At 34.6% G+C, this 144,179-nt stretch overlaps 5 protein-coding genes across 10 annotated transcripts; 2 read left to right on the forward strand and 3 right to left on the reverse strand.

Annotated features, from left to right (window-relative positions):
- The first annotated feature begins 4,927 nt into the window (after positions 1-4,927).
- On the forward strand, positions 4,928-33,188 carry LOC110454206 (regulator of G-protein signaling 9-binding protein-like). Of its 2 annotated transcripts, none has more exons than XM_021503589.1 (8): positions 4,928-5,117; positions 9,829-10,326; positions 18,494-18,660; positions 24,568-24,698; positions 25,974-26,112; positions 28,384-28,481; positions 29,572-29,624; positions 31,736-33,188. In XM_021503589.1, exons 2-8 carry the CDS (start codon positions 10,195-10,197, stop codon positions 31,841-31,843), a joined length of 828 nt encoding a protein of 275 aa, XP_021359264.1. In that variant the 5' UTR covers positions 4,928-5,117; positions 9,829-10,194; the 3' UTR covers positions 31,844-33,188. The 2 variants fall into 2 exon arrangements, with proteins under 2 accessions (XP_021359264.1, XP_021359263.1); XM_021503588.1 differs by lacking the exon at positions 4,928-5,117 and adding an exon at positions 7,986-8,062.
- A 5,859-nt stretch (positions 33,189-39,047) lies between these two features.
- On the reverse strand, positions 39,048-42,481 carry LOC110454235 (lysine-rich nucleolar protein 1-like). The gene is made up of 2 exons (XM_021503642.1): positions 42,381-42,481; positions 39,048-40,324 (listed from the first exon to the last, which is right to left on the reverse strand). The coding sequence occupies exon 2, from the start codon at positions 40,273-40,275 to the stop codon at positions 39,094-39,096; it is 1,182 nt and encodes a 393-aa protein (XP_021359317.1). The 5' UTR covers positions 40,276-40,324; positions 42,381-42,481; the 3' UTR covers positions 39,048-39,093.
- Positions 42,482-48,755: 6,274 nt separating this feature from the next.
- Positions 48,756-57,950, forward strand: LOC110454245. Of its 5 annotated transcripts, none has more exons than XM_021503661.1 (4): positions 48,756-49,028; positions 55,202-55,277; positions 55,787-56,024; positions 56,664-57,950. In XM_021503661.1, exons 1-4 carry the CDS (start codon positions 48,996-48,998, stop codon positions 56,917-56,919), a joined length of 603 nt encoding a protein of 200 aa, XP_021359336.1. In that variant the 5' UTR covers positions 48,756-48,995; the 3' UTR covers positions 56,920-57,950. The 5 variants fall into 5 exon arrangements, with proteins under 5 accessions (XP_021359336.1, XP_021359340.1, XP_021359338.1 ...); XM_021503665.1 differs by having other exon boundaries at positions 48,757-49,028; positions 55,187-55,277; XM_021503663.1 differs by lacking the exon at positions 48,756-49,028 and adding an exon at positions 49,128-49,352.
- Positions 57,951-59,383: 1,433 nt separating this feature from the next.
- LOC110454215 (ubiquitin-conjugating enzyme E2 Q2-like) lies at positions 59,384-73,362 on the reverse strand. The gene is made up of 12 exons (XM_021503609.1): positions 73,065-73,362; positions 72,082-72,186; positions 71,167-71,268; positions 69,958-70,070; positions 69,608-69,704; positions 68,152-68,236; positions 67,790-67,850; positions 67,323-67,413; positions 66,451-66,558; positions 64,511-64,606; positions 63,498-63,564; positions 59,384-62,996 (listed from the first exon to the last, which is right to left on the reverse strand). The coding sequence occupies exons 1-12, from the start codon at positions 73,224-73,226 to the stop codon at positions 62,965-62,967; spliced, it is 1,119 nt and encodes a 372-aa protein (XP_021359284.1). The 5' UTR covers positions 73,227-73,362; the 3' UTR covers positions 59,384-62,964.
- A 10,128-nt stretch (positions 73,363-83,490) lies between these two features.
- LOC110454211 lies at positions 83,491-106,577 on the reverse strand. The gene is made up of 9 exons (XM_021503597.1): positions 106,507-106,577; positions 104,774-104,868; positions 102,808-102,910; positions 97,202-97,237; positions 96,659-96,758; positions 95,056-95,884; positions 94,250-94,385; positions 92,156-92,242; positions 83,491-92,003 (listed from the first exon to the last, which is right to left on the reverse strand). The coding sequence occupies exons 3-9, from the start codon at positions 102,839-102,841 to the stop codon at positions 91,888-91,890; spliced, it is 1,338 nt and encodes a 445-aa protein (XP_021359272.1). The 5' UTR covers positions 102,842-102,910; positions 104,774-104,868; positions 106,507-106,577; the 3' UTR covers positions 83,491-91,887.
- Between the last annotated feature and the right edge of the window lie 37,602 nt (positions 106,578-144,179).

The following is a 144,179-nucleotide window of genomic DNA, read 5'->3' on the forward strand; positions in this document are numbered from 1 at the left end:
CTTCTTCCTCTTACAATGCTAGTTTTCTCACAAAAAACATACTCTATTGGAAGGATTTTGATTAAGATGTAACCAAGACAGTCGCATATCTCTGGTTGTTGACCTTTCTTGCTCCGTTACTCTGAAAAGTTTGTGCTGTAGACATAAATTACATTTTTCTCTCTTCCCTTGATATATCATTGTTTTGGGGGGTTTTTTTCTTTGTTTGTTTGTTTGTTTGTTTTTGTTTATTGTTTTTGTTTGTTTTTGTTTTTGTTTATTTCTTTTGTTAGTTTTGTTCCTATCCATTTGTTACTATATCCTGACATTTTATAAGAACATATCCACATGTATAATTACCTTGGCATTCGTCTTGTTTCTAAATGTGGACATGTTCTATAGGTGAAAATAATCTTATTGTACAAAACAATTCCGATAGGTAATTAACGGGATCAATCATTATGAATTTGTATACTACATTATAATCACAACAACTGTATACCTAATAATGAATATCTAGGACTGATTTTTTCATATGTGTTTACCCTTGGAGCTAATCTCTGTTAAACCAACAGTAGTCCATCAATTTCATTAAAACTTTTCCCCACTACTGTCTCCCTCATGGCTTTATGACAAAGTGACTCCTCTAGACTGTATGCTACAAAAATCATTATTGAACACATTTTTTTTAACTAATTAGCGTAAACCTACAGCAATTCTAGCGCTCTTGTAAAAGATCAATAGTGATAGATTAATGAATCCCTACTAGCAATAAACACGTACATGTAAAACGCATAGCTTATCTTTTTATAAATCTAATTAATTATACTCGGATTGTTGCCAAATTATCTTGGAAATAATAGTTGGGCAGTGCATTTTTAATTCAGGTCTGAAAGGCTATCTAATGAATACGATCATTAACATCAATTGAAATGTGAAAATTGCAATTCAAGAACAGATGCTGCTGCAGATCAAAAAAAGAAAAAGAAAGATATTGACGCAATCAAAATAAAAGCATTGTTGATTACATTAAAATAATGTACAGTACTCATCCATACAACCAATTACTGCGGTCGAATTACAGCAACTATTGATTTTAATTTCATTTCAAGTACTTACCGAATAATAGGGTAAAGATTCAACCGCGAATTCAAAAATGCAGCGCAATTTCCCAGATTCGGGCATTCTTGTCAGATCTAGCTCGGGATGAAAGACAAAACGTGCCGGTTAAAGAAATCTTAGTAATACTATTAATAAAAATTACAAACTGAGCGGGAGGCCTATACATAAACATAGGAAATAAAAGGTAGTTAGAAGTAGAGAGTAATATTAAGATCCCAACTATTGCAATTGGTGCAGATTTATTGTGGTCGCTTTTGTGTCCTCAAGTAGTATCCTTCTCTCGGTTAAAATTATATATAAATTGTATTTATTGTACAACTATTGAAACAGGTTTTTACAACTTAAGTCACACATAAATCACTCTTGTTGGTCCGGATTTTAGCGCGTAGCGGTTTTAATGTTGGAGGAAACCGGAGTACCCGGATAAAGCTCATATGTCCGGGCGGGTGACCCCATACCTTTCTACGTCCTATTAGGGAATCGAACCAAGCCACGTATGTGAAAGGCGAATGAATTATGCACTGCGCCACCCGACCACCCATTACATTTAGGTAATGCTCTAAAATTTGCGCTAATTGGTACGACGAACCTACCTGATTATGCGAATATTACATTGCACGAATAGTAGCACTACTCAAATTTAAGCAGTAGACTGAACCTAGCCAGTATAAAACTTTCTTTTGTTTATTCTATGTTGTATGAAACGAAAGTAAAACTATATAAAGGAGCCTGTTGCATTTGACAGTGAATTTTTTTATTCGTGGGTCCATTTATGTATTTTTCAGTGAATGTTCGCTATATCGTCTTTAATGGACGACTGGTTAAGACGTCTTCATTCTACGGTCCGAAAGTGTATTTTTGAAATTCAAACCTTGAAAAAAATATTCTTTTATTTCTGTTAATTTTTATAGATATTTTTTTTTTATTTCATTTTAACTATATTTGTTTTTTGGGTGTTTTATTTAATTCAACATTTTATTATTTATTGTTTTCTTAATATTTTAGTTTTTTCAATTCAATATTTACTTAATTTTTTTGTTTTTTTGTTTTTGTTTTTGTTATTCAACAATATTTTTTTTCCTTTTGACTTAATTTATTTGATTCAATTCTTTACTGGTAAGGTCATCCCCAATGAATAGAATAATGTCCATATAAATACATATTCAGTGACAAAAAAAACACACCCATTTCATCTGATGTTTAAACAACCTAGCATCGAACCCTTTAATAATGCATGAAATGAGTTGTAGATACTTGATTAACATCCATAACTCATCTCCTTCAATGACATGTACCTCAGCTGCTGACAGGAAGGTTAACAAAATAAAACCGATCTTATAAAATTTAGTGAGAATTGATCTCGTGCACGTGTAGAAAGTACATATTATGACACATATATATCGGAGTAGTCTATGCACTATATATATAGCGACAGCGCATTTGAATATAAAACACTATAGAAATAATATATATATATTAGGTGTATAATATGTATTTATGTAATAATAATACATATAATTAGTCGGTTTTAAATAGGTATATAGACCGATTCACAATGTATAGAGACATGGTCATTTGTGGGAATCCATTGTGATTTTATGAGCAGGTATATGGTAATTGTATTCATAAATGCTTGGACAAACTAAACGTTTTTAAAATCGATATATATGTATCATTAAAATATCCAAATAACTGCAATATTACTAAAAAGTACATATTTCATTGAAACGCACACAAATTTTAACGCATTATCGAATTGTAACAGATTAGCGTATTGGTGAATGGATGCACATACGAATTACATAGAAAACCAGACACATGAACTTCATTTGGTACATTCATAACTGATGACGAAAAGCGCTAAAAGAAGACTACCACAAAAAATTGTACGTTTACAGTAATTCGAAGTAACAAAATGAAGTATCTATTACTTTTTTTATTCTTGTAAAATGACAGCTTAGGTGAAATTGAGCTCTGATTTTGTTAGCATGCTATCATCGCAACGAAGGTAAACAAAAACCAGAGCGTGTATGGGTCATCCACTGGTTACCCGAGATACCTCAGCTGGCGCCTTTCCATCATCTAGTTACGTAATGCAACAAACAAATATCAATAGCTAGATTATAAGTATCCCTGTTAGTCGATACAATGATGAGATGATGATTGCAATGATACTGTAAACCTTAGGCCAGGTATCCTCTTAAACCTGGCCAATGTTGACATAGCCGAAATGACCCAAACGGTGGATTGCCTATTGAACTAACCACATTGACCCAAATGTTTGTGAGCTTGATAGCACATGAGGAAAGGAATGAATCTCTTTTTAGGTCGCCTAAGCTTTGCTCAAGTAACCTATTCCGATTGCTTTCCGTCAGTCATCCGTCGTCCGTCGTGCGACGTGCGTAAACTTTTTACATTTTCGACTTCTTCTCAAAAACAAGTGGATGGAGTTTTTTCAAACTTGGTCAGAATCGTCCTTGGTAGATGAGACTACACAATTGTAAAATTGAGATACCTTCCCCAATCCCTGGGGCTAGGGCGAGGCCCTAAAGGGAAAGTTAACCAATATTTCAAAAAAATCTTCTCCAGACTGAGAGGTACTACAGTCAATTTCGTTGCATGTATGAAAAGATCATCATGGGCTATGTTTAAATTGTAAATTTCAGTACCCCAGGGCCATCCGTTCTCTATTGGGGAGGGGGTACAGTTAACTATAGTTTATAAAGGGAAATAATGCATTTTGTTCATTAGTAGGAATTTATTCTTACTTGGTGAGGATCATCCTTGTAGGAAGATGGTATCAAATTGTAAAATTGGGATTCCTACCCCAAAGGCACCAAAGGGAAAATTAACCAATATTTCAAAAATCTTCTTCAGACTCAGATGTAGTACAATCAAATTATATGCATGGATGAACAAATTCTGTCAGGGGCTTTATCTATTTTTAAATTTTATTACCCCGGGTCATCCATTCTCCTTTGGGGATGGGGTAAAGTTGACTTTAGTTTATTTAGGGAAAACATGCTTTTATGTATATTGTGTCCATTTTCAGCAGGGAACGATTCAAACTTGGTTGGAATGATTATGATGCAGGCTGGCAATTAGATGTTATGAGAAAATAAGATCCTGACCATCCCAAGGGGCATGAGGGGTGGGAGCCAAATTGGGTTATGGTTCAAAGTTAAAAATAATCTTCTTCATCAGACTCAGATGTTTTACTGTTCATGGATAGAAATGTCCTTACCTAAATTACCAATACCTAAATTGTAAATTTCATTATCCCCAGGTCATCTGCTCTCCCTTTTTTATTTGATTTGAATAGTTTTTAAAGTTCTTATCCTTTGGTGACTTGACAAGTATTGTATTTCACTTTGTTTACATGTTGTTTTTCACATTTTGTACATCTCAACAATGAAATGGAGCTACTGGTACCTATAATATAACTCAGGTGACCGCTAAGGCGCTTGAAATATAAGATTTATAAAAAAATACTCATTAGGTAAACCTAAGGATAATACTGGATATTACTGCTGAACTTGATTGGATTTCTTTAGATGCAATTACTTCGGCAATATCTAATCGGAGACGTCTTACCTGCTCTGATCGTCATCTGTATAGTTCTCATGATGCTGTCATCAAGATTACCTGAGGAACCGATATTAATGGCATTTTGCTATAATAAAAAACACCGCAATGATTCTGAGTGAAAGGGTTGGCTATAAAGCCGTAAGGTTAAGTTAATCACTCGTTATCGATCTCGGGGACCAGCGTGACTACGACCTCTTGTCCGTGGCAGTGCTTGAGGTACATGGACACAGCTATGATGATGGCGACGGTGATCCAGGTGTTAGTCCCGGAAAAGGGTATACTCTCCTCCAGTACGTGGTGGACGTGAGTTCCGTGTCTTCCTGTATGTGCTTATACATCGTTATGAATTGTTTATATTACATAACTACAACCTGCTGTGGTTGATAACACAAGTGTATGAACATTTAGGACATGTTTAAAGATCGAAGGTGAGTTGACCTTTTCTCAACAGGACATCGGCTTGGAGAATATTAACAATCCTCAATGATTTGGTACGTCGCTATGACTTATATCTTAAGTATGTAAACATAATGGTACGTCGTTATGACTTATATCTTATTATGTTAACATAATGGTGCGTCGTAATGACTTACATCTTATGTATGTAAACATAATGGTACGTCGTAATGACATATATCGTAAGTATGTAAACATAATGGTACGTCGTAATGACATATATATTATGTATGTAAACATAATGGTACGTCGTTATGACTTATATCTTATGTATGTTAACATAATGATGCGTCGTTATGACTTATATCTTATGTATGTTAACATAATGGTACGTCGTAATGACATATATTATGTATGTAAACATAATGGTACGTCGTAATGACATATATATTATGTATTTTAACACAATTATACCTTGTAATGACATATATTTTATTTATTTTAACACAATTATACCTTGCAATGACTTACATGTTTACCATTGAAATTAATCAACCAATTAACATTGACAGTCAGGCTTTGGTTTATCACTTATTTATTTTATTAGTTAACTTCCGCTGATGACAGCAACTTCAAAAACAAAGGAAGCCGTGCTCGATTCACAGACGTTCTTTTTCTACACAGAGAGGATACATATACATGAATATCGAAACCGAAATAATTGGATTTTAAAATACGGTGACAGCAAATGTAGATTCTTAAGGAAGTGTTCCTCTTACACCAATCTCTATTTTTAGCTATATTTCATATTAACAAATGGTGCCTTTAAAGCTGTATATAAATGATCTTGTAATAAAACAGTGATAGTTATTTACCGCGCTAGCTTCCTTGTGGACTTGTAATATTGATATTCATTTGTCTAGTTAGCTTAACGAAAAGGTAAAATATGTCTCCATCACTATTTCTTTCTATGGCAATAAAAAGTTTAAGCTTGATCTATCAATACATAGCAAATGATCATCTCAGGATACGGAGCCAAATATATATGTTATTGATTTAGCAGCAATTTTGAAGGAAATTAGTCTCTTTTTTAATGTTTCGTTAAGCTGACTTATATTTGTGTAATTGTGTGTCATTCGATACAAGGAAATATTATCAACATGCAAGTACCATTACAGTGGGCGTTGTCCTAGGTAATGCAGTATGGATCAAATTTAAAAAAAGCTTTGTTAACTTAACGGGTCGTTAAGGAAACCTTTAAAAATATGTTGTTTTAAAAAATGTTTTGAATTATTACAAGCATTTTAAAATATCTTGTCTAAATAAGCATCGTTTGAACCCACATACATGTAATTTTAGGTAATCATGGCAGTGGTTTTGAGAATATAATAATTAAAACCAATGTGCATTTGTGCTGTAGGGCTAGTCATGATCTGAAGCCATGTGGCCAGTTATTAAAACTTGCAGGGGAAATTTTGTTACCCAGTTTATAATATTTACCTATAATTTAGGTTATAGTTATCCATAAATTTTTAAATGGTATCATCATAATTATATTAGGGTTATCAACGGTAACAATACTAATCTATGCTTGACAATTGTGTCAACAACTCAGTCGAAAATTAGAATTCTTACGATCGATATAAAAAAAATCTTGGTTTAGAACTCTTTAGAAATGGAGATTATGTGCAAGTAAGGTAACACACCTCCTTAAATGTTCATAAAAAGGTGTTTTGTGTTACGATATGATTCATGTTAGTCGGTACTCTGTATTATATGTATACATATATTATCGATTACTGTTTTAAAACATTTGGGCGGATGTGCCATCACCATGGATTTTCTAATTTTAATACAATGTAACTATAAATGTACTTTTACATAGATAATCAATACATTTCGGATTCTCTCACATAGGGGTAGTACGCTTGCTTGGGTATTACTATACGGTTGGTTTGTAATATCAAGTTGACTCGCTATGTAAGTTGAATAGAATACACCTCCAACAGAACAAATCAAATATTAACACAAATGCAGCACAACACCCCAACATACTAACACACGTTTAGATATCTCCATTTTAAGGACCATCCTTATTTGTACGTTATCTTGTCGTGAAGATAACTAAGCTTTCAACTAGGGGGCACAACCTCAGGTATTGCCCTTCCTCGATGTAACCTATACAGAGATGATTGACTAAGGCAATGCTACAGAGCTGATAATTTGTGTCTCGTGCAATGAGGTCGGAACTGTATTGATCGCGTTTCAAAATGCTTCTTGTATCTGTTATCGTGTATATAGTTATAGTTTTTATATCAGATTGGATCAAGATTATAAACGAATTCTACTATTATTATATAAATTTCGATATAACGCCCGTAGATTCATTTGCTCCTTCTATTACAGTCATAGATCTAAAGATTTTCCTTTCCTTTTTTATTAAAAATTCTTTTAAACGCCTCCCACCATATATCACTAAGCTTATCTGTTGCTTCAACAATTTACTCTATCAAAGGTGGCGGTATAACGAGGTTTTCCTTGTATACATTGCCAAAATGTTTGAATACTGAACATTGTTCATCTATCTTTATGGTTTAAATACTGTGGCTCTTGTTCATTTTTCATATAGCTTTCCATGAATTTAAGTAAATGAATATTTTAACTTAAAGTGTTGAAAATACATCTATCCTTACAACTGATTGCGGAAGTTGAAAAATTCAATTTCCCTTTCTAATTAATATAAACAGAAAGTCTGAAATATTTCCTGAGTTAGAACTCATTTCAATAGGAGATACAAAGTGTACATAGCATGATAGAAAAGCATAACAGGATAATTTGATTCATTAAAAATTGTTCCGTGTCTTGATACACAAGTCCGTATATATTGGAATAAGAGTAGAGACTGATTTACTTCAGGTATGCTTTTCTGCCGTGTAAAGGGTTTTATTCGGAATGGTATGTTAAATGGGAGAGAGAGGTAAGGCATATTTTGATTTTGTTCGTGAGCATATGTCTAACTTCTTGTAACGACACATTGTCATCTTTATCACTGTCATCTGAACTATATTTTTTTTTTAAATATGGGACCAAGATTAACTCCTACTTGGAATAAGTGTACCGGACAATGATACTTATATATAGGCGGTGGTGATAAAGCCCGTACATTGTTAATTTTGGGTATAAGACAATAGCTGAGTCTACCTTTGTAAGAACTGTCTACTGTATACGCTCATCATCTTCAGCTACCAGACTAACCTCATTCGATATTCTAATCAAACTTCATCACGACCGGTCATAGATGTTTACAAAACAACACTCCTCGGAAATCATTGCTCTTGTAACCCGATGCCATTGTTTGTCTTACATGATTCGAGGAAAAGACCTTCGGGTTATTGTATTCAGAACAATACATTTGTTATTTGGTTTTCCGTGTTTTATTAGAAGAAGAAAAAGGGTATAAAATTGCTTTGCTATTATAAATCACTGGTAACTGATTGTGAATCTCGTCAATGGTATCGTCTGCCAACATTAAAGAATTCCTAATAAGTATGTTTCTAGTATTTCATCCTGTTTATTTAAACATCATACAAAACGCTGTTGATTGTAGAATAATATTACATTTTGCCTTAGGGAATATTCTTGAAACAGACATTAATTCTGAGACAGTTTATATAAGGAGAAACTAATATAGGCTTGTGTCAATACCTATATAACCCTTTAGATGTTGAAGGAGAGGAGCTATTCGGTATATATATAAATATGAGAAAGAAAAACGCCAATGCTTTTCAATTTGTTTCATTTTTATAGTTATAAATATTACCTATAGTTAAAATGTAAGATCTCGACAATCCTCATTTCGAGTTTCGTGTCAGGTTACCTGTCATTCAGCAGATATTAAAAAAAACAAGATTTCCAAGAGCATTCATTTCTGACGATGAAACTATAAAGAACAATAGTTTTTTTTTGTGTAAATGTCGTATTTGTATTATTTCTACCTGGTTCAGGTTTATTAGAAAAGGAAAGCAACGAATGACGTACACTCCTGGCCCAACTATCCAGATCTCTCGTGCTTCATTGTCTATCTGTCAGCTAATCAGAGCCACTGTGCTAGCGATCCCATTAGATATATTGGTTAAGTTCCGAGTTTATTGTCAGTGATGAGATAATGCTACATCCAATATGTATCGCACCGATGCACTTTTTGATGATAAAAGGGTTTCTTCAATACGATCTCGAATGCTTAAAACACAATATTCCAAACGATGTTACTGAAGTATAAAGTAACTACGCTCTGTGGTTTTTTCTCCAAACAGTTTCTGACTTGGAATGGAATGTTCCTTTTCTGTAGTAAAAACTCATTTACAACAGAAAACATATTTTACTCTTTCACTGACATCTCTGACATCAGGAGTCGATCCCAAGAGCTCTTAATTTTATATGTATTGTGTTGGTACCTCTCTGCAATGTAACCAAGAACAAATATATATTTAAAAAGGATAAAACGTCCAGCAATAAATACTTGTTTTGCTAATTTTAAAGGAAATATAATAACAAAACAAAAACAGCTTTTCACTACCAGTATACAGTTGAAAAAATATGGGATTCTCTACCTTAAGTTAGAAACAAATCCACGTAAGCTGTTTTATACTACAAAAGCAGTGTGTGTATTGATTACCCCGGTGGTAAGGCGAACAGCATTATGCTACATGATATCCCTGTACAGGTACCGTTTATTTTTAACAGGGAGCCAGCATGCTTAGCCTGGAGGTATCAGCGGAACAATGCCAGTAAAGGAATACATACAGTGGAGACAGACATTGCACTTCAGCTGAACATGCAAGGAGCCTTGAGTTAATCACAACAGATCAACAGATAAGCAGTTCACAACGTGACCCAAGGACAAGGGAAACATAGCAGTTCAATCGCAACACGGCAACAGAGCATCAGTCCAAAACATGAGTCAAGAACTAGGTAACAGTGCTGTTGGTCAATCCAGCAACTAAGTCCTCGTCCAACTGAGTTGATCTTTCGGATCGGAAGTTTTGGATATTGAGCTGTCCTTCATGATTAATGAGAATGCCTTCATCATCATGAAGTGTGGAGTAAAAGATGTCGGTATCATGTAACTCAAAGAACAATAGAGAAAGCGAGATCGGCCAGGTACAGCTAAGGTCGTTCACCAACTGCAGAGGACTTGGACCAGAGAAACTGGATCCTGGAATTATACAAGAATGTGCCAAGGTAGGACACCTGTAATTGTACAATATTTTACTATAGGACGACAAATTATAGGTAACTGACGAAAGTGCAAGACAAGATAACTTAACAGACAAAATACGATAAGCATGACGACTTTTATAATTTTGTTTAGATTTTTTCAACAAAATGCATTAACGTCAAGGTAGACTTCTAACATACCATTACAACATCAGAACCCTGTGTTACCGGGAAAATATTTTGAAAAGAAGAACCGAAACAAAACGAGATACACTGAATACCCATTAAAAAAAGCGGAGGGTATTAAATTGTGCAGTGGTACAAAGAACATTGATAGCTATTGAAACATTTTTCATCCTGTATTAAATTAAGGTAGGATTTCATCTTAAATATATTCTGGGGTACCAATCTGTTTATATATAATGCTATTTTAGTATACCTCTTCCTGTAATATATTACTATACCAACCTACCATTCCAAGGGAAGCAAACTACTATACAAAATCAAAACTTTTGTAATGCAACAATGTACCGAGGAAAGTCTTCTGTAATACATAAATAAAACAAGGTAATACTTCAGTAATATTATGATATACCGGGGTAAAACCTCTGTGATACAATAACATACCGAGCTAAGACTTCTCTTGTTCAACAATATACCGAGGTCAGACTTCTGTAATACAAAAACAAAACGAGGTAAGAGTTCTCTGGTACAATACTATACCGAGGTCAGACTTAAGTAATACAATTATATACCGAAGTAAGACTTTAGTAATACAAAAATATACCGAGGTCAGACTTCTGTAATACAATTATATACCGAGGTAAGACTTCTATAATACAATAATGTACCGACGTCAGACTTCAGTAATACAATAATATACCGAGGTCAGACTTCTGTAATACAATAATATACCGAGGTCAGACTTCTATAATACAATAATATACCGAGGTAAGACTTCTATAATACAATAATATACCGAGGTAAGACTTCAGTAATCCTATTATATACCGAGGTCAGACTTCTATAATACAATAATATACCGAGGTCAGACTTCTGTAATACAATAATATATCGAGGTCAGACTTCTGTAATATTATAATATACAGCGATAAGATTTCAGTAATACAATAATATACCGAGGTAAGACTTCTGTAATACAATAACATAACGAGGTAAGACTTTAATAATCCAATAATATACCGAGGTCAGACTTCTATAATAAAATAATATACCGAGGTCAGACTTCTGTAATACAATAATATACCGAGGTCAGACTTCTGTAATACAATAATATACCGAGGTCAGACTTCTGTAATACAATAATATACCGAGGTCAGACTTCTGTAATACAATAATATACCGAGGTCAGACTTCTGTAATACAATAATATACCGAGGTCAGACTTCTGTAATACAATAATATACCGAGGTCAGACTTCTGTAATACAATAATATACCGAGGTCAGACTTCTGTAATACAATAATATACCGAGGTCAGACTTCTGTAATACAATAATATACCGAGGTCAGACTTCTGTAATACAATAATATACCGAGGTCAGACTTCTGTAATACAATAATATACCGAGGTCAGACTTCTGTAATACAATAATATACCGAGGTCAGACTTCTGTAATACAATAATATACCGAGGTCAGACTTCTGTAATACAATAATATACCGAGGTCAGACTTCTGTAATACAATAATATACCGAGGTCAGACTTCTGTAATACAATAATATACCGAGGTCAGACTTCTGTAATACAATAATATACCGAGGTCAGACTTCTGTAATACAATAATATACCGAGGTCAGACTTCTGTAATACAATAATATACCGAGGTCAGACTTCTGTAATACAATAATATACCGAGGTCAGACTTCTGTAATACAATAATATACCGAGGTCAGACTTCTGTAATACAATAATATACCGAGGTCAGACTTCTGTAATACAATAATATACCGAGGTCAGACTTCTGTAATACAATAATATACCGAGGTCAGACTTCTGTAATACAATAATATACCGAGGTCAGACTTCTGTAATACAATAATATACCGAGGTCAGACTTCTGTAATACAATAATATACCGAGGTCAGACTTCTGTAATACAATAATATACCGAGGTCAGACTTCTGTAATACAATAATATACCGAGGTCAGACTTCTGTAATACAATAATATACCGAGGTCAGACTTCTGTAATACAATAATATACCGAGGTCAGACTTCTGTAATACAATAATATACCGAGGTCAGACTTCTGTAATACAATAATATACCGAGGTCAGACTTCTGTAATACAATAATATACCGAGGTCAGACTTCTGTAATACAATAATATACCGAGGTCAGACTTCTGTAATACAATAATATACCGAGGTCAGACTTCTGTAATACAATAATATACCGAGGTCAGACTTCTATAATACAATAATATACCGAGGTCAGACTTCTGTAATACAATAATATACCGAGGTCAGACTTCTGTAATACAATAATATACCGAGGTCAGACTTCTGTAATACAATAATATACCGAGGTCAGACTTCTGTAATACAATAATATACCGAGGTCAGACTTCTGTAATACAATAATATACCGAGGTCAGACTTCTGTAATACAATAATATACCGAGGTCAGACTTCTGTAATACAATAATATACCGAGGTCAGACTTCTGTAATACAATAATATACCGAGGTCAGACTTCTGTAATACAATAATATACCGAGGTCAGACTTCTGTAATACAATAATATACCGAGGTCAGACTTCTGTAATACAATAATATACCGAGGTCAGACTTCTGTAATACAATAATATACCGAGGTCAGACTTCTGTAATACAATAATATACCGAGGTCAGACTTCTGTAATACAATAATATACCGAGGTCAGACTTCTGTAATACAATAATATACCGAGGTCAGACTTCTGTAATACAATAATATACCGAGGTCAGACTTCTGTAATACAATAATATACCGAGGTCAGACTTCTGTAATACAATAATATACCGAGGTCAGACTTCTGTAATACAATAATATACCGAGGTCAGACTTCTGTAATACAATAATATACCGAGGTCAGACTTCTGTAATACAATAATATACCGAGGTCAGACTTCTGTAATACAATAATATACCGAGGTCAGACTTCTGTAATACAATAATATACCGAGGTCAGACTTCTGTAATACAATAATATACCGAGGTCAGACTTCTGTAATACAATAATATACCTAGGTAAGACTTCTATAATACCAAGGTCACACTTAAATAATAAAGATATAAGATGGATCTGCATTAAATACCTGGTCTGCAGCATTGTTGCAGCTTTGTGCGTAAATATGTACGCGAGCCATTTATATTTGTTCTCAGACAATTATCATTGATTAATCAGAGGAACAAACAGAGCCCACAAATATTGATCATGTCTATGTAAACAAAATATAAGTAAGAGTAAACGGTTGTTTTTGAATTGTTCTATGAAAGCGTCCATTTTCGGATGAATAAGCGTGTCACTATTATTCAGAAACATTGTTCATAAAATACAATACAATACAATACAATATTGTCAATATCTTTTCAAGACCCGTCTGAAACAATCACGCTTATGGGTCCAAGTTGTGTTTTGCGTTTTATTTATTATTCTAGGCCCGGAGATTTGGATAGTGATTTCTAATGCTAAAAAACATTAATAACTGGTCTGTCAAGAATAACCAGTTATTTAAGAAATGAACGTTTTAGCTACCGGGCTTTATGTAAGTTTTCAATAATAGCAATGTGTATTATATAGGAACATAACAATATTTGCTAAAATATTCATGATATATATTTACATTCTGATAGAGTAGTTATGCTTTATTTAGTAATTTTGAACAGTTTTGGAACAGCAAATTAGGTCTTGACAACAATGAAAACTGATGACGTCACAATAGAGATTGCTGGCGTTACAATAGCAAATGTGGATATAGTCTCATCACAACGTTTGCCTTCGCAAAGCATTGCAATGGAAGGATGCAGAGCAAATGTAAATGTATACAGTCACTTTATGTACGGAAAACCACAGTGCAGTTGGACAGGGATCCTTAAGCGAACTAACTATGTATTTGAGCGAGATAAATATCTTGACAAAGTACATGTTTTAATAATGTACATAGTTATCAGTGGTATCACTATATTCGCAATTCTTGATGAACATCCATTGCAAGCACAATTCATGAAGGAAAATGACCATATCGGTGATTTGATATTTTACAAAATTCCATACATGTCAGATGTGTCGTTTGAAATGCAATCACGAAAATATTTTTTCGAGGAAATGTAACGGGAATGAAATGATTCATGGTTTTTCGTCATGATTATTCCTTTTCATCGGTAGATAACGGGTTATCAATAAAAACGTTATGCAAGTAACAAAGAGTATGTGAACATGAATTATTAGTAATGACTAGTTTACAATGAAGATGGGTTCATATAATATCAAATGGATCCAAATAGTATTCCAAAGACTCACAGCACTCCTTATACTGCCACAATTTATCCAGAGAAGTGTGGGCATTATATAGAGGTTAGAGGATCAATTTAGAATAATGGGAAAAAGAATCTTAGAGGAAAAAGAGGGAAGAGGGACTTTAAAATTTGTTTGCAGTAATCGAGGTGGCAAATAAAACTGGGGGCATTACCACTACCACTCGGGATAACCATGCTAGAAAAATACATACAACTGTTCCAAAATAGCTCTTCTTCAACTAAAATTTCGACAAATCAAACCTTACTGTGTCGATTTAACTTCATATATTTTACAAAATACGTCTTAATGTTAATTTGCCGGTTTTACCTCTCTTTTTATGTAACAAAAGACGCGAAAAACAGATTACAAAATATTCCGATTGTTTTTACAACTTCGTCTTTTATTAATCATTTGCTTGAGCCCTTCTTTTGAAAAGGCAAGATAAATATCGGATTACGTTTATTGCATTTGGTGCTTAAAAACCTTACTCTTCCTGAGTTCCTTAGTGTTGCTCTATGGCGTTTCTAGATGTATCTGCTTTGGTCTTTGAATTTGTTTGGTTCGTGCTGTTGCATTTTATATCAAGTTTGAGTCCCGAGTTTGTGCTGGTGTGTTTAAACTTCGACTGGATCGTATGCCGTGGTTTTTCTTCTCTCCAATGGGATTTGCTTAGATAATAGGAGACTGGATTACCTTAATACCATATCTCTCCTTTATGCTGAGATCTTTCGAAGCGAAGCCTACCAGAGAGTAGAAAAAAACCACGGCAGATAATCCAGTCTACGAAGAGCTCAGTCTAGCGGAAAAAAATGGTACTAAGGAAGGTAATCCAGTCTATGTTGACACTGTGATTCTATTACTTCCTGTTTTGCTTGATCAGCCCGTTTGCAGTAACGTCTGGGTAATCAATACGGATTGTCGTTACCTAATGTGTTAATGATGTTGCGGACATTGTCATATAGACAACACTTCCTATATATGTGTACATTAAAGTTCCATGGTAAATCAACCATTTGATACAATCTCGATGGCTGACATGGTGTGTACTGCAGTGCTATGCCAATTTAAAGTTCACTATTGATGGAGCTTTAATCCTAGACCAACATCAAAAAGCTTCTTTAGGTATGCTTACCAAGTTAATTCGTTAGCAATGTTAATTTCACTTGCAACTCAGATAAAATCTCGTTTTTATATTAAAAGAGCTTTAGTATTTTAAAAAAAAATGAATAAAAAAATGATTTGAAAATTTGACGTGGAGCTAACAAAGCTTAACGTCAATAGGTCGTCATGATAGCGATGTTCATTATATGTATATCAACGAGATTTACGGAGACGCACCGATTAAAGCAAACATATCGATTACACGATACAGGGACGGTTAAATTTAAATGTTACGAATTAATTGTTTGCGTTATGACCATAAAGCATCGAGAATTTGCACAATTGTGCCGACCAACACATTATTGATTACGTGTTATAAAGCGTTGTCTAAATTCACTATTCATTTTTTATGGACTTTTGTTGAGGTGAATATGTGTTTTATGGACCTGAGAAAGTGATATTAACCGAAACGAAATAAAAGTTCTTAAATTGGTCTATTAGATGCTTAATAATGTTTTGATATAAAACAAGATAACATTGTACGGAGAAAAGTAATTTCATTGGGCTGGGGCCATCGTGACGTCACCATCGAACTGACGTCATAAAGGGAATATTAACCTGTTCTTTCGAAAAACTGTTACACCGAATCAATATCTCAAATTACTGACCTCCATGTGATTATTCTTCAACCAATGGGAATGTAGCAAAAATATGCATGTTATCTAATGTTGCTAAATATCATAAATTTTTCGAAGAATTTATGATGAAGACTTAACCATATGAATTTCCCTGTAAGATATTGGGAGTTAAAATAAATAAATTGTAAATTTCATGACCCAGGGGTCTTACGTTTCCCCCTGGGAAGGGGGTAAACTTTACTATAGTTCATATAGGGAAATCACATTTTGTTTAATTTCCATTGGAAGTAATTCAATTTGGGTTAGCATTATCAGCATTGGATAGCAGTTTGATTGTATGCAGATATCAGCTCTGACTGACCCCCAGGGGCTGATGGGTGGGGCCAAAAGCGGTCGAATTGACTCAAATTTAAAAAATCTTCTTCTCAAGACCCAGGCAAAATTTATTATGGCAAATGATACTTTGAATATTACATGTTGATAACTTTTTATAATAATAATCCTGTGTTGACAGTTTGAAACTTTGAAAATGTTGAGCCAGCCCTACCCCAAAGGGCTGTAGGGCGCCCAAAGGAGACAGAGTGCTAAAATATCTTCATTTTCCTTGTTTAGAATCAGAGATGCTAGTTTCAAATACTTTTCAGTCTTAGATCTGTATGCTAGATATTTGATAAGGTTGTTTTTATTGTTTTTTGTCACTTTGAATAATACTTCTGTTCATGTTTTTAAAACAAAAATCAACTCTCTGTATATTCTGTATATATCAGAACTCTGGTAACCGTTAAGGCCCATGGGCCTCTTGTTTTTACCCAAAACCCCATTGTTAATTATTTTCACTTTATTTCATACCCGCAAGGTATGGTTTTCTTTTCAGAATGATTGATTCTGATTCCAATTTTTTATTTCCTTATAGTTTTCAACAAATCGGAGGAAAGACATTGCATAATATACAGTATTTACAAATAATACAAGTACATACACAATGTTAGACATAAACATGCACTTTGATCTTACTTCATATTATAATGATATACACAATATTCTATTTAAGCTAGATGCAACAACACACATCATAACAAAACAACATAGTTAATATAATATAGCAAGTCACAAGTTAACATCACACATCGTAAGTCACAAGTTAGCATCACACATCGTAAGTCACAAGTTAACATCACACATCGTAAGTCACAAGTTAACATCACACATCGTAACCGTATAGAGTTGTATATAATGTTGTACAATATACTATATTATGATTTATCAAAGCTATAGTCATGCCGGCAAAAACAGTTTCGAATACTTAATTACAGGTAGTGGTAGTCGTACGGAAATCCTTAACGTATTGTTCGGGAGACCCCGTAAAACCACACACGTGGTAGAGTAAAACTGACTCCATACCTTTTTTATTTGATCAGATGCCTTTGAAACAGTATACTTGCTTCCAGATGTTATAAATTATTTTCGTAAACTCCGCATTGCCACATGATGGGAAGGGACAATTAATTTTAAAAAAAACACGTAATTGAATCTGGTGTGTAATTAAGGTTTTGTATATGTATGTTTGTAGATAAAATTCAACCAATACTCGATATTCCAAATAACAACATTCTCTTAATTCAATAGTGGCCCTATACTATATTTTTTATTACACATTTAAAACATTGGATTCTCTGTTTTGTTTAAAAACAAATCCTTATATCACTGAATCCAACATCATAAGGCCTATTTGTACCCGTTCTGAGGATATATTTTTTTATTTTGTTTATTCATTAATTTATCTTTTTTTTTTAAATTATTTTTATATTTATTATGGGAAAATCGTTTCACCGTATCTTTTTTTATAATCTTGAATAACTTCGCGTTGTACTCAAACTTAAATCTAATATGTATATAATTGACGGGTTTTTTCTCTCTAAACTTTCAGATTGTTGTAGAACTCAACCAAGAGACGGCAGCTTACTGCACACATGCTGTGTACATTGGAGGTACGCAGGACTCCGAGGACCTCCGAGAGGAACTCAAACGAATCCGGTTGCGAGGATTAGAGTTGGCGCAACTCAACAGACTCAAATTGGTTCCTTTATTAAGCAAGTAGGTTGTCTTTATTGATATCGTTCATATCGTTATAACATTTTTTGAGACACTCTGCTTGAAGTAAAATTGTATCTGGCAATGAAGAAAGGTTAGATAGAAATGTCCAAATTCGAAACATTGAAATGTAACGACAGAACATTTCTTAACAAGACTCCTCATTCAATGAGTACACGAAGGCAAACCTTTGATTTCGTGCTTTAACCCTTGGCCGGAAACATTAAGAGGCTGGTAATATAATGCAGTGTTTATTCTACTCGATGCATTTCAGGTCAGGTTACAATATTTGAACACAGAAATACATACGACAGTATATACATTGGGAACATAAGGATAATATATTGAGTGATTATAATGATTAGAAAGGTAAAATGACCTTATATATGTGCAATGCATATGCAAGACCACACACTTGTGTTTTTCTAACGAATCAGAAAGCGCGAGTTTCTTGCGCGGACGAATATATACGACCGCGCAATAAATGAGTGCTTTCTGATTTGTTAGAAAAACACAAGTGTGTGGTCTTGTTTTCATCACATACCTCCCGTATTTGGTAGAGATCGATACAAAGATTTACAAACTTTGATATTTTTTTGCAAGGGGATTCCCATAAAAAGTAGTTCCGGCTAGTATGGTGATACAACATCTTGTATCAAACATGTGTGATAAAAACTGACAGAAAACATCAACAGAAAATTGTTGTATTACTACTGTAAGATTACATAGGTATGTGATAAAAAATTATACTCAAACTGGATGAAAAAACATACAACGGTGACTAAACTACGGCAGAGCATAAGGGTCATTTAGAATAATACTCAGTTGGGTGTCTTGACCACAATGTATATTACCACACTCACACCTATTTCTTTTAAAGACTTGCTATATCAATGAATATAACAGACACTAGCATGGCTATGTTACATTTTGCGGATCAATCAATGTAAGGACATCACTTTATAATTAAATTAACACAGTGCCTGCTGAATTATCTCAAGTATAGCGAGTAGGAAAAGAGGTGAATTCAAGGCATTGAACTTGCATCCTAAAGGGGGATATTTCACAAGATCCTCATATACGAGTTTTTTAATATTGAAATATATCATTTCGACATAAACAATCTTTACTTGTACTTACATAAGCGCATTCGCAGTCCCATACCTCGACGATAACTGTCAGGTGATACCACTGCCAGCAATTGTAACTACAATTGGGAATAAAAAAAAATAACAGAATAACAATAGCTTTGCTTAAGAGATTAAATTCTAGAGGATTTAAACAAAACAGAAATCGACAAAAATGTTCTTAGAGTATAAACTTCAAAAGGATCAGACCAGGATTCGAACCCAGGACGTCAGAAGACGATACGGTCGTTCTAACCAACTGCACTTCTTGATACTGTAATAGTGAAAACTATTACTGAAATCATTATATAACTGTATTCTATATTTCTGTAGTCTATAAATGTATATCTGCGTATGGATATTCGGCCACATTGTGAAACAGCTTATCATCTGCTATTAGAAAGTCAAATTACATGACCAAATTCAAGAAAGATATAAAGACCCATTTTAGGCTCATTGCACCCTTTATAAAAAAAATCATTTATATGCACATTGAGATGATTATCTTCTTGCTTAAAGTATAATGGTGATTGTAAGCCTTTTTGTTTATCAAATATAACTAATACTATTACACATATGTTGTAAAGCGCTGTAGAATAATTTTACCAATCATATAGGGCGCTATATACATATTGTATATTTTATTATTTTCGTGGGGGTAAAATGTCGTGGTTTTCATATAATAGACTGTTCCAAGGACATTTCATTTCGATGATTTCTGATTTTTCCCTATCTATATCATACCAAATTTATGTTTTCGTGGGGATTTAATTTCGTGGGAATTTTTGTTTTCCACGAAAAATTGTATATATGGAGGCTTCCCAACTAGTGATGATTGGTTATCATGTTTAACTAAGTGGAGCTTGTTAATTTTCAACTTGTATAAAGACACGGGGTTCTTCGCGAGTGTCTTTTACAATAGAAAAATTAACTAACGATGGTTTTAATCACATGATGATAAACCATCACGAGTTTGGGGACCTTTTTCTCACCATTCTGGTATTGTATCTAGAAAACTATATGTTTCTTTGGAGAATTCGTCACTACTTGCTATTTTCGATCCGAGAAAAAATTGCCATGAACTTTGATGTCACAATGAAAAATGACTTCGCAAAGAATTGCGACTTGAAGTCATAAGTAGAAAAACCGACCAACGTCCTCGGCCCGTATTCATGAAACCGTTCTCGTGCTCAAGAATGTATTTTGTGATCAGCCTTATTTCTTGTTCCGGTTAAAAAGGAATAAACATTGTTATTTTGTCAATAAGTTATAAAACATTTAAAGTGACTTAAAGCCAGATAATGTTTTCGGTATTGAATTTTGACGTTTTAATCATTTGATGGGATTTAAGCAGGTTACAAAAAAATGGATTTGAGCACAGAATCCATTCTTGAGCTTGAGAACGGTTTCATGAATACGGACCTAGATGCTACCTTCTAGTGGGCAATCAATAAAGTTTACTAAATCCTAGAAAGTTTATCCATGCAATGAGCCGAGAATGAAAAACACATAGTGGTGTCGGATAAATGATATTTACAATATTAGTTTTCAGTGCTAAGCACTCTATAATTAGTTCCTTCGAAAGCCAAGTTACTGTATCTCTACCGGTCTTCCAGAGAAGTCAATACTGATAATAGAAAAAATATCTCCGTACCGGTTGACAGTTTCTGAGGTAGTCAGATATCTAATTTGTTCTTGATGATATTGACGCACTCTCCGGTGTGTCGCCTTCTTAGTGTTAATTCCTTAAGTTTACAGTGAATTGCGATCGACATGTAGTGCAACTAAATTGCTAATTAAGTTTTTTTAAGTATGTTCCGTGTACCTGGTGCAGTATGACTTCTATTCGCTGACGTAGGTAGCAGACTAATAAGAACACACACTACCTTTCAAAATGAGAACCGCTTCATTAAAACTTGATGCAAGTCCCTTTTCCAATTACCTCGCGATGGACCAATCAAAGAATCTATGCACTTATCTCACGGAATTAGAAAACAAGTGCGTTAAGCTTGTGTTCGGTCATGATCAAATTATTACATAACCGACTTTTCTTTTCCCTTACAACGACGATACAGCGACCAGATATATTTTTCCTTCGTGATACTAGTGAAGGACAACCTTTCAACGTTGTTTTTTTATTATTAAATATACGAAAAGTCTATTATGTTTTCGTTATATTCGAAACTTGAAAAAAGAAATATTCGAGAAATGACGTCGTCGAATTCGACGAATTTGTCCTTCTGGTAGAGAGTTAGTTATGTCTGTTATCACAGAGTGTTGCGGAACCTAAATCCTACATATTGATTCTAGGACTAAGCCAGAAATGATAGGGTAATGCAGAAGTTACGTCAACAGGAAACAAATGACGTAAATATTTATTTAACAACAACAATAAAAAAAAAATCATATCTCAGATAATTCTCATGGAATTAATTAAGCCTTCTGTGAGCTTAAGCAGTGGACAAATGGCTTAAAATGTTTTACGCACCATATTCCACATCGTCATTTTTAACGTTACAAGCTAATCTCACTGGTGGCAAACGATTTTAATCATAATCAAAATCGTTTTTGAAGTATAACTCCAGGCTTTATTCAATATTGATTATTATTATACAATATACGATATGGTGACCTTAAGATAACAAGACTGTTAATAACACTGAATATAAGCAATTAAAATATTTGCACACTGTCATTGTGATAAACAATTTCGATGTAATGCCTTTCGTTTCATTTATCACATCATTTACCGCCAGCGTACTCTTATGTATCCCTTTCCCATATATTTTTTTCCATGACAAAATGTGAACTCCTAGATATATTGTCAAAATCCTTTAGAACATCATCACTGTGCTGACAAATGGTGGCATCTCGACGAATTTCACCGAAAAATTACCTTTAAAAGCAGTTTACTCGAAGGAAATATTTGAAGATCAGGTATTGTACAGTAGCTTTATTTCGCGAGGGTTATAATAATTTACAAAGTAATTAAATGTGAAAGGCGAAATTTACACTGGGCGAATTCGGGTTTTACAGGCAAAGGGCGAAATTTCGCCTTTCACATTTAATTACTTATATAGGAAGATACACTGCAGCGAAATGTCCAGTGTACAGTAAGAAAACGGTAGGAAACAGAGTATAAGTAATATGGAAACGCCCGATCCCACAGTGGACCATACTTAGTCACGCTCCACCTTAAATCAGTAGAATGCAAGTAATTGTGTATGTCCTCAAATCAGCTTAGGACGGGAACGCAGCGTTGATAGATAGAAGCTCTTATAAAACTGTATTTTAATTGTGAGCAAGATTAATATTAATATTGGTGGTCTGGCATCGGTGATCTCTATCAATGATGTTAATTGCAAAACCCTGTAGACCTAATTGTCCAGTGATCTTTTTGGTTATTGATCATATACACTACTTATATTTCGCGAGACATTATCAGCAAAGAAAATCAATATTGAATTCATCGATATATTACGCTTAAGCATCAAAAGATATTTAGCAAGATGCAACTGTCCGTCACATGTTCCTGCTTGAATGATTATTCTGGCAAATAGATTGCTTGGTGCAAGTTATGTGGTTGTAGCCGAAAGTCAAAACGGTTGGTATTTTGCATTTTTAGCTGTTCATAAACTATTATATTATAAAATCGGACGTGTCGGATTCTGATATACCATTTCCGATCTCCACAGGATTTATATCTAAATGTATCTGATGTGCAACAGTTTATGACACGCCCACTTAAACCTGCATGTCAATAGTCTGTTGGGGTAGTATAGTAAACGTATTCTTATCCTGAAAAACGATCGACAGATCCACACAGAGTAGCTTGTATTATCAATAGTCGAGTCACATGTGACACCGTTCTCACCTGTCTGAATGCTAGCACAGACCAGAGACCTAAAGTGAAGGGACCGCCGACTCCCAGTGGCGGGAAAATATGTTACCGATTTCACAGTGCCCTCACCGGGTGTCATACAATATCAAGGCCGATAACTCGTACCGTCTATTCGCCATTGGTAAACACTAGAATGCTGTCGATAGAAATGTTGTTAAGCATCGATTTCACACAACATGAATTAAACGATCTGTTTGAGGTATGTGTGTTATTCTAATATAATATTCCCACACCTGAAATAGAAAAAAAGCAATACGTAAAGCATTATTCGTGGTCAATAACGTAATGTTTCAGTTTTTAGTCTGTGGTTTCACTTTCACTTCACCGGTCAGGTGCCGTTCTGGTGATAACCTCTTGTGAGAACATTCGCCTATTTTGTATGTCAATACTTGTCCACAATATATTTGTAATCAATGTGCCTTGTATGTATACTATGCTATGCAGTGAGCTGCACCCACATGTACAAGCTGACAAGTACACATGTNAGGCACGGTAGTCTAGCGGTAGGACGCCCGGGTCGTGACCGAAGGGTTGCGGTTGTATCTTCGAGCAAGACACTTTACTCCGCTTGTTCCAGTCTACTCAACTGTAAATGAGTACGTGTTTGCAATTGGGCAGTGCTTGAATTGTTTAATGCTATCTGTGAGCGCCGAAATGGCAGCACCGGCTGTATGCTCCCCAGGGAGTTAAGAAAGATATTGGCTAGTTGCTAAGGCCCTATAACCACGGATAATAATTTGTGAACCGCTTTGAGACGACCTATGAACTAGGTTGTGATAAAGCGGTATATAAGAACCTCGAATTATCATTATTTTTATTATTATTATTATTAATCTTCTAATATTTTTGTGATAATGACGCCAATAATATGTTGGGTTTCAGCGCAACTCTCGGTACAGATGACGCTCAAGAGCTAGAACGTCTGTACAAAATATTTTCCGCCTGCCTGGAACTGCTAGAGATTCAACTGATAAAGACTCTAGCGCTGGTACAGGCGTTTCCTCTTCACAATGGTACGTACGACATATCAGTTATATTTTGAGATACTGTGAAATTAGATATTTTCGTGGGGTCAATATTTCGTGGTTTCCCAACAAAACACCATTTCGTGAGTAAATTAGTTTATGAATTACGATTGCCCACTCAAACAGATAATTGCTTTATATAAAACTTATAACTAGTTCGTTGACCTAATAATTCGTGGACTAAGAATACCTACGAAATCAACGAAATTAAAAACCCACGAAAGATTTCACAGTATATATATGGTTTTACTCTTACCTCCGTGGAATTTCAAACACTATGTCAAACATATTTCTTAACGTTTGTATGAGCAATTAGCATGTATGCCTTGCGTGAACTTAAATCCTCTTTGACTGACCGTGTTCATTCTCCTCTATCTAACTTAGACTTACAGTTTGTACCCGGTGATCGCCATTCCGGAACTATATTTTGTTTCTAAATGCTGCTTAGGGAGTGAACAGAAACTAATTGATAAGCTTCATGCTTTGGACCTTCTGAGAGTCAAATATCCTCGTAAACTTGTACGTTATCTAGAAAAGCTACCATATTTACTGTTGCATTCGAAATGTTATTGTTGATTGTTCACCAAATCCTGGTTAAGACGTGAGAGAAACAAAATTTGGTTACGTAAATGAAAAAGAGAAAAACAAACTTGTTTCAATCCATCCAAATTTGGTGAAACCCGCTGTAGTTCGCCTAACAAAAATCAGATGAGCTGGTAATTCGTTTTTGACACTTTATTTATAAGAATCAGGATTTTATTAATCACCGTAAAATATCTGGTCAAGGCACGTTTGAATTTGCTCATTTTTCACGAATACCCATTGCCACGGTTGTGCATCTACGTACTCTCGAGGATTGATATCCATAAATGAGCAACAAAATAAGTATATAAATGTGTGTGAAGAAAACCTTCTCGTAAAGAGACTCTTGAGTTAAAAAACAAATGTAGAGAATAGAAATAAGCGCCAATTATTGAAATGGAAGCAGCGTTTTCTCCCTTTTGTATCACTTATCGGAGGACACAAAGCAAAGCTCGCGTTGACGTAAATAGTGTGCGTATCAGTTGCCTTCTTTTACCTTGCAATAGAATACAAGAAGCTAACTCTTTTTCACGAAGCTGCTCTGGAGTTGATTTAATATCAACTATGTAGGGAGAGATCGGAGCATGTTAGTCGCCTGCAACAATCATACAATGGGATAAAGGAGGCCAAAACTTCACGATATTACAAGTGATGTATAATTCCAGATCATTTGTGTTTCAGGAACCAAAGTATTAATAAACACGGGGATAACAGAACCGTTCATACTATGCAAGCATACGAAAATCACGGTGGAAAGTCTAGACGGATCGACCTGCAGCAAGACTTTGATGGAGCAGGAGGAAATCCGCGGGTTAGAGAGGTAACATATTATATACAAGGATGCCCAGAATAGTAGAGACAGGGTAAGCTATAGGTGTGACCATAGACACGGAATTGCAATAGCTGTAAGTTTTACAGGACACAGTAACAAGCAAAATAGATTTGTGTCACGACGAAGAAATGCATTAAACGTAGGTGTATCAAGACAAAAAAAAAAGGTGAATTGTGGTAAGATAATATAATGTAGTGAAAGGGTTTACAATGGAAACAGAAAGGAGAACACAATAGAACATTTCATATCCTGACAATTTTGTATTTAATACGGTTTAGTTTAAGCATTGTTATCGCTTCACACAAATAAAATGATCGAACACATCAGTTCTATATATATATTTAGGAGTAACATATTCATCCTAATTTGACTTTATGCTAATACTTATAAAGAAGAGAGAAATACACAGGTGGTCTCTTAAAACAAGTAGTCTGCTAATAGAGGTGGTTTCTTTAGAGTAACATGTTCATCTACATTTCATGTAATACACGTGCGGCCTCATAACACAGGCACGTGTAGTATTTGAGCAGGTGGTCTCTTAACACAGGTGCATGTAGTCTTTGAACAGGTGGTCTCTTAACACAGGAACATGTAGTATTTGAACAGATGGTCTTTTAACACAGGTACATGTAGTCTTTGAGCAGGTGATCTTTTAACACAGATGCATGTAGTATTTGAACAGGTGGTCTCTTAACACAGGAACATGTAGTCTTTGAGCAAGTGATCTTTTAACACAGGTACATGTAGTCTTTGAGCAGATGGTCTCTTAACACAGGTACATGTAGTCTTTGAGCAGGTGGTCTCTTAACAAAGGTACATGTAATCTTTGAGCAGACACAGGTACATGTAGTATTTGAGCAGGTGGTCTCTTAACAAAGGTACATGTAGTATTTGAGCAGACACAGGTACATGTAGTATTTGAGAAGGTGGTCTCTTAACAAAGGTACATGTAGTCTTTGAGCAGACACAGGTACATGTAGTCTTTGAGCAGGTGGTCTCTTAACACAGGTACATGTAGTATTTGAGCAGGTGGTCTCTTAACACAGGTGCATGTAGTCTTTGAGCAGGTGATCTTTTAACACAGGTACATGTAGTCTTTGAGCAGATGGTCTCTTAACACAGGTGCATGTAGTCTTTGAGCAGGTGGTCTCTTAACACAGGTACATGTAGTATTTGAGCAGGTGGTCTCTTAACAAAGGTACATGTATTCTTTGAGCAGGTGGAGTCTTAACACAGGTACATGTAGTCCTTGAGCAGATGGTCTCTTAATACAGGTACATGTAGTACTTGAGCAGGTGGTCTTTTAACACAGGTACATTTAGTCTTTGAGCAGATGGTCTCTTAACACAGGTGCATGTAGTCTTTGAGCAGGTGATCTTTTAACACAGGTACATGTAATCTTTGAGCAGGTGGTCTCTTAACACAGATGCATGTAGTATTTGAACAGGTGGTCTCTTAACACAGGAACATGTAGTCTTTGAGCAAGTGATCTTTTAACACAGATACATGTAGTCTTTGAGCAGATGGTCTCTTAACACAGGTACATGTAGTCTTTGAGCAGGTGGTCTGTAGTATTTGAGCAGGTGGTCTCTTAATACAGGTACATGTAGTATTTGAGCAGGTGGGCTCTTAACAAAGGTACATGTAGTCTCTGAGCAGGGGGTCTGTAGTATTTGAGCAGGTGGTCTCTTGACAAAGGTACATGTAGTCTTTGAGCAGACACAGGTACATGTAGTATTTGAGCAGGTGGTTTCTGAATACAGGTACATGTAGTACTTGAGCAGGTGGTCTCTTAATACAGATACATGTAGTATTTGAGCAGGTGGTCTCTTAACACAGGTACATGTAGTATTTGAGCAGGTGGTCTCTTAACAAAGGTACATGTAGTCTTTGAGCAGGTGGAGTCTTAACACAGGTACATGTAGTATTTGAGCAGGTGGTCTCTCAACACAGGTGCATGTAGTCTTTGAACAGGTGGTCTCTTAACACAGGTACATGTAGTCTTTGAGCAGGTGGTCTCTTAACACTGGTAGGCTACTAACAGAGGCGGTCTCTTAAGCAGGTTTGAAAGAACAAATCCAGTAAGGTAAACCAAGTTCTGACGAGTTTATTGTTTTAAAGACTCCCATTATATATCTGTTACGATGGTAACAGGGTGTCTGTTTATCTGGTATCATGGAAATCTGATGTATTGATTTCCTGAGGCAGACGAGACAATTATAAAACATTTGTTATCAATATTGTGTACGTGTATTGCAGGGATGTGAACTCCTTACACGAACTTATATACAACATAAACCAGTCAGCCGATATAAATCCATGGGCAGATTTCGAACCGCCGCCAAACAACAACGCAGGTAGGTCATCATGTCATTGAAGTAACAAAATGAAAACAGGACATGATATGATATATCAGTTGAAAACAAACAAAGGATAGATATGATCTGTTCGATTAAACTAAGAACATGATATGATATGTCCGATTGCAATAAAGACATGATATAATGTGTCTTATTAAAACAAGGAATGATATCAGGTGGGGGAGGGGGGGGGGGGGGGGGGGGGGGGTAAACAAGGGAAGGTAACAATGTGTCTGAGTAAAACAAACAAATGGCATGATATGATATGTCTCATAAAACCAGGAGGTGATATAATGATATAAAACCAAGGATATGAAATGACATGTCCTTCTATAACCAGGACATGGAACGAAGTATCTGGGATAAGAACATTTGTTATTGTACGTGCTGGTTGAAACAAATTCGTTTGATGACTTGTCTGATTAAAATATAAAGGATGTATTATGATGTGTCTAAAACCAAGGACATGTTATGATGTGTCTGAAAACAATGACATATTTTGATGTGTCTGAAAACAAGGACATGTTATGATGTGTCTGAAAACAAGGACATGTTATGATATGTCTGAAAACAAGGACATGTTATGATGTGTCTGAAAGCAAGGACGAGTTTTAATGTTTTTGATAATAATAAGGTGATCTGATTTCATAGGTTTAGTGACGTCGCTCGACATGAGCGTAACTATTATTGATTGCTTTCTACAACAAGTATCCAATTCACCCTTGTTATAAATGTGTGTTACCATCAAAACATAAGTGTATATGATTTATAGCTCAATATGTCCGTGTGAATGTAGCGAATAATTAAAAAGATTTGTCAGCATGATCATTTGGAATATTTCAAACATATGTTATTGCCAAACTATTTTTTGAATGGTTCATCACAGGTTATAACAACTTAACATAGCCCGTCACTATCATATATCAAAGTTGAACAATTATATGATCCAAATCTTTTTTAACATTACTTAGATCATCATTTCCATCTTTATATATGTGTGTAACTAGCATGGGAGCATCAAGTCATTGTCGAAATTACTGAATGATTTAATAAGAATTATTTATGTTTATATTTATTTACTTTGCAGCCAAAACTTTAAACACCTCTTCCAGTATTTCTGGTTCCGCCGACACTTCTGCGGTAAGGAGACGTTATATTAGATTCGATTTACATTAGCGTAATTGTGTTTTGTTTACAGGCAAAAAAAATATTCATCAGAAGAAAGGAATGCCTTATTGATTTCCCGTCGATCCCTGACAAATTCATTAGTACCACGGCCAAGGGCAGTGTCTTCTCCAAACAGCCATCAGTATAATGTCGATAAATCCATGTTTTACGAGGACGAAACCATCGTGAAACATAATGATTCCCTACTGCAAGGCCAATACATATATTATTATCCGAAAAACACCAAATAACACAACAGTAGAGATGATCAGAATGGCGAACCATTGTTGTCGTCTGCTACCGTCATTCAGATTTTTTTAGAGAGGCTCCGAATAAGGGCATTATGATCTGAGCTTTTTAATTGCCCCATCATGTGACAAGTATCATCATATCAGACACGCTGTCATAAAGATGCGGTACGATATGTACTTTGTTAGCTATTGAACATGCGATTGAAACAGGACATGCAATATTTGTTTATGTGTCATCTTCGTATGCAACTCTATTTACGTGTATTACTGTTTTAAATCTGACTGACAAGTTGGTGTTGTAATTAAATCATAAATAATACGTTTTCGTATGGAGGTTTTAGATTTCCTATCCTAGCGAGCAACTCAACAAGTATTTCAAATTCTCTAGTTGAATATCTTGTGGTATTATTTATCTTATTTATCTTGTGGTATTATTTATTTTACTACAAAATTTAAATTTACATAAATCAAAATCTTCGATGAGGCATCGTCGATAGAAATACATTATACAGAAGCATGCACAACCCCACAATATTAACCTAAACTGGATGAAGCTTGAAAGAGTATTTCCACAGAGACTCTTCAAAACGTTAACATAGGATACGTCCGGTACCCGTTCTCATAAAACCGTTCTCTATGACAAGACAACCTAACATTTATTCAATGAGCAACGTCGATCCCGAATTTGATAAAACTATATAAGATATCATATACAGAATATGAGATATCTTATATATGATATATCTTTTACAGAAAATTAAATGAGATATCTTATACAGCTTTTGAGATTTCCTATATAGCATCTCATTTAATTTATATATAAGATATCTTATGTATTATACAAGATATCTCATATAATATATAAGATATATCGTATAATATCAAAGATAACTGATATAGTTTTTTGAATTTCAGGATCAACATTGTTCCTTTAATAAGTATTAAGTTGTCTTGCCATAGTTCCCGTGCTCAAGCATGGACACATTTATCTTATAAACCATTTTAATCGACTGACACGGACAAAAAGTTGAATGTAAACTTTGAAAACCGTACGTCTCTCCATTTGTAATTTTGTGATTTTCATATCATTTTAATCCCGAAACAAGCATTTTGGCTTGACCGGTTTCATGAATACGGGGCCAGGTGTTCCTAAAGAGTAAGCGTCTTCTGTTTTATTGACAATACTTGCTATATGAATTTAGACCATTTCCAGAAGCGTCACCTGCTCATGTTGAGAACAGAGGTCGTGATAAAAATCCTATATATAATAAGGGAATATGATACTGAGAATACTAACACAGGTCTGACTTTAGCTCTAGAGCGATCGACAATATTTTAACCATAGTGTAATGTTAGTCGCGAATTCAACTCCTAGCACAAGGACAGCTCGTTTCTGATCTCTTAAGAGTAGGTCTAAGAACGTTTGATTAGATGTTGTTTATTTCATGTATAGGTAGTCCTTGATGGGAGTATAACATGTCCGCCTCAATTTCTATTGGATATGTTTGTTTATGAAATTAAATATCTAAAATAGTCGCTGAGGAGATAGCTTCCAAAGTCCACCAATTCTTTTTAGACAAAATCATAGGGAACCTCTGAACTTAATTTTACTTTTACTACATTTGTATATTGAATTCATCATATGCAAAATATGAAATGAAAAATTCAAAAATGCTATCAAATCACTGGATGTACTTTAAATTTTAGCACTGTTTTAGTTTCGTACTTTTAAGAATGTGGTAAATGGTGACCAATCAGAAGACGTCTTTCATCAAATAACAGACATTTTAACTATTGAACATTATGGATACATTTTCTTTCACTCTTTTGCAGACGAACAATGCAGTGCGGACCCAGCGCTGTGTGTGTGTTGTGGTACTAACGTTCTCGGCTATAGCTATCTCAGCTGTCGTGATAGGTGTCGTTCTCGGAATAATCTGACAGAATTCTGGAAATAATCTGACAGAATTCTGGAAATAATCTGACAGAATTCTGGAAATAATCTGACAGAATTCTCGGAATAATTTGACTAAGTTCAAGGAATAAAGAAGGGCAGAAATCGCACGAACTTATATAGCAGTGTCATCCAAAGGAAAACGACGTTGAATTATGGAGCAAACTAACCGTCATTATGAGAACAATTTTCCAGAGAATTGCTTAATGTATGTGATGTGACTAAACGTTTTGATATTAAAAGGGTTGAAGTTCTGTGGGCGGATCTCGCGACCGAATCTGGTACTGACAACTGCTATAGGAGACTCTTCAAAAGTCAAAAGTAAGGTACTCGGGCGGTCATGTAGATGCGGCAAGCGTCGGACAATGAAGATCATCGAGAATTGTATACATATGTTATATTTACTGCGGCATTGAGTGCCATGATGGCTTATTTGGTATAATGAACGTCAAGACATTCGAGGGATTAGTGGGAAACAAATCCTGGTCACGACACCAGTTTTAACAAATAGAGAAACTGCCACATGGATATTCATTGTGGCATATCCCTGTCAAATAATTTGTGTCGCGATAACTATTTTGTTAAACATATCGACATAAAACCGACTTATGATAGCAATCTAATATTGTGATGTCGAAATAGTTAAAGCGACAAAATCGTCATTGTAAGTTGATTAAATTTTCGTCATTCGTCGACATAACTATCATCATAAGTCACCTCTTCGTGATAATTTGTTTGCCCTATTATTTCGACTTAAATTAATTTTTGGTGTTTATGTCTACGACTATAGAAATTCAAAACTGAAGCACTTCAAACTGTGAAGAGATTGCATGGTCTCCTATGATCGTCCAAGTCTAAATCATTAATAAGTATACTAGAATGCAACATTCACTACACCACTGAATTAAATACAATGAAGTTTACGTTAATACAGGTTTCCGGAACAAATGTCACGTGCTTTGGTGATCAAGTACGTGGGATAGTAAAGGGGGATTAATAATTCCGGTTTGAAGGTAAATCGGTAGTAAGCCTAATTCCTCGCAATGTAAGATTGGTGAACTATGGTGGATACGACCAAAATTTCATATCTACCGACTAGTACCCGCTCGTCTGATATGCAGTTGGAAAACATAAACCAATAGTTTTGAATATTGTTTAACTGCTGTCAAATTGTTGCTTTTTACCGGAAGTAGATTTGCTCCCCTATCACGTGGCACGCATGCGTCGAATCCGGTTCGAATCGAAAAAATTATCTCAAAAACGACTTAATGGAAAGCATTGTTAAAAAGTGGAAATGACAGTCTATTGAATTTATGAAAAATGAGAACTTTTCCATATTTTTTTTTTATTGTTTTTTTGAAGATACAAATAGTGACTGCGTGACGACATTACATGGTTGTGCAAACAGATGCATACAATGAGGGTTAGCGAAAACATACCTTGATAAGGAATACAGGGCATTAATTGCCGATCATTATGGCACGAAATGGTGCTCAAACATAAGCCAAGTCTTGTTACTGATGGTGACTACAAATATAACCAAAACACATGTGTAAATAACTAAAACGCAGTGTTGATGGTTTCGGGAAAATCTCACTGCTGAAAACGCAGTTGGTATGTGTGTAAATAACACAACACTGAGTAATTGTTTGAAACACAAAAGTGGGAAACACCAGAAAGTACCAATTGCTATTGTAATACTGACAAAAAGTCAATTGCCCTCGCGGATCAAGTTTATATCAAACTTAAGTAGCTTCGTGAATACGATGATACGGCATATATAGTAATAATTCCTTCCAGCTGAAATAATGATTGTAGGTTCTAAGTTACGTAAACACTACATTTGCATATGTTTTGTGATGAAGTTAACTTCGTAAAAAAGTTGATAAATATTAAATAAGTAAAAGCGTCATTATTGTATACGTTTCATAAGCATCGTAACCTCAGTGATTTATTGATATCAAATTTCAATCATTTTAAGATATTATTACTGGGGTTTTTTTTGGGGAACTCTTTTTAAGATGACATGCACGTTGCAGTAAGGTATCAGATATATTTAAGCTAATTAAGTTTGATAAAATTTGGTCCCGTGTAACGAAAGGGATGCGAGCAACCTTTGTTTGATTCTATAACTGTTTATAAACATTATATTTCAAATAATGTTACAGTTAACCCTAATTTTTATTCCCTTATGATGCACTATTTGTGGCGAAAGGGTTTATTTATTGTTTTGCATCTGTCCTCGTAACAATGTCATCAGCAGGTCGGGTGTCTAGGGACTAAGGACTAAAAGAGTCACCGTGTGTTAACGACACCGGATATTGCCAGTGATCACACCAAGTCGACTGCAGTTGAAGGTAAGTTTTTATGCCCCGCCATAAAATGGTGGGGGGCATATAGTGTTGCTCATGTCCGTCCCGTCACGTCCCGTCCCGATTCAATATAAACACCCGTCCCGTCCCGATTCAATGTAAACATTTAGCAACTTCATTCTTTGACAGATTTTTGTCAAGCTTTATACAAAGGTACAACCCTCCATAAAATGAGGGGGGGGGAGGGCTTACAGTGTTGCCCATGTTTGTCCCGTCNTCGTCCCGTCCTGATTCAATTTAAACATATAGCAACTTCATTCTTTCACGGATTTTGGTCAAACTTTATGCAAAGGTCAAATATGGGTATACTTCGGACATTGTTGTGTTACAGGGTTCCAGGGTCAAGGCCAATGTCACTGTTGCTATATATAGAAAATCACCAACTGATTTAATTTAAACACTTAGCAACTTCATTCTTTCACGGATTTTGGTCAAACTTTATATAAAGGTCAAATATGGGTATACCTCTGACATCCTTGTGTTTCAGGATGGTAATAACATACAGAAAAAAAACTATGAATATTAAAATCAACTTATCAACTTGTAGTGTAGTACCTGTGTATGTGCATGTTTCAGGGTATCAAGATCAAAGTGGTTGTAACTTTTTAAAGAACATTGAAACTAATTCCACATGTCAGCGGGGGCATTCATGTCTTACAGACATTTTCTAGTTTTCTATATTTTCCTTACTTCAGATGCTGTCATGTGCTTGAGGCTTTACGGATCAATACCTCACATTTTCAGCGTTTACTTAAACCATAGAAAACGTTTTTATATATGGGTCAATATTTCTTCCAGGCTTATAAACATGTCGTCTGGTATCGGCGAAACCATTTACGAGTGATAACTCTGACGTGTCTAACTTAACATTTGTAGTTCTTCCCTCCACATACTTTACTGCCTACAACTAAATAAAGATGTATCCACATTACACACATTCATACTGTCAGTGAAAGCATTGTATTAAATAAAATATCGTCAAAAATGTTTCGTCAAACTGTACGGCAACTTGAATGTTTGTTTTTAGATTACTGAACGGCATCATGCAATCTGATTAAAATCATCTCTTACATGGCTCCGCCTGAACATCTGAATGTGCCGCGGTCAGGGTCACGTTCAAGTGACCTTTAGATGAACCAATCATAGGCGCGCTGGCAAAAGTTTGCCAGCGAATCGGAATATCATGGTTGGTAGATAAATAGCAAGGGGGATCGAACAGATTAGTTTTCCAAAACAAATATGGCGGCGGGGACTGACGTTTTTACGACGCCAAGGAAAACGTACCCATTGGGTAATAATTGCGTAGGCAACACCGCCATACAGTCTTTCTTCTCTAATAAAGCTTCGAATATCTTTTTCTGTTCGGGTTTCAATCTCAAATAACTTCAGAACTTTCGCATCATTATGATCAATGTCCGCGGTATTTATTACAACTCCGAACGCCCTTTTGAAAGAAGGTCTCTAATTGGTCAAAATTTAATGAGTGTTTATCAATATAAAGGTCACCTGAACGTGACCCTGACCGCGGCACACTCAGATGTTCAGGCGTAGTACGAAGTTAACGAAGTCATGTAACATATGATTTTAATCAGATTGCGGCATCATGCAAATTGCAAGTTCAATGCTATGGAATTATGTAATATTTCTCATAATTTACAAAGAGTTCGAAAATACATATTAATAAGTTATTGGTAGTAATAATTCAAATATTAATTCAGACACGTGATAAGTATCACTCGTGACTTTTCGCCGATACCAAGCGGCGTGTTTGCAAGTCTAGAAGAAATATTGACCCATACAGGAATGTTCTTTGTGGATTAAGTCATTGATGAAAATGTAATGAATTGATCCAAAAAGCCCCAAGAACATACAAGCCTCTGAAGTAAGAAAATTATCAAAAATACTCACCTGCAACAGAAGCCCTCTTCGTGTGATCACCGTCTGCCTGATGGCAATATCCGGTGTCGTTAACACACAGTGAGTGTTAGGTAGAACAGAAAGGAAACGATTGATATATGATTTTTTAATTGATTGTACATGTATAAAACTTACTGCGATGTGGACGAATTAAGAAAAATGGACATTTATAATTACAATATGTACACGTTTCACACGCTTTTGCATTATCCGTCCATCAATTTTGACAGATTCGCCCACATCCGTTTTTTGAGAGGCGCTTCAATGTGTCTTAATAATCAAGCACATAAGTGATTTGGTTTGAATGCAAGAGTTGTCTCCCTGTGAGTGCAAACCTTACCCACAAACAACAATTGCATGATTTTCCTTCCCAATTTTTTTTTGTGTATTATTATTTGATGGAACAATATTATCAATGATTATCTATTCAAATATTTATATACATACGCCTGTGAAATTCCGCAGTGGCATGGAGAGTTAAAATACCTTCTAAATCGTTTGAATTCATTTAGTTATGCCGCAATCTTTGGGCCGAGTTATTAGACACATGTGAGGTAAAACTTTATTTAGAATTCCGGTAACAGTGATTAACTGACTTTCATTAAAAACACATACCCTGTATACAAACATCAACATAATACATGCTATTAGAGTTTAGATAGTTCTTCAAGATGGACGCCCGCTTAAACATGAACTGCATTATAGTAGTATTCCCGCTAACATACAGCCCGTGAATAAATATCATAAATATAATTGTTAGTGATACAAATTATTTGCCTGCGCCATAATAAGTTTCATTTAGTCAAACTTCTGTCTCTTGCCATGCTATTTTAAACGGCCCAAACGGTTAAGGCATCTGATCATCTACGATCAATAGCCAACTTACGTGGAGCAGTCGCCAGGGAAGGTCCGTAGGTCGGTGTTTTTTCTCCAGGTACTCCGGCTTTCCTCCGCCACCATATCTGGCACGTCCTCAAATGACCATAGAAGAACCAAACAGAACGTTATCTCAAACAATGGACACATGCAATAAATACCGCTACTTTGCTATTTGTATATATTGATATAATGAAATAATTTTGTAGATATTTGTATATTGTAAATTACGTACGTGCGTATTTCACTCTATACACTGATATTAATGAGTTTATCCATGCAGTGTGATAAAGGAGGAATGGCGGCTTCGTCGGGGTCACATAGAGGAGTCGACAGATTTTTCACAAATCTCGGGACTCCCTCCTCTCCTCCCCCACCCTGCTCGTCCCTCCATTTACGTACACCCTTGTTATTATCATCAGAAACCTTTATCCTTTTGTATGAAATTACTTAATAAAATTGTTAGATTGTTTGGCAGTGTTTGTTTTGTTTGAAACTATTTCTCTCGTATACGATGTGAGATTTATTTTTTGGGAGTAGGTTTCGGCTGACAGCCAATGCTGCATCGTCCATACTCTAAAGATATTTTTTTATCTTATATCGCAGGGAAGAAAATTATGTCGCAAATTAATCATAAACTAATATATATTCCTCTAATTAAATTCCAGGAACGATGTGACATTAATCCTTATCACAATCGGACATGGACACCTTTATAACATATTTTCGAAAATATTGAAGTTAAATGTTTAAAATATTCCTAGAAATTGCATGAAAATCCCTAGGACAGAATGTGCTTATGGCACAATTTGGAAAATATTTGCGCATATAAAGCGATTTAATGGTTAATTACTTTATGTCTGAAGCCAATCAAATAGCTTACCGCGAGCCTGCTGATTTGTCAGGACATACTCTAAAGGCCCACAGAAGATTTGTATATCGAAAGTGAAACCATTGTATTTCGAAGATAGATGTTAAAACTATAGAAAAGTTTTTAAATGTTCTATTTTCCTAGAAATGCCAGCAAACTATTCATTTTTTTGTATAAACCGGAAAAACCTGTCAATGCCTGTACAGTAGAAACGTGTTGGGACTCTACCTTAAAATATATTGAAGGCAACATTCTACAATGTAAGTTTTACATCAGAAATTCTTTCAATCAGAAATTCTTAGGAGTTATAGGTATTCTATTACGTAAAGAAATGAAACTACAGCCTAGCAATGGTAAGAGCCTTACCTAGACTTACACATTACAACATATGTATCCTCGAAATACCTTGGGACACGCTCTCATTTAAGTATTGAACTGTTTTTTTAATGGCATTTATGATCTATTTGATGCGCGCCAGCGCATTTGAATTGTTTGCTTGCAAAGGTGTGTCGTTCAATTAGATCACGCATGCCATGCAAAAACAGTTCAATGCTTATATTTACGTTTTCTCCGCTTTTCATTTTTTTGTATATCTAAAATCCCTGCCTTATCGACAGTCTGCACAAATATATTCAATAAATGGAACAGCGTAGTGATTGGTTAAGAATTGTGTCTCGTGGTGCACGTCATTTAAAGTCCCATATCTAGTGACAATGCCATGCAAATGTACATGTAACATGTCGTGACGAAATCGGAGGCTATGTTCACGGCCCCTTGTGGATGTTAAACGAGAACTATAGTCTGAACCTTTTTAAACATCAAAGAATCGCGCAGTATGGTAACGGCAAAATTAGGCGGATTTGAATTCGGGTGTCCTTTCCTGTAATCTTCAAAGGACATAAATCAGCTACGCGATTTATTCCTTGATTTTTAATTTTATCTGAAACCAATCTTACAAAATAACTGCGTGCCTTCGAATTTGCCATTAAATATCTTATGGTTGTAACTCCTGGAATATTGGGATATATCACCTGGGCGACACGAGGACGTTTCGCAATACCTATACACAAAAGTAAACACCAAAACTCCTTAAAATGGTGTGATGAATTACCTGGGCGACACAACAAAAAGACGTTTAGCAATAATCATTAAAACAATAAACATCAAAACTCCTTAAAACTGATATGATCACTATTTAGCTTTAATCGTCAAACTTTATAGACTTTGATGTTTTAGTGTCAATATAGAACTTCTTGCCTTCGCCAGGCGGCTTTTCGAACCCCAAACCAATACCTCTTTTCAGATTCATGGACATCGCTCTCTCATAGTCCTTCTCCATGTTTGTGAGGTAGTTTTTCTCCTGCGAAGCGTCCATGGCTCTATTCCCTCCCTGGGAGGCCAAATAAGTAACAGCTGGTGTTGCTTTCAGGCTTCCAAAAAGACCTTTAGATTTTTTGGTCCCCAGTGAATTTGCGTCGTTTGTACCTTTCTTGAATCCTCCCATCAGTCGTAGGAATTTCTGTTGCCTTGTGTCACTTCCTAGCGAAGATGTACCCCACTGCCCAACAATAGGTTCGGTGGCGTTTTGCTTTGCTCCTGATGGAATACCTTTATTTACATTTGAAGCTAAATTTGACTCGTTACTCAAATCAATCTCACCGTTAGATTTACTATCTTTTTTCTGTTTCTTTGGAGAATTTTCCGCCTCTTGTACGGCTTCTTGTCCTTCCAGCGAGTGCTTTCGTTTCTTTTTCTTCTTCTTGACACATACAGATTCCTCCTCGTGCACAGTTACCGTTGCTATCAAGCCTTCGGACGACTTAGACTTTTTACACAGAGACACGTTGTTTTCATCATCATTAGAGACGTTGTTATCATTACCACTTCCTTTTGAACGTCTTTTCTTTTTCTTATGTTCAAGTTTTTCATTTGCAACAATATCTACATTGTCAGTCACATCATCTTCTGATTCCTTATTTTTCTTCTTCTTCTTCCGTTTCTTTTTGGGCTCACCGTCTTCTTTGATATGAGCATCTTCAGGTTCCTCTGTGATTTCATTTTCTTTATGTTTATTTTTCTTCTTTTTTTTCGTTAAAGGAGTGGTCAAAATATCTTCCTCGCAATCGTTTTCCTTGTTTTTCTTTTCCTTCTTTTTCTTTGTATGCCCATCACAAGCTTTATCATCTGATTTACAATTTTTAACATTTTCCTCTTTTAACATTTTGGCTTGTTCCTCTTCGTGTCTTCGCTTCCTTTTCTTGTGTTTTTTTGTGGGTTGGACAACGTTCTCCTCTGTCATTTCATGTTCCTTATTCTTCATTCTCTTCTTCTTCTTTTTGTTGCACTTATTCTCATCTAGAGCCGAATCTTCGACGTTGGCCATTGTCAAATCTGTCTGTGTAGAAAGGTCTTTTCTTGGTCGTTCCACTGTGCTGGAAATAAAAATATCAGAAAACTTAAAGAATATAACAAGTTAACAAAGCAATGATATAGTGAATAGCTACCTAGATGGAGCGGTAAGGGGCGTGACTTGCCCTTGCTCAGACGATTAATTTCGGGTAACGAATGTTGTTACAAGTTTGGGTAGAGTCTGTTTTTGTTCCGTTTTTTTCTTTACTTATTTGGGTGAAGTTTGTCTTTGGTTTTTTTTTTCTAATTCGGGTGGAGTCTGTTTTTGTTCCATTTTTTCTAATTTGTTTTTGTTCCGTTTTGTTCTATGGGTTCACATGCGTACCTGCGTATACGCGCCTTGCTGCAATGCCCAAGTACACGTGCATGAATAGCATGCGTGTAATTGTTTAATTAGTAGAGAGAGTATGGCGGTATTCTATTGGGAGCGGGCCTCTTTTTATATTTGCAACCAAAACATCCGTTTCGCGCCAAATCTTTCATTTCAACCAAAAATCTGCAATTTTACAACCTTATAAACCCAGCCACGCCCCACTAGGCGTTATCCAACATCAGAAAAATGCTTAGCCGCGCTATAATTCAGAACACATACTCTTGAGGGAGTCATAAACAGACTTTTTAAAATTCTTCTCTAGAGTAACAGTTTTAGGCTTTTGCATCATCACATGACGTGAATCGCTGTATTTCCGAACTGATTGAGGACAGGGAAATATGTTTCTTTGCTACACTTCACGTCAGCAATATCTGAATTTAAAGGGTTTTTTTAAGCACATCGATATTTTCGAAATGTAAATATTTCAAGGAACGTGTATTGTGCGTTTAGAAATTATTTGGAAATAAGTAATAAACAACGACGGGAGAAGCCCGAGTTTCATCTGGCCCTGACACCAGACTTTGACATTTTGACACATATCTGTCAAAATGTCAAATTCTGGTGTCAGAGCCAGAGGAAACTCGGGCTACGACCGGTGCTAGTAAAATGTCCAGTTTGCAAAACATTGAAAACATGGTTACGGTGGTAGAGGGGAGGGCGATGGGGAAGACAGCTACCATAATTGTAACATTTGTGAATACTACAAATTGAAATCAAGTGAATTAAATTTGTGTTTTAATATATGTCTTTAAAATTTGACTTAACATCGAACTTTTGACCAGCACTAACCAGGACGTATATAAAACTTGTAGACGGTCCTTTGTTAAAAGCATTTCCCTTATTCCCAGCATAATTACGAGATAACATTACGACAAGATGTGTGGCTCATGGTATTATTTGTTGATTTATATAATTGTTCTGCAACAAAACCATTTACTATAAACTAAATATGTACCAGTAACATACTGTTTGTCCAAAATAACTGACCATCTCCTTTTAGTTTTATTTGTTATGGGGTGCCATGATATTTCGGACTATACTACAGGAGCTCGTTTCGATCAATAAAATAATTATATGTAAAACGTTGACGAGATCGTATCATTTCTATGACGACAACCTAAACACTGTTGTTAACAATGAGTAGGTCATTTTACTTATTAGAATCTGTTGATCAAAACGAGCACTCCTGTAGACTAGACACTACCATATTTTATGCGGTCAACACATTATATGATACAGGATGTGCTTGTATTTAAACATTTTAGCTTGGTTTTTTTTTTATTTCATACATAAATATAAATTGAAGTTCTATTTACATCGCCCTTAGATCATAAATTAATACATTCGCAGGGACGCGAGATTTATTTTAACAATTATGTCCACTGTGTAAAGAACAATACTAGACGTTTAAAACCGAGTTTCTCTCGGGAGAGAATTGCCACCCATAATGATCATATATACCGATTCCCCTTGAAAGTTTATCTAAATCACATAAAACTATTATAAAACTCTCTATACATCAGGATAGTTACAAACATACCAACTATAACAAATTATCGAGTCCCTGTTAAAACATTTATATGTATTGTACAGAATCTGTAACCACATGACATGCACAACAGTAAGTCCAAGCTCAATTATAAAACTTTATGATTACGCATTGCTTTACATAACAAAAATTATTTGTGAACTATCGACATACTTACCTTTGAAATACTGAGAGAGACAGCAATCGCTGAAATTACAAGATGATCATAACCTTTTGCAGCCAACTACACGTGGACTCTGTCCGGAAGTAAACATGGACAAAGGGAGTTAACTCCGGCTGTTTGTAAAGGAAGCACACCACTATGACCAGGCTTTTTTTTGTTCGATAAAGAATTAACAAAACCTAACATCTTTTGTTCTTCTCCTTTTAATTAATCAATTTTAATGTCGTATATATCTGATGAAAATAGCATAATGAGATAATCACATATATTTTGATGAGTACAGGAATTGAAACACATATATATAATAGCACTGGGACGTGGATCGCTTTACTTGTAATTTAAATAAAAAATGGTCTCCTCTAGGGCTACTAAAATCTTTTTTTTTTATTATTTTACAAATAAAGCGGGTTGATCGGCTAAAAAGTCAGTGGTCATGGCAACGAAGTGAAAATTAATAATAATACGTTGGCCTAATTTTGTGCTATAATATTCAACTTTAAGAAGCTAATATTTGTGATATAGACAGCAAAACCTCATTAGCATTTCCCTGATGGTTGTGTCGATCTACTCCAATGTCAGATTACATATCCATGGTTCTGACAATCTACTTCATGCAAATTATTGATTTGCCCCCATAAAGGCTTATATGTACAATACTACCGTTTCGATTTTAGGAATAAAGAACATTTTTGTACGTAATATTGAACAAATATACATTTAATCTTATTCACTAAAATAAAGATTAGTTGGTAAAATTAGGAAATAGAACAAAAATATATAAATTTCATATATTATTTTAATTTTGAGATTTGTATAGTGGCAAGTGCCAGTGACTAATCCCGTCTTCCCCTTCCCCTATGTACGAACATATCAACAAATTTAAAAATTTGTAAACAGAAATAAACCTAAAGCATTTTTTTTTAAATGTGCAGAAGCGCAAGCTTCAATTTCTATTAGGCAAACTAAATGTTAATTGATCAGCAGTTAAATCTGGGAGGGGGGGTGCGGTTTGGCAAACCCTCGTTCGGGGCAAAGATTATTTGAAGATTGAGAATATGCATATATCTAATATCACTTTGAAACATTGTTTAATGACCTGTCAGTTAAACGATAGTTTTATTATTTTTTTCTTTGGGTAGGGGCGGGGGAGGTTATGTATGTTCATTTAATTATTTCTCTCAGTTTTCTTAATTGGGTTCATGTTTTAAATCTAAGTCAAATATACTGTTCTTTCATACGCACATCCCATCAACTACAAACACGTTTTGTCTCATTCCAGATACAAAGAAATAATCGAAATGTGAGCATGCATGTAGCATGTGTTTATTAAACACATCTTGCACGAATATCGCTAAACATGTGTTTTACTAAAATGAGGTAATGTTCATGTAAAAATTGCTAAACAAGTAATTAACTATACGGATATGTTTACACAGGTATTATATCCAGCGGTGAATGCCGATTTTAACTTACTCAGCAACAAATTAAAGGTTAACATGTTACCTTGCAGAACACCAGAATATTGCTGATTATAAAATGACGTTTGAGTGGCTAGTGAGTTTGATAGGAATATCTGTATCGATTAGCAGAGTTTTTATTAATTCAGTCATGCGAGACTACGCCGATCACCCTGTAGCTCCCAACAGATTTCTTCACCTTTTCTCGGGTATACCGCACCTGAATACTCTCTAGATTTTTGGTAAAGTTATCCGTTTAGGCAATGCCGCGGCTGTCTACAGTAGAGAACGCTTCGCAAACAGCTCTGTGACCGGTTCGGCGGGGAGAGCGTCATGGTCTGGGGTAGTATTTCCGGTGTTTATCGTGCCATGTTGGTGGTGGCTTATGGAAATTTAAATATGGCGCGGTATTGCGATGACATTTTAAGACCAGTGGATGTCTCTTTCCTGCAGGGTTAGAGAGCGACGGCTACTTTCCAGCATGACAACGCAACACCCCATACAAGTCGTGTGACCAGGACCTTCCTGCAACAAAACAATGTTAACGTTTTGGAATGGCCTGAAAAAGTCGCCGGATTTGTCTCCAATAGAGCACATTTGGTATTTGGAGAAACTTGTGGCGTCGCCCAAACCAGCCCTCCAACCTGCAAGAGCTAGCCAAGGCAATGGTTGAGGAGTGGAACAACAACAACAACGAAAAACTTCAAAACATGACCCCCACCTGACGTCAACGTCCAAAAGTACCGCTGAACCGAAACGAATTGTTTAAAACATTTAACATTCCAATAGCATACATCCCAATAAATCATTTCATACTAAATTCAACATATTTTAACAAAACATGATATAGAGGCCCCCGTTACAATTCCGGTAAACTTTCTTTTCTTCGGAGTATAGTATAACAATACACCCAATTATTCAGTTTTTGTACGATCATTGTGACACAGGTGGGAATTAGTTTTCGCTCAACAACATTTGCTCTCAAATCAATTTAACTAATAATACAACAGATAATGATAATACATGCGAGCCAGTTCATATTTATCTATGCATATGAGACTCAAACTGTTGTAAATATTTATAAATAATCCCCCACGATCATAAACTGATTGTCTTTTTGAGTTAAGATTCACATATCATATTCCATATATGACTGCAAAAACCCGTCTCAGTACATTCGATTGTCCGCATTTCTTTCGTAGTGTGTAGTCGTGTTCGGTTACAGTGTAATGTATATTGATAAACATGGGTTAAGTGATGGACGGTTGAGTCAGTGACGCCTCGATAATGCAGCCTGCTAGCGAGACGACCGGATTACAGTGACACCAGCTTCAAGATGCTTCTGGATAGATTGATGGACAACTGGATAAGTGGTAGCTGGACTGGCAAAGCTCGACTTAGTTCGAATCCTTCTAGTCCAGTTTTGGGCTTAAGTTGCCTGCTCTCCCCCATTTCGTATTACATGCTATTATAAGACTCGTGTGGAGGCTCCTGTATAATATATGGCTCTATTTCATGTCTTCTGGTTTTGCATAATTGAAATTGAGAGAACCAAAAGTATTCCCCTGCAGTGTAACTATTCTATTGCAACCCTTTGGACCTTTACCTTTTCCTTTTGTTCTTTTAGATACTCTTTCTTTTAATGTGAATCTCTCTAGAAATCTGTATTTTTCATGGACTTAAGCATCCTCGATATGGACCTTGGATATTGCAAAGACGGTACACCCCATATCAAAACAAAGCATTAAACACAAACTGCAGTAAATTGTCTCGGAAAGTTCGGCTTAACATTCGCAATTGTAAACTGCACATTCTGCTGTTCTACACGCATATATAAAACTCTCTCAAAGTAACGAGTAAAAAACAGTGAAATGAATAAATTTAAAAAAAGAGGTGCAATGATGATAATACTGAAGGCTCATGGCGCTTAGCACCTAAAGTTACGATTTCTGGGTAAAGATGTGTAAATTAAAATAGTATGTACAAGATTTGTATTTAACCATGTAAATGTGTATGCAAGGGATAGGTATGTGCTAGTATGAGTGTGTGTGTGTGTTGGTATGTGTGTGTGTGTATTAGGAGTAGGGAGTACGCGGGGTTTGGGTTCTTTTTTTCGTATTTGTGTTGGTAATTACAGACGATATTGTATTGTGATCATTCAGTTTCGCGTGTGTTTGTAAAGACGTAATGTTAGTAAACGTGCACAGGTGAGATGGTAGCGTGAGAGATTGTCTTCTGTTTTCGTAAATCGGACTGATGAAATGTGAAATGTGTTTAGTAACAAAATATAAGGGATGCGAATGCATTAACATTGTAACAATATATGTGACTATATGTTTACTTAACACTATCATACAATGTGATAAATTCTAAAAAGGGGAATAATTAAGACCCTATATCTGAGCACAATTAAAAACAAAAACACAAAAAAAATATCCTGGCTGCTACATACGTTGTCTGGCTAAAAATGAGAGAATTCCTCACTTTTGATGTATAAAATGTTTTGCTGTTCCGGAGTTCCACCAGATCTTTTTAGTCGTTAATATGATACCTTTCCTCTCGGTATTTCATCGGATCCAGTTGTTTTGGTTTTTAGTATCGCCTTTGGATTCCGGTTTGATATGTTAAAGTTTTCTCCTCTTTCTTTATATTTGAAGATCTCTATTTATAGCTTATATCTATTTATATGTAAATATTTCTTTATTTTATCTATAACAATAGCCCAAATGTGGCATTATTGTAAATATCTCGGGCCGTGTTGAGGATCTATTCTGCGTGTTCCTTCACCGTGTGTACTATTGAGCTATGTCAGACGGTCGTATCTAACTATCTGACACGAGTCGCTTTATATATTTTGGTCACCGCGTGGGGTGTTTCTATCTGACAGATAAACTAGCTCCTATACGCGATATCATGATAACATTTGTATTTTAGTTTTAAAACAAGGAGATAAGAATTAATGTTTCATTTTTAACAATAAATTACCTTATTATCATTTGTGTTCCGAATTTAGCTGACAAATGACGCTATTTATACTTCAAATGAATTCAAACGAAATGTTAAGTAAATACGGGCTATGAGTAATGTGGCTATGCTACAGAAAATCAATATTATTAAGACCATGGTTTTATAGATAAGGCACTTTATTGTCTAGCCAACTGTAATGTTGCATTACTTAATCCATATGTGATTTATTGTGTTGGAATAGGTTTTCATAGACAAATTGAACAAAAAATAAATATTTCTTTAGCTTGTTTTTACTCTTTAGCAAATCAGTGTCTGATAAAACAGCACTGCTGCAAAATGCATGCCTGATCTCTCTTACTTGAAAATCGTAATAATGTTAAAAGTTTAGTTTGATTTAATTTTGTTTAACGTCCTATTAACAGCTAAGGACGTGAAGTTTAATTAATAATTTTACACTATTTGTTAAAAGTACTAAAAGAAAAACATGTATGTGCCGTGGGGGACTTCACGTCGAATATGTCACGACGTACGTGTAAAAATATACACGACTCAATTACATTAAACTGTGTCAGCTTAACGATATATTCGGGCGAAATTTAAATAATGTATATTTTTCGTAATTATTAAAATAACACATTTAACATATACATAAATCATCAAGAATTTAAAATTACCTGAATCATAAAGAAACATGATAAAAATAGATTCAAATTAGTTTAGAACAGTTATCTACTTGTGAACAGTAGGACAATAAATTATCAAGCTAACAAGGCTTTTTCTAGAACGTTCTTGTCAGATTGACCTTGGCTAAAAACCATACCGTAATACAGATGAGACAAATGGCAATATACTATAGAGTTATCAATTACATCTTATGCGAATTGGCACACTGTTTTGAAATACAATATCACCAATATCCCTTGAGGTACAGTACATATATATATACAGTAGCAATGCACGACTGCTTACTATAAGTGAATTGTATCTATGCTTTCATTATATCAGCAATGTAAATCAATATCTATAAATCAAACGTTTTTTTTATACATATCCTTTTGAAAATGCAAACATATATTTGTATATGTGTACAAGTGATATTTCTTTATCTGTAATGTACTGCATATAAAGAAACTGCTGGAATTCATGTACATGTACCTCATGTTACACATTTCCATGTGTCTGAGTGTTGGAAATAAAATCTGAAATCTGGTAAATTCATTCATATTACATCAGTTTATTAGACAACCTTTATATATTATTAACATTAATATTTTCACTAATAAGATATTATTTACTTATCTGTAATTTGAGCGTTAATAAAATTTTATGTAACTTGAGGTTTGATTAGCGATCATATGCATTAAATATAAAAATGAAATAATCTTTAGCGTTACTGTTTATCTACGAATATACGTATATATAATTTAAAGTGTATTTAGTTAGATTTTACTAAGATATGAGTCATTAATATATTGATTATTTATTATTTTATCTGTGTGTTTTGTACGGTAACCCATTTAATATGTCTACATGAGACCACATAATTGATCCAACATATTTTTGCTTGATAGACTACCTAATATCAAACAGTTGATATCAGTAGTTTCAGCAATGAAAAATCTATGTTGAAGTATATTATAATACGCATTGATATAAAACACATCTTCATGTACTAGTATATATATATGTTTATCTCAAACATCACAGCACGTATTTAATTAGGTACTCAGGTACATTTAACAGGTTATCTACAAATATATACAATATCGTATCAGTTTGTTTCAATAATTGTGATATAAAATTCGATATTGGTGTTTGAGTCTACCAGTGTGTGAATGTCAGCACCAAGCCTACAGCAATACACAAGGCGTTATCGTTTACATTCTGTCTCGTGCATATCATTCCTATATACACATATAACCGATAGTATCTGATAGAAACTTAAGACGTACTACTCGCCGGTCTACCTATCAGATCCTTTTTAAAATATTGAAAATTAATAATACGTTAATTGGTGCGTGGAGCTCCAGTGTAAATATCTATTGTAATTAACATCAAAATGTGGTATTTAAAGTTCGTTTTGTTCCAGCTAACATTCTGTGGATAATATCATACATGTAAATACAATTCATACATAAACATGTATTGAATTGAAGGGCGGAATCTCCTAAACAGTCTCAAGACCATGGCCAAAGTCAACAAACTAGGATTGGACGATGTAAGTAATGAATATATTTACATTTGGTTTAAGTGTAAGGCCATTTAAAATCTAGATATTCGATATAGATCATTATTCTAATCTATGTGTTTTAAATGCATGTGTTTGGCGCTATAGGTCGTTGCTAAATCGGTTTTGGTTTCATTTACGTATCGATAGGCCTGACTATCAATTATCACAATCTAAACTTAAACCTTGATTGACATCAATGTCGATTGATATTGATCCGGTGGAGTTATTGATTAGTAGATGTTTCCAACACTCTCAGTACACAATAGAATGGTCGGGGGGTACTTAAACGTACCTTTACGTGTATAGGACTAGGTAAGTACGCTAGTATATCAGAACTACAATACAGGTGCGATACAGAAGGTAGGCAAGTTCAGATGGGAAAAGCAGCGTTCTAATTTATAGCCAGTGAGTACACTTATACCATTTTCGTTGCTCAGATTTTTAAGTCACCTTTATAGTTTATAGCTCTTTGCTGCATATTTGTTTGTTTTATTTTTTAGTTACAGCTTAGTTTTGTGACGACAGAATTGAATTAAATTGACTTTACATGTTAAGTTGCACATGTATATAATATATATATATATATAAACATATAAATAACAATCCATATATAAGTATGCATCTAATATATTGCACAGTAATTACGATGAAGATGTAAGTAAGATATTATATACATGTATTGATTGATATGATTTGTTTATAACAACGCTTACATCATGCAGCTAAGATAAAAAAAAATACCTCTTATTTCATACTGCTAGGAAAGTTACAATACATGTCAATTTCAGTAATACAGATATGAATTCGTTACACATCGTTACATATCATTATAAGTGTGCAGTATAACCGTAAACTAACAGACAGTTTAATGGTTCTGTGAGCTCTTTTTGGAGCGCTATGAAATATTATATCAACAAAAATCCATTTAAGATAATAGCAGGCCCTTTAAAAATCCATTTAACCTTTGATGTAAATCACTATATAACTAGTGCATAAAACCTATTGAAAAAAAACATCATTATATCTTTTTATACAACTTATTAAGTAGCATGGTATGGTGAGCTTAGTGCATAACTCTCTGTAGTTTTGTTTTTTATGATAAGAAATAGAAGCATTATTCGACTGCATTCAATGGAAATATGTGTTCCTTAGTATTATCCAACTATGTCCATGGTCGACTTATATAAAGGGCTTTGTATATAAATTCGAACCCAAGGAACTTTTTGATACATTCTCTTTAGTATAATTATATAGCTTATATGTATTTCAAACTAACTGAATCAGATAAAAAAAAAAGATAGGTGACACCTCAATTTTACCTGACATTGTACGTGTAAGTGCGTGCACTATGATCGACTTCCAATACCATATTTGCATTTTATGGACATTTAATGAAGTCAGTGCCGAACTTTATTGCATATATAATTGTAATGTTTTGTTAAATATACGAAACGTGTTGTTACCTGCCAACCATACGGTTAAATTATTCTAAATTAATTCATAAATGTTTATAGAAAAAAATTGTGAAACATTATTTAAATACCTACCTAATGTCACATTGCCAATTGTGTTCTTCTACTTGATTATAGAGTGTTTAAAAATGATTGTTTTGTTAAAAAATACGAAGTTATACAGACATTTTTTTTTAAATATGTGAGTTACCGCTTATATCTATTTTAACCCAGTCAATGGAATACAATCATTCCCCCATTAATTGTATATAATGTCGGATTTTATAACCGTTCAGTCTGTTTTGACAATAAAATAATAATAATAACTTCAAGCGTATACAACATGACACAAGGTGGTTCTTTGGGGGTGTATTGTACTATTTGGCACGTTGACCTGTACTGTCTGTCCGACCGTATGACGTTGCATTACGATATACAAGAGGCGATAATATCTAGCTGGAATTGATATCACGGTGACACATTTTGGCCTGCCATGTCACAAAAACGATTTGTCATTCATTGAGATCGTGAAGTCATATTCCGTCTTTGCGTATTGCAGAGTTATCTTCTCTTGGGGGCAGGTATTGATTGTTACGTCACTTGTTTGTGAGAGTAACATCATCAATTTTTGAGAAAACAACGTAATTTTCTCACACAAACCAATGACGTAACAATCAATACCTGCTCCCAAGAGAAGATAACTCTGCAATACGCAAAGACGGAATAACACCTGCTGCAACTGTGCAGTGGCTACCGTTCATTTTACGTTACATTAATGATAGGAAACAATCTATCATAAACAACATACAAGATATTTTCTATATAAAGTACCCAAATTAACATTCTGTGTATTAATTTATTTATGAAAGTCATATGGAATTGAATATTGCTTGAGATCATGTGTTGTTATTTACACAGGCATATCAATTATAAAAAGTAGTTAAATATCTATCAGTAGAGATACAACTTGATCGTTTTTTGTCTTTCTTGCAAGCTGTCAGTAAATCATATATGTAATGTCATGACATGTTATTGGTGTTACATAATGGTAATTGTGACACAAGTAACAAAAACAAGACCGATAATGCACTCTATGTAAAAATGAGATAGGCGACGAATTTCATTATTTATTCAAATGTACAAATTTAATAATTGTAGAGCTTAGAGAAAAATATAATCCTCTGTATTATAGAAAAAAAATCCGTCTCAAATTAAAATGAGTGGTCTGTTGTCATTTTGTAACACGTCAGTATTAAATGGAATTTGTCTTTTGTTGGAAAAAAATAGCAAACTGCTGTAATATGTATCATGATTACTGTTTTGTGAACTTGCCATCCATTTTGTCATTACATGTGTATTATTATACTCTGATACCTCATGTTGTACGTTTTAATATATCTGAGGAAAAACAATAAACTTGTAAAAACTTTTAAACTTGTAAAGTAACATATCCAAAATTAATTTCATAATGTAATTGTATATTAGCCTTAAGTAAAACATACAATGAATACTTTTTCAGCAGGTTTTAATGAAACTTGTATGATCGTTATCATCTAGTTCATGTCTATGTTATATTATATGTTGTCAACCCTCAAAAACCCATTGTCACCCTCGGCGAATGGTTTTCTCGGGTTGACAATATTCACTGTCACCTGCTAATGAATGTCATATTTATATAATGCATCATTAGCATTGAATATTTGTTGTAATTTATTTTAACTATTAACAAATAATATTGCTTCAAATTGATATTATCAAATCTGTTTCATTTGTCAGCTAGTTTTTAATAATATGTATGTAATAAAGTTTGTATAACGTACCACAAAGTGTGAATGAATTAACCCATAGTTACTATATAGGCAATGCAATACAGATGAGGGTATTAACTATAGTTATTATATAGGCAATGTAATACAGATGAGGGTATTACCCATAGTTACTATATAGGCAATATAATACAGATGAGGAAATTACCCATAGTTTCTATAAAGACAATATAATTCAGATTAGGGTATTACCCATAGTTACTATATAGGCAATAAAATACAGATGAGGAAATTACCCATAGTTACTATAAAGACAATATAATACATATTAGGGTATTACCCATAGTTACTATATAGGCAATATAATACAGATGAGTGTATTACCCATAGTTACTATATATATATATAGGCAATGTAATACAGATTAGGGTATTACCCATAGTTACTATATAGGCAATGTAATACAGAGGAGGGTATTACCCATAGTTACTATATATATATATAGGCAATGTAACACAGATGAGGGTATTACCCATAGTTACTATATAGGCAATATAATACAGATGAGAGTATTACCCATAGTTACTATATAGGCAATGTAATACAGATGAGGGTATTACCCATAGTTATTATATAGGCAATGTAATACAGATGAGGGTATTACCCATAGTTACTATATAGGCAATGCAACACAGATGAGAGTATTACCCATAGTTACTATATAGGTAATATAACACAGATGAGGGTATATAACTATTTTACATGTTCAAAGATACAAGCATTACAAACATATGTGTAAGCCTTTTCTGAATTACATGTGTATAAAGAAAAATGATAAACTTAATTATTTATATTTATTTAAACTATACACTGGATATGCACTGTTGATTTGAATGCTTACATAGGTCAAAGCATAAGTAAAATACACGTTTGTTTAGCAGTTATACTCGAGTCGTGCATGGCTACAGCACGTTGTACATGTACTGCTATGTAAGTTTGGTTTGTTTGATTTAATTTGGTCATTTAAGGACGTGCCTCCATGTAAGGAATACTGGTATTGTCTGTACCTTTAATGGCTATTAGTAATATATAATAATATGTGTATGTGTTCTTTAAATCGGAATACATAAATATCACAAGTTACACCTGATATATATGAAGATATTGTATAAACACCATTTCAAATTACTACTCCTCAAAATTAGGGGTTAGTAAATTGTTTATCGATAGACGTACGATACAATCATGCACCTCATATACTAGTGTGTGTATATATATACACTACGCCAACATGTTAGAATGTACAAATTAAACATCATTTAAACGCAGTACGGAAAAACAACACAGGTAATGAACAATATATGCATTGTGTTGTAAGGACAATTTATGAATGGACAACGATGGCATTGTCGAAAGAAGTGTATTTGTTTTTCTTTATATAGATCTGGGTGATAATTAGACTTCGGTATCATTGTTGACCGGATACACACTGATTAAGAAAAACAAACAAAATGGTGCTAGCTATCATACTGTACAGCGTAAAATTGTATCATCCGTTTTTGTACTCGCTCGTTTTGTCCTTGAACGTGAGAAAAAAATCTACATTAACAAATATAATTACGATTGTATGACAACAGGTGTGAGAATTTAGCACAAATTTGCGTTTTGAACGGTATTGGTATCAAATGTAACTGTTGGTATCCAACGTGCTGTCTAGTGTTGTTATCAAGTGTAACTGTTGGTATACAGCGTACTGACTAGTGTTGGTATCAAGTGTAACTGTTGGTATCCAACGTGCTGTCTAGTGTTGGTATCAAGTGTAACTGTTGGTATCCAATGTGCTGTCTAGTGTTAGTATCAAGTGTAACTGTTGGTATACAGCGTACTGACTTGTGTTGGTAATTAAGTGCACCGACTAAAAGTGGTATCCAGCATATTGGCTGGCCTAGGTATCACAATAATTTCAAATTTCAATCAGTTAAAGGGATTGAACATTTACATCAGTTTTTTTCCAAATTCTAGAACAATGGTCTTAAACAAACTGAAAGCAAAATTGATAAGTAATTTCCAACTCAATCAGTTGATGAATAACAGGAGCAAGACAGTAGTATAGCATATGTACGAATTATATAAACAAATAACTTGGTGAGAATACTTTACTCTTTTATTGTTGATATTGATTACAGATAAGAGAGGCTATTTTAAAGTAGTTTTTCGTGTCCAGTTTCATTGGTGCAGAAGTAACGAGTCTGTTCAGTTGAAATGAAACATCGAAGTCGCTTTGGTTTACAATACAAAGCTGTAGTGATTTTTTCGTCAGATAGTATAATCGAAGTAAAATCAAGAATTCTATAATAGCTCTACCTAGTTTGATTCATACTATCGACAGATGGACATTAGCCACACACGTGATTGAACCTAAAACATGGTCATTGATACAGTACTTCAAAAATAAATTAAAATTAACCTTTTACAATTCAACCACAATGCGAGAGACCATTAAGGTAGAAGTCCAAGCTTATCTAAACTACTGTAGTAACATAAAATCCCTTTATAGCATGAATTTTTAAAATTAGAAGAAGACAGGTTAAAGAAAAAATTAATTGTGAATACCCCCATATTTATAGATTGTATCTTCAAACCATAACTTCTGTTTTAACTTCAAAATATAACAATGCTTCATTTCTAGTGATTGTTAACGTAAACATGATAGTGATTGTAGCTATAACGTTTTCAAGGAAATTTCTACCTGTAAGTGTCGACGTCTGTGATATCTAATTTCAATAAGAAAGCACTGAACACATTTTTGTCAACGTCAAAGCATTCATGAACGTTTGTGATCCCGTAACAATCAATCCCTTCATACTGTATTTAGTTTTACGCTTTTCATTTCATGAAGTTACATGTACAGGTCATTTTTGTAAATCAGTTGTTTTTCCTCTAGGAGATGGCGACGCCCATATTCCCACTGCTGCCCATCCCCTGCAGTCATCTGAGATCATCTAACAGAAAGCGTGCAGGTATGTAAATACTAACTCCTTTTTTCCTTGTCCAGCCTTTTTAAACATATTTCAACCATCACTACTGTCAAAGTAGTCTTTTTCACGATTTATGGTATTTTTGGGGTTCTTCAATAATTTGCGACGGAGAAATCCATGTTTTGCGATGAGGATATCCTCGTTCCCAACGAACTAGCTCAGTGTTGTTGAAATGCAATTGCTGAAATTTTACGCAATGCTACAATAATCAGTATTTGTGCATTTTTCCCAACGTAGTGTACATGAGTTTTTTTAAGAGAAAATCGAAATGCTATTGGAATGCCAAAATACTCATGAAAATGAATATGTTTTAGTGAAGTTAACGAAATCAAAATCATTTGAAGCATATAAGTTTACGATTATCTAATTATTGAGTGTTTTCTGCGGGATGCATTTACACCGCATCATTTTACCGGATGGAAATTAAGTTATTTTGTTTCAATAATTTGGCAAATAAACAAATGTTTACTCATCAACAAAACTATTTTCAGAAACAGCCCGTATAAGGGAAAAGTGGTTTAACAGAAAAGATTGTGATGTATTTGGGGAACACAGTGACAACATCTTTCGGACAAAGCTATTGCCACCTTCGTTAATAAGGCGACAACTCACGAACAACAGAAATGTCCGGAGTGCAACCTCAATCGAATGGGTTAGGAAAGACAAACCGGAAGTTGCAAGGTGGAAAAAAGATTTTGAGGAGAAGTTTAAGAACCAAGTGTCAAAAAAGTAAGTAGCTGTTAACTTAATATTCATTATTTGGGATGATGCTAAACCACACCGAAATGTGATGTTACGATAACCAACTGGTATTTATTTACCAGTGCCGAACGATTCATTACTTGTACTTTTGTTTGATGTTTGAATTACATATTGCATGTTCTGTCTGGAAAGTAGATAACTGAAACCAATTCAACATTATTATGTTTGCAATGTAATTTGTATATGTCGGCTTTCTACTAGCTGTTACGTTATCGTGAGGGATATCTAAACATCGTATTTTGGTGTGGTTTACCTCACCTCCAATGAAAAGATGGTCTTAGGTAAAAAGTTATCGAGACGTCAAAATGAAAACAGCTAGGCTAGTAATATAAATCACTCTTTTGCGTTGAAACTATTCTATTGAGAAGAAAATGAATATAAGGTAGGTCATATGCGTTAAGGTAATAGAACACCTCGATCTTTGGTTTCCCCATTTCGAGAGTCGTGTATTATTGATTATGGTATGACACCATCCAAGTCAACAAGATTTATTAATATAAGTTAATATAACTTGTTTCATAACTGTAGTTGTAACTTAAATAAAGATTAAATCTAATCATTCATCCGTAATAAACTTCATTATGATGCAGATATTTTATTTTACAGGGCTACCACGAAGAGATTAAATTATGCACGTGTTTTATATCCAACCACGCCTCCACAGTTAAAGCCAGTAACTGACCAGAACGAATCGAACGTCACGCTGTTTTACACGACCAACACGCGGGCGCCTCCAAGGGGAATCTCGGAGATGAGAGGACGGTACATAGTAGCACCAGGTTGGTGTTCGGAACACGTTTCTTGGCAGAGCTCCAAAAATGACAAGACACTTTTAGAGATGCACCGCCATAGTTTGTTTTGACACCAGGGGCCTGTTCGTTTTTTAAATGTAACAATTTCGGGTATAAGTCATGGCGGACCTGCAAATGTTTATGCAGGCTTTTAAAGGCTTTGTCAATGCTCGCCTAAAAGCAGCATCAAATTACTAGGCCCGACCTTATTTAATAAACGAACAACTGTGGTCTGACCGGTTCAACCATTTATATAACATATCGGTTATGTCCACACGTGTTAGACACAAGTGCAATAACGGACGTTATGTTTATGTTCGGTCATACTGGATTATGAAAGTTCAAACCGAAACGGATACAAACAGTTTTGTCCTATAGATAAATTATTTTCTACCAGAAGCAGTCATTAAGAAAACGTCTCATTATTTTGAAACAATTCAAGCAGCTTTTTGAGATAGTGTTGTGTATTTGCAGTGGCTAGTCACCTAATGCTGTCATTTCTTAATAATCTGCGGCGTTTAACTTATCATTGTACTTCTATGGTGATTCCGTTTTCAGGACTCGCCTTTGTGGATTTTTTATAACATCTGCATGCTTCGAGAATAACCACCACATTAGTGATTTTGTGTATTTGTCACTATTTCACACAGCTACAGTGATGTTCACAGTACTATTATATTGGCACAGGAAAATCAATTGAAACTAAACGGGCAATTTGAATGTTTTCCGTAGAGATGTTGGTATTGTCCCGTTTACTATGAAGAGACTTCGAAGTGAAATTTGTCTGAATTGCAATTCATCTAGTCTTGCATTTATACTACACAATATCATACAAACAGATGTTGGTCAGCTTGTTGTACTTGATTAAATATGTTAAATTATTTTTGACTTGGTATCTCTTCACATTCTTGTCATATCTCAATCAAAACGATAAATCTGTTAGTACGGTGATCATCCTCAGAAATCCATATAGGTTACACTCAGTTACCTTATCTGCATTCCTGGAATATGGCATGGCAAAATCGTAACTATTTGATTGGTTTCAGGTTTAAAATACTGACCAATTGCTCGGCTAATACCTGTCCTTGGAAGATTTCACAGGACCGACATAAAAGCTGTTCAATTTTACCGTAACGCTGTCGCATGATTTATTTGACCTACATCAAAGTATCAAAATAGTCCTTGGGTATCATCCACAAGGTGGTGCGTAAAAAGCATTCAATTTCATGAGAGGTGCAGAGAACATATAAGGGCGTAACCCATGGAATGTCGTGAACAGAAATACAAAGAACAGCATCGACGACAGTAAAGTAAAACCAGAAAAAAAACATCTGTCGTTTTGACATTCTGTGAATCCTACGAAATAGTACAATTATCAAGTGGTATATTTTAATCCAATGCAATCTTGCATAACAGAAATAGTGGATTTTTGCTGATGAAACGAAACAAGGGACCCAATGGGCCTGAATCGCTCACCTGGTATTAATCTCACACTTGTAATCTTAAAAGTGGACTAAAATACAACTACAGGCAGAATATTGATCAGTTTTGATTCATAAGAACCAATTAAAAGATTTAAACATATGACGCCCGTGACCTTGAATGTCGAACAAGGACATTAGGTTGAACAGAGTTTATAGTCTTCCTTCCCAGCATGCTTCTAGCAAAATACCATTACCCTGGAACTTTTGGTTATACAGAATAAATTATTTAAAGATTTTAACATATATTGACTGCTGTGACCTTGAATATGGGCATGTTCATTCATTTGAACAAACTTCATCCCAGCATATTAAAGGCCAAGTATCATCACCCTTGGCCTTTTGATTATTAAGAAGTCATTCAAAGGTTTTAAACATAGTTGACCCATGTGACCTTGAATATATGTCAAGGTCATTCATTTGAACAAACTTGGGAGCCCTTCATCCGAGCATGTTACTGGCCAAATTTAAGCACAGTAGGCCTTTGGTTTATTCATAAGAAGTTGTTTCAATGTTTTGAACATATTTGACCCCTGTGATCTTGATTTCATGAATATAAGTCAAGGTCATTTATTTGAACAAACTTGGTAGCCCTTTATCCAGCATGTTACTGGCCAAATTCAAGCACACTAGGCCTCTCGGTTATTCAGAAGAAGTTGTTTAAAGAATTTAAACATATTTGACCCCAGTTACCTTGAATATAAGTTGAGGTCATTTATTTAAACAAACTTGGTAGCCCTTCATCCCAGCATGCTTCTGGCCAAATATCATCACCCTAGGCCTTTTGGTTACTGAGAAGAATTTGTTTAAAGTAAAAAGTTGACGCCAGACGGATGATGGACGGAGGGACAACAGACGCCGCACCATGCCATAAGCTCACTTGGCCCTTCGGCCAGGTGAGCTAAAAAGAGACACTGAATTTGCAGGTCTATATTTGCCTTTTAGGACTGGTTATTTGCTTTGATATCAACAGAGGTTAGTCTTTTCTTGTGTTACCAGGACCTATATGAGAAAAAATAGATGGAATATTTTTTAAAAATAATTCAAAACTAAATTCTTTTATTTAATTTATTGACTTCTGTTTCAGTGGTACAATTCGTATATAACATATTAATGTCAGCAGCTTCTGTTGCCCGTGACACAAGACATTAATTAACAAATAGCTCAAAGAATCACTTACACAAGTGGTATACATGATTACTAAAAACAGGAGGTGAGGCAGTACAACTGTTTGGGGTCATATTTCTTAGAAGAACCATTGTTAAAAACTGTTATCCAATCCTTTAAAAACGAAAGTCAGCTTTTGCACACAATAAATTACAAGACAACAGTTGTGATTGTCAAAAGATTCCCTATAGTTCTGCTGTCAGCTACTTGTGAAGATGTCAGTACATGTCCAAACAAACAATATAATTGTGATTTCCCATATAGTGATGCACTATTTTTCAAAATCTCATTCGTAATTATGGCGACTCCAGTGAAGACCTCTGCTAAGAAATATCTCCAACCTTAAACATTTTGTATTCAGGTTTTCTATATCTTTTTTTTAAACTATACATTCAAATTGTGTCATAAAAATAGTTCAGCCATTTACAAATTACCATGCATGAAAAATGTTGCATGTGGCAGTTTGGTCAACCTCAAAATCCCTTCGGTTACGCTCACCAATGCTCTCTGCACACCTGGAATATGTCATGGTAAAATCAAGGAATACAGTTAGCTATTTCATTAGCTTTAGGTAAAATAATTGGCCAGTCACTGGGATGATACCTGTCCGGTGAGAACATTCAACTTCAAAGTCAGTCACTTTTACCATAAAGCTGAAGTTTGATCCTTTCCATGTACATCAAAGTATCAAATGCATGTATCTATTTCTATCATCCAAATGTTGAAGCCTTCAATTTCGTCACTATATATTCCAGGAGTGCAGTGAAGGTAAGAAAGCGTTAGCCCCAACATTTCTAGTGTGCAGAAACATAGCACACAAGTGGATCGAAAACCATCAAACATTTCCAAAACTCTCATTTTAGCAACGCCATCAGTTAGGTACTTAAAATAATACTTCCTGGTGTGAAACCTTCAAAAAATGTATTTCCTATGAATGTTGGGCTATTGTTTGTGAGATTTTCATGTATCTAGTGAAACTATTGGAGCAGTATAATTTTTTTCATGCATCTAGTGAAACTATTGGAGCAGAAAATACATGTGTTTGTTGAACAACAGTTATAAACACATCCCAAGTACACGTGTATTACAAAGAGAAAGCACAAGCCCCTGTGTATACAAGCATGGATGTGTGAAATTTTTCATAGAAGCTCAATCACTACTTCATGGGTTTTTTGTTAAATGGACATGTATTACATTTGTAAATCCACAAAAAAGTGTCAATATACATATTTCAAACTGCTTTTGACAACCAATTTAGTACATTAATGTTGTCTTACAATGTGCTGTTTACCTGGATTCCAGCATCAAAATAGGTAGATTTTCATTCAACAGCAATACCATATATGCATATAACAACAGAATAACATGACATATTTCACCAATTTCACCAATTTCACAGTGTATGATGTCTTGTTCTCAAATCAGCAGAAAACATTGTTTCTAAACTCAACAAATGGAGTAAACGAGAATTTCTTTTGATATATTATAATGGAAATGAATGCAACTAAAAGTATGCTTATGATAAGAAGTCACTTAAGATATTAAATAAAACAGAAAATTGGGTTAAAAGGGAAAATTAGAAAATTACATTATTTGCTTTACTATGCTGACCTTTGTTAACAGCTGTATGCCTAATCATCATGTACCAGACAAAAAGAATTGCATTATTTACTGAGAGATACATTCTCCATTTAGAGTTTGCAAATCACTGAATATCACATGAACTTAATGTTTCAGGAGTTATATCCCTTTACACTTTCAAACCTGAGCAGGCCTGTAAATGTTAATACTCGTCTTCACTCGTCCTCAAAACTTGGTCCATCCCCATTTCATGAATGTTTGACCACCCAAACCATTTCTGGGAGGCAAAAAAACTCTTCGGTAACATTGACTGCCCAGGCTTCCAAATTGGTCTTTCATTATTTCATAAATGATTAACAGTGGTCCAACCACCCGAACCATTTTTGGCAGGGCAATAAAGCTCTTCTGGCAGCCCACATTAAGTCACACAAGTGTTAGCTGTTAACGGATTGTCAATTTGACATATTTTTCTACATTATCCAGATATTATCTTTTCCGTCCATTACAAGTAAGTTTATTATACAGAAGTTAAGAAATTGTTTAAAACATTAAAATGTGATCAACCAATTGTAATCGTCAAGGTATGATACCAAGAACTTACACTTAGTTCTTTGTATTGATGATGGATATGAAATTTGAGCCGTCATATTGTTAAATTTTGTGCAAGTTAAGAAGAAATGAATGAAAACAAAAGTGAACAAAAAAAAATGAAAAAAATCTGTAGGAAGTCTCAAATAATTCAATATATACCATGTGGAAGATGAATATCATTCAAATGGAGATGAACAAGTTCAAGACTAGAATTCCATCCAAAACTCCTAACCTGGAAATGTCAGCTACGATAATATAATCTGTCTGGCATGACATAAACATGTAAATTCTCATACAAAAACAATATACAATATGCTGACTCACTTACTTACGATCCGCTGACACACACAATTTACACATTCACCATAAAATCGCTTATTTCACCTGTCGCAAATTATTTTTTATTCACAATCTCCCGCTCTTACAACCTTACGATTGCCTAGTGCAGTTTTCAAACCCTCCGTACAATTTATTGTGTAGCACATCACAAGAACAACCATGAATTGGCAACAGCAGAAAAACCAATGCAGATAAAAAAAACACACTCAATCTCAGGAAAAAAGAAATATTCAGGGGAAGATGTTTTTATTTGACACATGTAACTTTGTTTATATGCAAAAATGTTATAATGTACATATCACTTTTTGGTAAGTACATAGCAACTGTTCGAAAAACTAATTCTGTAATATACTTTCTATGAGCTTTAATTTCCCCATTTTTTGTCTCCTTCAAATGGATAGTTTTGTTACATCAAAATCACACCTCTCCAAATATCTTAATTACGTTCAAATCTTTTAGTGATCAATGCCCGCAGTTTAGCCTATTATTCTTATGATATGCTACACATATGACAACTAAAGCTAACCTTACAAAAGCGTTCCTGTTGATAAGACATGGTCGAAACTTCTAAGTGTACCTAACTACATATCAATAAATATAGGCTTTGCAATATGAGGAACAAACAATCTGGAGTCTGTATTTGAGGATTCAGGGTCTGGCTTACAATACTAATTAAGTCTGTATTGGTGCAGACTGTCTTCTATAAACACTGATGTAGCCAGGTTCACGGGTGACTGATGTGGGTACATCAAACATACTCAGCTGACGAGAAGAAAACTGACTGATGCTGCATATGACGATGAATCCATTTCTCCAAGAAATGCGTTCTAGAATGTTCATCAGTACATGGACACAATGTACTGCAAAGTAGGCAACAAAGGTGATTCTCCGTTAGGAAAGTCTCAGCATGTTGATGATTTTAAATGTCACAGAAAAAAACCCAGCCATAAGTACTTCTTAACCATCTTCTTTTGGAGGAGTGAACCATCCTGTAAGAGCAAACAGTAATACTAATTTAAATATTTCTAGTTATTCCGAATAACCAGACAGGCATTAATGTGTGTATACATTTAAAACTAGTCATCAATTTGTGTACCTTCAAAATATGTCATCAATACTTGTGTGCCTTTGAAATGTGTCATACATTCTTGTGTAAATTTCAAATGTATCGTCAATCCTTTTACATCTTTCAAATGTGTTGTCAATTCTTGTGTACCTTTATAATGTGTCATCAATTCTTGTGCACCTTTATAATGTGTCATCAATTATAGAGTAACCTTCAAATATGTTATTTACAGACTCAAAATCCTGTTTTGTGGAACGCTTTCAGGAAAAAAAATATGTATCACAGTGAATCTGCAGAATTATTACAATAGTCCAACCTTCTTCCTTGGAAATCAAATCATTGTTAGGCCTCTTTTACTAAAGACTGAATTCTGAATAAATGCTTGCAACCAAGTGTTATTTGTAAACCATAACAGATTACTTACCATTTTTTTCATGAATCTTCACTAAAGATTTGAAAGACTGTTGGGCTCTAGCTAGACTGTACTGATTCTGAAAAGAAACCTTAAAGTCTTAAAATTGCTGTCAATAACCAAATACAAAGAACAGAAACAGTAGCTATTAGTATTGTATAGACGAATCCTATTTTAAACTTCTACTTTGAATATTTGTTTAAGTCGAGAATTATTATGATGCATGAAATATTTATACAATCACATATTACACTGACATTATATAAACAAGAGGCCCAGGGGCCTTAATAGCTCACCTGGTATTTTATTTTCAATTTAAAACCTGCTGAGTACCATACAGGTTTAATTATCAAAGAAGTACGAGAAACAAAGTTGCAAGATGAACTGCATGTAAATCTGTTTTGGTGGGTAAGACACAAAAAAAATTATTCTTTTCCCAAAGATGCTCTAGAAGAAGTTTGATGAAAAGATGAAAATCCCTTCATTAATAACAAGAGATCCTAGAGGGATATTGTCACCCACCATTGTACCATCTTCATTAGTTCTTTGTCAGTTCGATCTTTTCTCTTCTTTTCTCTACTCTGTTTGATCGAGTCGTGTTAACAGTAAATGCACCTTGAGGTAACTTTTGATCTAAACTTAATACTGATGCGGATGAAAGCCAACCTTCAAAGTGAGTTTGTCATTTCACATATTTACTAGTACTGTACTTAATGTAAAAGAAATAGAATCGATCATTGCAATATGAAAAATGTCTGTTTAGTTCTTCCTCGAGCCATTTTGTTTATCTGATCAGTCTCAAAAGTTGCCCTGCACAGCCTAGGGACCAAGGGGAACCTACATATAAAATTACATATAAAATTGTCTCATAACAACATTTGCCTTCTGAATGCTTTGCAGTGGAAGGATGCAGAGCAAATGTAAACATTACACATATAATATGCATTTACTACAGTAGCATACAAATAAACCCATTTATAGCCATAGTGTCACCAAACGGTATAAAGCAGATTTACGTGTCATACCTTTGACGCAGAAAACTGGATTCTAGCTTTCCCTTTCACAAGTGTTGCTGCAATCTGCATGATAACCGACTCCATACTGTATACTATGCTCCACCCCTGTCGGTACAAAATACACACATGGATCTATCATCAAAGAAGAGTAAGTTACCAATTGAAATTGCTTAATTACACTTGTGTATTTTGCGCACCCCCCACTTTGAGCATTAAATTTCTCAAAAAAAAGTGTGCAAATCACACGAGTATTTACGGTAGTTCTTACTTATAACAAGATGTAAATCACAAGTTAAATTGTTAATTTGAGCACTTTTACGTTCCAACGAAAATCTCAGAGCATCTAAAGAAACAGGATTTTTCACAAAAATATTTACACCAAAAATAATAAATTTCGCTCCACAATATACATTTTACTCAAACACTACATAATGCATAACAATGGAGGAATAAGCAGACCAAAGATCATCACTTCATAATAAATAAGTTACCATTAGCATTTTCATCATCTGTATTTTTCTAATAAAGATATCAATTGTGTATCATTACTCTTCAGAACGTTTTTTTCATCTGCCACAGATACCACTGTGATTCCGACATTATTCCAATAATTTGTTCATCAAATATCGCTGTGGTGGCGAATGGTTTTCAAAAAGATCATCAGTTCAGTATCTAAAATAAACTTCTAGTTGGACCAATTTTTTAAATTTCATTACTTTGAACAGTTGAAAATAATTTTCCATGATATTTATGGAGTTTTCAAAATTGCCTATTACTTTTGGAATACCCCAAAGACATTTTCAGATGTTTTTTTTTTGTTTTTTTTAGCATAATAAATTAAATAATGACCAAATCAGCAGGAATTCAACAGAAGAAGATGTGTTGCCTGAATCTGTTTAGGCTAAATGATAGCTGATAACAATTTACCCATGATGAAGGATTAGAACGCAATATAATTAGCTGTGCTGAATTTGATGGGATCACTGTATACGTAGTTTCAAGCAAATTTGGATGGGCATTGAGCTGTAGCGACGGACTTAAGATTATAAATATATTATACATGGCAAATTTCACTACAATATGTAATATTATTTTGCAAAAGATATCTTGAAATCAGCCAATCAGACTGCAGCAGCCTCATCAATATCTATGAGTATCGCCATGCATCAAACTTATTGCGGGACTTTGATTGAGATAGGATACCAGGAGAGTTCCATGAAAATCAATATATTTCTTTTAAGATGACATTTATATCTATAATCTATCAGATCACAACAGCTCAACTAAACCTGCACGAGTCTGGTTAAGCATCAAACTTCAGCAAGGAATTTCAGTTAAACTTATATATAACATAGCAAGTTTCATCAAAATCTTAATAATCATTATGTTATTATTTCCATTTAAAACATTTATATTCGAAAAGGTTTCATGAAAAAGAAGCACAAACTATGTTTTGCTGCGAACACACTATATCTTCATATTGGTTATAAATGGAAGCAACAACAAAATCATTCATCCTTACACTTATATGACTCTAGAAAATACATTTTTTTCTTTCTTCGGGTTGGTAAGTATGAATTATGAAAAGTTCTTTTTTACACAACCAATAACATTTTCTATGTGACGTTTCGATGACTAGTACTATATGTACACTGTCACCTTCATCAGACAAATGACAAGTGAAGCGTATGCACTCAAAAGTGTAAAATGTGTACGAGTTGTCCACAAAATCGATTTTGATTTCGGCTACGCTGTACAATAGTTGTTATATATGTACCGAAATGACTCCATTCAGCTACGCCTTGTTTAATACTTGGTCATAGATGTGTGATTGAAATTCATGAATACCAGTTTTTATACAAACAGACAATAAAATCTACCCCCGTTCCTATACAAATATATAATGGTAAGTCAGAACTACCACACCTTCATGATGATCAATTGTTTACCTGTCGTGTCAGAAGCTCCATACAGATGGCCCCTCCTCCCAGCACATAGCCTCCTTGTAATACAGGGGTTATCACTCGTACAAATGGCGGCTCGGAAGGGTAGTTGTCCTGATTTCATAACATTTCATACCATTAAATGTTTAAATAGTTAAGGGGAATACAGTTAATGTTTTGGAAGATAAGATTGATATGACCTTTAAGGCAAAAAGTTTTAGCATCAGTGACCTTGACCTAAGAAATTTGTAAACCCTGATTACACATCTACATTTCATTGTGTATCACTTCATCAAATTTCAAAAAAGATTAGTCTTACGGATTTCTACATAATTCAAAGGACAACGTCCCCCTCAATTAATTTTTTATTAAGAGACCCTTTGGACAGAGAGACGGACGGACCAACAGACAGACTGACAGACACTGTGGGTACTATAGGGCATCTCCAATGCAGGGCCCTATAATTTTGCTGTTTTGACTTTAAGTGTAACAATGTATTGTTATAGCTGCTACATTGTCTTGTATCACAAACATGCAGCGAAGAGTGCAATGCTGCTTCTGACCATGATAAATCTGGCAAGCTTCAGAAAATGATTTGAAAAGATTCCCAACCTCTGATGTCTTAATTTTCCTTCTGAATTATTGACATTATGCACTTTTTCTTCACAGACATGAATAATGGAACCAAGGCAACATTTTTATCAAATTAGGTTTTTTTCTCGGGACAACTCAATCAGCATATAATGACCTAAGACATGTGAAAATGAACCGAATATTTTGTTCTCAACCTAGAAATTTGAGAAACCAATTACATTCGGACAGACTGCAGAAATTGTTGAAATGTCTGTTGATCTGAGATAGTGTGTCCTGTATCATACCTTAAAAGTAAAATTAAGAAGAATATGGTCCCTGCCTTCCTTTTCCTTGAAGGTTTGAAGATCAGTGTACAAAGAGCTATCTGGATCGACTCTAAATGAACAGGAATAAATAAAATTTTAATGCAATTTATCTTAATCTAAAATGATCACATACATACATCATTCTGACTTATTTTTGGACTGTAACAAAATTACACAAAATGTAAGTAGTGCAATTTATAATACACATAGCTTTTTGAATCTTCAAAAACACAATGGTTAAAATCTAATTCACTCACTGGTGGTATTATTCTATAAGGCTTCATCTGAGAGTTGTGAACAGTTAATCACCTGTAGTTTTAAGGTGTTTCTGCTGGTACCTTTGATACCTAACTTTTTGCCTGTGTGCATATTTAACTCAATGTGTCAGTTTATGAAAGATTTTAACAGATTAAAGGAGTATTACAGATGCAGAGATATCAACTCACTTTTTTAACTTTATACTCCATTCATAAAGTGAATCATTGACTAGATCAACTGTGTAAATTCCTGCAAAAAAAAGAATAGAAAATGATAATGTTACAGCGGGAAAAAATATTAAATTAATATAAAATCAACATAATATTTAGTGAAACAACAGATCGTGAACTTACTTATAACACCCAGTGCCATCTGGCAATAAACTTCATCTCAATTATTTCAAAATTACTACAGTATTTTATGTAACTTACGTTGTTTATTAAAAGGAAAGATGCAAGCATTTAATCTGCTATTGATCACGAACTAGTCACCTCTTGTTGTCAAAAACGTGAACTACAGATTTCTGATGACTAAGATGTCTGTTACTTACCTTTTTTAAAACTGTCTGAGCGATAAATATCCCGTAACTCTTTCATCAGACGATCTGTAGCCTGCACGGACCCTGACACAGAACCCTAATTAAAACAGAAATATCAGATATCTAAAGGGCAAAACCAATCAGATTCATGGGTTTGGTTCATTTCAATTTCCAATAGAACTAACAATACCACAACTAGAGGCTCACCTGGATCTTTAGCAGTGTTATATAATGCTATGGGTTAGGGATCTCAAACATTTCAAAGTTTGGCCCAGAAATTATGTCCCTAGGGATGGGGCCAGATCCAAGAGTGAATACTGATATCATAATTGCGTTCCTCTCTTGATACCCAGCAATGGTATTTGTGGTTATGGGGTGGGAATATCAATTGTTTCAAAGTGAAGTCCCTAGGGGTGGGCGAGACCCAAGAGTCAATTTATAATACATGTATCATGATTGGTCTCTTGATGGCGAGCAATTCATACATGGTTATAGGGTAGGGATCTCGATAATGTCCAAGTATCGACTTTTTTTTATATCAGACTGGCGTCGATTAACGTCAGAACTCCGGCCCTCTATAATATGCGGGAAATAAGCGACCCGCGCCAGGGTCGCTCTTCAAATAGATATTTTAGGAACAAATCGTCACTTTCACACACATGTCGCACATGGATCGAAAGATCTAATTTCATGCACTAGGTGGTATCAATAACATGTTTCAAAGATCATTACAAACAGTATTTTTCAATGTTTTCTGTACCAACCCATGTTTTTAATGGAAATTAGGGCATGAGCTATGTCACATGACTTGACGAGTTCTAACGTTACCGAAGGTATTTCCCAACGTTATGACGTAGGCCGCCAAGATTTTATAGTCATGTGGCATTAGAAGGCGGGGCTATCAAAAACGTAAAGTAAAACAGAGTAAGTTTGAAAAAATATGTTTTTAGTGATTGTATTGGTTGTTTGAGGCATGTTATGTATGTTCATCTTGTGCATAAAGAATAGATCTTTCGATAAAATGTCAGAATAATTCGGACTAACATAAACTAAGGCTGGCACAATATTTTGGTATATGGCAATACACAGGCATACCGTCTTACATTGCAATATTTTTAAAAAGGTTATATCTACATATCTGCCAGTTGTTAACACCAAGCATTCTTATTCCAATAAGTAAAAACACAAGTTATCATTAATGGAGGGAATCAGTTGGAATTTCATGACCACTGTATGCTTTAATGAAAATTTAATCAGTGTGAACCATATATAATATAATTCAGTTTGGTAACATTACGACAATTATTTTTTAAATTGAGAGCCTTTTTCTTTTCATAATATTTCGGATAAGTATGTATACATATTGCAACACATACTTTCCGTATTGCATTATATCGTGATACACTCTAGGTGTGTTGTGGCACTGCTTCCATAAACAATTAATCTACTGTACTGGTACCTGACATACCTTGAGATAATCTTGTCTTTGATTCTGTCTCAGTCGTTCCAATACCATTAAATTGTCTGTGTCAATACCAGCTACCTCCGCCTTCATTCTCTGGTCACTATTAAAACAGAGAAAAAAGTAACGAAAGTACAATGCAGTATTCTCCCCTGGCTGTTCTTGCTTAGTAATAATGCTACATTTGATGATGTCACACGCTTTAATAATGATAACATAATATATGGATTTCAAATCACAATCCATCAAAATTTCCTCTTACAACGCAAATATTCCATCATTCTGAGCAGTCATCAGGACTAAAGCAGGATTAAACTAATGACTAAGTTATGTTTCATCTAGAGCTGGTAAATTACTTTTGAGGATCTTCCTCCATGTCGTCGTGACAAACTTCCTCCTCTCCATCATCATCTTCTACTTCCTGTTCCTCGTCTTCGTCATCCTCGTCCTCATCAGAAATCACCATGCCCTGTTAATTCAATTTGACATGTGCAATTCTTCATTCAAAAGACAACCACAATGTAATTTTTGTCATATTAATTAATTCATATATTTTTAGTCGTATCAATCAACAACCGATATTGATAGTATATGATGCCAAGGTAAATTATTATTGCAGAAAATGTTCTTCAGTACCAGAATATCATTGAGTGCAGATTTATATGTTAAAGATTCACCTCACCAAACCAACTGAGTGTGAGACAACTGTCATGATCAAATGTTTCACTTTGCTGCTGACAATAAATATAACAGCACATTATCACTCCTAGAACATGTATCACAATATATTAATTTTACAGTCTGCAGTCTACACTGATATTCACTCAATAACCATGGTTCCCGCCAACTGGAATTAACTTCTGAAAGCCTGACCATAGAATGTGACACGTCTACAACAATACATGTGTGCGGAGTAGCTATGTTAATTCTCAGCGAACAAGAAAAAATGTATGACATCATCAACAGTAGATGTGGGCAGAGTTAACCAAGACTTATATAAATGCAAATTTCAGGCTGCAGCTTTAACTAATCCGACCAAACATTCATCTGATTTGAAATGAAATTTGTGTCTGCTGATTAGACTACTGAGTGAAATAGTTATAAACAATATACAGAAAAATACTGTAAATATTTAAGGAATAGCTTTCTGTTTTGGTTAGGTTATGATGTGGAAACTCCAGTTGAGCACGAGTAAATTTATGTATCAGAGTAAGTGTACATATCAATGTAAGTGTACATATCAAAGATGGCAAAGCCAAGCCATCGATGATAATTTGCTCTTGAAGATCAACTGGAGTTTCCACCTCATAACCTGACCAAAACAGAAAGCTATTCCTTAGATAATTTACTAGCAAAAGAACAGAACCAGCATTTTCTCTCTCTTACAACACAATTTAGCTTGCAAAGACAACAGCGATTTCAGTGAAAAAGCTACTGTGAATAAAATGTTATATGTTCTAATACATTTTGGTTTAAAAGTGTCAACTTCTAAACAAGTTAATCACAACTCATTGGTTCAGCTGATCTCATTGGGAATTTGAAGAAGCTATTTAAAATGCAAATACCCTTTCTGTTAGTGCATGGTCTATGTGGGACATGGCCTCAGGTACAGGGACTTCATTCAGGCGACAAAGTGTTGTTACCAACATCTTCACTTGTTGCAAAATCTACAAAATACAGAATTTTGAAAAAACATTGCTAAGCAATTACCATCACCTGCAAAATGTGTGTGACACTTACAATTATCACTCAGATATCAGTAAGCAAATCAAAGCTTGCTTCATATTCAGAGTACTAGCCTGCAGACAGATTTTGAAAAAATCCATTATTTCAACGTATAAGTTTGTAATAAATATTGAAATATTTCACTTGGCTGATGTAAAAATCTACTTACCCTGTGCATCATAATATGATCAGTAAGGAATACAACTGCATTATATGTGGCAATTCCTATAGCTGTAATTATCTAAAACAAGCCCTTCATGTTGAATAGGTAAAACAATTTATTATGTTTGTTTATTTGTGTTTTACGTCCTAGACAAGGAAAAAACTATCACTGTGATGTCATCAAACCGATTGTACAAAGGTTACTGCCTAGCTAATGCAGGCCTCAAACCAGCAACCCAGAGGTAGCTATAGAGGGCTAGTGATCTTGGACGGTCAGACGCCTTAACCACTCGGCCATGTGTATGGAAGTTACTGTTCTATATTTAGTTTATTGTGCCTTAAAAACTAACTAGTGTAACAGACTTTTCATTACCAAGTAACTACACATACAGTACATGTGCAGGTTATAGTACAGGGATAATCCTGAAGGGGGCCATTGACCCCCCAAAACTGAAATTGACCCCTCCGTGTTCCAATAGTCTTTTATATTTTACATAGAACAGCCCCTCTTGTTTGATATTGACTAAATATTGCAGAAAATGACCCACTACTCTGAAATACCAGGATTTTACGTGTTATATATGATGTATTACGTTATTTTTGGTAGGTGGGGCTCTCTCCAGTTCTTGGATTGCAGCACTGATGTAGCTATCATCATCGTCTATGTACCACATTGGAGCCATCTGTGGATATGTCTCCTAAAACAAAATTTTAAACAATATTCATGATGTACTTCATATATATGATAAAATATAACAGCATCGCCACAATGTTTTCAGTTCAACTATTTTGTCAGGGTTCAAAAATTTCAGTATTATCTGCCAATATAGTATATGTCAAAGGACTTACCAGGAAATTAATTATGATTATAGTAAGATATCGACTATCTATTAGTTACTGCACAGTGCACAATAATGCTACATGTAACGGAACATACATTTGTCATCATCAAGATCCAGGAAAATGTATACATACGATATGATAAAATATTGTTATTACTAAGAATAAATTGAATGATATGATCACCACGATATGATATGATCACCACTCAGGATGAAATTACAAAAATGAGGGTACCAATTTTGAATGTTAAAAATAACAACTGCACACAGTGATTTCGTCAATAACATTTTCATTGGGATTATATATTCACAGATCAACAATTCAATATAGTAATATTCTCGATTATACATATTCCCAAGTAAATTACATGTGGATAGGAAGATCGTGATCCTAAAGGGATGACTTCATCATGTCACTTCCGTTTGATACTGCCTAAAAAAAGAACCGAAAACCAATATATTTCACTAGGTTCAAATATATTTGTTCGGTACCCATGGTATTCTATGAACGACAAATGTGAACATTTGTAGTAATCTAAATACGGTGATCATTTATTGGGTATGCTACTTAACACCGTTAACTTAATACACAGACGACATCCCCTGCATTGTTTGTGGGAACAAAGATCTGGATGAAAGGATATTATTTACCAGCTGTTATAACCCCCTCATAATGAGTGTCTGCTAGTGAATAATTAACATATATTTGCCAGTTGAATATTAAATTTTCTCACCGTAATATTGCCGTGAATACGATGTTTGTCACCATTTCTGTCGATAAATCGACAAGATATCTCGTCAACCGAGACTGTCAGAATCTGAAACCGTTCGTTTTGTCTAGGGAAAGTGCTCTCCAGGATCCGTATGTCCTGTTTCAGATTTTCTAAACACGCCATGGCTGGTCCGTTCGTGGTAAATTCATTTGGAATTACGAATCAGCAGAGACAGTTGCAGTTAAGACATCCTCAAAATTAAACAAAAAGTTTCTTTAGGATGGCAATGTTATGATCAAGGAAACATGGCGAAGAAGTTTGTGCGCATGCGTGCAAAGTTTTGCTCTATAGTTTGTTCCATAATCTATCGTTCTCTGTCGCCTGCAATAAGATATAGTCTATTCTTGAAATGTGTGTTGGCAAAATTTTTGGAGCCATAAACGTGGAAATTACGACAATGAAGATCCATATGATCCAATAAACTTAAATTAAATCATGTTATTAAAACTTGACACCTAATTACTCTTTATTTATGAAAAATATCGCCCAAACTTAAATTATTGAACGGAACGTTAGGTTACTTTTGGAAAAACGCAATATATTAAAAAAGGAAGAAAAGAATGAATACGAAAAAAGTAAAGTAAACGGAATGTTTGTATGAAAATTGTCATAAGTGTGACATTTATTTATTACGTATTAGCAAAATTGACATTATATTGATATTACGTCTCTGATCACATGTTATATATAGATCTCTGACTGAAGAAGTTTGCATTATCATTACATTTTTAATGCGCTGAATGACATCTAAAAAAATGATAATCTTGTTGGTAAATGGATAAGAAAATTAACGTTTGAGATATAATAAGATATTGCAGAGACGTATATATAGTACGTCTCTGGATAATGGTAATCATTTATAGGGGAGATAACTCTAAATGTATGCATACAGTTGTAGCGGAACATGACTGGGTTGATTGCCAACTAGGGTTCGAACCCCGGTCTGGCCGTGCATTTCCCCGCTCCTGTTACATTAGGCAGGGATGTGTAGTGGAGGTTTATTTTAAATCAAATTTTTTTTTAAACAAACAATTACAAGAACTACATAAGAAATATAACAGTACATGCATTAACCAAGGGTAAGACAACAGGCTAAGCCTATATAAGTCTTTTCCTATAGAACCAGAAGGTGGTTAGTGTGTCTTCGGGGTCGAAAACCTTGTTAAAGGGGGGAGGAATGTAATAATGATAATAATAATTCGGGGTTCTTAAATGCCGCTTTATCACAACCTATTTCGTAGGTCGTCTCAAAGCGGTTCACAAATTATTATTCGTGGCATTTGCGACCAGCCAATATCTTTCTCAACTCCATGGGGAGCATACAGCCGGTGTTGCCATTTCGGCGCTCACAGTTAGCATTCAACAATTCCAGCACTGCCCAACCACTTACTCAGTTACAGCTGAGTAGATTGGAACAAGCAGAGTTAAATATCTTGCTAAAAGATTCAACGCAGTGCCGTGGCGTGACTCGAACCCGCAACCCTTCGGTCAAGAGCCCGGCGTCCTACCACTAGACTACCGTGAAGCGGAACTGGACTGGGTCTTCTTCTAGAATTTCACAATATACACACAGACTATATACTGTAGTCAATGAGGGGTTTGTGGTACACTGATAAACTGTACTGGTAAAAGTCGTGGCAAATTATCTAGACGATTCATGCAAATTACAAAAATAATGTTTATTAAGATTTCGCTAAGTTCAGCTAATACATTTTTTGCGAGTATTAATTCATGTAATGTGATATAATTAAATTTTGCCTATCTCCCCCATAATAGTTTTTTTTTGGTATATATCGTATCTAACTAAAAAGAAAAACAAACAACTGATGACGGAACTACTTTTTACACTTCAGAATGCAAAATTACAACGCAGCTTTTTTTTAGCGCAATTGTTTAGTTTACGTAAAAATTAAATTAAATTTAACTGTGCATTTACAACGTGTTTGTCTACTTTTTTAAAATTAAATTATAAAGAATGCCCAAGATTTTGTTTTGGTATATACGGTATATACCGTATATACGGTATATACCGTATATACCAAAACAAAATCTTGGTAATTCATTAAATATTGTGACGTCATCAATTATAATCTTAATAATGACGTAACATTCTTCCATACTATACCTTGACGTCACAGACTTCCATACTATATCATGACGTCATAATTGAAGATATAGAGCAAAAAAAATGTAGGCTGTTCAGACCTCAAGAATGACACGATTGCTATGATAAAAAAGGATTTTACTTTCGCTAAATTTTCTTAGTTCGCAAGAGGCTCGATAAAATCATTTATTTAAACTCGCTGTTCATAAATCCGTAAAAGAGAAATGAAAACCCAGGTAAAATCCCGCATGTGTACAGTGTACAACGTAAACGTATTTATAAGAGCAGGATTAAATTTTGAATTTTGGTTAATAATTGAACAGTTGGATAAATAAACGTCTCTTTTTCATAGGAATTTTACATTCGTTTTCGTTTTATATGAAATGTTTGACAGATTTTTCATTTCATTTCGCTAAAACGATTTTTAAGACTCGTTTTGTAACTCTTATATTAAATGGAAAATCATGTAAGATCCTATCTATTAATACCATGTACAGTAACACGATAAATTAATTTACAAGAGCATGATTAAATTTTAGTGATTTGTTGCAACGTTTCTTTTTCATGTATTGTATATCAATTAAGTTGTATAATATAAGAGATTAAATGCCCATGTGAAGTAGGTAACTATAGAAAATATAAGATATAACGACCGACTTCAAAACTTTTGAATTCGGTCGTTATATTTCATTTTTTTATGCTTATACCTACTTCACGTGGTGCCATTTAATCCTAATAATTACAAGCTCTCGCATACGCTGACTCTGTTGGATAAGAAATTTAATCAATAATAACTTGTTGGATATCCTCCATAGAATGTGTCTGTAGGTTAATAAGGATACCGATTTAATTTGCCAGGGCCTCGATGGCCGAGTAGCTAAATAAGGCACCTGGCTAGTCGCCTTCCACTAGACTGACTGCCAGCCCCCAAGTTGTATGAAGAATTCCTCGACTGCATTTTACTACTAGTTTATCTCCCCTAGTTTAGAACTTAGGGTCTGGTCAAATCTAGAATCAGACATCCAACTAATAACTAATTCAATATTCTAGAGACGAGGGCCAGTCTGGCCTTCCACCAATCGGTCACGGTTTCGAGACCCACGTTGGGTAGTCGCTATAGGTAATATCCGCAGGTCGGTTGTTTTTCTCCAGGCACCCTGGCTTCCTTACACCACCAAAACCAAGCACGTCCTTAAATGACCATTGCTGTTAATAGGAAGTAAAAAAAACACACACACATACACAAACCCAACAACACACAGATGACACATAATTTTAAAGAAAACATACACAGAACCTTTATACAATATCTAACTTCTGTTTGAGGACATAACGGTGATAGTTTTATCTAATAATGATAGTTGATATCGCGGCAGTAATGCGTAAATTTCAAAACTATGGATGGTAGCTCTATAGATAACATATGAGCAACCATGTAGCTATATTGTTCAGCATGGTGATGTCAGCGTTAGCGAAGACCTATTGTGATTATATAATAAAAGAGTCTGAATTCAAGCTATACATTTACAGATTATCTTTTATTATCTGACAGCCTGTACATGCTAACTAGAACTAGTTATCATGATGTTAATGAATTGATAACTTTATCACGAGTTGAAAGAACTGTTTCTCATTCAGATTCACGAGTGAGCGAACCTTTTTCTTATACACTTTTCTCATTCAAATTCAAATAACATCGTTTACATAGTCTTGCTTCAAACTCACGATTTCAGACTCATATCTAAATTAAGTCATCGTGGAAAACGTCAAAATGTAGGGGAAGATGCGTTAGGTGTGAGTTAAGTTTGACTTTATTGTATCTTGTTTTCATTTCATTTGAATCGTCTCTAACCAGACCTCAAATTTAGTTACACAAGTTATTAGACCGCAATAACTTCGAATAAATAATTTTTATACAACATATATTCAATAAAAATCTCGAAATAATGCCCATCGTTTCATTTGCCATTTCGTTTATTGCAAAACTATTTCAATGTTCCCTTTTCTTCTTTTCTTACGAAATCCTACATATATATATATTTCCCTCAATTTATCGCCAAACCCCTCTGTATCGCCAATCTTTTACCTTTAACCTACCTCTTCGTCGACACTGTTGTTAGCTTGAAGTAGCTAATGTATGCGCATCTTGGTTTGGTAGCATACTGTTAACCGGTTGTGAAGCATAAAAACTGGGATAAAACTTGGACGGTATATTTTTCCAAAAAGTGTTTAAACGAGATTTAAAACAGTTAAGAGATGGGGCTTCTTCTACTGAGTTGGAAAGGTAGTTCCAAGAATCCACTACTCTTCTACTAAAACATGTTGAGTGACCCTGGTCCTGCTCTTTTTTTTAATAGTTTTTTGTTGTTTTGGGAAATGGTGGCAGTGTAACGAGGTTTTACTGTATATTGGATGTGGAAGGGTGTGGCAGAGTATGTACACAGGTGAACCATTCTGGTTTTCTTTTCCTTTGAACTGCCTCTTTGTATATGAGAGGGTAGGTGGTGGTGGTGGTGGTGGTGGTATGGGGTGGATAGAGGTGGTGGTGAGATGCTGAACCCGTTAAATACACACCACTTAGACTTGGAGTTGTGATTTACACTTCATGGTATATTTATTCTGCTTGTTACTCTCCTGAAATAGATATCGCGTGCACATTTAACATAATTGTCGATCAAGATTTTAATTCAATGAAGGACTAATGATCCTGCGTTGATAATTTGCAAAGCTTCAATACCCTATTACGCACCAACGGTTGGTTCACCAACGACAAATATCGAGGACGAGGGGGGAAACCGAACATAAGAAAAGAATCGATTGTTTTTAGTATGGGCAGATCTACACACTGTTGTATTCCGAAGTTCAATCGATACTGAGAAATCAAAAATTGGTAGTCTGCGTTTGTAAGATAATGTAGGCAGATGGTCTGCTTCGGAAGGGACCAGAATAGGATAGATACGTCATGAAGTTTTATGAGATATCTCATTGGCTTCATAGGTTAATTTACAATTTTTTTTTTTCAATCAACAGGAATTGTTAATTTTTGGAATATAATTATATTGCTGTATAGCTATATATATAGCTTTCCATTGGGACCAAGAACAGATTTTTTCTTTCATGCTAAATAAAACTACCAGTCATTGTTAAGTGTGTACGTCATAATAGCACTGAGTGTACATTTTTCTAAAGTTGACGTCACAACACGTACATAGTATTTCCGCAAAGTTGTCTCATCATTAATGGCGGGAGATCAAGATGGACTATCTGTTCACTGACACCCACGTCTTAAAAATTAAATTTCCTTTGTATTAACAACCAAAAAAAAGATGTTGTTATAATCCCAACAAAATATTATTGTTTTTTCCTTGACGAATATCAATAACTGGTAACTATATTTATTTATATATATGTGTGTGACTTATACATATGGCTCTTTTCATATTTTCACTAGTAGTTCCACGACGCGTGGTTTTCATATATCAAAAGACTCACCCAAGGCTAAGCCCGAAGGCGGAAGACTTTGAGATTTATCTGTCTGATATGACCATTTTCCAGAGGGTAAATGGTAAGAAAGAATTAATAAAAAATATAAGCTTTCCTTTCTATAATAAAATCATGTTTTTAATTGCGGTTTATATCATCATACATAATTTATGGCAACACATTCAGCACGGACTTAGTCTAATTCCGTGCATTCAGTAGGCCTACGCTACATATGTAATTGCAGGCTTTCTATTGTTGAAAAAAATGCTGTATTCACCTGCGTTAAGGCAGTTACTCGCCTGACTTTACTGCTTGCAGTGAAAGATGTGTTTGCTAATGTAATATTATTACCGGAAATAAATGACGGGACGGGACACGTTTTATATAGTACGTATTAATACTAGGTCCTAGTCCGATAGACGTTTGAACTGAACACACCTAAAAATCATAATGTTCAGAAGCGTCTTCACGACATATGGAAATGATGGAAGCCCGCCTTGCATTTGAAAAGGATGTTTTGTGACTAAGACTGATGTACACATTCCATATCGTTTGTGCCAGTACTTCAGAATGAAGCACAATATCCAGTCACTCGGTTCAGAAGGGGAGCCGTTCTGCAAAATTCCACGCAATGAAGAAATTAATATTTTTGAGAAACCTTTGTCAGACTCAATTTTGAAACGTAAACAATACCACGTGCAAAAGTCGACCACAAACAAACGAAAACATGACACCGAGATGATGGTTGACAAGGACGTGGCATGTGAAGCGGAAGCAAAGAGAAGAAAAACGTCAATAAAGGTTATCAGTTTACTTCCATTGATTGCTCTCCATAACGAGTGCCCCACAAACCCTCTGCAAGCCAGTCATGCACCACATGTGTTCGCTACAAATGTCTAAAATACACAAATGCTATACTGATTTGAGTCACAGAACACATAAGCATGTTACAAATGTCTAATATACACATATGCTATACTAATATGGGTCACAGCACACATAAACATACATGTTTATGTGTGCTGTGACCCATATCAGACAGTATTGAGTATAGCATATGTGTATATGCATGCAACATGTCCACATAGTATAAACTAGTGGTCACCAGCTAAAGCTATTTAAGAAACAATGCCGCTCAATCGTGTAGTCACAAATTGGAACAATTTATCAGCTGAAGTGGTTAATGCCAAAAGTTTGAAATTTTTAAAAATAGGTTAAACGTGCACTGGAAAGATCATGCACACAAATTTTATCCGTCGTTTTAATCTACGATGTGTAAATATAAATTAATACTATTGCGACAATTAGACGTCTAAGATACATTTAATTTCATACATTGTATGCCATTCTTCGCGCACTCCATCATCAACCAATCAATAAATGAAATGCCGATTAATAACATCACTACAAGCCACAGGCTTTCCATTGATGTCTTACCTATGAGATACCTATGAGATGTCTGCCAGCCCTTTTCGTGTTAGATCCTGACCAGATCTTTATATTTGGCCATCTTCCTTTCATGAGGTCCCTCTTTCCTCCCATGGTATAGCCAGCTCCAGGATTACGACCTGCATTGTTGTCCGTTACCAGATGACCAAAGTCAGGACGCAAAGTTGTGACACCGATCTCTGCCTAAACAAATACAATAACCTCCCTTTCTTTCAAAGGAATCTGCAATGATTTCCAGGACAGTGGATCGACCATCTCCAAAAGCCGCTTGACAAGATGCAAGCACATGTTTGAGATTACTGTTTCTTCCACAAAGTTTGCACGTTTGGTCATCAGTAAGTGCCCATGTTTTGCAGATTTGTTGGGCTGGATAAGACATCATACTCTGCACTCAGCCTAATCCTTAACGTCACTGTTTCCATGGACCAAATGTCTCTCCGTTTTAAAATCTGCTTTCTAGCTCCCTCCCAGGACATCCAGCTGTCTGGCTTTCTCACTGCAACTGCCCTTGATTGCCTATCTTTCTTCTCCATTGATCTTAATTCTTTCTGAACCATCTCTCTGCTCCTTTTCCCTTTTGCACCTTTCCAGCTGTCTCTAGATGTTGTACCCAGTCCCTGTCTACCAGATGCCACTGTTCCGATGATATCACTATGTTGGAGCCTTGATTCTGCCTGTTCAATCGCTTTCCCTGCCTTCCACATTCTGTCCATTCTTACTTTCACCTTCGCCTTCCTAATAACTTAATGGCAAATTATCAAATGGCTCATAAGCTTTACTTTAAATAGTGACTTATAGTTATCAGTAATGTATCTTTTCATCTGTATTGTACATCTGATATATGATACTAGATGCTTATACTGATGAAATATTGATTGTTTAGGTGTATTGTTTTCTAAACCTGTTCTAGTTTTTAAACAAATTCGTCTTCTTTTACTTTAGGAGGAGATTGGCTCAGCAGTCCCATACAAAGTGGATGGTGATGCTTCAGAGATTGAGATGGTTTCAAGCAATGAACATTTAGCTGAATGTCAAACTGAAAAATGTGAATTTACTTGCTACAATTTCTGGCGATTGCCTTTACCAGACTTTGATTTGTGTGAAATTGGATGAAAATCTTCGTAATTTGAATATGATGTGTACAATGTACCTGGGCTAATTTTTCATTACCCCAAGATGTATACATGACATTATGATGAAATTTCTGGTAATCCAAGGAATAGCAAGGAACAATGCTCTTTTGCAAATGTGTTGGACCAAAACCTGCGTAAGGACATGTCAGACTTGAGAGCTGCTTATACATATAATTAGTTGAAAGTCAGTGGGTACAGGAACTTGCATGCTTATCATTTTCTTTGAATGTATTGTTATAATCATTTAGGTAGCAGTGTACAGTAGTGTACGGTGGTGATATTTTTAAACAATGAATAACTCCTGTAATATTACATCATAAAGTGTACTATGTGGCCCTTCATAATTTGTCAAGAAAAAATTGCATTTCGTTTGAGGGTGCAGTTTTAGCCTTTTAAAAATATATGTATACACAACAAAAGCTAGCTTTAATTTTCATGTACCAGGTAGTTTTTTTTGTGTGCTCAACACTGAAAAATCCACCAGATGAAGTTATGCTAAAAGTGAGTATTATTGTTACAGAGTAGGTGATATTTGTTTTAAGACAGGTTTTAAGAAAAAAATCTATCCCCTGGGGTAAAATCTTGGGTTAAATATCATGTTTATTTGCATTTATGATGTGATGACCATGGTTTTCACAAATCTGGAATCTGGGAAAAACACCTCATGAAAAAAATCTTATTTTTCTATAAAAATGAATTCATAATGAAGTTCATAATTATATATGTAGGTGTGTTGTGCAATATGATCCATTGTCCATGTGTATCCAAGACATGCCCTTTATACTTAGGATCAGGCCATTTCTACTGTAGTTTCCTTAGTTCTCAGAAACCGGTATGGACTAAGTATATACCATGTATGCCGACATCAGTGATTAATCTACATTTGAGTCCCGAGTCCTAGAATTTGATGGGACTCGTAGCATTTCTGGAAATACTTAAATTTAACATTGTGGCACCCATTGTTTTTAGCAATACAGTTGAAAAGGACCCATGAAAATAAATTGCAGATTGATCACTGTGTCCTGATATCTTAAAGCAACATTTCTATATTTATCTTCAAGCTGAAAGTAATTTTTAATGTGTTTCTGATATACCGAGAAAGATTTTGATGAATACATATGTCCCAAATGCCATAAATAATTGTAGTTCAACAAAGAAAGTCTATAAATAGTTGAAATAGAAATGTGTCGTAAACACAAGGCTACTAGAAAAAGCAAACAAATGAGCCTGCTCAAGCAAAGTGTCCACCTAGCTAGCTTGTAGGCCTTTTAGTTGCCACCTGGTTCGTACAAATTGTCGAAATTTATTAGGATTTTAGCTTGGGGGCCATGCCTCTCATGGCTATTGCATGTCAAGATAATTATATTTTGATTAATGGGTTATATCTTATTTCAAGAGTTCCATCAAAAATACAAAGTTCCGATTTTTGTCAGCTAGAAAAGGAAACCTTTTGATTATTAATTTTCACCAAAATTTGATATACTGTGTACCAAGAAATTTTCCACCGCAGTTTATTTTTCACCCTTTGTTATGAGGGCGAAGTTATCATTACAGCGAGCAGTAGTAACAAAACATAATAATGATAGTAAACTTATCAAATGGGAAAGGCAAAAACTAAGAGTGGGCGATTATGGATTATACAAGTGAAGGGCAAAGTTTTCCCAGTATTATACAGCAGTTTATGTAGAAAATTTACCCACATTGCATGTATATCAGACATGTATTATTATTAGCAATATTCATCATTCACAAAGTTCCTTGCACTTTGTTCAGATGGAAAGTAAAGTACATCTTAATTTCATTGTCCTCAATTTTCTTTAATATTCATTGAAATCATGTTGACAATTGTTTTGATTATTATTAAAAGTAAAAAATCTATCACTGAAGTATTGTCATTTTGTCTTTGTATTTAAAAGTATGTTTATCACGAGATCACCTTGAAAATTCAGATGTCTATCCAAATTTTGGTACAATATGATGAATATCATAGATATCTTTTTATGACATTTTGGCACAATTTTCCAAACTTTGATCTCAGTGGTTGTCAACCCCAAAACCAAAATAGGCATAAATATTGAAAAGCTAAATAATTTTGGAAGATTTCTTGCTTACATGTTTTCATACTTGAGCTTGTAATCATTAATAATAATTTAATTTTGAAAAGGCTTCATAGCGCTATCACCGGATTTCTCGCAAAAAAATCAACAAATCTTCAGTATCTCTGAAAACAATTTTATTGATAACCCTATACAATAATCATAACACATGGTAACACTGCAGTGTGAACATCATGAAATAGCAAGAAAATTTTACACACCACGAAACAAAAACGTGTAACAGATCTGTCCATCGAAGTACAGGTGAAGCAGAAGCTTGATATGTGAATATTACATATAATGTATGATGCAGTAACAAGTTGATTGTACACCTCACACTTGTCCATCAAGCACAATTTGTTTTATAACATTGTTAAAAATGAACATAATTGCTATATGTATGTTTGAAAAAGCTCTCATCGAAACCCCATTCCCTCTCACTCAACCATGCCTACTTGAATTAACTTACCCCTGAATATACGTGACCTCTTCCAATTCAAAAGTTGGAATAGTTCATTATGAGATTTCAGGGGTGATGCGAGTTGATGAATATTAATATTCTGTGAATTTTTAATTTATGATAATTTTATGACCTATTTGTATTATGAACAGTGATATTGAAACCTGTCTTATCCAAGTACCTGTGGTATATAACATGTTGATCAGATTAGACAGGATGTCGGAATGCACAGGTCTTAATTTTTAAAGTTAGACATTAAAACTCATTCATCCCAGATGACACATTTGAACTGCTCCAATTCAAGGGTTGGAATAGTTCATTATGAAATTTCAGGGGGGAATGAGTTAAGAAATGGTATTACACCCTTATGTTGTATATATATATATATACAATACTGATTACAGGGTGTCTCAATACACAGATGTCAGACTAGACAGGTTCAATATGTAAAATTATTATAGAATAAACTGTTATAATTAAAGAAAAACAATTTTCTTTTTTGAAGTAGTTACCATTTTTACTATGTAACTAAGACACTGACTTCATGACTGATGATGTGCCTCAATATGCTTGGAAATTCCTTCTAGAATTACAAATACTACCGGTCATCTTCAGAAAGTGACCCATTATGACATTGTGTAAACATTAAAAAAATAAAAATCAGACTTTTATCAATTATATCCTAAATAATTACCTCAAGTGGCTGGAATAATATAAATCATGATTGCAAATATGTCAATGAAAATGATGTATTACATATGATCTAGCTTCAAAAATCCTTCTCCTTAAAAAAACACCTACTTCTGATCTTGATTAGGGTTTAAAGTTCTCCAAACATTAGGTCAACATGATAGAATTATATATTGATTAATCAACACAGAGTAATTTGATTTTTCTTATCAAGATATTTTGATTACAGGATGACTTTCACATTTTCAAATCTATAAAAATATCAGAAATGCATCTAAAATACATTTTACAAAAGGTAGAGTTGATTTCATTTAAATGTCAAATTTTCTCTCTGACAATTATACTTTTCCTAATTTTTAATTGCTTGAGAAATAAAAAATTGTTTTAGAATTTAAAAAAAAAGACAAAAAATGAAAAGAATGATTTGTAACCAAAATATGAGGAAAATTAATAAATTTTCAAGAGGAAACTGCATTTTATTCAAAATTGGATATAATTTTTAGAATGACTGAAGGTGAAGGCACACTTGACACCTTACAATGGTGCATATTTACTCCGGATATTCAGTGTAATTTTACTTATGTAGCAACTGTATAACCAAAAATCTGATTTTCTTAGGGACCACCCCTAATAAAATCGGTTTTCCCTGTCCTTCTTTTGCAAACATTCACAAATTCCTATTATATCATATAGTTGAATATGCACAAAGTTTGTGACAAGCTTGGATATATTAGTACAGTTAGTACATTAATAGGATATGTAACGAGATTTGAAAACATAAATTATCTAGTATTTAAAACGTAAAAAAAGAAGAAGATATTTTAAGTCTTTCTTTCTGATTAAAGGGTGGGGGACGGCTTTTTTATACAAAGGTGAAGAAAATGCAGAAACCATAGCCAAATCTAATATGCCTATATCTTACCTTTTTTACGAACATTTATCTTGCATACTCATGTCAGTTCGATCATCACAGATTCCATATAGATGTAATAAACTGCAAGACATTACAATATTGGAAACATCTATGCATGTCTTCAATTGTGTGGTTTAACATGAACATTTACATAAATTATATTAATTTATCTTCTTGCAAAGTCAATTCAGAATCTACTTTTGACTAGTAAAAATAAAAACTTCATTAATGTAAAGCCTAAAGATACGATGAAAGTTTGTGTAGTTGTAGAAATTAAACTACAAAACATGATCTTGCAAATTGATGGTCGGCACCTATACCATTTTGCATCAGAACTTTGTTCATACAAATTATTATGTGCCACAGTAAATCTTATTGCATGCAATGTTTCATTGTTGACATTTCAACATCCCTTTTAAGCAAACAAACAATGACCCCATTAACTCCCAAGGATCCAATTCCCATTAAAAGTTTGTGAATTATAACAGCCCTACTTCTTTTTTAATTTTGCAAATCAAATTTTGTTAAAAAAAACACCTGGTTTAATCTAAAAAGGACCCTGTCTAATGTGCACTCAGTTCAAATACTAGAAAACAATGAACATGTAAATCAAATATTGTAAACAAAAGCACATGTTGGCAAGCTAAGCTTTGGGGCAACATGGCAAATGGTAGCTGCGATAACGTAGCTCTGGACGACGGACACACGATTTCTGATAGATGGTCGTCGTCCTGCCGGAGCGGAAAGTAGGCAGGGTATGAATATTCGTTCTAGGCAAATGGTAGCTGATAACTTTTTCCAAGTGACCGAGTTTCCACTATGAATCCAACCAGGCACTACAGATAAATGACGTTCCCTCTGTCCAGCCAAGTAAATAGATTGTAACAAGCGAGTAGATGGGTCCGGGTACCCCACTGTGACAACATGAAGAGAATAGGGCCCATTTAAATACACAGCAGCAGTATGTATCTATAACAAAATAGAACTGGAGAAAACAATTATCTCCCCTGATCATGACCAAGCACCCAAGTTGCAAGTCTCTAGTCTAAATATATATTCAACTTGTGTCAGAGATTTAAGGCAATCAGATTTAGTGAATCACAATAGCTTTAATCTATATCTATATATACTGGTCTAGTGAAATTGGCATAGTCTTCATAAGTTGTACAGGAATAAGGCCACTTTATGAGATAACTGATTAAAACAACAGTTGAAACCTTAACTCTTTATTGGCTAGTCCAAATGAGGCCCTCACAGTTGTTTGTTATTGATTGGGGGTAACACCAGAGCCTGTATTCATGACACCGCTCTCATGCTTAAGCATGGATTCTGTGGATTCTGTTAGTAAGACAAGTTCCAGTTATATGACAACATGGTCAGGACAGGGTCACTTGTGTTCCAGTTAACTGGCATTTGCATAAATTATCACGTTTTGAGTTGTATGGGTTTCAAAATACCTAGGTAATTACCCGCACCATCAATCTCACAAGGTCTGATTGTACAATCTTGCTTCTTCAGGCATTTATTTTCTTCTTAGTATACGTATCAACTACAGAAACATGGCGGAGGGCATGGTAACATAAACTGTACTTTGTATGGTCCCTTATACCAAACATTTTAAAGTGTATTATCAATCGATTCATGGAGGCATTTCTGTACAAATATTGATTTCAATTCATGCATATAATATTATTTGTATCGGGTATTATTTCATCATTCATTTCTTCAAAACAAATTTCTGAGTACCAATTATACATATCACAGATTGTTGTTTCTATTACTACTATATACAAAGCTCAAACCTGTCAGCAAGACACTTAATGTAGTTCATTGAACCATTGCCCCATTGCGATGCCAGATTGAAGCTGCAATACCTGACCAGATTGCAATGTTTCCAGTTTTGAATAGGTAAGGGGTCATCGCTCAGGATTAAATCTGCATATGCACATAACGAGTCCCAGGACCTGCAACTATATTCTTACCAGCCCATCATTGGAAATGGCACAAGGTGACCATATTGGTCCCTAAAACAATTATATCTTAAAAATATTCTGACCATTCAACCATTTTTTTTTTATATGACAATGATATTTTTCTTACAGTATTAAATCAATAATTGTTGTAACAAAAACATTTTTTTGTAACAAATATTGCTATCAGATATTACCCAAACACAGATAGCATTATACTAACAAATAAAATTAACAAGTAATAGCCACAATTAACAGGTGATGTTCAAAATCCATTAAAAAAATATTATCACTCCACCGCAACAGTTAATTTTCATCTGCAACATTATCAAGAACATCGAAATTCAAAACCAGATCAGAATATGATACAAATCCTCTCACTTCAAAACAAAATCTTTAATAAAACATTGTATTTCTTCGTAAGGAAATACAAAAAAGGTAAACCTGTAGATTTGAAATATGGAACATCATATTTTTTCCTTTAGTTAAATCGTATGGATACTTTTTAGTTTCTTTCTCACATAGCCAGGACAATTTTTAAACCCCAGGCAATGATATTTGCCTGGTATCCAGTAACATAAACAAAAATCAAAATTGTCACTTCAGACTCCTCTTCTCAAATAACAAGGTAAAAATTTAACAGGTAAATGTAAATATATTTCTCATGAACGGTAAATAACACTACGTTTGTAATAAGAAAAGTAGAAAATCATTTAATGCAAAAGGCCTGAACAGGAGTTGAACAAGAACCTAACAAACTTTATGATGGACGCCTACATATGTCACGCTCTACTATCAAACTAGAAATTTCTTGTCACAGAATATCAATACCATTCAGATCTATCGTATGCAAATAGGACAGAATAATTTTGTGGAAAAAATGGGAAACCTGGGACATTGTGAATGGTCGTCGGATATTCAAATATTCATGTTTTCAGATCATTTGTTCACGTCAGAGAAAGCAATTTAACATAAATACTAATAACAGATCAAATCATGTTCTGTGTCAATTTCAGATCAACATCATTACCGTAATACATTGAGATCTTTTACTAAAATCAAATCATGATAAACGGATATGTAAAGCCTCTCATGGAAGTCTTAAGACGATGTAAAGCCATATATACTATGTTAATAAATAGGCATTTAAGATAACGATTCAAACATTAATGTAAAGCACTACGATTAATAGTTGGGAGGATATGTTGAAGATGACAAATATATGTACCAACGGCTTAAACCAAATAACATCATATACCGGGTATTAATAATCCTTTACAAATTGGTACCGAAAAAATGTATGTGATCTTGATATAACAAAATGTATATATACAGTAATATGTAACTCTTTAATAGTAAAGTCATTGCACTAGGTAAAGTCAATTTCAACACTGAAGTCTACACAAAACATTAAATATTCTAAAGATTCAATGTTTCCATTTCCAATATTACTTTTAATTATCATATTGGTAACTTATGATATACAATGGAATCTTGTTTAATCCGGACACATTTCCACGAAAAACAAAGTTTTGACCTGAGTGGCACATTTTTACTATCATTGATCATGACTGCATGGAATTTGAAGGGTCACATACTATGGTAATGTTTATGCGTGCAGATAATGAATTTTCCAGATAAACAAAGGCTGAGTAAACAAGATTCCATTGTAGAATTACATTTGGATAGATTACATGATTTTTAAAGGTAATAATTAACAAAACCAATTTTACACTTTCATTTGGAACAAAAAAAAGAGATTTTCATTTTACAATAATATAAATTAAACAACATACCCCAAAAACCAGACTACAAGAAAACTCTTAAATTAAAAACAATATCATGAATACATTGTACGGTCAGTTCAGAAGATCAAAAGGCTAGATTCGTGATTCGGTGAGTACACACATACTGAATATTTAGTGATCAACATCCAAGTGCAAAAATATAAACTCTGTCCAATGAAACACATTCATGTATCATCACCTCGAGTTTTGAAACAGAGGTCAAAGTATCTTCAGGATTTTTTTTAAAAGACGTATCATTTTTCATTGTTCTTTAACCGTATCCTATAATTACTATTTACTAATAGGAATTTTATCACAATACTTTGCAAATTTTGGCAAATATCTTTGGAACATACTAGGTCTGATTTTGTTTATCGCATTCTTTAAACGGTTGGACCAGAGTTGTCTGTTTATAAAATAGGGATGGACCTAGTTATTTGATGGGTTTTTTTAGCACCTTGGGAAAGACTTTTAAGGTATGTATATATATTAACATTCGCAAATCCTTTAATTTTTTTAACCCCAAAATATTACATTTCAAATATTGATAAACCGGTTGATCTGAATAAACAAACTGGCCCCAGTATGCATACAAAGATAGTATTAAATACTCACAGATATTACCTTTGTCGAGTACATGTACATGTAATTTACATCAACTTTCATCAAAACAATTTTCCTACATTCACTTTGTTGTATCAAATATATACTACCCAGTTTATGTATACAACTTATTATCAAGGTAATTGTAATAAATTATTTCAGACAATGGTCAGCAGTCAATATGTAACTGTCAATTTTGCAAATATCTCCATTTTTATAAAGCAATATACTCTAATCTAATGTAACAGTCCTTTTATAATTAGCAGATTAAATATCAGTTATCTAGATAAACAAATATTAACAGATATTTACAAAACGAATGTCATGTTTAACAATAATATCGTTGTCATCACAGATCTGTTTTTAATTTCAAATGCTGTAGGTATCAAAACCAACAACAAAGTAAAATGCCCACTTTTACAAAGCACTCAAAAATATTTTCAGATACCTTCTTTGCTGATAATTGTAACAGGTTTAGAATATCCGAGATCATTAATTTTAACTGCAACAGATTACTTTAAACTCTAAATAAAAATGCTAATTTTGTTGTAATCCTTATACATACTTTTAATTAAAGTAATTACTTTTTCAAGAGTTGAACCCAGATCTCCAGTGCTTTATTATGTGAGCTTAGGAATTTCCTTCTGGAGTCGGTTAGAAGTGACTTAGATCTTAGTATCTTCACTATCTATAATTCTAAAATGAAAATATCTAACCTACATTATGCGATCATATCTGGGACACTCTTGAGTATAAATATTTTCTTTTAATGAACTGATTTAATGATTCTATACGTATATATAGGGGCTCATCAAACTGAACATAAGAATGATTTCCCCTTTCCTCTTGATAGTTGTCATCTGATAATTTAAAACTGCCTTTCTGCTATTATTTTTTTTTCGCTTCTGTACGTTTCAAATGCCATCAATAAGTAATTTAAAACCAAAGTCCAAATTAACATTTGTAATCAATATTGAGAGATCTCTTTGTATAGAACTCTTTTTGAAAATAATATCGTTAAGGACAAATTAATAGAAACATTCTATCACCTGTATATTTTCAAAAATACTGACAGACTGTGTCCGGTACAGTACATCAATTGAAAACTATAATCAACTGATTTATTGGAAAATGAAAACCAGAACTAAAAATTCTCCTAAATGAACCTGATGTGTTTTTTTTATCAGATGGCTATCGCTTAATATCACAGAAGATATGCATGCATTCAATGGAGATAGAAGGGATTTATTTCCTGGCTCAAAGCAATTAGATATAAGATCAATACGTAATATCAAGGTACCTAAAACATGTACATGTATATAACTAAAACTTCATATAATGTAGTCACTCATACCTGATCAATGGAATCAAAGAATGATTTAAAATCAATTCCATTCCCTCAAAAGTACACACTAATGTATCAAAATAGAAAATCTACCATATTCTCTATATAATGCACTTTTTCAGCAAAGACGCTGTGTGTTTGCATAGATAAAGTATTTCTTTCAGAATATAAAATATCCCGACAAGGATATCTATCGTTTAATAGGAGATTCCTAATAACATAAATTATTCAATTGGAAAGCAGAACTGAAGTTAAAAGTTAGTATTTTCATGAAACTGAAGCCTGCATGCATAGTGGAACCTTAAATCTGGATGCATAAAAGTACGAAAAACTATGATGTATCAATTAATTTTACTGAAATGACATATTTTAGATATATTATTTTAGAAACCAAGTGACTGAGACTATAAACTTTAAGATAAATTTATAAAAAACACTACTTTTCTTAATTGAAAAAAAATAAATAAAAAAATTGTTCCTTCTAATATAAGACACAAGCGAACAGGAATATCTGTCAAAATACATAATCAGTGCCTCAAACTCTGTGCTATCAAATCAAATTGGTGGGTTGAGTTCATATTCTGAAGACATCTTTTATCAAAACTTATGTATTTCCATTTATTCGTTTAAAATCTGCAGAAGAGAAAATAGAAATATATATGTATGATCCTGCTGGATATCCATGCTACTGTTGTTCAAACTTCGACGGCTAGATGTAATTTTTCGTATCCTTTGAACTTTCCGCGTAGGATTATTTCCACCTGTTCTGCATCTGGTCAGACTCGAGGGCATCGGGGCAATGCTGTATCACCTTGGCAACAAGCTTGTCAATATATGCTTTCATATCTTTGTTATCCTGTTTCAAAGCTGCAATAAAAAAATAACAAAAAAAATAATTTCACTATGTATTGTTAGTTTAAAATTGTATTGAAATTAACCTTCATTAGTTTTGTTTTGCTTTAATTTTTACTATGTTTTTTTTTTTTACAATATTACAACTGTAAAAGAGTTAAGTATACCTAGATTATCTTTCTTCAGTTCCAGGACCTGTAGCTGTAACTTCTCAAACTTATTGGGTGTCGGCGAGGCTGGTGGGTTGGCTGCCACTGTAATAGACACCATCATTTAGATTTAAGTCAATATGTGTATTCTCATACAACACGTCATTTCTGAGATACAAGTTTCAGGTAAACCCCCACCTGATTTGGAAGTCACTTGGTACATTTGGGGGGGGCATCTGGTATGAAGATGAATTAGTAATAATTTAATATAAGCCAACTTAGTCCAAGTGTAAGAAAAGTTAATTTGGACAAAACGGCTGAAATTTCACATCCTCCATGAAAGAGATATCAACCCGGTACTGTCTACCTGGTAGTATTCAATTGTCAGTCATGCAATCTGGAACCGTACACCAATGATTTTGCATATTTTTGTTTGGTTTGTTTGGTTTTACGTTCCATTAACAGCTATGGTCAATTAAGGACATGCCAGGTTTTGGTGGTGAAGGAAAGCCAGAGTTCCCTTAGAAAAACCACCGACCTACGTCCAGCACCTGGCGACTAACCAAGGTAGGTCTCTAACCCATGACCCAGTGGTGGAGGGTTAGTGGTAGCAGAATGTCAGACACCTTAACCACTTGGGCACCACAATTTTTTTTAACAGCTATCAGATAATAGGTTTAGATTTTTAATAGAAGTACACTAGAAAAATTATCTCAAGAACAACTTATATTAGCACCAGGGAACAGGCACATTTTTNGCACCACATATTTTTTTAACAGCTATCAGATAATAGGTTTAGGTTTTTACTAGAAGTACACATTTTTAATATCAAACGGCATCATAGATGTCATAAGGGGCCCATCTGTATATCATATTTGAACAAAATTATTACACAAAATATGTTTTTATTAAAGTGTTGGTTTTGATTTCATTAAGAGTACGCTGCAAGAGATTGGATTCCATACAAAATTAAGTACATTGAAAGGATAGAAAATGTTGAAAGACGATCTACAAAGCTACTCCCTGTATTTAAGATCATTCGGTAGAGTGACTGCACACTCTCGAGGCGGAGGCTTCAATTCCAGTTTATGAGAGCTTGACCAGAGCTAGAGATATACATATAATTATATGTAGTAGTATAACCCGTACTAAAGTTTATGAATGGGCTATACATTCATGGAAAAAGTCAAATAAAAAACCTCAAACAAATATTTTTTCAAAGAATAATTGATGTCTGGAAAAGTCTCCTTCAAGGTGTTATTTTATCTTGTACAGTATTTAATTTGTGAAAAACTTTGACAAATTCTTGAAAGATCTTGCATGACTGGAAATTATGACCACACAGCCTCTTATTAATAGACTAAATGCTATGTTTACCACGGCACCATGTATTTAACATTATATTAATGTAGATATATAAGAGGCAGCAATGCCTATATAATATGATGAGTAATAACCTTTTAAATCCTATTAAAAGTATTCTACATGTCATTATAATACAATTATTTATTTTATTTTATCAACAACCTTGGCTTAACTTATCACCCCTGAAAACACATTTGAACTCTTCCAGTTCAAAGGTTAGAATAGTCCATTATGAAATTTCAGGGGTGAATGATCTTGAGTTAATAAGCAATTAGGAACCATGCATACTCCCCAATAATATATACGTTGGTGACACAGTCAATGTTACAAAATCTGCCCCTCTTGTCCAGGTCATGCTGCCTGGTACATTTATCAGCTAGTGAGAATAAGGATACATCAATCGACTACTTTGTCCTGGTAGTGTCCACTAGGATACATCCATCGACTACCTTGTCCTGGTAGTGTCCACTTAAGAGAACAACCCTTACTACTGGTTAGTCAGGCAAACATTTTTTCTTTTACATCTGACATGGTAGAAGATATCAATGTGCTAGGCAATTAAACTTTTTGAATCAAATAGTCACTCTGTCCCCCTTTTGACTGCTCAGTAAATCTTATAAATATATATGTGCCCATTAATACATGACCTGAACTGTCCATGTTTGATTGATCAGTAAAAAGGAACACTTGACCTACTTTGTCCATCATTAAACTGTTCAGTGAACAGAAAAGCTTGACTTATATTACCTGGTCCCCCTTTTAACTGCTGCAGCACGTGTCCCTCGCTTGCCCTCCTCAGGTGTTTCATGAAGTGTTTCTTGGTCGGTGGAGACATACTAGACTTACTGTGAGAGCTGTTTCCTTTGTGTGATGGCACTGGTACCTGTGAGTAGACCAATACATACAGAAACAACGATAAATCATCATTGGATGTATGAAAGTATACATTTGCTGATTTGCAATGCAGCATCCATAGGAAAACAAGTCACACAAGTGACACAAATCCCCTCGCACTCACACATTGTGTGACATATGATGAGGAAACCAATAGAAAAATCAATGTAATATCAATATCTGCTCTAGTGCCTGCATTCTTCGATGGATTATAGGTTTTCATTCTGTTGAGGAATGAAGCTGATACAGCGATGACAAATATTTTCTAAAAATAGTAAAGGTAACCTTGACCTTTAATTTACTGTAGTATTACTAGCTAGGAATGAAAACGGTAGAGCAATGTCAAAGTTTTTTCTAAAAATAGTAAGTGACCTTGACCTTCAACGTAGAAATCCGAAATACGAGCTTGTTAAAGGCATTGCCATACCAAACACTTGTATGAAGTTTCATGAAATTCCGTTGAGAAATGAAGTTGCTAGAGCGATGACAAAGAGTGTATACGTAACATACGTACATTCATACAGGCTGAATGCTTTATCCACTCAAACTTTCGTTGCTATAGGAGATAATACCTGATCATCTCATCCTAGGATATATATATATAGGTATTTTTTTTTGTGGTGGTGGNCTTCGAATTCCTGGATGACCGATCAACTTACGGATATTGCCTTTGTTTGCATCTCCGGAGACTGGTTTCCATCCCCAATAGTGAAACTAGCTTGTTCTCCAGAATTCTCCTCATCATCAAATGGGTTCGGGCTGTCGAATGGGTTCACACCATTTTCTGGAAGTTTATCAACAAAAGCAAATGCATTGCGGAGAGTACCGATGCCACCTGACTCCGTTTCGAGGATGATATCACCCTTACCTGGGAGAGTAGATCTTGTTTTACAGTGGATCTTGGTGGAAGATTCATACTCAATATAATCCACACAGTCAGACTCACAAATTGTCAGATCCACAATATCACTCTTACTGAACCCAAGGTTCTTACCCACGATAGTAATGCGTGTACCCCCACTGGTTAGACCCACATTGGGGCTCACACTTAGTACAACAGGGAGCTTTCCGGAGTTGTCAAGCCCTGCGCTGATACTCATGAACTTCGGTCCCTGTTTTGACTTGAGTTTAGGGCCACTTTCCTCTTCATTACTAGATTTACCGAAGCTTAGAAGGTCATGGATGGAACGCGAGAACTTTTTGTTAAGACTAGATAAAGTGGAGCCTCGTCTGTCCTTCTTGTACTTATGTGAGAGGGTGGGAGATTTGGACTCGTAGTTCATTCCCGCGGGACGACGCTTGGAGACGTAACACTGGTACACTAATTCTCCTTTTGGATTTGAACACTTCTTGTTGGGTTGAAGGGTCGACTTTAAGTTGTGTCCTGGCGGTCCCTGAAGGGAAGTGACCGGGATGTTCACCTGACCAAGAACATCTTCTTTCTCCGTCACAATGAAGAATACCTGGTCTAGGATATTGTTCACTTGGCTAAAATATGAAACAAAAAATTATGCTTTAAATGGTTTATTCTATGAATATTCCTTTTTTAATGCAAATACTGTGCTGATTTTCATGATTTTCTTTCCGTGAATATAACAAAGAACCCTGAAATCAAGACAAAACAGTTTGTATTTTAATCTTTATCTGCTAAAACCAGATCCTGAATCAAACTTCGAGTACATGCATTAATCAATAATATTATACATGGACTATCAAACATCTATCTGGCAGCCTTTTAACTGGGATCATATTTATATTTTCCTTAAATAACAGCTGCGTTACTGGATCTGCTTATTTAATCACATGCCAGAGGCACACTACACCAAACATATGATACATGTGTTTACACATCCTCAATACTCCAGGGGTTATGCTCACTTTCGCTCTCTGCACCCCTGGAATATGTCTTAGCAAAAATTGAAGGCTTAGTGTGCACCACCTTGTGGATAAGACGAGAAGTCTAGTTGAATCCTTTGATGTACATTAAAAGAATATGTTAATCACATAACAGTAAAATTGACTAGCTTTGAATTTGGGTGTTGCTCCNGCTCACATAACAGTAAAATTGACTAGCTTTGAATTTGGGTGTTGCTCCTTTGTTATCTTCAAAAGTCAGGTATCAGCCTTAGCGATTGGTCAGGTATTTTCACCTGAAACCAATCAAATAGCTAGTCGCATGCCTTCAATTTTGCTATGATGCAGTCAGCGAAAGTGAGCGTAAACCCTAGAAAGTCGAGAATGGTGTGTACAGAACTGACTTACATCACAGATTCCTCGTTCCATTCTGGCTCCGGATGTTTAACAACAGATGTCCGGTATTTCTTACTACCCACACCAAATATCACAGAGAATTTGTGTCGTCCTGTAGTTTATAGATTTTTTTGTACAAATTAGCAAAATCAGATGAAAAGTATATTTCAGATTCAAAATTTATCATCTGTTAATAAAGGTGAAATGCTAAAGTTCTGAACATTGTATTAATAATTATAGAATTTAAAATTGATAAAACACTCACATATAACAATGTTCCATGGTTTTATTATTTTGCCCAAGATAAACTATGATGACAAAATTTTAACTTCAAATTATTTTTTATGAGTTAAGTGCAAATCTCTTAGAAACTTGACAGATCAAAATTCCACATGTAGCTAAAAAACATGTATGTTACCATATACATATGATAATTAAAATGACACCATTGAGTTCAAATAAATTCTAAAGCTGATATGAATTTAGTAGATTTGAGAGTGTCATAAAATGTAAATACAAATGCATGACTGAATATTTATAAAATTTTCCACAAACCTGGTTTTTTGCCCTGTAACCCTTTTGCACTGACAACTGAAATGTAAAAGTAGAAAAGTTGTATCTGATGATGAAAAAATTGCATAGTATATTCAATCAGTCATAACAAATTCACATGTACATGGTCCAGCATGCAGCGACTTCTATTTTTAGCATTACCAGGTATCCATCCTTCCTTCGTTAAAAGTGTTTTATATTATACTGTTGCCTAGCCTGAGTTTCCTCTGGCCGGACACCAGACTTAGACATTTTGACAGATAGATGTCTAGATGTACACCTATCTGTCAAAATGTCCAAGTCTGGTGTCAGGGCCAGAGGAAACTCGGGCTTGAACAGACAAGGCCCTGGGATCATGAAAAAATCTTAAACTTAAAGTTTTTCTTAGCAAATCACGTATGACACTACTTTTCATGGCGTTATTTATGATTGTTCATATTTGTAAGTCAAAACTGAAGATTTTTTTTTACTTAATATCGTTTCATGATTTCAGGGCCTCAGACTCGATATCATAATTACTAAAGGTAATTACTGAAGATTTATAAAATTAGTATTTTTTTAATTGTATGGTATGAATTACTCTTAGATCGAAAGAATATAAACTCAAAGTGCAATCCGTCTTGTGTAAACAATAATGATGTTATCTCACTTTTTTCGTGTGACCCAGTGAAATAAAGCAATCTGGCAATGCTAGTGAAACAAGCTGTTGAAAAATTCTTAACTTAAATTGTCACCCAGTAAATACTGTGTTTTCATTAAGGTCATGCAGACAGCACACCTCATTCATTTTTTTCATGTCCATTTGCATCAAAGATCAAATCTTTAAGATAATATACTGTTTTAGTTGTTATACGCCTTGTTTGAAACTTTGTGAATAGCTTCGTGTATATATATATGTACAGCTATACATATGAAATATTTTGCACTTGATGCAGGAAGTTACTTTATCTACAGATTGACTGTAACCAGCTATAAGCTTATATTCACTGAAGCAGGAAATACCGTATACACGTACTGAAGTAGGTGCAACTAATTAAAATGCAATCGCGTATAACAGTACACATTGTGTCGTGACAAAAAAAAAGGAAATACAAAATACACACGTTTGACAATATCTGATGTTGAATGTGTCTTTAACATTCCTCAAGACATATATATGGTACACTGCTGAAGGCTAGTCTTTATCTCAAGAACATTTTTTAAGGTTAAATATATATTCTAAATTGAATTTTAAATATTACTTCCCATATGCATACAGACCACTGTAACAACAGGACTTGCACGCCTTGTTATATACTGTGTATAAGATTACTGTACTAGCCCATAGTCAAACTTTCTAAAAAATCACAAGTATATGACAGTGCAGCCTGAGTAATCAACTTTGATACGTACTATTGGTCAAAATCAAAAAAGATTAATTAACTACAGAATTCATGATCAATTTAGTCAGAACAAATATGTGTAGATATTATGGATGTTTTCTGTAGCATTAGAGTGATTCATGATTTCATGCCTATCTTCCTGCAGTTACAAGTTCAAACAATAGTAAAGCAAGTCTCCTGATATGTATTTTGTTGCTGTGTTGACATTGTCACTGATGTAAACCTTTACTTTTACCCAATTTATTGCCACATATAGGACTATATTAAAATTAGCACGGAGGATTTCAAGATTTATTTCTTTATAAGGATTATTAAATGAAAATCGTTTTCACTGAAGGTATATAGCCAATGATTGATCATAAAATTTCAACCCCAACCCTAACCAGCTGTAATGGTATATTATATATATAACTTTAATTGAAAATGTTCACTTTATTATATATACAACCCATAAAATCTATAGCCCAGGGTGTAACTTAACTATTTAGTAGAAACGACTGCAAGATCAAGGATGTTAGCTAACAGAGGCAGGGGCAGGTCCAGGTGAGGGCGTAATGGGCGTACGCCCCCCCTTTCCAAAAAAACAACAAACTATCGTAATCTGCTAATGTTGTATTGAATATGGCAATTTATCATATTCATTAATTAAACACATACTCTGATTTCTTTTTTTACTGATTCCCCAATCCGATGGGTGATCCGTAAAATTTTGTTTCTCCGCCGTATTCGACTCTGCGATTAGTATCCATTGTTGTTGACCACGTGATATAGTGAATCATTTTAATATACCATGGACAATTAATGGAGAGAATTCGGCATAAAAAATGTCAAACCCTGACACTTTAACTATAAAATAAACATGCTCCAAGTCAGGAACCGTATCATTAGTGCATTTCACAATTATTTTATGTTTTTTAGCCAAAAAATGGTCCAAATTTTTTATTTGATTCTACAATGAGAGGTGATTGTAAACATATCTGGTCATAATATCTAACAATTGTTTTTAAATTGCCATACTAATTTAGTTTTAAATATCTCTTTGCTACTGGAAATAGTATGAAAACTTAAGTGTCGTTGCACTGGAATATCCAAAACATCACATACATGTATGATTTCTGAAATTTTCAGTTCAGGTCTGCCAATATATTCGGTCATGTTTCTAAATATCTGGTGAAATGGATTATATATATAACCAGATAAGATTATAATTTTCATCTGTAGAGGACTTGAAGTGAAGAATCTTGTGGGACCAGATAATGGTCAGTTGACTGGTACTGATTACAATACAATATAGTTAACCCTAGCTATCACACAGTTATACACCTGTACATGAGCTTGGTCATCAGCTGGCAGCTAATATATGCATGACAAGCTCTTACATACAAAAGTCAATTTACCAATTTATCCAATGATTTGAACTGTGACTTTTCACCTTATACCTGCAGTCACAGTGACTTAATATGACAGTGATCCATCTACAATTTATTTTAATGAGTCCTTTTCAACTGTATTGCTTAAAACAATGAGTCCCGCAATGTTAAATTTAACTATTTCCAGAAATTCTGTGAGTCCCATCAAAATTCTATGAATACAGGACTCGGGACTCGCATGTAGATTTATCACTGCTTATGCATGATATATGTTTTGTTTCTACATTAATCACACTTATATTTGTTGTAAAACCAAAATATTAATTTGAATACTTTTGAGCTGATCATGTTAAACACCAAATAAATTGTTTTCTCTACACAAGTTTATTTATACAACATCAATATCCTGAGTATGAAGTAGCCTGTTAAACATCCTTGAGTTGACTACACAATAATTTGTATTATTATCACTATCAGTCCAACTTTTCAAAATTTTATCAAAATAATTCAAAAGCATGACATTAAATTAAAGCACCTTAAAATTTGGATGTACACACATTAATAGAAATTAGAGTTGTAATAGTCTTAAATTTTTGCCAAACAGAGCCAGTCTAACTGGGAGTTAAGAACTTAACCATGACCCTGATAACATGCCGAATAATTACCCAGACTGTGAAATGACTGAATCAGTCTAGATCATGTATGACCATCATTTTATAGGATTATTACAGGTTCTCAATAGATCTTTATAACACAGTGAATAATTTTATAGTCTTAATAGCTGTCTCGATCACCTTCAGGAGTATCGTCATATATTTACTCAAGAAGACAATGATTTAGGTTAAAATGTACAGAACAAAGTGTTGACAGTTAAGTCTTTGCTACAGCTAGTGGTCCACAGGTACTAGCTGGTTCCAGAAAAAATATGATTTTGTCATAACCATTCAAAGTAACACGCCGGGAGTATTTTAGATCTACGGAAAAATATTTTATTCTTTGATTTGATGTATTATTAACCATATATGATGCAGTATAATTTTCGGTAGGCTTCATGTTTTCATGGACCAGGTAATTTTACTAGGGGGACTGAGTTAGCAACCTTGATTATATTATGGGGGTATTGACAGACGAGGCTATACTAGTACCCGTGACTGCGTGGTCTAAAGATGTTTGCATAAAATATTCAGTTAGCAATTTTTTCTGGTATAAGCTGCAGCAGTTACGAATTACTGTATATAAATTTTATCCATTACATTTTATGATAATTGTATTGTCTTGTTATAATTTCAAAAAATTACCAAGACTAGGTAAGAGTCATGAGTTATGTGGCTATGGTTAAATGTTAACTTTGTATGACCCGACCACAAGATGAACTTAATAAAAAAGTCAATAAAATACAGGCCAAAAATCTATATATGAAAACATCTTTATTCAGTAGGTTGTTTATCGCCTGTTTGTGCCTGGTCCACTGCCCTACATAAGAGTTTTTGAAGCTTTAATATACAAAGCCTAGTCAACTTAATTAACCAATATCTTTATCAAGCATTACATGATTTGGTTTCACTTGTCTCTATTTGTTTGGATTCAAGATATCATTCCATTTGCTTCAGTATCATTATACTATCAGCCTCAGGGGTGATGGCGTGGCACATCGTACAGTGGACATATAGCACACTTGTCTTTCACCAAGATGGCCAGGGTTTGATTCCCAGAACGGACGTGAAAAGGTATGGGATCATTTGGGTTTTCTCTGTGTACTCAAGTTTTCTCCCAATTCAAATTAACAACCCCTGCACTAACACCCAGGCGAACAAGTGTGATTAATATAAGTTGAAATTACTTGTTTCATATTTGTTATAAAATAAATAAAGTTTATATTATTTTTTTATATAAATTATTAAATTTGTTGCCTAATGTAATGTCTTTGAATGCACATAATAATACGTCATTCTTATGTGTCGATGTGGTGGAACTATTTACCCCCCTATTTTACTTATAATAAGCTTGAAATCAAGAGGAAAACAGACTCCATGAAGCTAACAAATCGTTGATGTTTACAAACCAGGTGACATGTCTAGATATCTACAGTACACACACTTCAAGGTACATACAGGTACAAGGTAAGCATCTATCTCAGTATATATACCTCGCGTAGGTTATCTACAATGTATATATATATACACTGTACTAAAATTAAGATAAATTCAATGGGCCATGCATACCTGGTATTTGTCACATTATTTACATTTAGCAAATTCTTATGAATAACAGTGTATGAAAACACTGTTAGTATTACAATTCAAAATTTCACATGCGTTAAAATTTCATTTGGAAATATTAAGAGTGAAAATAGTGACAATTAAAACCAAAAATATCTTATTACCAACACAACAATTTCACTACAATACTATTAAAATGTACTTTATATTGTGATCGCCATTCTTGCTTTCTACACTTTTAAAAGTACTTGTTTCTAAATACTGCGTGACATATGAAATGCTATCAAAATCAATGTATTTTTGTACTTTCTTACAACTAGCACTTTAAAATAAAATTTAACAAAATCACTATTTTATATAATGCTCAATTTAATTAAATTGTAAGTTCTCAAAAACACATATATGAAGGGTACCTTCAAAAAAATATTGACAGCTGAAAATCCAAATATTATTGCAAATCTAACACTTACCAGTAAAATTCAGTCAGAAACATTGTGATTTCAACCTATTTCCCCATCAATTTCCTTCTGACTACTGAAGACTTACTGCATGACCAGCAGCATCAAGGGGAAAGACTACTTATATTTGAGCTATCAAGAGAGTTTCCTTGGACAAATAGAGACAGCATAATTGCTTACCAATGACTGTTAATTCATCAGGTTCCATTGCCATCCTGTTTCAGATCTCCTACAACTGTTCCTGTTAGTATCTTACTTCAAACCATGGCAAAAGCTGAAACATCTGGAAAGAAAAAATTGACATGTACAGATATGTACCATACTTTTAACATGTATTTATATTACAAGTATAATAATTAATATATGCCATGCCTATTAAATTTACCAAAGCATATCAATATGTACACACACAAAAAGAAAGAAAAATGGCTATTGGGTCTAGTAGTACTTGAATCATAGTAAAATCTGTTCATTTTCTTTTTTTTTCTTCAAATACTTCAAAAAGTTAACAAATATGCACTCAAATCAGAGTTAAATAAAAAAATATGCTGCAAACTAAAATCATTTTTAAAGCAATGAAATTTAAATCCCCATGAATAGAATAATGACAAATCCAGACAAATGTCAAACTGACATCAATGCCACCTTTAATTTGTCTTCTCTGTAATGCGTGTAATATATATGGTATATCTATAGTACCAGGTACGTCTACATTTGAAAATAATTTTTCAATTATCGGTATATATATACATGCATAATTTTAACTAATTAATCCATGACAAATCACACACATGTCAATTGTTAACATTTGCAAAATGAAGGAGACTTTTGAAAGAGTGTTGAATGGGCATCATTTGTTAGGAAATTATTGTATAATATTTACAAGTGTAACAGGAGAGGAAAAATGCACAGCCAGACCAGGGTTTGAACCCGCGACCTTCCGAACTCTAGCTAGACAGATGCTCTACCAATTGAGCTATCTGGTCGCCGACGATCGACCCAGTCCATTTCCGATACACAAGCATTGTCCGAAGACACAGGATAATAAATCAAAGAGAAGTGTTGTTACATAGCTAAAATTTTAGGATTAACTATAATACAGTGCATAATATACAGTGAGCAATTATCAATCAGCCTGTGTGTCTTGAGTATTTTTTTATAAATCAAAAGATTTTTGTTTACTCATAATTAGAATTTCACAAAATACTTTTTTAGTCTTAACTTTGTTTTTATATATTTTGTTTCTCAATTATGTAAACTGGTAACAACTGGTATTTGTGCTTTTGAGTAAGTTTAATTATGCTTACTGGTGATACAACCTTTCAACTGTATCTAAAACCAAAAATCATATTTCACAGAAACTGCTTTGTTAATAACCAAAACACAACTCAGCATTCGGTGTGCATTATATTGGTTAAATAATGCTATCATGGGAATTTCTACTACATGATGGGGATCCGAAAATTATTTTTGATGATTTAATTAACAACAGTAGTCAGTAGATACAGGTGACTCTACAGATGGAGGGATTTCCAAGTATTAAGCATATATGTGAAATGACTAAAGTTAAGAAAATACTGCTAAGAAAACAACTGATTCTATGACAGCTGTTTTTCGTGGTAGCAGGTAGCCACTTTGCAAATAAGGAATTCTTTATATTTTCATAGCTGCGTAAAATCATGTTAGTTTGTGTGTGTGTGAGGTGGTTGATGTGTGTGTGTGTGGACTGAAATGACTATCACGTTTAAAACTGTTTTCTTTCCATCTAAAAAATATCACATGTGGAAGATTTGCAAATCATAAATGCGGTAAACGGGCAAACTCCGGAGTTCACAAAATTAAATTTGAGGAATCAGATCGCACATAGGACTACCAGAAACATAAATATTTAGTTTCACATGCTTTCAGTGTGATCATGCGATGAACCGTAAGTAAAGATAAGTGTTCCTCGCCAGAGAGCGGCGAATTTCTCCATTTGTACGAACGGCCTAAGGCAAATCTTGGCGAATGATCATATCAATCATATTCCCATAGAACGATCTGACGTTCTGCACATTTGACACACCGGTATGTCATCTTTCACAGCCAACACACATTTTACTGTTGAGTATTAAAAATGGATTGTTGTACTTCACTTGTTATTTACCTGAGTACTTAAGTCATAAGATGTTCTTCAGTTTCATCTGGAAATACCAACTATATTTATCACACTCGTCGTCTTCCTTCTTCTTTCCCAAACACCTGTCAAATACAATGAACTATGTTAAAACTAATTTCATTGGTCGAAAATGATCATTCTTCCACCAATACAACCAATCAGAGTATAGATAACTTCCAAGACAAATTTCACTACCTCCACTTACAGAAGAGCGACTTTGTTTTTATAAACAAAAGTCGTGACGTCAGGTGATGATTGGTCAAGCGTGATATCGCACGTCATTTGGACAACACCTATTTCTATACACTGTGTGGCTAGCATTTTAGAATAAACACTGATTAATTGTTATATTTGGCATAGTTGATGGGGACCCTTTTGGTAATATGATACACGTGTGTACAACGTTATATATAATGAATTTAAATTGGACTTATTCAGTGGTTTTAATTATGAATAATTGTTAGAGGACAAATAAATATATATAAATAAATATTTATTTATTATAGCTTTGAACACAACTGTACAGTTTTCGAAATGTGGTTAGTTAAGTTTTAAACAATATCATTGTATGTCAGAATACAGAATGCTAGACACGGCAGTGTTCACAACAAATTATACTCTAATAAATACACGTTTAATTATTTGAATTAGAACTTTATAGTAAATGGCATTATTCAAATAGATCTATATATATATTTAAAAAAAAATAATGAAATGAGTCAAAATCATGATATAGATAAAAAATATTTCATTTGTGTGATGATCATATCACGTACATGTATACCTAATATATAATTTAAAAAACGCATATCGTAAAAAGGTGTATATGCATGTTATATGCTGTTGTAAATTTTACGACCTTTAATTATTAATCAATACATACATTGGAACTTGTGGCTTCAACTTGTCCAAAAGTTTTCGATAAAATCTGCTGAAATGCAGTGCGTGTGAATAGAACAATATATCTAATCAAGATTCACATATCATAAAAAAGGATCCGATGCTGCATTGCCAGCCTTAGCTAGATTACCATTTCTTAAGGATGCCTGTTCGTAGCCAACAACAACTCTAACTATACGCGTTCGATTTTTTTCTTGTATGACCATAGCTTTTATATAGCATTTCTCAAAGAAAAATCTTGCTATGCGGGACTTTTATGGACAGGTAAAAAGATGAAGGAAACAAATTATAACCAACAACGTTATAACAGCTATAATTATGAGTGTAAAAAGCGGGGTAGTCGGGGATTCGAACCATGGACGTCATATTTGTTTTACTGTCGCTGCACTCCTTGTTAACGAAAGATTACCAAAAACGAAGTTAAGGCCTTTCCCCTTGACTACTAAAGAAATATAGGCGAAGGGAGATAACCCCTATAAGAAGTCAGTGACTAACATGAAACTCCCGAAGTAATGCTAATTATAACCCCAGTATTTTACATTTTGAATATTTTGTTACAATGATGTAGTAAAAGTGTTTGATGACAAAGTCTAGAAAGTCCTTAAAATATCTGCTGAAAAGTTCCGGCAATGACGAAACCTCGGCTAAGTACGTAATTAAGGCAGACATTCACAGAGTCCGAGACAAACGCGGCATGGGATGTGATTGAATTTAGGATAAACACACACACACACACACCCACACACACGCGCGATATCCGGTAAACCCTTCGAATGTATATTTCCAAAATTATACGTTAGTGTCCCTAATCCTATTCTTACCTCATTTGCTGTAACCCCATCTTAAACTTTAAAACGTTCTTACATATATAAGGGAAATATGTTAAGAGCTAATGCGAAGCAGGAAGCATAAACACGAGCTGTGACACATAGATAATCTCCTATCAGACCACTGATTGGTGGTCTTGGCGGCCCTTATAATAACTTAAGGGACCATAGGCAAGAATCGATGTGGGAAACAAAACGCTGTTACTGGACCATTTCGAACACAAAACTTGATATGTCACCATCGTTGTCATCTCTGACAATTTGTACATAAATATGCTTGTACGCGCAAGCTATACAACTTTACGCCTCGCCCATGTATACTACTGTATAGTATACTATCAGTACGGAATACGAAACGTTGACGTCGCATCACAGACAGAACAGACATGCGTGTATTGCCATACTGTAGTACATTTTATCAAATATGAGACTTTAACGTACAGGTATAGAAACTATGACTACGCATCCTTAACGTTTTTACACCTCCCCGCGTAGACCATGTATATGTGCAGCCATTTGTAGATTTGAGTCGTTTGCAGGGGCACCAGTAAATCAGGACGATATATTACACATTCTTTGTTTACAATTTGATTAGATAATTTATTACGTAATTGATGTGTTTTCTGCACTTGTGTCAAAGCCGACCAATACATTTGTAGCCCAGTTACAATCCACAAGGACATGATAATTTGTTACAGCTATATTTGGACCTAAACAAAGGTGTTTAGAGTAATTTTACATGTTTGAAGGGTTAAGATCAATTTTCGGTAAAAGTTCCATCCCAATGATGATATACATCATATCAAAGTTTCACTTTTTACACAAACAATGTACGTGTCGCAACGTTTCAAGACCGACTGGTCCCTTTGTCAAACTATGACTGAGTGAGCGATTTGTGTTATTTACCTGTTTTTCATGTCACTCGATCCGAGACGTTTCGCCTATCGATAGGGAGTCCGATAGGTTACAGGTAGTATGAGGTGTAGATATAGCCCCCTTCCCTGTTATGTCAGCATCGGGTCGTACAGATGAGAAAAAGGACGGAACCATACCATTCTTGGACACGCTCATCGTCCGCAAAGAAAACGGCACCATCAAACTATAAGTGTACCGCAAACCGACATTCACTGATCAATATTTGGCTATCAATTCCCACCATCCAATACACCAAAAGCCTGGAGTCGTACATACACTTCTCGACAGATGCAACAACATCATCACCGAGCAGGACGATAGACACAGGGAAGAACAGCACATAAAAGACGCACTCAACCGTTGTGGCTACCCCGACTGGTCAATAATGCGATATAACACAAATTTTTTTTGAGAAGTAGCAGGAACAATTGTTCATTTTTGTATTACTCGTAGATAAACATACATAAGCGATACGTTTTACTACGAAATTAAATTGCTATTTAAGTCGGTGGTTTTACTATCACATAAACTGCTCATTAGCTGTATTAATGTTACATTTTCGATAAAAATGATATAAGACAAGGAAAACCATTTAATTTGAATCTTATTACACGAATATTACTGGCAGTTGAAGTGAACATTGTCAGTTTAGTATTGCCCTTTAGGCCTAAGATTTGATGCCACAGTTGTGACATAACGTCATCAGTTTACAAGAGTATTGCGCTTAGCCTACATGGATCATATGGTATGCATAAACTCAGTTTAAATACTGGAATCTCGAGNGTGGAGAATAAAGAGCAGACAAAGCAGAAACTGTTTCATAGACATAGGTCTTCAGTTTGTTTCAAAATGGCTAGTGTGGGTCAGGATTAGCTATGGTATGAAATGTAACTGCCTAGAATAGTTCTAGGGGGTTTATGTATAAGCCAAATTCCATTGGTCACTCATGTCACCATGGAAACGTTTCATTGGAGCATTTCTAGTATACAACAATTTCATTGGTTAGCATATAAAGATTTGACTGATTGATACCCCGAGCTCCGCAGTCCGGGAATAAGACAAGGTGCAGTTATTTGTCCTCATCTATGTGATATATAGAAATGAATTACAAGAGGGAAGTTTAGGGTCTCTGAAAACATTATTTTCCATACGAAATGGATCTGTTACAAGAGTGATCTCCATAAAATCGTGAATAGGGAAAGTTATATTCTGTAAAGGGGTTGCTTCCTTTGCCCATATTCCTAATCGTGACAAACAATCATTTATCACATAATGTACTGTGTTATCCAGTATATATTTTGCGTATTTATCTATGTAACATGACCTATCAGCCCTGTGATTAGTTGTAAGTTTCAATTGTTTCAATTGTGACGTCACGCCTAGGACAAGCATATGACGTCACAGACTTATTCACTGCAGTCAAAATGGCGGCTTTTTACGTTTGAGGGTGACATGAAAATTGTCGTTTTATAACAATAAATGCCTCAAATCTTGATTATGTGATAAAAAAGATCTTACACTCGTTTTCATTTCATATGACACTTATGAAACTCGTCACGAATTTTTCATTCTAGCTCGCCAGAGGCTCGCTCGCTAAATTAAAAAAAAATCGTAGACTCAATTCATAAATTTCATATGAAAAGGAAACTCATGTAAGATCCTATATATCCCCAGTAAAGATATTATGACAATATTTCGCAGTCACCGACTACAAGACAAGGTTACGATTAACTGTTAGGCGTTTTGAATACCTTTACTAATCCTTCCTTAACTGATTAGTGTTTTTTTTTTATTATTAATTATGCGTAAATTTCCACAGATCACATTGACGAGCGAATAGAGCATGAAACGTGTTGATTTGTATGTGCACACCAAAACTTGTTGAAATAGGACCATAAAGCAAAGTTATTGCACAGAAATCAATTCCACAATTAGAATGCATAAGTGTAATTAATTATCCATAAATATGCACGGATCCTAGTGAACTAAGTCTTAAACATGTTAATACGTATGTGTACAGCACAATTTATTGAAATAAGACTATTATTAGTGCACTTATTGCATGGAAACTTTTAAGCTAATCAGAATGTAATGAGAGTAATTTATTATGCGTAAATATGCACAGATGGCATTGACCAGCGAATAGAGCCTGAAACATGTTAATGTGTATGTGCACAATAAATTTTAACGAAATCAGACCATTATTAGCGTAGTTATTGCCCAGGAACTGAAACGTGACAGACGGACTGGCCCAAATTAATACTGCTCACACTGTTTGTACTTCCCTCGAAATAATATTTCGCATGTCCTTATTAACAGGGAGATATCCAAACAAATGGAAATTAGCTAACATCATGCCATTGTTTAAAAAGGGTGACAGACATTCTCTTTCGAACTGTAGACAAATGTCCATGCTGTTCACTGTTGGTAAAGTTTTGAAAGAGAACCCCATGCAAAACAAGTGAGATGTTACCTATACACACCATTCAAAACACTACAGGTTCTCACTCAAGTAATCTGGCTTTACTTGTGTCAATAGCCTTATTGTCTTCAAGAATTAATGTAAAATAATCAATGAAAATACATGCAATCATTCTTGAGATTTGAACTTTATTGTCTTAAATTTTGCTCCATAAAAGTGAAAACACGGATACTTCAGGAATGCATGCACAGGTAAGTTTTGTCATGAATTGAAATATTCAATGCCATTTTGCGCCATTCAAATTCTGACTTCAAAAGTTGAAAAGGGTGTGTCTACCTTTGACCAATGTAATAATTTACCAGAATTCTGGTAAGCCTCGATATACGATATCATAGGGTTTGAACAGACTCTGGTTGAACGAGACTACTTCTTCTGTAGGTCTACTCGAGGCAGGAGTTCCACAAGGCTCTATTCTTGGGCCACTTTTATTTCTTATATATATCAACATCTCGTCTTTTTTGCAGACGATACGTCATCACTCAACTCGTCACCATCTTGTCTAGAAATTAAAGAAACTTTAAATAGAGACCTAGAGATCCCAAATACTTGGTTTGTTTGTTTTAATCCTGAAAACCCCCCATATGTATTGTTTATTTCTAATTCCATTGATAAACACAAAGACTTGGAATTATAATTTGATGGGAGAGTCTTAAACTTTACGGATTATCATAAACATTTAGGGGTAACTTTTAACTCAAATGCAAAGTGGGAGGATCATGTCAATGGTATTTACACTTCTTTGATGAAAAAAATAATGTCTTATGGAAACTGAAACACTTATTAAGTAGGGATGGTCTTTTGATAATTTGTAAGACCTTCATTTTACCTGTATTAGAATATGCTTTTGAGTTGTGGGACGGTTGCACTACATTTTAATATGAAAAGTTAGAAAAAGCCCAACGTGAAGCTGCTCGCAGTATACCAGGACTTCCTTCTTCTTATACCCGTATTTGTACTTTATATAACTGGTCATGAAACGTTGTCTAATCGGAAAAAAACCGAGAAAACTTCATATGTTGTATAAGATGCATAATAAATCAACCCCTGATTACTTCAATCAACTTTTGCCGCCTTTAACTGGAGAAAATATCCGTTAAGTTTACGTAACAATAATTACTTTATGATTCCTCCCTTCAGACTGTCTTACTAAATTTTCTTTTACACGTTCTATTTTTTATTATTGGAATAACTCGGTTAGATTCTGAGCCTCTGTAAATTCATTCCAATCCTGTTTAACGTCAAATATAAAATCAATTCAACCAATCTACTTTAAATTCGGAAATCGTAAACTTTATATTTTGAATACTAAGCTCCGAAATCGGTTGAACTCCCTTAATTACGACCTCTTGAAAGTTAACACTGTTGAAAGTGCAGCTTGTCAGTGTGGTCATCCCTGTGAGAATGTATTTCACTACTTTTTGGAATGTCACATTTTTACAAACGAAAGACGTTTTCTGGTTCAAAATTTAAATGATTTGAATGTTGCGTTAGATTTAGACTAATTTTGTTTGGCACTTCACACTTTTCCGTTGACCTTAACACAAACACTTTTAGATATGTGTAAAACTGTATTAAATCAAGCAAGATGTTGTGAGCTCAAATTGTATTTACAATTGTATATACCTATTGTCATTGTTGTTTAGTTCTGTTTGGTTTAATTTTGTTTTAACGTCCTATTAACAGCTAAGGTCATTTAAGGACGTTTCTCCATGTGTGTTGTGTGTGCGTGCCTGTGTGTGTGTGTGCCGGAGATTAAGGTATGTTGCTGTATTTGCCTCCTTGTGATAGTGCAGAACTGATGCCGACTTTATAGTGCTACCTCACTGAAATACTATGTTGAAGCAACCAAGCACAACATTCCGTCCTGTCACATTATACTGACAACGAGTGAATCAGTTGTTACCATTACCCTTAATGCTGAATGTTAAGCAGAGAACAACAATTACAATTTATAAGGACATTGGTATGTCCCGGCTTTGGGATAGAACCCATTGCCTTTCTTACCTGGTCGAACGTTCAACGTTAAAGCCCAAAACGAGGTGTTGCCAAGCAAGGCGCTAGGAAATAAAACGTAATTAGAAGTAGAAAGAAATATAAAGATCCCAAAATATTACAATGGGTGCAGCTGATTTATTTTGGTTGATTTTGTATCCCCAAGTACAGGGCAAAAAAGCGAATACCCAATTCTGCAGGGGTTCCATCATTAGTCGCCTCTTACGATACAGCAGTGGGAGAACAGCAGGTGCATTCTTTTCTTGATTCCCGACCTGCAGTTGTGTGTCATTGTTGTAATGTCATTAATTGTAAATGTATATGGGGAGAAGGCATTGCTAAGTTAATCCCTTGTCTACTTTTGGCAATAAATATGTTAAAACTAAACGGAACCCATACTCCATAGTTGTATAATTGCTCATAATTGGGTTTTTCACTCACTCACAAAAAATAAAAGGTATTTGAAATTTAAAAAAAGGCCTGATAGACAACTACGATTTCCCTATGGCCTGTCTTGATAAACAACGGATGATTTACAGCCTCTTTGTGGATATCTATAACTGATATATCTTCTAAGCTTATTTAGCATTAATTAGTTATAAAAAGCATACCTTTATAAAACGATGGATGTTAAAGAACGATTGTCTATACCCTGTATTTAATTATAGAAAAAATAAGAGTAGAAAGTTAAGAGATGAAAAGGGAAAACACTGATTCTTCAAAAGGGAACTCTCCCATCGCTCAAGAAGATTGAAGGCTTCGATCAAGGGCGACGTCATCAGCATTAGTTCCGCTGTCTAATCCAGGGGCCGTATTCATGAAACCGTTCTCATGCTCATGCATAGATTTTGTGATCAAGCCTAATTCCTTGTTCCGGTTATCAATTAATATGAAATCTTATTTTAATTTAATGACCTGTCGGAGATTCTTTTCAAGTCATTAACAAACATTCTTTTCGCAAGAGAAACTAAATTGAATTATTTTTTTAATTCGTCATTATTCCAAGTTAGCTGCTACAGAACTCTTCGAAAAGATAGATTAGGTCATGGAGGAGGACTCGTGTGTTTTGTAAACTCTAACCTACCCTGTAGACAGAGGACAGACTTGGAGCTCAAATCAGTTGAGTCTATAGTGATTGGAGTGAAAATGAACTGTAGAAAGTTGGCTATTGTAGGGTTGTACCCCCCCCCCCCCCCCCTTTAAATAGTCAAAATTCAGTTTATGAAGATTTGAGCATTGGTTTAGACAATATCAGTATTCACTATGACCATTTTACTCTTATAGGTGACTTAAATATGGATATGCCAACTGATGAAGACATTTTAACCAGTCTTTGTAATGTATACGTATTTGGCATGAAAAACCTCTGGTAAATTCCCCCACTTGTTTTATGACAATTTGCAAACCTTCTTTAGCAGTTGTTATTCTAACCAAAATTCTTTTTTTTTAATTCAACACAATGTCTTTTAACTGCTGTCTGAGTGACTGGCACAAAATGATTTCAACGGTGTTTAAAGGTAATTTACAACCTGTGTCCTTAAAGTCACAAGAAATTTTAAAACTTTTAAATGCTTTTATGAATGTTTTCGACGATATCAATGATGTCTATTGGGCTCATGAAAAACTGTTAACTGATGTTATAAATGATTATGCTCCAGTAAAGGTTAAGACTATTAAGCATAAGAAATGTTTAATTTTTAACGGAAATTTAAGGAAGCCAATATATCGAAAACGTATGCTTTTTTTAAAACTGGGAGTCATACAGACGACAAAGAAACTTGGTTACCAAAATAAGAAAACAATCTATGCGAAACTATTTCTTTGAAAGGTGTGCTGGTGGGCCAAAGTCATAGGACTTCTGGCCCACCATCAAACCTTTCTTGTCAAAAAAGGAAACATCCTGGACCAAAAAATCATTTAAAAAGAAAATGAAAGTGTTGTATGTGACCAGCTAGAGGTGTGCAATATTCTAAACAATGTTTCTGTAAATGGGGCTAGTGATATTGGAAATGATGTCTCCGTAGTTGATGATGCCATTATTTCAAATATAAAAATTGCTTTAAACCTATATCACCAAATTATGTGAAAAGAGCTTTTCAACACCTCATACTTGCAACTGGTGTCGATGGTATCTCCTCGAAATAACCGAAGGCCTGTAGTAATAGCTTTAGCGACCCTCTGTGCAATATAATTAATCATAGTTTTAACATAAATGTCTTTCCTGATCGACTTAAGGAGACACAGGTTGTCCCCATTTTTCAAAAAGAAAGATACTATGGATAAACAAAACTACAGGCTTGTTAGCATTCTACCCAGTGTTTCAATTTGAGAGATCCACGTGTGACCATCTTTCTGAAGATTTTACTAACATTTTAAAATCCTTTTTAGCAACTTTCAGACCAGGTTTTGGCTGTCAAACTACCCTGTTAAGATTAGTTGAGAACTGGCACAAGGCTTTGGAAAACCGTGAGTATGTCGCTGCCATCCTCATGGACCTCATGCTCTGTTACTTAGAAAGCTGGATGCATATGGTGTGAGCAGTGTACTTGAATGACAGAGTACAACAGGTTAAGCTTGGCTCCAAATGCGACGACTGGTTAGAAGTGCTCAAAGCGGTTCCTCAGGGCTCAATTATGGGCCCTTACTTCTTAACATTTGTATCAATGACATGTTCTTTTATATTAAGTCATCTAAACTTAACAATTATGCAGATGACAATACAGTCAGCTCGTCAAACAAAGCCCCTCAAAAATTTAAGAAATTTCTAGAGTCTGACTTGCAATTTAGTAAATTGGTTTCAGCATAATCACATGAGGGCAAATCCAAATACATTTCAGGCTCTTTGCATTGGTGAGAAATCAGTTGAAATTATAAAATCTTTTAGTATTAATGATGTAACTATCAAGCCAGAAAAAAACAGTGAAAGTAATAGAAATCGAAATTGATTCCCTTTTAAATTTTGATATACTAGTCACTGAGATCTGTTTGAAAGCTTCTAGAAAACTACATGTAACCAAGCAGGGAAAAATAATTTACAATTCTTTCAATATGTCAAATTTTAATTTCTGTCACTTGGTATGGCATTTTACTAGTATGAAAAGTGTGAGAAAGATGGAAAAGATCCAAGAGCGTGCGCTGAGATTTGTGGAGTCCGACTACGTTTCATCTTTTAATCAACTTTTAAAGTCTTCCAATACCACTCCTTTGTATGTAAATAGACTAAAGAGTATGGGATGTGATGTATTTAAGATTGTACATAACATATCTCCTGAATATAAAGAGACTTCTTACACTTTCAGGAATGAAAAGACAGTTAACATCCCAGCAGTAAACTCTGTCATGTATAACAAAAACATTCTCGTTTGGGGCAGCCCGGGTGTGGAACAGCCTACCAAATGAATTACGGAAATGCGAATACTTTCCGGAGGCTGATTCACCCTTGGGAAGACCCCATTTGTATATGCGCTATCTGTGTTAAACTGTCTGCTGAATGATTTTGTCCCGTCCACTGTTTTTATTATCCCCCGCTTTCACCGAAACGGGGGATATTAATTTGGGTTTGTCTGTCTGTCTATTACGCTTCGTGTCCGTGCAATAAATACAACAAATGTTAACCGATTTTCTTCAAACTTGGTCACAGGGTTAAATGCCTTAAGGGCTCGGCCACGTTTGATGACCACTTTCAGCGGACCACATTTGTCGGAGTTATGTTCCCCTGAATAACGAAAAAACGTCATTATCTGCTGCGTTTCGTTTCCATGCAATAACTACAACAAATGTTATCCGATTTTCTGCAAACTTGGTCTCAGGGTTAAATGCCTTAAGGGCTCGGCCAAGTTTGATGGCCCCTTGAATAACGAAAAACGTCATTACCTGCCGTTTCTGTTCATTAACTCTCGCAAATATTATCCGATAGTCTTCAAACTTAGTAACAGGGTTCAACGCGTTGGGAGCTCAGCCAAGTTTGACAACCACTTTAATCGGACTCTATTTGGTAGAGTTATGGCCCCTTGATTAACGAAAAAAGTAATTATGCAGTTTCCGCTTAATAACTCTAGCAAATATTTGCCAAATTCCTTCAAACTTGATAACAATGTTTGTGTTCCTCTGTCCTTCCACCCATCTTGGGCACTCTTTGGTGTTCGTGTGATAATTGCTGTAGATATTGTTAAGATGTTTCAACCAAATTCCTTATGCTCATCCAATTCATGCAAAGTTTGCCAACCGATGTGATTTGTGCATATTATGGATAATGAATGAGATATAGGGCTTTTCGTGGTTTTTTTTCAAGTTTAAAGCTATACATTATGTCTCAACAGCACGATACTCACATGTTAAAACCTAACCTCAATAATGTTAACCTACAATATGTCCTGCAAGCGGGGGATATAGACACGAATTTGCTTGTTATGTTTAAACGGGGTTTAAATGTCTTTTGTTTAAAATCATTTGCATATTTTTTATCAGCTTTAATTCTGTATGCTTTGCATGTGCTTTAATATTGCTCATTACCAGAGGACTTGGTAGGCAAGGGTTGCCCAATCACCTGTCCTCTGAATATATGTGCTGAGGTGCTCTGATATGCACTTCCTTGTTTATATTTGTGTTATATATGTGCTACATGCTTGCTTTATCTTTGTATTTAACTTATTAATATTTTTCTCTCTCTTTTATGGCCAGAAGACTTGGAAGGTAGGGGATTCCAGATCACTTGGTAGGTAGGGGATTCCAGAAGACTTGGTAGGTAGGGGATTCCAGAAGACTTGGTAGGTAGGGGATTCCAGAAGACTTGGAAGGTAGGGGATTCCAGATCACTTGTCCTGTAAGCTGAATTATTTTACTGTATTTACATAAGACATTAGGATCTTAACAGACTTAAATGTATTTTACATATATTTAACTTTTTGATCATGATTTAGATCATTTTAACTCAACAATTTTTACTTAATCACATTCCATTATCTTAATCAAATATAATCTCATAGTGTAATGTTTTTAATGAATATCTTGTAATAGTTAAATATGGTCTTATTTTTGTGTATGTTTTTTTATGAGCTTGTTTTTCCTCCTGCATGTATACTTTTATTTCAATTTTGTCGTGCTTTTGTTTCTGAATGCATGTTTTGTTACATTATGCCCACTGTGATATTTTATATGTTCTGTCGTAAGAATAGCTCTTCAGACCTAATGCTATACGACACACATAAAGTTTCTTGTATCTTGTCACTGATTTGGAATAAAGTTAAGAAACTTACAGCCAACTACCGTTTTCAACGGTTTGACATGACTCAAGTGAGTTACAAGAAAATTGGCTCGAGAACATAATCCATGCTTGAGCATAAGAACGGTTTCGTGAATAAGGGCTCAGTGCTTGGACGTTCATACGGATTGACGGCGTTACGTTTAACCGGCTTAGCCTTGTTTTCCCTGCATCCTGCCACTTCATGACGTAACTGAACAGTCGTCAGCATCGTTGCATTAGGGTCACCCTTGTACTCAGCCACAGTGTCTCACCACTGACGGTCTGCTATTTTAACAAGGTTGGTTCTCAGAGAAGCAGTACAATAAGTAGGAGTAGCTATTTCTCCCTCTAATACATTGAATAGCAGTCGATTCTCTGAATTGAGAAGACTGGTTATTGGTTGTTTTTCAAAATGAAAATTAAATCAGGCTTGTTTGCTATTAAAAACGTATAGTGGTTTTAAAACTTATTATTAATGTCAATGTCAATTATCAATGTAAACACAACAAAAACAGTAACAACTCGAAGCAATATCCAATTTGGAGGGAAAGAGAGACGATGTGTCCGCCGTAGAAAGATTTGCGGAAGAGTGCTGTCAAGTAGGTTCCTCTCATGTTTTTCATTGTTCATGGTGAAAGCGACGGACAGGCAATACCTTGTTCGCCTGTTGTGCACAATTATCGAATGGTTACACGCGCTAATGCACAAGCGACTTGCTACAATGCACTTATTTAAACATTCCCGCGGTTCGGAGAATAGAGGGAATTATTTGTCTTCCCTGGCACGAGCGGCACGTGCGGTCAGTGGGCAGGTGTACTGGCTGCGTACACGTGGTGAGTTCATTCTCTAGCTGTCGTTCTACCAGTGGTGGTCACGCAAAATGTTTAAGCATCGTAGTTACAGTTTATATCCGTTCCGTTTGATAGGTTACACGTTTTTCGGATTGGCGGAGATTTAGGGTGCGCTTTACAATATGGTTTTCGTACGTAGTGGGGTGTACTTTGGTGGGTGTATGGTAGTGTGTTTTTTATGTCGCTTTGTGCGTTCGCCTTTTTTCGGTACTGGTTCTGTGCCGCCCCGGAGATGTACGTCGCAATGGAAATAATTGTTATTCCAGAAAGAAATTACGTTCTGCCGTTTGGACGCAGGTTTCCGGATGCTATATCCGGTTTTTCCTGAGCGAGCGAGTACATCTGCGATGGGGATACATGTACGGAGCGTCTGAGAGGGCGTAGTGTGCGAGTTAAGAGCGATTGTTTTTCGCTCGTGTGAGCGGCTTGCGAAGCTTCTGTACAAGCTCATATATACATATTGATTGTTTTGTTAGCAAAATTAAACGCCGACAGCACTATTCACACGACAGGCTGGTCGGGCAAATGTGATTTGCACGTTGTGTTGTTTGTTTCGAATATGTAGTGAAGAGAAGACAACTCATGTAAGACCTACACTACAAACAAACCTTAATTCTGTATATAAACATTGAAATACCTAGATTGCCCTCGTAGAGCAGACTTTTTCCTTTTTCTTCTTTCCTTTTCAAAATTTTGACACATTTAATTTTTCTACTACTTATTCCCACCTCTCACAATGAAAAACTGTGGGCAATAAATCACTTGCTATCACAGTCCACTGCACACATAATCCCCTTTCATGGTAAATCATGATTTCATGACCATGAAAGGGTGTGTGCCCAGTGGACTGTGGTCACAAATGTTGTAAGAAAGGGGATATAATCAATAAGTAAGTAACGAGTGTACAGTGGAAAGGATGAACTTAGTGGACACATTTAAAAAAAAAAAAAAAAAAAAAAAGTTAAAAATGGTAATTTCATGATTGAAAAACAAACAATAAAAATTACTGAGCTGGCAGCGTTATTGATTTCCTTATCACGTGAGAGGATATGCATTTCCTGGAAAAGTATATAATCTTTAGAAGCTGTTTCTTTATACAAAACTGCACATTCAAATATACCATTCACTGAAAGAACTGGAATTCCTTAGGGATTGATAAACCCTTACATTGTATGTATGAAAGTGGTTTCAATATCCTGTACCTTTGCCACATCTTGAAAATTAAACTGAAAATGTAGTCAGAAATTCAACATTGTTTCCCGTATGTTGTTCTAATTGTCGAACATACACTCCTTACCTTCCCTGACACTTGAGCTGGATAGTAATCCAAAACACTTGTATCCATTATGAAGGATACACTCAGACTGGGCTATTGAGAATGAAGACAAACTTACCTGGTTCTGATTAGTACTCACTCAGACAGGTACATGTAAATTATCTGCAATGTAGGATAGGTAAAAAGATTGTCCAGGTGAACATTTTGTACTCAATTTTTCTGTTTAGTTCGAGTTGGGAAGCATGCAGTAAGCCAGTTATTGCATGATTTCTCGTCACTCGGGACTTATTACACCCGAGCGAAGCGAGGGTGTAATAAATCCCTTGTTACTCGAAAACCATGCAATAACTTTTACTTATTGACTAGGAGAAGCCATAGAAAACATTGGTTCAACTTTTCAATGAGAAATTCATATTTGAAATGGAGGGAATTCAGATACATGTTTTGACCAACAAAAAGGGGGTTGCCGAAGCAACGAGTGCAATACCCATGCATCCGTGACTGGCCCCTATTGCAACATTCGGGACCTCTCTCTTTTCTCGCATACCTATATTTTCCAATCGGTGGTGTCTTACTCTGTGCAACCGTCTTTATAGGGTGTGAAACCCAAAACGGAACAACACCTAATCCCCTCTGCAAACATGATATATTTCTGCTTTATTTAAAATATGCTAAATGCATCGTATGTTCTCACTCTATAATCAAAATGTTTTACCTCAAGATAGGCACCAATATAAGCATGGAAGATCGGGGCAGATAATCTGGCATACTTTTGGGTGATATTGTTCGTCTGAATGGTAGGGTAACGGTCCCGTCAGAGCATGATCCCCTACACCAAGGGGTCCGGTCACAAGATTGGAATCACATGGAACTGAATTACAAATACAGTGTATAATGACTTGTTTTACAAGATTAAAATAGAGATGTCCTCACCTGGTCTTAATGACATACATGCTTATTTCTGCAACAACTTCAAAACTCAACTCGAAAAAACCGCAAGTCATTTTTTTTAAATATTCTCTCGTAAGCTATCATAACTTTTTTTTAAAATAATAATCGTAATGTGACTAAAACATATAGAATATAAATAAATAAATAAATAAAAGATAACAAAACGTATGAAAATGCAATCCAATTCGACTTCATTGCATTTTGCATCAAAGAAAGATAACATGAAATGGATAGATCTGCATAAAAACACAACACAAACAAACAAACAAACAAACAAATATGAACTATATATATAAGCATAATGTCGATATCCCTGTCATACTGCATTGTGGATTTTTGTATACAAAGTAACGTTCCCTTAATTCTATTTGGATATAACTGTAGCACCGTTGGTCCGTGATACTTCTGTTGACCAGGTAGCTCAATCAGTTAGAGCAACGGTATTACAATCTGAAGTACAGGTTTCGAATGTCTGTCTAGCCCCGCTAATTTGTTTTCGCTCAGAACACTTGTTGATTACACTTTGGATTTGCATTCATTTGATCTTTTATATTTTTTCGTAAAATGCCTACAAGGTATGGTTCCTTTTCATAGAAAAGCCAAAGTAATGTCGGAAAAATAGTTTTAATGCGTCTCAATGGAATACAATAACATTTCTTTTTCACTGTGGTGATTTTCATCAGGAATGCATTATTTTATGAAATAACACAGAAAATTCGACAGGAATGACAAAGTGTTAAGACTAATACAATATTATGCTATAATCATGTTATCATGGATTTTTACTGACATATCTAATTATAATAACATTAGGGTATTATTTAAGAAACAAATAAAGCAATATATTACTACAGTATAATGATATAAGCTGAACCCTAACTTTATCGAAAGATAAAATTATTATTATTTTACTGAATCGACACACGTCTTTATCGACATCCGATTGTATGTTTAATCATAGTGCAAACCAATGGTAACACAAAGAACCATTAAGCATGATTAAACGTATCACACCGTACCATTAAACGTTATTACACGTGTCACACAGTACCATTAACAATGTTTATACGTAACACAAAGTACCATTAAACATGATTACACGTAACACACATTACAAATAAACACGGTTGAACGTAACACACAGTGACTTCAAACATGATTACACACAACACAAAGAACCATTAAACATGATAACACGTATCACACCGTACCATTTAACATGATTACACGTAAAACACAGTGTCATTAAGCATGATTACACGTAACACACAGTACCATTTAATATGGCTACAGGTAACATAAAGTGCCATTAAATTTGCTAGCACGTAACATACAGTACCATTAATCATGATTACTAGTAACACGCAGTACCATTAATCATGATTACTAGTAACACGCAGTACCATTAAACACGATAACACGTTAAACAAAAAATCATTAAACATGTTTACACATAACACACAGTGTTATTGATCATGTGTACACGAAACACGCAGTACCATTAACAATGATTACACATGACACACAGAACAAATTAAACATGATTACACACAACACAAAGAACCATTAAACATGAATACACGTATCACACAGTACCATTTAACATGATTACACGTAACACAAAGTGCCATTAAATATGTTAACACGTAACACACGGTCAAATAAACATGATAACACGTAGTACACAGTACCATTTAACATGATTACACGTAAAACAAAGAACCATTAATCATGTTTACACGAAACACACAGTACCGTTAAACATGTTTACACACAACACACAGTACCATTAATAATGATTACACGTAACACAGTACAGTTAAACATGATAACACTTTACACAAAGGACCATTAAACATGATCAAACGTACTACAAAGAACCATTAATCATTAGTACATGTAACGCACAGTACCAATTTACATGGTTAGCCCAAACACACAGTGCCATAAAACATGATTACACGTAACACAAAGCAAAATTAAACATGATTAAACGTAACATACAGTGCCATTAAATATGTTAACACGCAACACACGGTCAATTAAACATGACAACACGTAGTATACAGTACCATTTTATATGGCTACAGGTAACACAAAGTGCCATTTAATTTGCTTACACGTAACATACAGTACCACTTATCATGATAACACATTACATGTAGTACCATTAAACACAGTTACACGTAACAGAAAGAACCATTTAACATGTTTGCACGTTACACGCAATACCAATAATCATGTGTACACGTACCACGCAGAATCATTTAACAAAGTTACACGTTACACACTGCGTCATTTAATATGTTTAAACGTAGCATGCAGTACTATTAAACGAGGTAACAGGTAACACACAGTACAATTGAACGTGGTAACAGCTAACACCCAGTACTATAAAACGTGGTAACAGGTAGCACACAGTACCATTACACATGGTAACAGCTAACACCAAGTACTATAACACGTGGTAACACGTAACACACAGTTTTATTAAACGTAATAACAGGTAACACACAGTACCATTAAACGTGGTAACTGGTAACACACAGTACGATTAAACATGAATACACGTTACACAAAACACCATTAGACATGAGCATAAGTAAAACACAGCCCCATTTAACATATTTATATGTAACACTCGGTACTAATAAACATGGTTACACGTAACACACAGAACCATTAAACACGATTACACTTAACACACAATACCGTTTAACATGATTACATGTAACACACAGTACCATTAAACATAATTAATTACATATCGGGGCGAGGGGTTTTTGGACAGATTTCTACGCAAAAATAAAAAAAAACAGTAAATTAGCAGACTTTTGACATGTGAACGTCATATTCATGCATGATATGCTCTTGGTATCAGAACCACCTCAATAGCATTGCCAAAGTAAAAATATAATGATACATACCACTCTCCGAAATCACGAAATATATTGCAATCAAATGAAACCAGGCCTCCAGCAGGTGAATGTAATCCCTTGCTTTCATCTGTGATAGATAATGTTTGTTATCATACTGGTTTCGAAACTTACAAAACATTGTTTTCTCATACAGAAATGTATGAACACTTACGAAATTGGTATTTATTCTTGATCTTAAATACTGAAACTGATGAGTCCTAAAGGCACCCAACAAATAAAATTTAGACTAATAAGTTTCCAGTTATAAAATCCTCGGTGGATGCTTTTAGATATGTTCAATTTAGCATTTAGATTTTCAAAATCACAGATGAATACTTATTTTATTTCCCCACAAGATAGCATACGATCTGAAGTGGGAATTCGAAAAATCGGCATCAGACAATGCCATTTCAATCAAATAAATAAATGAATGAATATAATACAGAAATATATCAATCAAATACAACAATAATTCAATCAGATACTAATGAAAATCAATTAAAATTATGAATAAGATTTGCAAGATACTTAATCAAGAGCATTCAAAATACTACGTAGTGTACTAGTTATTTGTTATAGATGTTAAATTAGTTTTTCCCCTTCTTTTCACTTGTATTAATCTTTTGTTACTCACATTAGTAGATTGACGTCTTCTGTATATTTCAAGCTGTCATCACACTTCCAGCAGGAGTGTGATTCACTTCTCAACTGCGTGCAATTATACACTAGTGCTTTGGCCTGAACTATGAATTTCAAATATTCTGAAAATCAATACCTTTCATGTTGATAGGTAAAGCGCTATGCATGCTTTAGCTGGAAATCGTCCTAGAGAAGTACGCTGTGAACTCCAATATATATTATACTGTAAATAATAAAATAGGACACGAAATATTCATCTATGGAATTTGTTGAATAATAAATACATATATAAACTAGAATTTTGTTTTTGAGAACAAAAACATATGTCTCCCCTTATTAGCCAATAGCAAAACTCCGGTATAAAAAAATAACAAAGGGCCATATCGCTTTATATAATTGGGCACGAGACCTGAATTTAGAATTTGACACTCCTACTTACCAAGATACATTAAAACTTTAGCAAGTTTGGTCAACGTAGGTGGAACTAGAACACTGACAGGTCAGTAAGGGCCCCGTCTTGTGGCAATATATTCCCCATAATCATCAAGAAGCAATCTGCCCATATAGCTGAGCTTGACGTTTGACATTTGGACTTCAAAAAAATCGCAAGTTAGCAAAAGATACATTTTACATGTACTATGATGTGAGTCTTGTTTCCTTCCACTTCCATAATTGCTACGCTAACAGAAATGTAAATACCGCTGCAATACTCATTTGTTAGATTTGATTTGTTTTATTTCACCTTAAATACCTCCCCCATCAAGAGCCATGGTCAAAGTAAGAGATCCACTTTGTCTTTGACCTTTGGATCCAAATGACTTTGACCTTTAACCCAGTGGTCAGTTGACTCATTTTTCAATTCCGACCAACTTTGCTTCATAATATCATAACAAAATGTTCATCAGTGAAAAATACAAACTTTGACCTTGACCTTGAACTTTGGAACCCGTAACCTTGACCTTTGTCAGTTGACTCCGTGTTAAAATCTGAACAACTTTGCTTCATAATAACATACAAAAGATGCTCATCAGTAAAAAGACAATATCTGACCTTGAAATTGACCAAGTGACTTTGACCTTAAGTCAGTTGACTTACTCCAACCAATATTGCTTCAAAGTGTCAAAAACGAAATGTTCACCAGTGAAAAGATAGAAAATGTAACCTTCACATTTGACCCAGTGACCTTGACCTTTTGTCAACTGACTCCTTGTTTAATACCGACCAACTTTGCTTCAAAGTGTCATAACAAAATGTTTCCCTGAGAAAAGATACTGAATTTGACCTTAACCTTTGACCCAGTGACCTTGACCGTGACCTTGACCTTAAGTCAGTTGACTCTTTGTTAAATTCCAACCAACTTTGCTTTATAATGTCATAACAAAATTTTCATCAGGGAAAATATACAAATTTTGACCTTGACCTTTGACAAAGTGACCTTGACCTTGGGTCAATTGACTCCTTGTTTAATTCTGACCAACATTGCTCCAACATTTTTTTAACACTTTTTGGAAAGAAATTTTATGTATATGGTCATCCATTTTAGAAAATAAACCACCCACAACCCCACAACAAATTATTTCCCCACCTATCTGGTATAATGACAGTATTAAAATAGATAGGGGACCTACTTTTTATAGACAGAGGTGTTTAAAAGGAGTTTTTCTTTATTAACGATCTTGTAATAAATAACAGTTTTATGTCTTTTGAAATGTTCACAGAAAAATATGATATTTACACTACCTTTGTAGAGTATTACGGCCTTTTAAATGCCATACCAAGGGACTGGAAACGGATACTGAGAGAGCAAAACAATGTTACCGATACAAATTACTACGTGTAAGATGATAGAATATATTAATAAAAATTATAAAGTAACAAAACATTTCAACAAATTATTGTTTAATAAATATAAAACAAAACCAACGAGTCAAGGAAAATGGAATGAGGTGTTGCAAGTTAATGTATCTGATGAAGCTTGGCAAACTTACTACTTGTCTCCTAGACTTATTACTGATGACACCAAACTTCAGAATTTCCAGTTTAAAATATTGCATAATATTCTATATACTAATGTCAAATTAATGCAAGCTAAACTAATGGAAACAGAAAGTTGTACGTTTTGTGAAAATGGGAAGGGAGACAATGTTACATTTATTTTGGGACTGTTGCTATGCTAAGGTCTTTTGGTCCTCATTTTTTAATCTTATACAAATAAAACATGGCATTGAACTACCATTTAATTCTTAATCAATACTTTTTGGGGTGAGTATTGCTAGATTTGATTTTGACACAATTTTTTTTTTATTGCTACTCTTGAAGTTTTTCATCTACTATTGTAAGCAAAGGGAGACTACTACGTCTTTTTCCACGGGTAAATTATATTTGTCCTATTACAAAAAAATAGAAGAGGTTGGTCTGTACTCTAATAGTACTAAGAACAGGGACAAAATTAAAAGTAAATGGAACTTTATTACTGAAATAATTAGTTAGAAATGAACTATGATTTACTCTATTCAAACTATCTTGAAACATATTTCTAAAGATTAATGTAATATATAGTTAAATTGTATCCATGTACTACTTCATTATTTATAATTGTATGTCAATCCCTAATAGATGTACTCTTGTAATTGGATTTGGATGTATGTATGTATAACATGTTGTAACAATTGTATATATGATTGGATAAAACTATATATGAGAATAAAACACTGCTCCGAGGTCTCAAAACGAAATGTTCACCAGTGAAAAGATACAAAATGTAACGTTCACCTTTGACCCAGTGACCTTGACCTTTCGTAAATTGACTCCTTGTTTAATTCCGACCAACTTTGCTTCAAAGTGTCATAACAAAATGTTCCCCAGTGAAAAGAAACTGAATTTGACCTTAACCTTTGTCCCAGTGACCTTGACCTTGACCTTAAGTCAGTTGACTCTTTGTTAAATTTCAACCAACTTTGCTTTATAACGCCATAACAAAATGTTCATCAGGGAAAATATACAAATTTTGACCTTGACCTTTGACCAAGTGACCTTGACCTTTGGTCAGTTTATACCTTGTTTGATTGTGACAGACGGACAGATGAATTAGTATAGGGCACCCTTATCTTTGATGTGGGGCCCTAATAACATGGAAGATATGACGTGGACAAACTTCGGTATTAAATTTAAACAAAGGGCCATAACTCTGTATATAGAGACGCACGAGACCTAATTCCAGTGCACTGCACACTTTCTGTGAGTGATGCAGATATACTTTAAGTTTGATTAAGATATCTTTAATGGTTCAAAAATTAAAATAAACAAAGTGCCATAACTTTGTATATAGTGGGGCATAACATTTTATTTTAGTGTGAATAATTTCGCCTTTCCAAGATACATCAATTTGGTAAGTATGGTCAACGTAGTTGAAATAACACAGAACTTATGCTCTCGACAAACTTCGGTATTAAAATTAAACAAAGGGCCATAACTCTGTATATAGTGGGGCACGCGACCTAGTTCCAGTGGACTGCACACCTTCTGTGGGTGATGCAGGTATACTTCAAGTTTGATTAAGATATCTTTAACGGTTTGAAATTTACGGGCCGGACAAAATTTACTGAAAATGTGCAATTATTTGACCTTTGACATTGAGGTGAAGGTCACAATGACCTAATTTTAGCACAGCACACCTCCTGTGGGTGATGCATGCATACCCAAAGTTTCATCAAGATATCTTTAACGGTTTAAAAGTTATGGCCCGAACCAGTACTAATACAATATGTCTCCCTTCATTCGAAGGTGAGACATAATAAATAGATAATATTGACATACATGATTCCATGGTAACAGTTAACAATTGTACATTTTCAGCTCATGGTCATTATGACGTAGCCAATTTATCATTAACATATATCTAAATAATATAGGTATCCCGTATACAGCGGAAGATACAGGGATACATGTAATTCAGGTTAAGGTCACAATAACACTGATATCTAGATCCACCTGCATTACATTACAATGTTTTATCATAAACATGAGTTCCCCATATAATTATTAAAATATATATACAGTTCTGTCAATGTCAAAAATGTTCGAATGCAGAGGGGCCTTAACTCTTAAAAATTGAAATCATGACCGACGTAGACTACAAAACCCACCAAGTGAGCCCTAAGCATTTACCATGCCTCGTCAGGCACCACAGAAAACAAACTCCGGTTTTCATTTGTTTCAGATCTTATCAATGTCGAAAATATAATTTGCCAGTGCCTGAGTATCCAGAAACATCGACTTCATTCTAACCTATTCACCTTAGCCATTGAACAGCAAGGTATTTCTTCTTTCATTTGCTTTAAAAACAAAAGTTGCAAAATTTGTAATAACAGTCACATTTTCCGAAGTCATCATCTCCAGAAATTTCACCCTATTTGGATTGGTATAATATCTTCTTTGGATAAGCTGTGATCTCAGGTCAGAAAACTTGCTACAAATAATGATGAAATAGTTCTCATCTTCCAACCCATTACAGAAAGTACATATTCTAATTTGATACGGTATTGAAACCGGTCTTATGCCATCGCCCTACGTCTTTACTGAGGCGATGTGATGAAACTCTCAGTCTTGTCATCGGTACTCTAAATTTACGAATATTTACAATATACAAGTACTTTTGTGTATTCGAAAGTACATGTATCAACCAGCCATCCATGGTAAAGAGCAATGCCTGTACTAAACCTGCCCAACTATTGACATTATGCGACTCACACTGATCATACAGTACCTTATAAACAGATTTGACCAACTTATTTGCATTTCCATACATAATTTTTAACCAATACTTTATAATTCTATTATACCTCAACAGCCTCAACAGCCTCGTACGACCAAGTTCAACCCCTACAAAAGTCTTGTGTGTGGTAGATTTGACACCCAGTAACCTTTTACAGAACTTTAAATGTAACCTCTCAATAGCCATATCAGTATGGAAACCAACACCTTGGTCCCATAACGTAGCACTGGACAGACTAGTTTATCAAATAAATTACACATGTGTTTAGGACTCAGTCTAATAAACTTTCTTGTCTACTTTTTTAAAATTGGAGCCTTGGTCCGATAACGTATTTTAAGTTTCCAAAAAAAGCACCCCCAGCCGTAAACACAAAACCTAAGTAGGAAAATCTGCTAGCAATCTGAATCTCCTTGCAACCTAGGAACACATGTAAGGAGTCGCTGAGCCTTCCTCACTTGCCAAACACAATAACTATTGTTTTCACCACATTTACCTCCATTTTCCATCTTTCATAGTAGTCAAACAAAATATCCAATCCCGACTACAAACCAACCGCTGTTTCTGCAATAATGGTTATATCATTTGCATATGGCAGTAGAAAAACTTGTAGGAAGCTAATTGATATACCCTCAAAATCTCTAACAATCAGTTCGTTCTCCAGATCATTAACATACATTGTAAAAAGGAAGAGGTGAAAGACTTTCACCTTGCCTTACCCTGTCACACAGAAAACTCATCCGATACTTCAATATTACATTTAACTCTAGGCTTAACAGTGTGGTATATTGACTTGATAATATCCAGCATATTTCCCCGGATGCCCAACTTGATTAATTTACACAATAAGTTGTCCCTAATCACGTAGTCAAACGATTCTGAGATATCTACAAAAGTGCTAAATAATTTTCTATTTCAGTTGATTGAATGTGAAATTAACCCATGTAAATGAAAAATATTGTCCACAGTGCAATGTTCAGCTCTAAAGCTTGCTTGGGCTCCACATCCCTAGGCTCCTCTGAAACATTTTGCAGGTTTTGTAAAAATGTGTCCCTAAGTTCTGGTTTCCAAGTAAATCATTTTGATATCATCCGGATCAGGTTTAATACCAGTTAGCAGCGAGAATGAAATTGTCATATGATCACTAAAGAGGTATGGCTTATCAATAGCAAAATCTAATACAAAAAGGTTTCAACAATTATGGCGAGGCGATTACATATTTTAAAATCTATATGACCACTTTCCAGCATCCTAATACAACTTGTCATTTACAATACGTAGATCAGTTGTTTTACAAAAATCAATTACTTTCAGACCGTTTATGTTATTTTTACCAGAATCCATAGATGCCCGGTTAAAATGCTGCCGGTATGATATTCGTCTTGCACCGGTAAAAAAATCATCATTATCCAACTCTACATAATCAGGTGCGGTTCCTGTTCTCGCATTCATATCATTTATATTTTCATTTTCAAAATAACTGTATCATCTGCATCATAACAGACAAATCCAACACCTTTATATATTGTATTACGTAGGTACACAATCAAACCACCAGAATCACGTTTTTTGTACCCTTTACGTTCTCAGTTCTATGCAATAGATAATGTTCGAAATCATTCACATATAATTCTCAAAACTTGGATGACCACGGTTTCCTTAAATAATACTATATCGTTATTACATTTTTTGGACACCAGACCCTGTGCATTTAGATATGCCAATCTAATACTGTCTACTACTGTCTTCTGTGACCGTCTCATGATCAGCTGTTGTTGATTTGTCCGTTCACATGCGCTGTCCAATTTTTCATAGATGGATGGATGGGCTGACTGACTTACAGTTATTTTAAATCCATTGAGTCCAATGGCATGTGGCAGTTGGTATGCTTGGATTTATCAGTGAGATCCATTATTAAAAAGAATAGCAGTTTAAAATCATTTCTTGACTCAAAAGTCCAAACCACACGCAATTATTGGTTTTACAAGTATGCTTTTGTGTCAATAAGACAATGTATCTAATAACCTGATACTTGTCTTCAAACACTATTAGAACCATTGTTTAAAGACAAAATACTAGCTAAACGGGTAAAGAAAAAGATGGACCATGTAGAAAGTATATACAATCATGAACTTTAATCAAGAACACTACAAACTATTCAACCGCTCACCTCGATCTTTATTTTCAAAATACCAAACCGGACGGTCTGCTACTATAATTTACGATAAGCCCGATGATGATGTCGATTTCGAAAAAACAGTTTGGCAGATACCCGACGACAAAGCAATGACCTCGTGGTCTCACTCACAAGAACAATGCGATAACGTAGATACTATTGCATGAAACATGCCAACAACCCTTTCCCTATGAACTCTGAACATGCGCATTGGTGATATTTATTTCCTTATTTGAGATATTAGTCGTCCCGAGTTATTTGCAAAATTGTACTAACAAACAAAACAGTTCGAAAGTATGAAAGTTCGCACGATTGTACAATGAACTCCTAGTTCAACACGGACGTTCACGCTTGAACGATTTCAATTACTGATGTGTCACTTGGTAGGTCATATTTAATTTGATGTAACACAAAACGTTTTTATTGTGAGGTTGTTTTCCTCGGTTTCTCTCGGTCAAAGAAGCAATACAGTTAGTAGGAACAGCTATTCCTCCCTTTAATACAGTGAAAAGTAATATATAAATATCTGCGGATTAATGTTGTCAAGTAGCTTCCTCTTATTTTTTTTTTAAAGTTCTTGGTAAAAGCGACACACAGGTAATAACATGTTCACTTTGTTGTGACAAACTTATCGAATGCTAACACGCGCTAAATGCCTGTGCGATGTGCTACAATACACTCATAACTCATGTAAAAACTACACTACAACCGAACCGAATTTCTATATATTAAGAATGAGAAATTCAGATTGCCCCGATAGGGCCTAAGTTTTCTTTTTTTCTTTCCTCCCCCCCCCCCCCCCCCCCCCAATTTTTGATTAGGAGTATGACGGAGGATGGACCCCTCAAACACTCAAATTCCAGTTGGCACTTCACACCCAAGAATGCTCCCTGCGTCAATAAGGTTGAACATTTTGTTTCGAAAGGAAGCCGCCTCCCTCGTACTACTACTTTAGTACTTAAATACAGGCCCTATAGCTATATCATGAATCTTTTCGGCTAAATCAGCACGCTATTAAATTCTTACTTTGCCGGAACACCTCCCATGCCCACTTTCCCAATAACGATATCTTTCCTTTATAACGATTAAATTGTTTTCCATTCACAAAATCATAGTGTGAACTAATCAAACTAATTACATGACATTCCAAGCCATGTAGCTTGCTGCTATGTTTTTATAGTGTATGCTTCAGGCTTAAATGAACATTATGGACGCCCTTTCCCTATGTAAAACAATTTTAAACATACCATTAAAGATGGCTAGGTGTAATATGATATCGAATTCTAGTTATAATTTGAACAACAAAGAGACCGACAAGCAATCACCGCACTCATAGCTGCAGACAATCACAGACAGACAGACAGACACCCGGATTCACAAATATGGTATTGCAGCATACACACACAAACACGTTTAAAATGGATAATAAAACATAATATATATGATTTGATTTTATTCTATCAACATAGTCTTATCCTCTAAAAAGTTCAAATGTCAATCAAAGCTAGAAATTGAAAACTTACTGGACAAAATGCAATAGCCTGTTTTTGTCTTTGATTTTTTGGAATGAATATATCCGTTATTGTTCTCTTGTCGAGAACTGATTAATTTTCTGCGGTATTTCGTTAATGAAGTTTCTCTTAATTTTGGAGAAATTAACCGGTTCATTTGGAAATAATACCGCTAAACTGACACGTTGAGAAAATACGTATACGATTTGCATTTCGTCAATTCCTTAAATATTTAACATGAGCAGCAACGTCTCTGATTCAACCAAAGTCGCTACACATATAACTCGGGGCCATGTGTCAATGTAACTGAAAATGTAGGGAAAAGGTATAACATCATACTGTACAGTTACAGACAGTCTTTCTGTTTCAAAAACAGCAATGAGGCGCTGCTTTCACCAGATGCCGATGTTGTTACATTTTGTATGTTCGCGTTAACATAGTTGGTGTAACTATGACCTTGACATTGACCAGATCCTTGGTTAAAGGTGAAAGCGAAGCACGCGTCCCGTCCGTGACATTCCTTTCCACACTCGCCAAAGTTGGTCTTTGTTGTACTAAACATATCCGAACTTGCCATCCCCGTGACGTAATTTGCCGTCCAACATGTCTGACGTCCTAAATAACGATGTTAACAAGAAAAAGCGCCATTTATCATATGAAAACAAAAATTCGTTCTAAAAAAGCTAAATAATATTCACAAGTTCTAATTGCATAGCACCAAGATTAAAAGAGGGACATTGTTATTATTCATTATCTATTTTTTTGTGATGTTTCTATTGCATCACGTGGAGCCGACAGACGTCCATCCTCGATACTCCATGGTTTACACTCACTTTCGCTCTCTGCACCCCTGGAATATGTCATGGCGAAATTGAAAGCACAAAGACAGCTGTTCGATTGGTCTCAGGTTTAAAAACCTGACCAATCGCTAGGTTGATACCTGTTGTCGGGAGATTACAAAAAAGTGACACAAGACTTCAAATTCAGTCAATTTCTACCCTTGCGTGACCTCGAGATTCTTTTGATCTACATGAAAGGATCGATCTAGTCTTCTTGTCTCATTAACAAGGTGGCGCACACTGAGCTTTCAATTTTGCTATGACATATTCCAGGGGTGCAGAACGGGGAAGTGAGCGTACCACTGAAGTATTGAGGATGACAGACATCAGTCCATAAAGAAAACATCGTTCTTCAAATGAGTTTGTTACATATGCAAAATGTAGAAAAAAAATCAACAAAATTTTGGTAAACATGTTGAAGCCAAGACGGGAACGATTTCATGAATTAAGAAGATTTAAAAAAAATCAGATTTCTGAACTACATACGAACCAGACTGCGGAAGAGGACATCCAAGTATTTCAAGTCGGAAAGCCGGAGGGCCTGACCAAAGAGATGGGACCACCCGGATGTATGACGCAATGATGGGAGAACCCATGGTCGATTCAGAGATGCCCCAATCGTCAGTGTTGCCGGTAAATACCTGACAAAAAATCTGGATAATATTATTTACATATAATAATGCAGCAATAGAAATCGTATTTGGAAAATTCCTTTCTACGAAGAAATTCCATTATTAATTTAAAATGTTTGATATTCTATGTAGACAAAGTTTGAGCGACTGTTTGAAATGCATTCAAATTTCAAGGAAGATTTTAAAACGGCACAAAAATCGAAGCAATACAGTTCATGGTATGTAGATACCTGCTAATTATTTGAGCGAAGTTCTGTTCTAATTTTAGGAAGCAGAGTTTCACTTTCATCTTCGTACCTGCGCTACTCCATTGTTGTCCTCGACGTCTTGCCACGCGGTGCCATTGTCACTATACGATACCATGTATTCCGTAACGTATTGGCCATTTCCTGGCCTTCCCTGTGTCTTAAAACCTGTGATCGTTGATGGTTTCCTGAGCTTAACCTTAATAAATGTAAAAATAAAAAGGAAGAAATAAGGAAAGAAATTTTTCTTTCTTAAATTACAGCCATTTAAAGATAATCAAAATACATGGTGTAATGGTAGTCTAGTGATAGGACGCCGGGCTCGTGACCAAAGGGTTGCGGGTTCGAGTCACGCCACGGCACTGTGTTGTATCTTTGAGCAAGATTCCTTACTTTACTTACTATAACCACGGATAATAATTTGTGAACCGCTTTGAGACGACCTACGAACTAGGTTGTGATAAGGCGGTATATAAGGACCTCGAATTATTATTATTATTTATAATGGATAGTAGACAATCTGAAGGTGTGAAAAGTGAACAGCAAATCACAAGCTCTGTCTATGTGCAAAATGAACACTCACTTGGCTCACAATCTAGAGGAAAACACATGATATATTATGCAATAACATTTATGTTAGCTTTGTCTGATATTTTTCGAAAAATATATCTCCATCTCTTCTTCGTCCGCTGTCTTAACTGAAATTCTTTCTTGTCATATATATAAACATTCATAAAAAGTATATTTAAGTAGTTCTAACATGACGTGATATGTATTGAATCCAATGTTTGTTGTCGAAGAGTCTTTACTAAGTTGGTAAAGCGTGTGTCCGATTCATGTGCAAAATATGTGTTAATCAAATATTACCGACATGTCCAACTTTCAGTTTAAATATCTGAGACACATATTTAACCCATTTAATTATTCTATTAATGGACTTATTTTCTTTTAACGACCCAGAAAAAAACCAGCGTCAGAAATATACTAATGTGTATTTTCCGATTTTTTTTTGCCAATACCTTAATTGTCTCCCTTAGACCATTAGTCAATAAAGTTAACTTTTAACATACGTGTTACTTTTCCTTATATATCAACTGATATTTTTAATCCAGCACATCTTAAATTGATATTAAAATGTAAGATAGTTTGCGAAGATTGTTAACAAACAAAATAATAAACAATCTGTAAAAAAAATAAAAAATCCTAAATTTGAAAACCCCAGTCGGATATCTGCGATAGTCAATTGTGTCTTGCGTCAGTGAAAATGGATACTGACGACGATGGGTAGACCCACCTTCAAAAATATGTTTGACAACAGAATAATCAATACAAAAAAATCTCGAAAAAAGAATATAAATTATATTTATTTAATTGTTTATACTTAAAACGTATACCTGCACATAAGAATGGTATGTTGGAATATACAATGTGAAAAAAATCAATGAGCATATATTGATCGAATCTCGTCTACGCAGTTGTCATGTACGTAGAAGGTAACTAATGTGTGATGGGTTAATACTTCTCTGTCTTCTGCTAAGATGACATTGAGGTCTGCAGCCCCAAACATGACCCCCCCCCCCCATTACAATATTCCTGACCTCTCTCATTTCTTGCATACCTAGTTTTTCTATTCTGTGGTATCTCACACTCTTTGCAACCGTCTTTATAGGGCGTGAAACCCACAACAGAACAAAACCTAATCCCCCCTGAAAACAATATATTTCTGCTTTATCTAAAATATGCTGAATGCATCGTATGTTCTCACTCTATAATAGAAATGATTTACCACAAGGTAGGCACCAATATAAGCGTGGAAGATCGGGGCAGATAATCTGGCATACTTTGGGTGACATCTTGGGTCGCGATGATATGGCAACGGTCCCGTCAGAGCATGATCCCCTACACCAAGGGAACCGGTCACAAGATTGGAATCACATGGAACTGAATAACAAATACAGTGCATAATGACTTGTTTTTCAAAATTGAAATAGATATTTTTTCACTCGTTCTTTCGATATCTTAATGACATACATGCTAATTATGCAACAACTTCAAAACTCAACTCGAAAAAAACCTCAATGACTTTTCTTAATATTCTCTCGTAAGCTTTTATATATATATATATAAAAAAAATGATCATCGTACTAAAAATATATACATAATATCAATAAAGAAAGAAAGAAACATCAGGAAATTCAATCCAATTTTACTTCAATGTATTTTGCATCAAAGAAAGATAACATGATATTGACAGATCTGCATATATCTCGTCGCCAACGCCTTCGCTATCATTGCTATGCTGATGACACACACATGTACATGGATGCACGCCAACATGCTAAAACTTTTGTTAGTTTTGTAATGAACATTTTTTATTTTATTTTGGTTCACACAACGCCAGTACAACATATTACATGATCATTTATTTCCTTTCAATAGTAATTCTTAAACAATACGGTTTCATTCTACCATTTGTTTTTTTATTATTTCAGGTAATTATTGCCCATTTCTTCAGTTACTTCGTGAACTTTTTTTTATCTGTATAACATGAAAGCTAAATATTCCATTTCTCGATGGTGTTTTAAAATTATTAAGACACCTTCTATTGACGTTATACTAGACATACATTTGCAGATGTATATATAACGTCTGATTATCAAAAAGCAGAAATTAAGCAATGTATTATTGTTTTCGTCGGAGTAACCTAATATGACGTCCTTTATACTTATTACAAGTTCTATATTATATTTTACATTAAGTAAATCTGAAAAAGTTCTCCAAAACAGTGCACACATGAATACATTGCCACAAAAGATGATACATATCTTCATCTTCATAGTTACAGAGAGTTCATTTGTTATCCTCTTTCATACCAAATTTAAACAGAAGCGTATTTGTGCATAGTATTCTGTGATAGATTTTATACTGAAAATTTTGTAAAATGAAATCATGAGTGCAACTCCTTGGTATCGAGTAAATAAATTTCTAGTTAATATCTATATGTGTAATGTCTTGAGACCATTTTTTTAATTTTATAATCGTTATATTTTCTTTATCTTTAGTAGTATTACTGCCCTGATTACGAATTGAACTTTCCACGTACCTGGGATGGCTGCAATAACACCATAAAAACGGATTCTGTTCATGTCTGGAAAATTAAAGTTTTCTTGAAATTTCCGAAAGGAAGGTTTTCAAATAAATCTGCTACCTTATTTATACCCCGTTCTTGCCATGTTTGGAAATATGCTGTCTTATTATCTATTTTTATATTGTGATTAGACCAAATTGGCTGCGACAAGTAGTATTCTGCATTTTCATGTTCGAAATTTAACGTACTCCGAGCTAAACAAAAATCTCTCCAGAAGCCATTGAAGTTTTAAACATTTTTTGCCATATCTTTTTTTTAACATAAGAGAGAATGTTCAAGTTTCCATATTTTTCTAATTGATCTAACAGAAGTTGTTTCCAGGGAGATGTATTTTGAGGATCGAGAAATTTCCTTATCCAAGTAAATTTTAAAACTTTGATAAAACTTTCTATGTCAATCATTTTCATTCCACCATTTTCGTAATAACTTTTTTAACGTAGTTCTTTTATTTTGTCTTTTTTATCATTCCATATAGAATTAAAACAGATATGTTCTATTTGTTGAACAATATGGCAAGGTTGGTTTTGGTAAAACTGTAAATAAATGCACGCGAATAGGGAAAGTAAGTGACTTTTTATCATTTTTATCATCATAGTTAACAAATGTTTTACTAAGGTCATACTTGATACCAAGGAGTTTTTTAGTCCTCTTTCAGCACATTTTTTTTTCGTGATTACCCATTTTCCTACCGAGCCATAATGCTCCGTTTTGTCATAGTTTGCTCTACGACCAGAACATTTGCCAAATGAATCTAAAATATCTAAAGTTGTTTTCAATGAATTATCATCATCTTCAAGACTAATAGACTCACAACTGACTCGCAAGAATTTCTTTCTGTTTCAGTTACTTTGATGCCATTAATATCTGGAGAAAATTTTAATGTAGCACTTAGTATTTCTACTACCATGATAAATAAATATGGCGACAGAGGGTCACCCTGACGCACCCTCTTTTGATCGGGAAAAAAATGAGCAAATTTCGTTTTTTATTACGCAACTGGTGACGTCATTATAAAAAAGTTTTACCCATGTTTTAAAATTGCTACCAAAACCAAAGAAGTCTAAAGTTCTATCGAAATCCCATTCCACCGTAGCAAAGGCCTTTTCAAAATCGATTAAAAGTAATATTCCAGCTATATCTTTCTGATCTATTTTCTCGATTAAATTAATTAATTACTTGTGTGTCGCTGATGATGTTATTTAAAACTGATTTTAATCTGTTTGCCAATACACTGGTAATAATTTTATAATCTACATTCAGTAGCGAAATTGGGCGCCAGTTCTTTAAAAATTCTTTTGCTTTGTTTGGTTTACGTAAGCAGGTTATTACTCCCTGTTTTTGAGTAATTTAAATTGTTTATTTTCAAAACTATATGAATTGAATCTTTTTTTTTTTTTTTTTGTAAAATTCAACAGTAAAGCCGGCCAGACCCGGATATTTAAAGTTCTTCATTTTAAAGAGAGCTTTTGCACATTCTGATTTAGTGGCTTCACTTTCACAAAGACCTTTTTCTTCGTCTGAAAGTTTACTAATATATGGATTATCATTAAAAAATAAAAAAGGATTCTTTGATCATCAGTTATATTTGAATTAGTGGAGTTATAAAGGTTTTTGTAAAACAATCTCTGTTCTTCTAAGGTGTTTTTAATATTAGTAATTTCGGAACCATCATTGCGAACTAATTTTGGAATCAGTTTTTCGGTATAATTTTCCATATTCCACCAATTCTTTTGCTTCCAAAATATTAAAGGTTTCTTGATTTTTTCAAAATCAACTGGTCGGTTTGTAATTTCAAAATTTCTGATTCTATTTTCAAAAGTGTCTTATTTTTCCAACTTGAATATGATATAGTTTTCCCCTTATAGCCAATTTGATAGCTTCCCACAGGAATTGATCATTTACTGAAAAACTTGCATTGTCAAAATTGTTATCTTTTATTTCACCGATTGCATAATCAATGAAAACTTGGTTAATACACTTTTAACATTTTCAATATAATTTCTATCATGGAGCAATGAATTGTTCAATTTCCACGTTCCTCGTCCCTTTTCATGGTTATATAGTTTTAACTTAACATGATTGGTGCATGATCTGATTTATATTTTATACCTGTATCTGAAAAAGTGACAAGAGGCTGAAGATCAGATGAGATAAGGAAATAATCTAAACCGCTGCATTTTCCAACCTGGACCAAACCAACTATACCTCTTTTCATCTGGATGCTGATTTCTCCAAATATCAATTAAATCTAATTCTTTCATAATGTCAAATATAGCTGCCCTTGCATCATTATTGTTTACTCTAGAATACTTATGTGTATCTTTTTTAAAAGACATAACCGCATTGAAGTCTCCAGTAATAATAACCGAGTCGTTATCAAAGAAGTCAATATTTCTTTTCAGACGGTGGACAAATTCAGGAGAGTCAGTATTCGGATCATATATACATGCAAGAGTTAATTTTTGATTCCGAGTTGTAATATCAAGAATAATGAAATTACCAACCTCCTCCGTCAAGTCTCGATGAATAGTATATTCAAAACTGTTGTTAAATAATATGACAAAACCTCGACTATTTCCAGTGTGGGAGCAAAAATGACAGTCTAACCCCATTCGTGTTTCCATTGTCGTTCCACAGATGTTTTTGAACGAGTATCAATTATTATAGAAATATCATATTTTTTATTCTGCATAGGTCAAACATATCTTTTCTCTTTATACTGTCTGATAGACCTCTACAGTTCATACATGCTATATTTAATTCACCCATTTATTTCTGTTACAAACATCCGAATGTAGAAATTATATTCTCCTAGGTAAATCGATACAATATAATGCACTATTCAGTGACTCGAGTGTAATATAAAAAGTTTACTACATGTCTTGTGTCAATCAAACCGAAGGTAATTCCTTTTTCCCCCACCTGACCCTCCCTGACACCCCAAACATCCAAAGTATGTAAAATATACAAATAATCATTACATTGTACTTCTAGGTAGAGGTACCCCACTCGGACGACCTCAGTGTAATAATGCATATACCTATGAAAAATATGAAACATCCTCATTTTTTTGGATAATATTTTATATCTATTGAGTGACCCTCGCCTGTGAGATCGTGTACATTACCAATATATGCCTTTCGTTTTTGAACGACAACACAATACCACATTATTTTATACAAAAGGGAAATACTTGTACGAAACTATATTTACATGACGTACTGTGAAACGTGCTCATCCAACTTTTATCTAAGTTTTATTTGATCTACGATCAGTTAAACGCCGTGAGAAAAACGCACAATTACTGCACGTGCAGTTTTGTAGCTTCGACGTTATCGTTTAGACGATTGAAATGATACGTCTTAACTATATCCTATGATTACGTGGCATGAAAGCGTTCCACAGTACTTGGCCTCAAAGATGTCTTTTACCCAATTTATATAGCATACATACAGACCGACAAACGCAGCTATACCCAAACCATAACAAGCAAAAGCAAAACAAACAAACATTGTTTGTGTAAATTATCAGGGTGTACCTACAGTTGACGTTGAGTGTGTTAGCACATTAACTGGACATATGATCATATAACACAATTTACATTAACGACCGTTCCTTTGCGAGAAATATTTTGAGAATGTATTTTTAGAAGTTATGTGTATACACTGACAGAGAGCCATGAGCACGTGCGCTTTATACATCTCCGACTTACCTGTACACAGGTAAACAGCGTATCTCGAATCACGCCATGGGCGCTTGCTCGTAGGAATATATGGTGTCGTCTCACGTAGCATACCTTTGGTAATTTCCTATGTACAGGTAAGGTTTTGGGTGTATGCTAGGTGAGATTTGGTGTCAGTTAAAGAACAATAGGATTTAATTACAGGTAAACTATAGCCTGTACTATAAAGTGTCGAAATATATGATAAGAACGTATACATAGGATTGATTTTTTGTGTTAATTTTTATTTCTTTATAAAATTGTTTCCACTTTATCTATTATAGTCTTCATCATAATAATAGGGAATTTCAGATTAAATGTCTTAACTTAACATATTATTATAATAGAATACAATTTATTTCATGTAAGTGTCACATATCGATATATATTAAAACAACATATTTATTAACGCGAATAAATTATGTCAAATAAGATGTCGTACTAAACTCTATAAAGATTCTTTTCTACCTTCCTCTGTTGATTTATAGAATGCTCTTCCGGACGACGTTAAGCATAACCCATCACTCACTAACTTTAAGAAGTCCGTAAATGTCAACTATCATCACAATAATCTTGTTCCATCCTATTATTTTTACTGCACAAGTAGATTTGGCCAAATTCACCACGCTCAACTGAGGATGAACTGTAGTTCTCTTAATAATCACTTGTTTTTACGTAACTTAGTTGAAAGTCCCATGTGTTCTTGTAACCGTTCTGCTGAAACTACTGAACACTTCCTCCTCATTTGTCCTAAATTCGAACAATTAAGATTACAATGTTTTAGAAATCTCCCTCCTTGGAATAATTTAAATCTGCTGCTTTATTCATGTTTCATCTACTACCACGTGTCACTATAGTTATTTACAAAGAATGTAAATGAAATATTTCTCTGATTAAAATAGACATAAGTTCTTAATAATAATATGTATTTCACTACAATCTACATCATTTTGAAACAGACTATAACCAAATTGTTATCAGGTGTGAAAATTGAAATGTATGCTAGGTGAGACTAGGTATTTTAGAAATGTTTGCTAGTTGAGACTAGACCGAATATATCATTAGAGCATGTTATGAAATAGATACATGTAATATGAAACATCATTTATCTCCGTTATCATTTGCCATGATCACGCTTCACTTCAATACCGTGAATTAGAAACCATTTACCATTGTTTAGTGTTATGAAATAAAGTAACCGATACATTATTTTTGCCTCAAATGCAGAGGCATGATTGTAAAAGTACTTAGCGATATGAAATTGACTATCGGAATGCAGTCTAAGATAACTGGAATAGAAGGTGTTTAACATAGACATAGACAAGTTTATTTCATACATTTTGCCACACAAAATTTGTTACAGTTTAAGTTCATACACATTTTCTCGGTCAACATATTTACCGCTTTTTAATCTGCTTCAGGAATGGTGCTTCTTTCAAAAAGGTAAGTTTATATTTTGACAGTTACTCTTGTCTCATCTGCCTCCGTTCTCCTAGACGGAACTAATCGTTTTTCCCCAAAGTGTCAACAAACAATTGCTTTCCGGCTCAATGTCGGTGCCAGAACCATTGAGACTGTCTCAGCTGTTAAAAACCTAGGGCATACTTTGATAGTTCACTGAACATGGAGAAACAAGTGAACGTTATTGCCAAATAATGTTACTACCAGATCAGGAACATCGGCTGTATCCGTATTATCTTTCGGTTGGATTATGGCAACGCACTGCTCTGTGGTATATCTGACAAACTAACCAGTCGTCTGCAAAGGGCCAATAACACTGCAGCACGGCTGGTTACTCGTACTCGAAAGAGAGAGCACATCACCCCTGTGCTATATTCATTGCACTGGTTACCTGTACGCTACAGGTCGCAGTACAAAGTGTTGGTGTACACATACAAGGCACTGAATGGAACAGCTCCCCAGTACCTACAGGAGCTTGTTACCCTGTATCAGCCGTCACGATCACTGCGGTCGGGGTAGAATCATTGTTGTGTGTCCCGAAACTCGTACTTTGACCTATGTAAACCGGTGCTTTGGGAGGGGTTCGGCCACGTTGTGGAATAGCTTACCATCTGCTATTAGAAAGTCAAATACCCTGGCCAAATTCAAGAAGGACATCATAACTCTCCTCTTCACGTCTGCATTTTAGGCTCTTTGCAAAGACGTCATGTAAATACCACCCTTTATTTATTCATTTATGTGCACATTGCAACGATTATCTGCTTGCTTAATGTCTAAAAGGGATTGTAAGCCTATGTTTTTGTTTCACAATTTTAACTTATACTAGTATCCATATGTTGTAAAGCGCTTTACAGTAATACTACAAGTTATATAGGGCGCTATATAAATATTGCGTATTATTATTATTATTATTATTATTATTATTATTATTATATAAACACAACACAAACAAACAAACATATATTAACTATATATATAAGCACTATGTTGATATCCCTGTCCCACTGCATTGTGGATTTTTGTATAAAAGTATCCTTCCCTTAATTTTATTTAAGGATATAACTGTAGCACTGTTGGTCCGTGATAACAGGTAACACACAACACCATTAAACGTGGTAACTGGAAACAAACAACACCATTACACCATTACACATAACACACAGCACCATTACATGTTTACATGTATCACACGGTACTAATAAACATGGCTTCACTTAACACACAGAACCATTACACAAGATTACACGTAGCACACAAAAACATTAAACATGATTACATATGACACACAGTTCTATTTGACATGATTAAACGTAGCACACATTACCATTAAACTTGAGTAAATACATATCAGGAAGAGGGGTTGCTGGACAGATTTCTACGCAAAAATTAACAATGTTTCAGTAAATTATCAGACGTTTAATATGTGAATTATTTCCTAACGTCACATTGATGCAGCAAGCTATTATATGCTATTTGCATCAGAACCACCTCAGTAACATAGCCAAAGTGAAAATATAATTATACATACCACTTTCCGAAAACACGAAATCTTTTGCAATCAAATGAAGCCAGGCCTCCAGCAGGTGAATGTAATCCCTTGCTTTCATCTGTGATAGATAATGTTCTTTATCATACTGTTTTCGAAACGTATAAAATATATTTGTTTCATACAGGTATGTTTCGTTACACTTAAGAAATTGGTATTTATTCTTAGATCTTAAATACAACTGATGAGTCCTAAAGGAACCCAAATAAAATAAAATGAATTTCCAGTTATACAATCCTCGGTTGTTGCTTTTGGATATGTTCAATTGAACATTTAGCTGTTCGTTATCACAGATGAATACTTAAAAGATAAAATAAGATCTGAAATGGGAATTTGAACAATCGTCATCAG

This window comes from Mizuhopecten yessoensis, unplaced genomic scaffold, assembly GCF_002113885.1.
Source record: "Mizuhopecten yessoensis strain PY_sf001 unplaced genomic scaffold, ASM211388v2 scaffold7725, whole genome shotgun sequence".
NCBI classification, from domain to species: Eukaryota; Metazoa; Mollusca; class Bivalvia; order Pectinida; family Pectinidae; genus Mizuhopecten; species Mizuhopecten yessoensis.

Bases quoted from the DNA above. Each gene is read 5' to 3' on its own strand.
- LOC110454235 (XM_021503642.1), bottom strand. From the start codon at position 40,275: ATGGCCAACGTCGAAGATTCGGCTCTAGATGAGAATAAGTGCAACAAA.
- LOC110454211 (XM_021503597.1), bottom strand. From the start codon at position 102,841: ATGGCAATGGAACCTGATGAATTAACAGTCATTG. The intron at 95,885-96,658 runs GTAAGTCAGTTC...TTCATATTTTAG, and splicing joins TGGAACGAGGAATCTGTGAT to CCAAGTGAACAATATCCTAG. The intron at 92,004-92,155 runs GTATACTTAACT...TTTTTATTGCAG, and splicing joins ACTGAAGAAAGATAATCTAG to CTTTGAAACAGGATAACAAA.
- LOC110454206 (XM_021503589.1), top strand. From the start codon at position 10,195: ATGTCGGTATCATGTAACTCAAAGAACAATAGAGAAAGCGAGATCGGC. The intron at 10,327-18,493 runs GTAGGACACCTG...CTAAACTTTCAG, and splicing joins TTATACAAGAATGTGCCAAG to ATTGTTGTAGAACTCAACCA. The intron at 24,699-25,973 runs GTACGTACGACA...TTTGTGTTTCAG, and splicing joins GGCGTTTCCTCTTCACAATG to GAACCAAAGTATTAATAAAC.
- LOC110454245 (XM_021503661.1), top strand. From the start codon at position 48,996: ATGGCCAAAGTCAACAAACTAGGATTGGACGAT. The intron at 49,029-55,201 runs GTAAGTAATGAA...TTTTTCCTCTAG, and splicing joins ACAAACTAGGATTGGACGAT to GAGATGGCGACGCCCATATT. The intron at 56,025-56,663 runs GTAAGTAGCTGT...TTTATTTTACAG, and splicing joins AAGAACCAAGTGTCAAAAAA to GGCTACCACGAAGAGATTAA.
- LOC110454215 (XM_021503609.1), bottom strand. From the start codon at position 73,226: ATGGCGTGTTTAGAAAATCTGAAACAGGACATACGGATCCTGGAGAGC. The intron at 67,851-68,151 runs GTAAGTAACAGA...TTTTTTTTGCAG, and splicing joins CTCAGACAGTTTTAAAAAAG to GAATTTACACAGTTGATCTA. The intron at 66,559-67,322 runs GTATGATACAGG...TTATGAAATCAG, and splicing joins TTCTTAATTTTACTTTTAAG to GACAACTACCCTTCCGAGCC.